General features: G+C 38.6%; 6 protein-coding genes across 7 annotated transcripts; all 6 read left to right on the top strand.

Moving 5' to 3' along the window:
- The first annotated feature begins 272 nt into the window (after nt 1–272).
- LOC131686209 (uncharacterized) lies at nt 273–43,659 on the top strand. Its single transcript, XM_058970452.1, has 3 exons — nt 273–904; nt 43,216–43,370; nt 43,428–43,659. Exons 1-3 carry the CDS (start codon nt 850–852, stop codon nt 43,548–43,550), a joined length of 333 nt encoding a protein of 110 aa, XP_058826435.1. The 5' UTR covers nt 273–849; the 3' UTR covers nt 43,551–43,659.
- An 896-nt stretch (nt 43,660–44,555) lies between these two features.
- On the top strand, nt 44,556–45,327 carry LOC131686208 (uncharacterized). Its single transcript, XM_058970451.1, has 3 exons — nt 44,556–44,738; nt 44,825–44,901; nt 44,966–45,327. Exons 1-3 carry the CDS (start codon nt 44,657–44,659, stop codon nt 45,146–45,148), a joined length of 342 nt encoding a protein of 113 aa, XP_058826434.1. The 5' UTR covers nt 44,556–44,656; the 3' UTR covers nt 45,149–45,327.
- Nucleotides 45,328–50,116: 4,789 nt separating this feature from the next.
- LOC131679500 (trypsin-1-like) lies at nt 50,117–76,093 on the top strand. The gene is made up of 5 exons (XM_058960236.1): nt 50,117–50,182; nt 67,582–67,729; nt 67,849–68,144; nt 68,245–68,394; nt 75,773–76,093. The coding sequence occupies exons 1-5, from the start codon at nt 50,117–50,119 to the stop codon at nt 76,061–76,063; spliced, it is 951 nt and encodes a 316-aa protein (XP_058816219.1). The 3' UTR covers nt 76,064–76,093.
- Nucleotides 76,094–76,257: 164 nt separating this feature from the next.
- LOC131686205 (trypsin-1-like) lies at nt 76,258–77,337 on the top strand. 2 transcript variants are annotated; one of them, XM_058970447.1, is made up of 3 exons: nt 76,258–76,416; nt 76,482–76,786; nt 76,846–77,337. In XM_058970447.1, exons 1-3 carry the CDS (start codon nt 76,359–76,361, stop codon nt 77,281–77,283), a joined length of 801 nt encoding a protein of 266 aa, XP_058826430.1. In that variant the 5' UTR covers nt 76,258–76,358; the 3' UTR covers nt 77,284–77,337. The 2 variants fall into 2 exon arrangements, with proteins under 2 accessions (XP_058826430.1, XP_058826429.1); XM_058970446.1 differs by having other exon boundaries at nt 76,266–76,416; nt 76,479–76,786.
- A 20,192-nt stretch (nt 77,338–97,529) lies between these two features.
- LOC131686204 (trypsin-1-like) lies at nt 97,530–99,058 on the top strand. Its single transcript, XM_058970445.1, has 2 exons — nt 97,530–97,623; nt 97,683–99,058. The coding sequence occupies exons 1-2, from the start codon at nt 97,569–97,571 to the stop codon at nt 98,447–98,449; spliced, it is 822 nt and encodes a 273-aa protein (XP_058826428.1). The 5' UTR covers nt 97,530–97,568; the 3' UTR covers nt 98,450–99,058.
- Nucleotides 99,059–113,981: 14,923 nt separating this feature from the next.
- Nucleotides 113,982–114,986, top strand: LOC131686201 (trypsin-1-like). The gene is made up of 2 exons (XM_058970443.1): nt 113,982–114,102; nt 114,162–114,986. The coding sequence occupies exons 1-2, from the start codon at nt 114,006–114,008 to the stop codon at nt 114,923–114,925; spliced, it is 861 nt and encodes a 286-aa protein (XP_058826426.1). The 5' UTR covers nt 113,982–114,005; the 3' UTR covers nt 114,926–114,986.
- The last annotated feature ends 6,910 nt before the right edge of the window (nt 114,987–121,896 follow it).

The following is a 121,896-nucleotide window of genomic DNA, read 5'->3' as shown; positions in this document are numbered from 1 at the left end:
AAAAAGTCTTAACAAGCCCAACAATACAATTATCAATCATTTAAATTTAATCAATTTGCAGATATCTACCACGCCGGTAGATGCGATGAAAAGCGAAACCTTCCAGACCAGCGCTCATTGCACCTCTCTCGCTCGCACGAGAGCCACCGGTACTTGAAATTATATCTAAAAGCTTCCCCATCTTCCGCCCGCCTCCCAAATTCACGTGCGTTTCTCATACCACTTCCATAAAACAACCGAGATCTGAGCAGAAATCCTCAGTGTATGATTGACCGATCCACAGTTCAGAACGTTTCCCTCCAAACAACCAACACGACGACATCGACGACGACCGATCACTCCAAGATTCGCAGCTTCCCTTCAGCTAAAGGCGGACCAGAAGAAAGAAGCAAACGAAAAAAAAAACGCCTCACTTCGGCGAAGTGATTCGTAAGTTCTGTTCCCTTCTGCGTCTCTCCCGTGCCTAATTTCGCAAACCTGAGCCAAACTAGCGGGCCCTGCGGGCACTACTTAAGTACACACAACCTCTGCTGCTGACCGGGACTGAGTCATTCGTATTCGCCTTCGCCACCTTGACGGGCTTGGCTGGGTAGCACAAGAGATCAACACAGACCTGTCTGTCCGAGCCACGAGAGATCATTTAAAGGCAGCTGCAATCAGTGCTCGATCAATCATTGAGCCGTGAACGTGACATTGGACGGATCGACCGATATCGCAGCGAGGTACCATCACGAGTAACCCTTCACTAGACCCTATAGAGATCGTGCCCGCCCAACAGGAAGCAGTTATTTCAAGCGATTTAAGAAATTCCAGAAAACAATAGTCGCCACTTCTAAAAAGCAAAGGAAAATGAAGTGCCTAATTCTCGCAGTTGTGATCATCGCCGTTATGGTCGAGAATAGCGGTAAGTGCGAATTATCTCCCAGTCAGCCCCGGGGGGCCGAATGTCCGCGGATTGATCATGCGAAAGTGAAGCGCGCAGCGATTGATGGGAGAGAGAGTTTGTTAGTTTGCCGAAAAAAGTGCTTGGCGAGAAGAGGTGTGCCGGTTACTGGCGAAAAACTCGCAAATAGTGTCATGCATTGATTGTGTCAATCCCGAGGCCGCGCAAATTAGTGGTTTTGAGCAGAGTGTTTTTATTAATTGACTGCCGCAACAGGGTAAAATGAGTATAAACATACCACTTATCCTACTTTTGTGCTCGAACGGTTTCCGCGAAGCTCGTTTCGTTTTCCCGGTACCATCTTTGGTATGTGTGTTGTGTTCGCGAGGCTGCTATTTTCACTCTCTTCCCGCACATCACCATCCGCGGCACACGTGTGCATTCACAACCGTGGCATCGGCCCTCCTGGCGAATGACAATTTCTGCGTCGATCTGTTTCATATCCGCCTGTACATATCACTTCTGTCCTACTATTTTCTTGCATGCGAAGATCTTCTGAACTAAATCATCATTCGACATGGTGTCTTAATTATAGTTTCAATATCTGATTGCTACATGGGTACAAGAGTGTCACTGTTGTTGTTGTTGATAAATTACAAATTTGTATAGTTTACTAACGATGAGTGTTACAAGTATGTTACTAAAGCATGTTATTACTTGGATGGGAGCATGATGTGAATTAAAAAAACAAGGGCTGTTTTGAAATTTTGGATATCGAAAATTTTCATCGAAATGCGTTTGTGTTCGAAAGTGTATTACTGATTGATGAGAAACATGTATGGTGAAACAGAATTATGGTCGATCGTTAGTGAATGTTTTAGTGGCTTAATTTTCGCTGACAATGAAACTGAATTTCCTAGAAAGCGACTAAACAGAATACACCGTTATTGAGGCTGCGTCAGGACCACCAATTGGAATAGTTTCGAAAGTGTCGTCTTTTGCTATATTTCTCCTCAGTGGAGAACATTTTTGGTAAAAACTAGCTTTTCTCCACTAAGGTGAAAATTGTTTAAATCACATTTGCGCGTGAAAAGCACAAAACCTATAACTAAATTAGTTATGGAGTTTGGGTTTTATCTTCGTCTCATCAGAATCTGGCGATAACTAAGTGACAGAACTAAGCTAGCACTGGATGGACGCTAACTCCAAAAACAAAATCATATTCGCGTTTCTCAGCAAACCGCTAGTCCTGCGTGATATTCTGCAACCAAAGAAGTTCTGATAAAGCTGATGAGAATTAATGAAATCGAAACTTGGTTGGTTTAGCAAGACAATGCAATATGCACTATGGTATATTTCTCTTTAGTGGAGACAATTTTTGGTAAAAATAATTTTTTCTCCACCACGGAGAAAATTATTGTCAACCATATTGGCTCGTTAAGGGCACATAACCAATAATTAAATTAGTCATGGAAATTGCTTACGAGCAATATGGCACAGTGCATCGATTTCATTAATTCTCATAAGCTTAATCAGAACTTTTTTACATTTCTTATAAAAGAAATGTATAGAATTCGCTCAAACTTTCAAGATTTTTTCCGAGGCCCGGAGGGCCGAGTCTTATATACCAATCGACTCAGCTCGACGATTTGGGACAATGTCTGTGTGTGTGTGTGTGTGTGTGTGTGTGTGTCTGTGTGTGTGTGTGTGTATGTAACGGACAAATTCTCATTCGTGTTTCTCAGCAATGGCTGAACCGATCTTATCCAAACCAATTTTAAATGAAAGAACTAAAAAACAGTATGAACGCTATTAATTTGTTTTTGATTCTGATGTTTAGTTTCCAAGATATGAATGTTTGAATGCGCAAAAATGGCGTTTTTTGCAGTTTTTTTAAATTATCTGCCGAAATTGACAATGTAGATTAACAATTTATATGTTTTTAGACAGCTTCAACGAATACCTTTCGAACAAGCTATAGATTGTTGAAATCGTACTATTATCAAAAGAGATATTTAACATTAAATGCGGACGAAAGATTTTTATCATTTCCCATAGCCAGAAATATGACTAAAAACATGTAATCTATTATTAACGCCAAAACGGCTTATTTTAGGTCAATAGTATCTTCGGAGAATTTAATGGAGGCAATATGCCCTTTCTTTTGGTATTGTGCTTTTGCTGATTAATCCCCCTACGAGTGAGATATTTTCACAAATTTTTTTGGAAGTGATTATATCGAAATGATGCCTTCAGCAAATTTGTAGCTCTTACTTTTGCGAATAACGTTACTGAAGACTTCAAATATCTATTTTGAATACTTTAAAAGTTATGGCTTGTTGTTTGTTGATTACTCTTTGTCGCTTATTTATTGTTCAATATAGTAATAATCCATTGAAATAAGCCAAACATTATTTCAATAAAACGAATTTTGTATTTCATTTTACTATCTACAACCGCTAGAAATAATCACCGAACACTTCCAAGCTATCTGGAAGGAACTTGATAACTTATCAGTACAAAAATGTTCATTTGTGCGAACTTTCTGACTGCAATTTTGCTAACTTATAACCATCGGATCGATCTGAAACATATCGGAAAATGAGAAGCGAAATAAATAACTCCAAGCAACGGCGTAGCCAAGAGAAGGTTTTGGGGTTTAACACCATACAACCCCCCCCCCCCCCCACAACACCCAAAAAAAATTGGATTGAAGTTGAAAATTTATTGATGCAGACTGATTTAATTCAATATTACAATAACAATTATCTGATCCGTAGATTGACAACCTGTTGTTGTAAACATCATGAGGACTTTTGATAAATTGTCGGAATGGGGTCCTGATATGTAACTGATCTCTTGGTCTTGATTTCACAGTTGTCTAATAGCATCAATATCAAATTCCTGTCTGAAAACATTCCAATAGAAAATTCCAGAGTTCTGTAATCAATCATAATCCTCAGATTTATTTTCAAATTGATCTCGTTTTTGTAGAGATGTACTGTAATAAGGGTCTTTATTTAATAGGAAGCGAAGTTAAAATTGATTTAATTCTATGAAACATAGAACTGCACAACAAAAAATGCATAAATTTCAACAATTGCTTAAAATGTTTTTGCCTTTCTCATTCACCGGAGGACCGAGTGTCATATGCTAATCGACTCAGTTCGTCGAGATCGGAAAATGTCTGTGTGTATGTATGTCTGTATGTATGTATGTGTATGTGTGTGTATGTGTGTATATGTGTGTATGTGGAAAAAATGTGACCTCTGTTAATCAGAGATGGCTGGATCGATTTGCACAAAGTTAGTCTCAAATGAAAGGTACAATCTTCCCATCGGCTGCTATTGAATTTTTTATTGATTGGACTTCCGGTTCCGGAGTTACGAGTTGAAGAGTGCAATCACACAACAAATTCCCATATAAACTGAAATGAAAAATTTTCAAAATCAAATTTGTATTTTTGATGCCAAATGACATTATAATGCATGAAACATTGAGATTTGATGTAAACTCGAAAAAATAACGTTTGACAAAAATTGATTTTTTTGGACTTTGGTACTTATTTGCTCTGTTACTATTTTCTGAAAAATTAATTCTGCATAATTTTAAAACTTCAAAAATTACGGTTTCGGAATTATGCCGTTTAGACATTAAGATCGATTTTCACCAAACCCCCACCAATTGTAAAATTGGTATTGTAAAAAACGTAAGGGCGATACTTCAATGCTGATAGGTGGGACCGAAAAAGTAAACAATCGCCAAAGGGACTATATACTATATATACAATCATTTTGTCAATTTCAATAGCAAACACAAATTTTAATTTAATAATTTCAAATACTTCATGAAGTTTTGGGTTTCGATCACTGAATCATGCAATCTAGGATGTAAAAAACACAATAGTTCTAAATTGGAAATAAAACCAAGTCTGGAAATATGCACTGTTGATTTTCTTTGAATGCACTATGAGTCACAAGGGCGATTTTTCGGTACAAAAATCAATAACTCCCAAACCGTTCATTTTAGAGAAATTATGCTGAGAGAATATTTTTGGGGATTAAATTCGCTTTCTTTTAAAGTAAAATGTAGCTAGGGTGGTCCTCTCAAACATTCTTTTCGAAAAATTATTTTTCGAACAAAATGGTATAGCAAGGTACTTACTTCAGCAAAGTTGTAGAAAAATGTTTTACATTTCTTATAAAAGAAATGTATAGAATTCGCTCAAACTTTCAAGATTTTTTCCGAGGCCCGGAGGGCCGAGTCTTATATACCAATCGACTCAGCTCGACGATTTGGGACAATGTCTGTGTGTGTGTGTGTCTGTGTGTGTGTGTGTGTGTATGTAACGGACAAATTCTCATTCGTGTTTCTCAGTAATGGCTGAACCGATCTTATCCAAACCAATTTTAAATGAAAGAACTAAAAAACAGTATGAACGCTATTAATTTGTTTTTGATTCTGATGTTTAGTTTTCAAGATATGAATATTTGAATGCGTAAAAATGGCGTTTTTTGCAGTTTTTTTAAATTATCTGCCGAAATTGACTGTACAGATTAGCAATTTATATGTTTTTAGACAGCTTTAACGAATACCTTTCGAACAAGCTATAGATTGTTGAAATCGGACTATTATCAAAAGAGATATTTAACATTAAATGCGGACGAAGGATTTTTATCATTTCCCATTGCCAGAAATATGACCAAAAACATGTAATCTATTATTAACGCCAAAACGGCTTATTTTAGGTCAATAGTATCTTCGGAGAATTTACTGGAGGTAATATGCCCTTTCTTTTGGTATTATGCTTTTGCTGATTAATCCCCCTATGAGTGAGATATTTTCACAAATTTTCTTGGAAGTGATTATATCGAAATGATGTCTTCAGCAAATTTGTAGCTCTTACTTGTGCGAATAACTTTACTGAAGACTTTAAATATCTGTTTTGAATACTTTAAAAGTTATGGCTTGTTGTTTGTTGATTACTCTTTGTCGCCCATTTATTGTTCAATATAGTAATAATCCATTGAAATAAGCTAAACATTATTTCGATAAAACGAATTTTGCATTTCATTTTACTATCTACAACCGCTAGAAATAATCACCGAACACTTCCAAGTTGTCTGGAAGGAACTTGATAACTTATCAGTACAAAAATGTTCATTTGTGCGAACCTTCTGACTGCAATTTTTCTAACTTATAACCATCGGATCGATCTAAAACATATAGGAAAATGAAAAGCGAAATAAATAACTCCAAGCAACGGCGTAGCCAAGAGAAGGTTTTGGGGTTTAACACCATACAACCCCTCCCCCCCCACCACACAAAAAAAAAAATTATTGGATTGAAGTTGAAAATTTATTGATGCAGACTGATTTAATTCAATACTACAATAACAACTATCTGATCCGTAGATTGATAACCTGTTGTTGTAAACGTCATGAGGACTTTTGATAAATTGTCGGAATGGGGTCATGAAATGTAACTGATCTATTGGTCGTGATTTCACAGTTGTCTAATAGCATCAATATCAAATTCCTGCCTGAAAACATTCCAATAGAAAATTCCAGAGTTCTGTAATCAATCATAATCCTCAGATTTATTTTCAAATTGAGCTCGTTTTTGTAGAAATGTACTGTAATAAGGGTCTTTATTTAATAGGAAGCGAAGTTAAAATTGATTTAATGTCTATGAAACATAGAACTGCTCACCAAAAAAATGCATAACTTTCAACATTTGCTAAAAATGTTTTTGCCTTCCTCATCCACTCTAAAATTCGTCAATCTAATCCTGACCCGGAGAGCCGAGTGTCATATGATCGACTGAGTTCGTCGAGATCGGGAAATATCTGTGTGTGTATGTATGTGTGTATGTGGACAAAAATGTGACCTCTGTTTCTCAGAGATAGCTAGACCGATTTGCACAAAGCTAGTCTCAAATGAAAGGTACAACCTTCCCATCGGCTGCTATTGAATTTTTTATTGATTGGACTTCCGGTTCCGGAGTTACGAGTTGAAGAGTGCAATCACACAGCAAATTCCCATATAAACTGAAATGAAAAATTTTCAAAATCAAATTTGTATTTTTGATGCCAAATGACTTTAAAATGCATGAAACATTAAGATGTTTGACAAAAATTGACTTCTTTGGACTTTGGTACATTTCTGCCTTTCTCATATAGAAAGGTTATGCAATCACTCTAAAAATCGACAATCATACCGGCCCGGAGGGAGTATGCAGTGAGGGGTTGCTACTTTAAAATTAAAACTAGTTTAAAATTTCTTAACAAGTTCAAAATTTTCGGCAGGACCTGGACCTCCCGGATCTTTTTCCATGATCCGCCGCTGGTTTCAAGTGATGTTTCAGTATCACATAGTATTTCAAGATCGTGGCTGTCGATCCATTGTATGTATGTGCAAATCGTACTGAACATGTAATATTCATTTCCACCATTGTATTGAACATTGAACGCATCATTTGATAAAATAATGTTGACGGTATATCGTCCAAGAAGTATTTATGGTGAATTTTCTCAGGTTAATATTCATGACTACAATAAAGTCTCAACAAATTCGCTAAAGACACGAACTCTGTTACTATTTTCTGAAAAAATAATTCTGCATAATTTTAAAACTTCAAAAATTACGATTTCGGAATTATGCCGTTTGGACAGTAAGATCGATTTTCACCAAACCCCCACCAAACCGAATTTCTGGCTACGCCGCTGATTTCAAGTAAGTAGAAACAAAGTCGTTCTACACTCGTTCACAAGAAACTTTTTCCAATGCTGAATATCTATTATAATACATTGAAACCCCGATTTTATCAGCCAAATATGAACATATGTTTGATGGGCAGACAAACAAGACTGAATTCGAGTAAATCCTTTCTTGTTTTCCTTATCATGAAGATGGAAATATGCAAATATAAAAAGTTCATCATAATCAGAAATAGTTATCAGACTACATCAAGGGACAGGAAGAATATTTTAACAGCTTCAGTTTATTAAAAAGAAAAAAAATTGCCCGATTTAGTCAATGTCCCCATTTTGTCAGCCTAAAATACGCCATGAGACTGATAAAATTGGGTCTTTATTGTATGTTATAATTCACTGTGTTTCACATTAATAGGTACATTTCATTTTTGGAGATTTTTTTATTGCATCGAACTACAACAATTTTTAGGTAGTTTTCAAGGGGTTATTTTATAGACTTCTTCCAAAATTTCTCGAACCTATTCCAATTAATTGGTATACTTAAGGGTTTATATGTTGCAGATAGAGAAAATACTGAAATTTTCAGCTTTTTCCTACACAATATTACGAAAGCTTATTAAACAATTTTTCCTAATAAGTTTGTGAAAATTATAAACTATTTGAATTTTTTTTAATAGTTTAATTTTTTATTTAACCGTGATTTTTTAATAAATAGTGACCATCGCTTCACAACGTAGTCTATTTTTCATGGCTTGCGGTGAGCACGATCTCTCGAATTGCTGAACTGAAAATTATGGAATAGAAATTAATTTTTAGTATTCTTTACAGATTTAACTCGCCGCGCAGATAGCTTTGAATTAGACCCGCTGGTGCCCTAAGACGATTTCGCTAGATTTTCAGAGCACTGTGCACCCAGTGCATTAACGCAAGTGACGGAAGGTTATCGAAAAGATTCGTGAAAATGAAAAATTCAGTAATGATTTTCCCAAACAATTCGTTTTCGAGAGGTTTTCATTTGTTCTTTGGCATTAGGATTAGCGATAATAATTCAAATCAAGGATACTATTGGGAAGTCACCTTTAGAAAAAGTCGATGTCGAAGTAAAATTTGGAACTATGCACGCATGCACTTCAGAGTTAGCGTGATATCAGGAGCTGCAATTTCATTTCAACGCTTTTATGTGAAAAGGGCGATACGTACAAATGTAAACATAAGGCTTTTTCATACATGCGAATGAGGGTTTTGAAACGCAACAAATTAACTTAAAAATTTGGATTCTACGATATTGCTTTCTTAAACTACAGCAAAAAATACAACGGGCGAAACTGTATTTTTGTTTGTTTATTTAAAGTTTTACCCTCCACGCTCCATGCAAACAAACAGGGCGAAACTGTTTTTTTTTCTTCGTATTGTTTTAGGATTATCAAGCTGATACCAGCTGTAAATAGTAACAATGATCGCTATTGAAAAAACCCGGACGAAATCGGTGGTGTAAGACGGTAGTTATTGTAAAAAACGTAAGGGCGATACTTCAATGTTGATAGGTGGGCCAAAGGGGCGATACTATCATTTTGTCGATTTATATAGCAAAAATAAATTTTAATTTAATAATTTCGAATACTTTATGAAGTTTTGGGTTTCGATCACTGAATCATGCAATCTAGGATGCAAAAAACACAATAGTTCTTAAATAGGAAATAAAACCAAGTCTGGAAATATTCACTGTTGATTTTCTTTGAATGGTATTACTGCTAGTATCGCCCTTTTCAAGAAAAAGCGTTGATTTCTTAGTTCTCAGTCGCGTTGGAAATTTGAATAATGTATAAGCTTCAAATCGATTCAAAAAAAATTTCGATTTTTTTGGCTCAGTACAATATATAACCCCTTTAGGAAAATTCAGTTTTCCCACCACAATTTAGATATTTTATTAACAGAGCAGTAACAATAATTCGTTTGTATGTCTATTTTATGGGTCATTTTTTCGCTTTCCCATTGATTTGGTTTGAGATTTCTAGCACTGATGTTGTCCTATGCTGATTTGAGCGATTCTCTGAGTCCTGCCACTATCCCATGTAGTATGTGTATTCAAAAACATCGCAAAGCATCAAGTTCTAAATGTTCTCAAACGATATAATATCCGAAGAGAGTGATGAAAGTTATAAGAAATGTTTCATCACACTGTTAGGTGGATTAAAAGCGTTTTTTCTTATGGTACTTCCCGCAGGACTAAGGGTTTGCACAAAAACACAAATCGTGTTTTCGTTTGTGGAGCTATCGTCAATCCGGCGCTAGTTCAGTCCTGTCTGATTCTGATGAAAGGAAGTCGAAACGCAAATTCCATAACTAATTTAACATCGCCTCACTCGATACATAAACTAACACATGGTCAGATTATTTATAACGGGCTTCGACGCGTCATTAGTGACGGTACATTCTGTTTAGGCCTTAAGGAAGTTACGCTTAAGGAGACCTTCTCCTAGATTCGGCGGAAAATCAAAGCAATATTTGAGATTTTTTGTGGAAAATCAAAAGACATACGAACTTCTGCTTTCTATCTTGTATTCGTCATTTATTGATAAGTAGAAAATGAGTTTTTTTTCCGAAAATTCTAAATGGCGGCTGCTGTTTTTCTCGAAACCATATTTTTTCTGCTAACATCAAGAGTAGATCTTGATCTATACATCTGATTTCCTTTATTCAAAAAATGTTTGGAAATATAATTTTCCCTAAGGAATATGGTGAAAAAATCACTTCGTGTATAAGAACACAAAACCTACTTTGCAATTGTTTTTTTGAAAATGTATACTTTTTTGTCTGACTTATACCTAACAATGCAATGGCAAGAATAATGAATTATTTATAATTTTTAAACGAACATTAAAAATCCGATTTAATCCACCTAGCAGTGTGATGAGACATTTCTTACACATATCATTGTTGGATCATTCATTAGTTTGCAGAACTCATGCGTAGCAGGCACCCAACTAGAGGTGGGATGAAAATAGATTCTAGTCCTGCACGAATTAAACCTCGAATAAACTGAATAAATTATAGAAAAACAAAACAGCGAACAAAGTAAAATAAAAAAATGCAAAAAAAGGTTTTCAAATTCAAAAAATTAGTAGAATGATTAATATAAATCAAATTAATAAAATACATAAATCAAATCAGATCAACTCAATAAATAAAAATAGGCAATATTTGAAAATAGTTATAAAATCATTAGAATAAATTTAATTGCCTCAAACTACCAAATTGAATGCAATAAATAAAAGGAATGACTGAACATGAAATGAATAAAATTAAAGAAATGAACAACAAAAAATCAATTGAATCAAATGAATCAAATGAATCAAATGAATCAAATGAATCAAATGAATCAAATGAATCAAATGAATCAAATGAATCAAATGAATCAAATGAATCAAATGAATCAAATGAATCAAATGAATCAAATGAATCAAATGAATCAAACGAATCCAATGAATCAAATGAATCAAATGAATCAAATGAATCAAATGAATCAAATGAATCAAATGAATCAAATGAATCAAATGAATCAAATTGATCAAATTAATACAGAAAATAAATTATTGTTGAATGAAAAAAGATTCTTAAGAGATGCTTAGGTACTATTCTATTTAGATGAATTCTCCATTTTTATGCAACTTTGTTGAAGATACTTAAGCACGAAAACATCAGTAAATACTTTTGACCTTCGTTTCTGGGTTTAGGACCACCGCACAGTTTACTGTTTATTTTGTCGAAACTGCTCTTACAATTTTTCGCTTAGTATTTTTTGTTCGCTGAGCTCGTTTTTGATATTAAATCAGAAAAAACTATTAGTACTCATCAGGGTGGCTCAAAAATAATTATTTTGTCGCAGGTTCAGATTTTTTTTATAGAAACGTTTATTCTCCGAATTCCATTTTCCCTATTTAAATATATTTAAAATTAAATTTATTGCTTATTAGGGTGGCTCACGGGTTAAAAAAAATTTCAATAATAATTGGAGTAAGCTGCAGTTATTGGTTTTAAGGGGGGATAAAGGTTTCATATTGAAAAAAACACTAATTTTTGCGATTTTTTTAGAATTTTGGGTGAAGCGAATTGATCAAAACTTTTATGCATTATAATGTACCATTTCAATAACATTCACAAGCGCCTCAAAGACGAAGCTTTTTGTAGAACGTCTCTAGTAAAACACGATTTGCGGCGTTAAAGGGGGGCGTCTGTTGTAAAGTACTCTGACCGAAGGTTTTTTTGGTTTACGATTTTGAAGGCATGGTAGCAATGGATCTTTGTCGTAATGTTAAGATTTATTTATACATTCATTGTGCACGAAAAAAAAAAATTTCGGTCACGCAGAACCACGCATAAGAGCGTTCGAAGCGTAGACGTCCAATCATTTCCACGTCGAGGAGCGCCGCGGCGAACACGATAACTCTTGATAAAATTGTGTGATACGGGAAATTCAACAAGTTTGGTAAAGCTTAAACTTGTAGTTAGTCGATGAACTACAAAAGATAGAAAAAAAGTTCGAGTTTCGGAAAATGGCTTCATGAGAACCGAAAATCTCATGTTTTACTGTAAAATTCGCTAACTTTTCTTCAAACTAATAGGGAGAAAAAAAAAGTTCTGTTTTCTGTGGTTCATCAACAGGCTACAAATATTGTGCATTCTCAAATAAAAAATCAAGTCGATTCGTTGATTAGTTTTTGAGTTATCGTGTTCGACGATTTGAAAAACGCGGTTTTGAGAAAATCGCTACAAAAGGGTGTCCCACATCAAATTGCATCACGGAAAAAATGCTGTAGAAAATGACTTATTGGGTAATACCTCTTGAAAATTTGGGTAGAAGTAGTTTAGAGTGTATTTTTACACTGTATTTTTATCGCCGCCAGTTTTTCGAAAATTGTTGCCGATAGATTGAAATCTATGAGTGTTATAGCAAATATGCGCGAGGAATGCATGGCAGTCTAAAACAAAATTTGGGTAGAAGTAGTTTAGAGTGTATTTTTACACTGTATTTTTAGCGCTGTTTTTCGAAAATTGTTGCGATAAATGGAAATCTGTGTGTGTTATTTCAAATTTTGCATGCACATTCTAAGTAAAAAACCTGTTTTAATCCACCTAACGGTGCAATTGTGCCTTTCTCATTTCTCTAAACTATGGCACGGAGGCTTTTTATGTTCAACATAATCGTGGAAATGTCCATTACATTCTTAGTACACTTTGCACTTATACACAATGGCATGCCAGCCACGAACTTGATGAGCTACGTGTCGACGGTGAAACACTTGAAACAAAAAAATATCATACTCCATTAGCCTAATCAGCATTAGATCAATGTTATCTGCTTGCTAACTCATTTTGTCATGCGGGGCTGGGTATGTGAAGAGGGCGAAAGTCCCATGAACGAACGACTCCCCAGCTTAAATTGGTATGCTTTGTGATATAGTGGTGGTTTAAAGATGATGGGGTTGAAAGGGAGGAGTATGAGGGCTGGATGGGGTGGTGGTCTGAGGGGTGATTTAAGGAGATTTTTAAAGGAGGGGCGCGAACAGTAGATGGGGGGTGTAACCCCTCTCCGAAAAACCATCAACTACGCCCCTGTTAAAATCCAGAAACCCTAAACGAGTCGAAAAAAAAATTTAGGCCGGGATTAGGTTGACGTTTTTCAGAGTGATTGCATAACCTTTCTATATGAGAAAGGCAAAAATGTGCCAAAATCCAAAAAAGTGAATCGTAGTCAAATTTTTTTTTCGAGTTTGCATCAAATCTCGACGTTTCGTGCACCTTGAACACATTTAGCATCAAAAATAAAAATTCTATTTTTAATTTTTCCTATAGTTTATATGAGAAATTTCTGTGTGACCGCACTCTGAAACCCGTAATTCCGGAACCAGAATTCCGATCGATCCAAAATTCAATAGCAGCCGATGGGAAGGTTGCACCTTTCATTTGAGACTAAGTTTGGGCAAATCGGTCCAGCCATCTCTGAGAAAAATGAGTGACATTATTTGACACATACGCACATACATACACACACACACACATACACACACACATACACACACACATACATACATACACACACATACAGACTTTTTCCGATCTCGACGAACTGAGTCGAATGGGATATGACACTCGGCCCTCCGGGCCGGGATTAGGTTGACGTTTTTCAGAGTGATTGCATAACCTTTCTATATGAGAAAGGCAAAAATAGCTAACTCCTACGTTGAGATTTCGAGATAACTTTTCAATTAAGGGTTTTTTTACTTAATTGAAATAAAAATTCCTTTTTTCAACAAAATATTTCTCCGTTTTATGAGTAAAATAACCCCTTAATTGAAAAATTATCTCGAAAACTCAACGTAGATGTTTGGTATTTTAAACATAGAATGTGTATATATTGTTTGAAATAAATCGATTAAGTAGTTTATGAATAACACCGCAAATAGTGTTTTTGTCCAGAGATATTCTACAAAAAGCTTTGTCGCCCAGTTACTTGTCGATATTTTTCCATGAAAAAATTACAGAATAGTATTGAAATGATACATTATAATGCACAAAAGTTTTGATCAGTTCACGTTACTCCAATTTCTAAAAAAAATTGACGAATTTGTGTTTTTTTCACGCTGAAACCCTGAACCCCCATAACGGGTCAAATAAATTGCGTTTGAATCATTTTGGAATGCTCAATCAATGTTTGGCTTATTTCATATGAAAAAAGTCACTAATTAATAAAGTGGTTCATGAATATTTTTGCCTTTCTCAATAGAAAGGTATTGCAATTGCTCTGAAAACCAACTCTTTAACGGAGGCCCGGAGGGCCGAGTGACATATTCCATTCGATTCAGTTTTTTCGTAATGGATTTACTCCTTGTGTGTTGTGTATTTTTATGTGATATGAGGCTGCTTATTTCATATTTTACTTGAAACATATTTTAATGGGCTTTTTTGTTGCACATGTGAATTATTCATAAATGGGTTATATCGCTTATCCTAAGGATGAACTAATACAATAGAAATTTTGATCAAACAGTGTTCCCAAATGACTAGAACGAAGTAAGCTTGAACTCAGCTGAGCTTTCGTTTTTATTTTGACAGTTACTAGCAATCTGAATACTTTCACCATCTAAGCAACCGCTCCTCCCACTTGACCCCGCTCTGTTATGTCCACTAGCGCAAGCCTCGCAGAAAATCCTACCTTTGTTATTTGAAAGCTCTCCAAGTATTTTCGTCACTATTAGGTTCTTTACAGACACAATTAACCTCACTTTTTTGACAGTTTGCTTGTACTGTTTACATGGACTTAGACAAATTTGTGGACGACGAAGCTAATCGTAAAGAATTTTTCTAAGTCCATGTAAACATTACAAGCGAAGTGTCAAAAATGAACACTCAGTTCATTTGTGACGTCACCGTAAAGTATTCAATTCCAGATACAACGTGAATATTTAATATCAGTTAACCATCCGTCTTTATTGGCTGTGTTTTTAAATTTTGACTGCCAAACGCAGGGTTCGCAATACTAGCTTAAATTCATTTTAAAAAGAAAATTGAAATGAATTATTTGAATATCGAGAATGCCTACAACGAAAATAACCGGATGAAGCTCCTGTGGTAAAATTATGCAAAAAGCAGTCGAGTTTTTGCACTTCAAAAAGCTGTCAAAAATGCATGTGCAAATAACCTAAAATATTGCGAAAATGCCACTAATAGCTCAGCTAATACGAGAAAGATACTAGCGAGAATATCGTGTAACCTTGTTATTTGGACTTAAGTACGGGTTCATCACACTGAGCACTGTGTTCTCTGGAGGTAAGAGCATCATTCCCTGCAACACTATTTACAGACAACATTATCTGCTCTTCTCCGCTAATTCAGCTGAATTTGTACGCTACCGAGAGACCATTTCGCGAGTTGCAACGTCCTATTCCTGAAACTACGTAATAATACTCAGCATAACCTACTTTGATTTGTTTGCTCGCGGTTAAATGAATATGCAGATTCCAACGTGTTTCGTCAACGGATAATTGGGTCATTAAGCCCTATGCTGTTTTGGATTTATTTTCCGATGCAGCTGACGTTAGAGATACGTAGTAGAACTTTTTTTTTCATTTTTTTGTACGCAAAATAACAAATAAAAATTATTTTATTGAATTGAATTATCACGACCACACCTTCCATTGAACTACCTTGATCCCTACCCTAATAAAAAAATATTATACGCGCACTTTAACCCATACGATGATGTTTATTAGGGTATGCTTTGCCGGGATAACTGTCAAAAATGCTAACCCACGTGGCTAAATTCACCGTCGAGGACGAACGATAGTGTCAAACGAGGACGTATTTACTTTTTTTAGAAAATGAGCTCCATCGGTTTATGTAATAAAAGACGAATTTTATTCTTCATTTAATGACCCAATCTACCTTTTTCGTGGTGTTCGCGATGATTAGTTTTTTTTAAAGAATTTATCCATAAAAATAATCTATGTCCACAAATAAACAAATCCGTACACCAACCACAGACGATTTCGCGCCACTCAAAGTGACTTCTGCGCGCGCCAAGTCCAAAATGAAGAGCTGTATAATTTTTTTGAACCTTGATTATAAATTTATTGTAAAATGAAAAATACGAGCGACATCATGTCATGTCATGTATACATCGTCACTGTTATGGTATTTTATGACACGTACCATTTAGCGCATTTCGAGAAAAGCGTTTTTAAAAGTTTGAGATTGAACATCTTGAAACAATTCAGAGAATACAATTAATGCTTCTATCTATTCTGTTAATCTCTCATATATTACGAAGATCGGTTTACTAAATTGAGAAGTTTTGCTAAAAATGTAAGCAAAAGTCGCACTCACATGTGTCTTAAGTGTGTATTATGTATTGCATCTATACAAATAAAGCATCAAATATTAACTTTTATTCATATCTTCGGCGTAATTTGGTATAGAAAAAATCGCTGAGATACATTTTGCAGGATATTTGTCAAGGAATCTAGCAAAGATAGTGATTTTTGGTGGTTTGTCTCGCAATGCATATATTTTTATTTTGAAAATTATCATGCCATTGTGTTCCTCAGACAGTTTTACACAAAAAATGTCTAAAACTTCAATATAATTTGAGTCAATCTCAGGCAAACAACTCACAATTTCTCATAACGTTTCTCGCTATATCTCAGTAACCAAGCAACACGTTATTTTGTAGAGATTTACCACAAAATGGAGTTTTTCATAAGATAACACAACAACGACAGGTCTTCAACATGCTTTTCTAAAACCAGTCGTTCTACAACTTCACTGAAAACTGTATGATAATAAGTTTTTTTGTCTTGGTAAATAAGAACCTATTAAAACAATCACAAAGACGTAACAAGATTAAGTTAGTTTTAGTAAAAAAGTTTAAATTCCAACTAGAATTGTATTCTGGACCATTGTGCAATGATAAGACAAGTTAATTCTCATTCACTAGAGTAAATATCGGAATAACAGAAAATCCTTTTGGTCAATAGAAGATGATCCACGTAATTCTTTATTTATAGAGCTAGCATGAGAATAACTTTACGTTCCAATATAACTGTTCGGAAAATTTGATAAAAAAAATTGTAGACATAAAATAGTTAACTAATGTAACGTGTAATTTGAACACCGGCAAGGTAACAAACAGAGAGGGAGCGATTAAATCATCTGCTCCTCATCCGCCCGTGTGAGATATGTTATGTTTTATTTATCAGACGAACTGATGTAAGGGATATTTTTTATTATTTTGTTAAGTTTATCCCAATCCTTTACTCATATGAGTAAACACTGTATTCCCTGTCTTTCAGCAAAACACGAGTAAACAGCAAGTTTCAATTACTCACTGTATTATTACTGCGTTCTGAATCGGAAAACCATAATTAGCATAACAAAACAACACTTATTTGGTTTGCACAATAATGAACACGAGAGGTGCAAATTATCCACTTCAACTCAACTTAATCGACTGGGCAGTGAGATAGCAACTTGGGATTAACCATTTCCGAAGTTGTTTTGATACAAATGGGTGTTGTATTTTATTTCCACCACATTCTTCAGTAACAATATGATTACCTCACTTAGAATTCTCAATGATGCTCGCTCATATTTTATACTTTGGAATTTTGTTTATTATTTAATAATATCATTTCAGTATTCGTAAATTTATAATATTCTTGCAGTACATTTACATCTATAGGACTATCGCTGAAACCAATATTAACAATACTGTGAGTCGTGATTCTTCTCAAACTCACGATCACGCGCTTGTCACACAATCACTGTCTCCATCCTACTATCGGTTGTTAACATATGTACGCACTCACTAAATGTTACGAGTCGTGAGTCGTACCAGCCAAATGGCAAAGATAATTGTGATTATTATTGTGAATAACGGTTTACCAAGTGGCAGCATAGATCGTGGCAAAAAAAATCAGCTTCCACTTGGCGATTCTCATCAAAACTGAGCAAAATTCAAGCGCCAATTCAAAAGGCACACAGGCATACATTAAATTTAACCAAATAACTGAAATCAGCGCTACTCGGGAAAAATCAAGCAAAGCACAAACGAAAGGTAGGCACGTTGTTGTATGAAATCGCGAAACTACACCGGGAACAGTTGTTTTCGCATCTCGCTGACCATCCCAAAAGACCGAAATGAGCAGCGTGATGATGAACCAGAAGCTCGAAACAACACGCTTGTTCTGTGTCTTGTTTTCTTTTGTTCAGCTGCTGTAGTCAGCATTGCAGGAATGTGGTAAAAGTTTTTCCTTGCTTTATACTGGCATTTCAGTTTCAGACTTTTTTAGTACCGTTTTCTTCCACTTCACTCAACAATTCTGAACGAGTGCAAATAAAAAGTTTTGCGCTACGCAAACATTCCTGTAAAAAGATTTCTATGCAGAACAGAAGTTAACTTACACATCGGGAAAGAGTTCTATACTAAAGACATATAAACATTATGAAGATTGCTTCAACCATGTTTTGTCAATCATCTACATGCCAATAAACCAATCAACATAATTATAAAGTCAACATTATCATCCTTCATTACAACATGTTCGTGCATCTACCTACATACATAAAACAACAGGCTAAAGGAAATGACAATCATATGTATGCCTGCAGCATATCTATATTTATGCTCTGGTAATAAAATTACGGTGTTATAGATAATGAAATGGAAACTCGTAATTAAAAGCACTTTGCATAAACGATTCTAACCTGGCAAATAGGCGTGATGGACGTACAGTAACACTGCATTTAATTATCCTCTGCGTCATGGGGAGATGTCATCGGACGTCTCGTTACATCATATCTACAGTTATTCGTTCAGGTTAAGCGCTACGGACATGTATGCAACTGTTACCTGAACGTGAAAGTTTAATTCTCTGTAGAAGTAAAGCCTCGTTCTTTTCACGATTTGTCATTTCAAATCCTGTACCTGAACATCTATTACCACTATCAGATGATATTTTGTCCGACTACCCGATCAGAAGATCATAACAAACAATTATCAAAATGAATACTATTCTGATATTATACTAGAAATATTTCAAATTTATTTTGCGCGAGTTAAAAATTCTACACATTCGGAGTGATCATAATGTAATTAAAAATCTAAAACTAATCTAAAACTAACATACTTTAAATAACAAGTTAAGCTATAATTATTATAGTATTATAGTAGATATAATAACAAAAATTTATAACTATTATCAATGGGAGTAATAGTGTTAAAAGTATTTGGTTATGATCTTCTTATCAGGCATGATCCTGACGAAAAATAATTGTATAATGAACTTAACAAACCTTAGGAGTTCTAACATTTTTTGATGTTTTCGCTACTAATAAAACCTGACTTATAGAACTAGGTTCCAGAATGTATCGGTTCGATTAGCGCGTTCACCATGTAATACGGAGATCTGTGCCTTGTCATATGATCTAATCATTTTCCTTATGGGAAGGGAAAGGGGGAGGGGGGAATAAAAAGGTAGGAAAATGCAAAATTACAACACAAAATATTTAACACCCTTAATTCTTTACTTTCGAAGAAATAATAAACCGTTTCTGATAAAACCTATCGCTCTCTACCAAACTGGCACAAATCCCCGACTACATACGGGGAACGTGCCATTTGAGCCAATGTATTCTGATACCTGATACCAAACTGGGCTAGAAACAATAACATACTTTGCCGGTTCGCTCCCTTCTCTTATATGTACTGGTCCCGGAAGTCGGATCAATTAGAAATTCAATAGCAGCCTTCTCGTCTATGTACCAAAAATTGGAATACGCCATAGCATTACTGCAGGGCAGTTACATACCAAATAATATGAAGTTCCGTTTTCGGATTCACATAGATTGTAGAAATAGCACTCAGCAAGCAGAATAGTAACCCTGTGATAATTGAATTAGCTATGCACTATGGTCCCAAAGCCGTAAAACTGTTTGCGCCTAAACCGTAAGTTTTGGATCTATGATGTCTTCGGCAATTTTTTTTAGCAGTTTTTAGTAGATTTTTTCATATTAGGTAAATTAGAGTGGTCCTTGTGGTTATAGGGTGTTCAAAGTATCAACTTTTTAGATATGTTAAATTTAGCTATAAAATGTTCTACAGTGTTATGAAATGATTAAATTGAAGCAACTTTGCTGCACAAACTATATAACTATCTCTATAAATATTGTTGCTGTTTTCACAGATACAAGCAATTTTCAAAACAAATAAAATTTCTTTAAAGCTATCTTCGAAGATTCGAAACAGATTTTCAATTAGTCGTTTGCCTTTGAAAGATCGAAAAGATCGATGTTATTTTTTTAGTAAAAAAGTTACGAGAGCGCTCTTTCCCGTAAAAAAATGTTTAATTTTTAAAAACGGTATATTTTTTTACAAAAATCGTTAATAACTTTTCAAATAGACGAGATATTAACTTTATTGCTTCAGCAAATATATGCGCCATATAAAGTTTCAAAAAGTACCGATTGGTTTGTAGGGGCCACGTTCTTAAGTTCTATCTCTTATGGTAAAATCAACTGAAAAATAGCCAATTTCTATGATAATGCTCACTGGCAATTGGGTTTGAGTCTAATGATTTTCTGAAGGCCCGTCTGAATTGACCGAAGGTCATGCAAGGTCTCTTGATATATTGAAATCGATGCTACCAGACCAATGGGACTTTGCCTCAAGAATTAACCGAACGTACTTAAGCTGATCTGCGACAATAATTTTAGAGTCAAAGAACTGCAACGGACAAAATCCGGTTGGAATTTCTCGTAGCGTGAAAATCACCATTATTAATTTATTTGGATTAAGGGACCATTCGTAAATTACGTCACATTTTTAAGGGGGAGGAGATACGACAAAATTCGACACATTTGGACATATGGAGCGTAACCTAGAACGTTAGGTAACATGCCTTAAGAATTTATTCGTACTATAGAAGGAGGGATAAAGAAATTTGTGATAATTTATAACATGGGAAGAGGGGAGTAAATTTTGGACAATACATCGTCAGGCATATAAATATTCAATATTGAGTTATTTGTCAACTGTCCTACTTATTCTAGGAATGTCATCGAATAAATCTGTCAAATGCATCAATGTGTCAAAACGATGATTTGCTTAACCCGACAGTTTCGATGATGGTATTTCACCGTTATTAAGGAGAAAAATTGGAACACATTATTAAAGCCTACAAGAATTATAACAACCACTTCCAATTGGCTTAGGAACTTGAAGTGGACAACACACCTGCTGCTCATTCGACAGTAAATACTGCAAATCAAAACAGAATAGTACATGAAACTCATCACAATTATTTTCGCCCACTACACTACAGGATGAATATGGCCATCGGGTGAAATACTTACAAAATGACGAAACAATCATCGTTATGGATAAACAACTTTGCCTCAATGATTATCAAAAAAATCTCCGACGAAGACTCATAAACAGAATGCACAAACGCAACATACCTACCGAGCAACGAACCAGGATTCCACTAGAAAGCGGTTGACCATAAAACATGATTAACGCCGATGCGAACGAGACTTTGCAGTTGCGTTCAATCGGCGTAGAAGTTCCCCCCCCCCCTTTTCTTTAAAAAATACCGTTCGATAACCGTATTTTGTACAGCAAAACTAACCTAGAATGAATTAAAGGAAATAGATATTCTGCACGAAAAAATATATACTGAAAAAAAAATTTTAACATTTTTCACAAACATGAATAATTATGTCAAAAAATTAAACTACGAAAGTTTTTTTTTGTTAACAAAAGCCTAAAGAGCAAGAAATATTTTAAATGTATATGCATCGTTGGGAAACTATCAGTAAAAAAGTTTTTCTAATGATAACGTTAACCATCTTTTTGGAATTTATATTATTTGACACACAAAACTGTAATTTTATTATACAATAAGATTCCAAATCTCAATTCAAAATGCATTAACCCAAAATCTTCCAAAATGTGACAGTTGCCAAGACATTTGAAATTTGTTTCAAACAAATAGGTACAATTTATTTGTGGGATTACGTTTCATTTACAAGTAATTCATATTCTTCCACCAAGATATTCTTTATTATAAACATGACATAGCTATTTGTTAGTTTGTTTTCGTCATGGAGAAGCTATTATGAAAAACGTTCTCCCAACAACAACTTTTAACATTTTCAAATAATTCAGTCAAAATTAAAATTTTCTTATAGAACATGGTTTTAAAGGCCATGCATTTTGGCAAATGTTTCTTAAGAGTATTTTGATTTAAAATGACCTTTAAAATCTATTCTGTAAAAAGATTGTTTTTTGGGCGGCATATAATATGATTTGAAAAACATGCTAAAATTTGTTGAGATACTTATTTATATCTTCTACATGATGCATATACACTATAGAAAATGTATATAACGATGATGAAGAAACGTGAATCATTTACAAAAATGGCCTAATTTCACGAATCAATCATTTTTATAGAGAGAAAACAAATATTTTGTAAACTAAACATTTTTGAAGATTTGAATAAAACCATCCTGCTTTGAAATGACATTTAGAATAATATTCATTTCTCTTTGTTGGCTAGAAATTAGTTTTTTTTTTTAATTTAATTTTTCAACACTGCTTTTGTTATTGCGAAAAAATTCACACCTTTTTTCAGTATATATTTTTTCAAAAGTATTAAATTCCTGTAACTCTTTCTCGGATAGTTTTGCTGTACAAAATACAGTAATCAAACTTTTTTTTTAAATACCGCATAAAAAAAACTTCTACGCCCGGTTAAAATTGACTGTGGAAAATGAGCCTTCTATACTGGAAGGTGTAGTTTCGTCTAAATCGAAGATGGTTACGATTGTAAACATTTTTAGACAAATCTTGAAAAAATTGCCTCGACGAAAATCTGCAAAATACATACTGCTCATTCGAATACGTTCCTGTCTTGCCTAACCAAGTCGACAAACATTTAAAAAATTACAAACACATGCAACTCGCATATGGCAACATACAAACAGTTCGAACATTTTACACAAACACTAAAGATCCTGTACCCGCTGATAACCACAGTAATGCAATTGACTGCATTCCATGCAAAAATGCCGAGCATGCTACATAGGAATGACGCCTAATAAGTTAAAAACAAGAATATGTGGACAGATGACGCAATATAACACATGAAACACAACAAGATTGATTAGATGGACCAGACACAACAGAACTGGTGAAACGTGTAAAGCTTCTGCTGGATCGAAGAGCGTCACAATTGTAAAGTTTTTTTTTGACGAATCACCTCGACAATCACCTGCATAATACTTACCAGTCATATGCAATCATTCCTGTCTAGTCGCACCCAATCGACAAACTACTAAAAAACGATTATAAACACATACAACTAGCACATGGTGTCATAAAACTAATAGTAAAATTTTACATAAAAATTGAAGACCCCGACAACCACAGTAATGTAATTGGCCGCATTCCATGCGAAACTTGCCAAGCGTGCTACATAGTAATGACGTCGAATAAACTAAATAAAACTAAACATTGGATACAATATAACACCTGAAACAGACTTCTAGATACAACATAACCACAAATCGCCAACCTCAACGAAAAAACGGCACAAAAAGAGCACAATATTATAGGCAAACACATAATCGACCTGGGAAACATAAGTACTGCATTAAGTTTACCACATAATTACACGCGAAAATTAACAACCGAACACCGAATGATTGGAATACTTTCTATGTATTAATCATACACCAGGTATAGAGAACCAAAATATACATAAAATGACACCTGAAATAGCATTTCAATAGTCAATGACTAATAAACCACACATTTACACTGTAACCAGATCAACAGGTTTGAAAAGAAGTAGACAGGTAGGAACGTCAGTTCCGAAGTTTTTCTATCTGAATCGATTTTTTTATGGAATTTGCGTCTCATCAGAATTCGACACTAACGTAGTACTTGGACTAATCTAGCACCGGTTTGACGCTGGCTCCAAAAATTGAAACACGATTTGTGTTTATGTGTAAATCGCTAATCAAACGCAAAAAAGGAATTTTGTATAAGCTAACGAGAACTAGTGAAATCGAAACTTGGTTCGACATAGCCAATGCTATATGCACCATGTTATATACCTGCTTACGGAGATATTGGATCAAATTGGATAAAACCACGTTTGCCTGTGAATAGCATAAAATCTATAACTAAATTAATTATAGAACTTGTTTATTTTTAGCACCAACCCGGTCCATCCTGGCACTATTTCAGTGTCGGATTCTGATGAGAGCAAGCCAAAACCCAAATTCCATAACTAAATTAGTTGTAGGTTTTGTGCCCTTCACGCGCAAAGTGATTCTACCCAATTTTCTCTTGTAAAAAATGGTTTTCATGACAATTTTTCTCCGTATACAGGAATATAGCATAGTGCTTGTTTATTTAGCTATGTCGAACCAAGTTTCGATTTCACTAGTTCTCGTCAGCTTAATCAGAACACCTTAGTGGAAGAAAATTAAATTTCTCTAAAAATTCTTCTTAGAGAGAAATATAGTAGGTACATGTGATCAATTTACCTTTGAAAGTTACCCTAGAAATTCTAGATCTGAAAGATATCTGGGCTATTTGGTGGATTATGCTGTATTTTTCTTCTACCATTCTTCGATATCACGGCTGAAATGACTAACTGACTAACTCGGAACAGAACTTCCCGATCTCAGTGTGATTGATGGATTTGTTATGTGTTTCTCATCGGGTTACCGACAACATAAATTCGAAACACAAAATCCAACTTTTGTCTATTTTGACGATCATTCCAAACTAATCGCTATTGTTGAAATATTTTCCCTGCTTTTTATATAAAATCTTTAAAGCTTTAAAACCTAATTGGCATATTTACTAGTTCAAACTGGCTCGCAAAGTTTCCTCACATTATATCAATGGTTTCAATTTCTCAAATATTCATTCGACCTTATTTTCTTTTTGGACAGAACTTTTTGAATCAAATGATCATTTTATTTCCTTCAAAACCTATATGTCTTACTTTATATCGAAATTCTGAGCTGCAATAAAATTTTCTCTACAGTCTCAGCAAATCATCCCGAACAATCGCTATCGAAAGATTCTAGTTTCAATTACGTAATCCTTTTCTAAATAGATTCGTTCTGATTAAATTATTATCCTACTGTACCGTTAGTACCAACCTACCTCGCAAACGTAACACTTTTCATCATCCAATGTCGGTCAAAATGTTAAACCTCCAAGCAAGCGGACCTCGCCAATCATATGCACAGTAGGTTCGAAAACGAAAACAAAAACAGCTGCTGACAGGAAGAAAATAAAGCTGAAAATGAAAAAAAAAATGAAAGACCTATTGCCCAACCGGGAGGGCAATGATGCTGGAACAGATCACCCATTAAACACGGAACGTTATCTGCATACATACAGAGATAGGGGCGCGGTTACAGTAGATGAGCTTTCTTTTTTCGATACTTTTTCCGCCGGATAAAAGGCGGGAAACGTGCATGGTTCACGCTATACGGTGGAAATAATCAAATTTTACGCGATTAAATGCTTAAATAATTATTCACGCATTTATGATGGCCAACGCTTGATTTTAAATATGAAATATTGCCTCCAGCCGACCCCATTCTTATATGTTTTTCTTTTCTAGTAGATGTGTCTGCAGGCGTATTTTAATACGGATCATTATTGTTCAACTTTTGGTCGAGCGTGAACTACTAATGTGTAGGTTCGAAATGGACCTAGTGACATACTTTGTTGTACGACATTTTAGAGTAATGTTTAGTATAATCTGTTTAACAAAGCCAAATATATCATATTTTGGGAAATTTGAAGATAAATAATTGACTACTCATACGTGAAGTAAGTCTCACAAATCTCGTGCACAGCACCGTGTAATCCGTCAAAAGAATTGGGAACAAAACTGTATAATAAGATTTTGATTCCAATAATCCAGTTATACATACTAAATCGCGCAATCATTTTCTAAAGGTTGGAGTTAAATGTCACTCGAACGGAAATGGAATTAGTTCCATATTCAAAAATAGAATCGTAAGGTTCCTAATAAAATACTAACAAAATAATTAACAAATATCTGACTGAAAATCACTACTAATTCCACAGCAATGATTACTTTTCTTTAATTCACTGAAAATGTGAAAATCGAAAATATTTTCGAGTGACGTGGATTTTGGTTGGAATCCCAATTTAATGCTAACGTCAATTATGTGTCTTTTGCCTTTTATTTTAAATATTCGTATAGAATAATATCGCACAAAAACTTGCTTTTACTACTCTATTCAACACAAACTCAATTGTTGAAATCAGTTGGATGCATATTAGTGCACCGAGTTCATTCGAATTAGTACATTTCATTGAGCTCGGTACAGTTGCCACCCAATAATAACTCAATTTGATTACATACAACTAGGGTATCACCTTGTAACAGATTTGCATTACTCAATGGCTTCAGGAAATTTCTGTTGTTTCCCAGACCCGTTTATCACAAACTTATTGTTCTACCGGTGCCTGTTCAGGACGGTAAACTCTACCAAAACCGGTTCTCCTCCGTTACGGTTAGAAGTTTGTATTCATGGCAATATTGTATCGAAGCGAAACGCGCAATTTCCTTCGAGAAGCAGCAATCAATTGGAGCACATGACTAAGCGCACGCGCTTACACCCATTTGCAATGGAATGGCGGAAACAATTAAGTTTATTCAAATTCTTTTCAAACACTGAATACCGAAACTATTGACTGGTCTTTAGACTTTATATCATATTCCAAGCATGGCCCGCAGTTTGATTGCGGAGTACGAATGTAAATCGTTGCAGTTGATTTGTGCTACGAACCAGAACCAGGTCCGGCAAGTGCTTGGTGTGTCATAGCTATGCACACATTGGGGCAATTATTCTTTAAAAACCGGTAAAATTTAATTTGCAATCAACCGGCATCATGATCCTGTTTCTACCTACATAATTGGAATTTATCTCCCTCAGGGTCAATATTGTCTCATTAGAATCTAGACTAGAGATAAACAGTCAATTTTCATATGTGATGATTTGAGTGAGCCAAAGTTCCAAATACTTGTTCGGGTTTTCAAAAAATTGTTAATAAAAACCTGAAATACATTGTAACAATATTTCGTAAATCTTTGATAATTTATGAAAAACTTAAACCAAAAACCGGTTGCCATATCAGAAAATTTTGTTGGAAAAAAACTGTGCACGTGGCAACCCTACTCAAGGTCGAACTACTTAACTATTACCACAGACAAACATATGCAACAGTACGAGAAAATTCCTCTAAAAATATCGATCCGCTCATATCCCCAAAACACTAGCTTCACCTTTTATACACGGCCTCAAACACTCATTTACTAGAGCGTCCCCTAAGGCTTGGAAACAATGTTTCACTTGTGGTCTAACCCCCGCATGCTTGTCCATATGTCAGTGGGGCCATCATCGCAAATACAGCCACAGTTCCAACTACAGTAAAGACCCGTTTTTATTAGCCCCTTGGCGAATTTTAAGCTGATTAAGCAGTGACATTGATTAAATCGGGAATTATATTTTTCTGTCTTTTTAATAAACCGAAGCTCTTAAAATACTCTTCTTTGTTCCTTAGATATAGCCTCGCAACCCTTTTTAATTATTTACTTTAAGTTCCTCTTAAGGGAGTCTGACAGAGCAAATATTTAAAAAAAATAATATTTTTATTTTTGAGGTTATGTTCAAACGACTGGGATGATGAGATTTTGAGTTATTTGCAAACGGCTGTCTCAGTCTTTTAGAGCAAAACGATGGTTGTTTACTGCCCGACGTTTCGGCCTTGTGGTGTCGGCCTTTTTCAAGGGAAATATAAGTCTATCGTTTTTTGTTTGAATGTCGCTGTCCGACGATACGGTGTCTGGGAACTATTGTTTTATGCATGAATTTATATTGTATGCAACATATAGGCTGAATTTGCATTGGATAAAGATGGATGTCACTACTGCACTACTATAACGATTGTTTGTATTTTTCGGATGTCTAAGATAAGAAATATATATCCAAGAAAGGATTTACTCGAATTCAACTTGGTTCGCCTGCTAGAGCCCATCAAACTATCAACTATCAATTTCCTTATAAAGCTGACAAACCGGGTCAAAAAGCTGATAAAATCGGGGGCAAATAAAATCGGGTCTCCACTGTACAAGTATACACTCAGGTTTCTTTTACGCGGTTTTTTGCGCGGTATTTTTACGCGGTTTTTGACGCGGATTTTGAAATTTACGCGGTTTTCATTTACGCGAATTTTAAAATTTACGCGGTTTTCATTTACGCGAAATTTGAAATTTACGCTGTTTTCATTTGCGCGGTTTTTTGAAATTTACGCGGTTTTTCTCTACGCGGATTTTTTTTATTTATGCGGTATCCATTAACGAGGTTCCCATTAACGCGTAAAAAACCTGAATGTATTTGAAATGGCTGTTATTTTCGAGTGTTATGTCTGTTAGTCTGTGCTATTACAATAGCCAGTTAGCTGAATTCACCTCCCTCTTCACATAACAAATTCCCTACCTATAATGATAAATTGCAGCGCAGTTGTCCGGAGTCGGAGAAGCTTCCCACTTGCAGAAGCGATCTGCGCATCCCGCTGACAGAAATGTTTTGATATTCACTCGGAAAACCCGTTCCGTGAGATCGCCGTTCTGTACGTTTACCTTACTTACTTGGGCGTGAAGCTGCCCAAGTCCCAGACCCCGTTCGTTCGTGATTGGATGACTTGCCAATGCGGTATTGGAAATATTCACCATGAAAAATGGTTCGCTCGCATCGAAAGAATGGGTGATTCAATTGGTGCGAAAGATGAGAGGTAATACAATTATACGGTCCGATGAGCACCTTTATTGTTATTTTTATCGCGTTCTGTTGATTTTTTGCGTATTTTTACGGTTACAGCTCAAATAGTTGGTATTAATTTAGTGAAAAGGCAACAAAAACTGAAATGTTTTCCATTTATCAAGCCGCTTTGTTTTGTACCCTTCAGAACGTGATTTGTGTCACAAAGTTAATAATCAGTTGTCCAATGATAAAATTTAAGCAGAAACACCATTATCGTTTGTGATTCAGCACTCCTTTAAAAAGTACCAAACAAATAAAAGTCACTTTGATTGAAATAACTATTGAAACACTATGACTGCACAATCCTATACTAAAACAACTTTCCCTATCTCGCTTCCCTCAGAAATTGTTTCATTAAATATTAAGCTCAGTACGTTCAAGTTCAAAATTGTTATTTCTCTCCACTTACCAGTACCGCACCGAGGCTTTACCGCTAACGATTACGACGGCAACAAACAGCCTATATTCCTTCGCACCCGAAACCTTTCCTTTGTTATTAGCAATTTTGCGTGCATACTCCCAAAGAACTTTCGCTTTCAATCGCATTTGCCTATCATTTCGTTTCAATTGTTCCAACTCTGCCACCACCGACCGGGTGGAACGGGCCGCAATGGCCGCAAACAGTTAATTTGATTACCCACAGCACAGCAGGCAATAAACTTTCCGGTTTTATATTTGATTTTAGCGAAAAATTGTGGATCGTAAATATTTGCACTGCTGCCGGTCGAACGGTTCCGTATTACCGTACAGAACACGTCCCACTCCAGGGATCGGGTTCTGTCCGTCTGTTTCCCCGTGTATGGGACTATATTGCGCGAGTTTGATTGGTCGATGTTCCAGTATGTAGGATATGATAATAAAATACGCTGATAAATTTTTGGAGTGAAATGTAAAATAACAAAATTAAAATCATTGCACTTTTACTCTTGCGGATATCACATGGCACAGTAGTCGTATGGATGTATTTATACTCTTTTTATTATTTTGTTCTAATTAGAATGTTTCAAGCCATTCTGGGTTATTAATTAATAGAATTTATTCAAAAGATAGGATGGGATTAATATAAACGAGAGGACTTCACAGATTTGATTGCAATTCTATGATTTGGAGATAGGGTTGTTTTTTTTCGCACACTGAGCACATACTGTGACCCATTTGCATATTCGTACACCTCTAATAATTATTTGCGCTATCGAATATCAGTGTTTTAAAAATCACTCCACGCTTCAGTCGAATGTGAATGCACGACTCTCAACAAAGCGCGAAAACCAGGAGCCAAAATATAGTAATACAAACCTAGGAGTCAAAACATGCTACGATGATATGGCGGAATCAAAAATTTGGTGGCTGCTACTACTCTTTGGAAACCAAGCTCCCAAGAGTGAAATGCGCAGATTATTTGGTATTGCTATTGATATGTCAATCTGATAGTAGAATTATCATTTGCCATTATCTCATCAATGAAGCCTGCAAGTATTTGTTCGTGACACGTTAAGGGATTATTTCTGGCGGTCAAAGGAACCGTTATTGTAATATCTTTGGAAAGTTAAAAATTTTGTGATTTATGAGCTGTTATTTCATAAAATTTCTAGTTTTTCGTAGGACAATAGATTATTACAGTTAAAGCTGTTCGCACACGGTGCGACAGGACACAAGCCACAAAAAAACATTCACAATGTATTTTGTTCTACCTATACCAACGCTATTGCTGTTGCCGCGATGAAATAGCAAGAACAAAATCATAAAGAATAATGTTGTGGTGTGTGCCCCGTCGATGCTTTATTGGCCCAAAACATACTTCAGGGTATTAAAAATGAGAAGACGTAAATTTACACGATTTGTTTGTGTATAGTTTACAAATTTTTGAGTAATGGCATTAAGCTAAGAAAAAAGATGTTTTCTAAATCGATCTAATATCTAAATTTTGAGAAGTTGAACATGAAAAAATGTCCATTGTCTCGAAATTCTTTTGAAAAACCTGTTTTGGATACTCTTTGTAGTTATTTGTAAATATTTCGTATGAACATCCAATCGACATAACAGCCTTACAGTTGGAAAGGTACTGATCTGTCCATTTTAAAAATATGCAATCTGTGCAGAGCGAAAATAAATTTATTAACGTTTCATGCGACTAAACTTTCACAAGTATAATATTCGTCAATTAAATTTCTTTTTTTATTTCGACTTGTATCCGCATGTACTCCTGAAAATATACGTGTGGATATTTTACTTTTGGAAAGGGCTTACCAATACATTTCGAACTAGTTATTCACGGTGTTCCTAAAACCGTTATTAACAAAAAATGACCATAAATTTGGCATACGGTATTCGAAAGATACAGTATTCAAGCATCTTCTCAGTGAATTTCAAAATGAACCATCGAGAGATTCCAGAGATATGGCGATTTGAAGTTTTATGATACGTTTTATAAAATATTTGCCTACTTATTTAGTACATGGCATTCGAAAGATATAGTAATCAACTCCTCTGCAAGTTTGAAAATATTTAATTGACGGAATCGAAAGTTATAACGGTTTGGATGTGATATGCGGTCATAGGTGGGTTTTTTACCAGACTTCATTGACTATTTAAATCGTTTATACGTGTCGCGGTTTTCAAAGGAAAACCTTACCATTTAATTACATAAATATAATGTACAAAAGGTGTTATTTATATGGTGCACTGAAAAATATGAAAATAGGGTTGTCTACCAAACGTTAAATATAATGTGTAAATTTAAAAAAAATGGATAAAAGTTAGAATGTTTACTTCAAAAGGCTATATCTCAATGGTTTGTTGACCGATTCTAGCAAGCAATCACAAAAACTTTGGTTTTTAGCTCTATGGCAAAAAATACGAGAGATGGATTTCTCGCCATAGCTTCATTAACTACTGAACTAATGAAGAAGCCCGCCCGGTGTCGGCTTTCGCAAGAGACATAGATACGGGCGTGATGGCGCTCATATCCATTGCTTCACTTTTCAAACCCTGCCTCCTAGTAGTGAGCCTTTATGCGTGTGCCATCACAGAGATTATCTGTCTTTTTGAATTCAAAACCTCTAGTTAAAAATTAGCACCTACATGACATTATCTAGGGTAATAAACTTTCTATCATCACCCTACTAACTTGAAGTAGTTGGTTAGAGCAGCATCTGCAATCTTAGTTTGATGCATTGACTCAAATTGTAATGCGATAATTGAGACATTCGATTCGAATTTTCGTTGCACTCAAAGAAAAGACCGTTTTACATTTCACACAAATTCGCACAAACTTTGAAAATTTTCTGCGACGATTTTTTTTCCTACAAAAAACATGTTGACCAAAAATTGAGTTTTGTGGTGCTCCAAATTTTAAACAAAAATGCATTGCAAAGGATCGAAGAATTTTTGATTAAAAAGAAACCGTTAAAATACACGAGAAGGTAAATACAAACAACTAAACAAATATGAAAATCGGATGAATAGTTTTTGAGATATTGTTTCTTTTTTTATTTCGACTAAGTCTCAATTTCTTGTTTACTTTTCAACGACATTCAATTAGCTAGGGATTACTGAGTATGGAAATTTAGAGCCATAGAACTCAAGTCGGTTCACACCGTAAAAAGGGACAAGTCTGCCTTTGCCGGGAAACATGTTGGTAGACGTGAACGATTCATAGTAATGCTGCCCATGCTCGACTCCTGCCAGCAAAACACAAAAGATTAGTCCCTAAGATTTTAAGCCTGTGTCCAATGACCCTATCACTTCGAGTTTTCCGATCTGTATATTTCACATGCTTGCTCTCACTTGAGTACTATGGTTCTAAATTTTCATAACTTTACCTACTCAGTACTCTCTAGCTAATCGATTGTTGTTGAAAAGTAAAACAATTTTTGAGATATCACATTCACCGCAACGATACTTTTCAAAACTCTTCCGAGATAATTGCGTATAAAGTCTTGTGTTAACTTCATTTGTGGAAGAACCAGCGCGTTGCAAACAGCTGTAATTTAAAATATAGTGCTTCGATCTGGATGAAATTTCACAAAGATGAGTTCAAAACTACGTAATTTCCGAATACTCAATAATTTTTCTTCGATTTCTTGAGTTCCAACTTTGTATATAACCCCTCCGACATTTGCTATTTAACTCCAAATAAAGATTTTTTCATAAATCTGTGACCAAAAAGACATATTTGAACTCCAAAAGAATGAAAACGTTCCAGTTTCCTGATAACGAATTAAACCTCATCCATTCAGTAGAAATACCAGATAATCTTGAACGACACCATCGAAAAAAAGAAAACGAAAACGAAAAGGTGAAAATTGAAAAGAATGGAAACATGTAGTGCATTGTCTACTAAGTAACCATTCTTCAAATATTGGAACTTTCACAAACGTTTCTGAATTTTAATGGTTCTCAAGTTCGTCCGATTCGTTCAATTCATTTGCTTTATTTAAATCATCATCTTTTTAATCATTTTTTCATTCAATATAAATTTATTGATTTGTTTATTTTATTCATTTCATCTATTTTATTCGATTCATTCTTTGGCTTAATTCTGATCAGTATTCATTTCATGCATTCTATTTATTTCATTCATTTAATTTCTTTTACTGTTTTCATTTTATGCAAAGCCGTGTGGTGTCCGGCGGGCTAAAATCTCTTTGCACTATTTCAGCCAAGAATAGAACCTCTGGGAACTGCTCCCATGTCGAAAGAGGCGACTAACAACATGCTAGGAGTTCCTAGGTCGAGATATTGCTCCGTACCGAAGACTTAACCTGGACGGACCTTAAGGTTTTCCATATTACCCTCTTTCCATTCTGTATTTAGTGAATCACTGACCTATACTCACTTTTTCTGATTCGCCATTCTCGATTGTGTACCAACGTTTTAAGTTTCTTCTGGCGGTTGTATATTAGCCGTAAAGGACGAAATCTAATTCTAGACTATGTAACAGAATATATTAATATACCGGCACTTCCACGCTAAGGTTTAACTTCCAAAGCTTTGGTTTAAAAACCGTTTTTAGAAAAAGGAAACTTTCATGTAGGAAATTTATTGAATTGGCCTAAGATGGAGCTGTCGAATTGCACAAAAAGTTTTTTATGTTGTAAGCGATCTGTAGATTTGTTAAATTAGGTGTTTTTTGATTAAATCTGGAACCGTCTACCGACAAATCTACATTTACGAATACCTCCAAAAGTGACTTCTTGAGGTCCCATGAAGACCATTATGATACTTTTGCTTTCCTAAACAGTGATAAAAATCTCAACATTACAGAATTTCACTTTGTCAGAAAATGTAGGGCCATTGGAAGCTAAAACTTCGTAAAATCGCACTCCTGGTCCTTTTTTCAAAATTATCCAGTGCAGTACTCTACGTCACTCGTTCGAATTTGCACCGCTCATATGGTAGTCGGTATTTGCTAGTATTGCTGTTCTCCTATCCATTCTTCTTCTGGATCACCGAGAGATCCCCTGTCGTAGTGTTTATTATATTTGTTACGCATAATAAACATGTCGTTGGCAATTGGTATTTAACCAAATTATGGGGACGTGTCTGATAGGGAGAGTGGAGATACCAACTTGTCATTAACATTTCGCAGTGAAGTCTTTCACATTAATTTGGGAAATCTTTTATACATTTGTACGCTTTCTTTGTACTGCAAACTTTGAAAATGATTATTGAAGTGTTAATAAGAAGCATTACTCCCGATGGCCGGCTGTTCGGAGTTCAAATTGTTCGTTTCGAATTCTCGGAAATTGATCGCGAGCGACTTCGTACATATTGCTAAGATCATATTGTCTATAGATGAATAGACCTCTATCATATTCCGCGCGGCTCTATCCTTTCATTACGCCCCACGGAAGAATAATTTTAAAAATGCCTATTTGAATAGATTCATATTTCTACTGGAGGTCAAACTTCTAAACCTTGATCTACAATAAAATACAATAAAAAGACAAGAACCTAGAACAGGTTCGACGGGCGTTTAAAGATACTGGACAATGGCGGCTTAAGATCGAGTAACCTTAAATTCAAAAAAACTTCCGGAATAATTCGGTAAACCCGGATGTGTCGGCCACGGTGACATGATGAGTTGCGTATCCCATTTATCAATTGACACAAAAACCAAAATGCCAAAAATGATCACAAAAATTATCATACATGACAATTGTAGGGTTTTTTGCGAAAATTCCACTCTAAGAAACCTGCTTGGTTAAGGTTTGAGCGTATTAATATTTAAGAAAAAAAGGGATAAAACGCGCCCCCTAAGGAAATATGAACATAACTTAGCTATAGAACATTAAATAGGAGAATTTAATTAATGATATATTTTAACCAACATTTTCCCTTGTAATCGCAATAAGGCTTTGCAAAATATTTCAAAACAAGAAAAATATGCAATATTTCAATTAATGATTACGCTTTGAAAAATGGGTACACCAAAATGCAAGTGTTACAAAATGAACCAAAATGAACAATTTACAAATTAAAGGTGTATTCTGAAATGCAAAACAATTCAGTTCAGTACAGTTCGAAAAATTTATAAAAAAAACTAATAGTTTCATTCATTCCAACACTTAAATCGTCCTTAAATATGTGAACATTTAGGTTTCTTTACTCAAGAGATTATTGAATTAATTAAGTTTAGTTATTATGAATTTTGAGCGGGGAGGTTGGGAGGTTCATCTTCTTCGGTTGTAGATCTTGCCCCTGAAAGTTTATGCCAGTTTCAATTCATCAATCAATCCGATCACAATACCAGTAATTTGATACTCCAATACATCTTATTACCAGAAGACTAAAACCTCTCGAAACTAACACTCGAACTACGCCAAGAGCAGCAATCAGCACCGTATCTGCCCAATCATGCCGGGGGTCCAGAATGACTACATGAAGCCATGGCATCATCGTAGGTCAAAGCCATTTGCGAAAATTAGCTATGGTCCAAGGTTGGAACGTGAATTCCTCCGTGCATATCTCTTCGCAATCATGCCAAACTAATTGCACGATACAACAGTGCAGGTCGGGCTGGTTCATCGAAAAGAAGCACCCTCTGATTCATTCAGGAAACATCAGTCAGTGTTGTGCCCGTCTGCCCCCAGCATAAGTCAACCGGTCAGCTTCATCATATTTGTAATTTAGGCGAAATAGTTGTGTGATTGACTGTTGCCTGAATAATCGTTGTTGTTGGCAATTAAGCCTGTCTGATTTCTCAGAATATTTGCTCGACTCCCAAAACGTTCGGCGGTTGCCTTGCTTGCTCATCGTGCCTGAGAATATGAAAGTAGCAAAGATTTGCCAACTCATCGAAAGGATTGCTACAAATCAATATATCTGTGGTTCGTTCTCAAGCTTTCAAATAGATAAATTCATACATTTTTGTAACCACACAGTAATAATGTATATTACCAATGCATATTCGTAGCAAGAAAATTTATACGACGGGAGCAACGGCAACGTGCCAAAAGAATTATCCTATTACCATTAGGCGAATTCCAATGAGCATACAAAACAATCTAACGTTCTGAGTATTATCCGCTATGAAGCGTCGCTCCCTTGAAACCGATCCGAACACTCATCATTTGGTGCCGGGGGTGTCGCTCCGCGGTGACACAACACTGCAGCCGGTAGGTACAACCATTTCATGCTAGACAGATGATGTCGACGGGACGAGGAAGTAATAAAATTAGATATAATCACATCTAAAATTCATGAAACTCATCAGGTGTACGTCATCATCAAAACCCAGTCTCAGTTTTTATACGTCTCGGCTGAATGTGAGTTCGCGCATATTCCTTTCCCAGAACTGTAGGTAGCGTGAAGCGCAGTCAAGCGAATCATACTGACATTGTTATTCACGAAGACATGTAGAAAGGGCCAGGGGATGGTTTCACACAGGCTTTATTTAGTGGTAAGATTGGACCACGTCAATAAGTTGTCCTGTTCTTCGTTTCCATCTGGGAATCGTACGCTCCCAACTGGAATACGACCTTCATCTCAACGTAATAGAGTTGAGGTGTATTTTCAAATTATCTTTGAAAATGTTTATTCATTCTCATTTGATTGCATGAGTCCCTTTACACAGAGGTCCCATCAACCTTTCAGTTCGGTTTCGTATACCATATAATAATCCCAAAAAGTGGAACTACTTGTCGTCCACTTTCCGCAAGACGTACGTCCACTCAAGATAGACAATCCTCTAGAGTACTAGCTGCACGGGTAATGAGATTTTCCGGTACTACCACAGGAATGTGTGCCATTCATCGGAGCGGAAGGGAGGCATCTTATAAACTCTTACGTGCGAACAGGAATGTTTTCCACCAAATAAACCTAAGAACTTCATCTTATCAATTTCTCTCAACCTAGATTCGCACTGGGTACATCATTTTAACTGATGCAAGATTGCAAAGGAACGAGAGTGTATTTTTGTTCGTACTTGCCGCTGGAAATCTTTCATGAAGAAAATTTGTTATTTCCTCCTTGAAAAATGGATTCGAAATCTGATGAAATTGGCTAAACCTACTAACAATTTATAACAGATGTAGGATAAAGGCACCATAATTCGTTATCACAAAAATTTAACAACTTTGTACATGAATGGATATTATTTAATGCTAATGCTTTAAGGAGATTTTCAGCCGGTGCTGGTTCATCTTCTAGCAAGTAATAAGAAAACACTAGTATCATGGAACCAAAGATTGCTTAAACAATTGTGTTTTACTTTTCGACGCAAAGGAAAATAGCACTAATTTAGAAACAAAAGTGGGTTAGAAAGAAACCCCGAGTGAAAATATACTTTGAAAATACATATGAAGTTTTTGAAAAAAACAGTCTATTTTCAACCATCAAAGAAGCGGTCACGATACTCAGTGCGCTCCTGCTTCTGTCCGAGCCAGTGAAAAGCGAACGAAAAAAACAGTTACTTGTGTGCATTGTTTGAAGAACAAAGGATACCGTTATTTGTATTCTTGTGTGATTTTTCAAGATGACTGAGTCTCATCAACAAAGCGTCATTATTCGGCCTAACACAGTGGCGATTGACTTCAGATCTTTTCGCGTAAGATCAAGTATTCGTGATGTGGAACATCTGCTGAAGGTGAAAATGCAGCTTCGGTTTTCGGAAGTCACCTCCATACAACTTGAACACGTCAGGCATGCGGTGCTGATAACCTTCAACAAATTCGCCCAGGCGAAAAGATTTATTTCGCAAAACAACTTGAAACACGTGCTTGTTTGTGTCAACGTTGAAATCAAGATCCCTATATACATGGATAATGGAAATATTGAAGTTAAATTACATGATTTATCTCCACTTACTTGCAAAGTGGCAATTAAAAAATTCATGTCGAATTTCGGAGCAGTGGAATTACGGAGGACACATGGAGAAACTACTTCCCAGGTATTTCAAATGGTGTCTTTGTGGTGAAAATGCGGGTAAACCAACGCATTCCCACCTACCTTACCCTGCAGTACAAAACAGAAGGGAATGATACCATTACACAGCGAACTCTTTGTTCATATCAAGGACAAACGAATACGTGCTAGTTCTGTGAACAAACGGCACACTACGGACAACCCTGCCCAGAAACCGCTGAGGAAAGCTCACCTGCAGAAAGAAATGCCAACACCCAGGCTCCAATATCTTCAACTGAACCGCAAACGGTTGCCAAATTTGAGGCTGCTGTTCAGGCAATAATGTCAACTGTAAAAGCTGCGTCAAGTACTTCAAACTTAACAACTAATACCACCAGTGAAAGAACTACCACCAAGGATGGTGTGTTCACATTCGTGACCCGCAAGGGTAAGAAGCCAGGAAGAACATCTGTTCGCGAGTATCAAGGCAGTAATCAGGATGCTGATACGGGCGTAAACGATAACGAAAGAGACAAGGATAACCCCGAAATTGGCGAGAGAAGGAACATCTTCCCGACGCGAAAAAAGATCTCCGCTCGCAATAGCAAGTTGCGCGCACGGGATCTTACAGGCTCAAAATAAAATGTATCGTAATTTTTATTTTTTACATATTGTAAATAAATAAAAGACCATGGCTCCTCTAAGCTAACGCATTGAGCCGTGTCAAATAAACGAACTAAAAAAAACTAATTCACTACCATGTTCAGGATACCCCAAAAAGTTATTACAACTAGCTTATAGCCAAAGTTTATTCTAAAATTCATCCATACAAATCTATATTCAATTAGCTTCTTGCACAGAGCCATAACGCATTTTAAAATTGTAATTTTTAAGGCAAAATTTAAATATTTTTCAATGTATCGATTACAAATCGAAAAGTTATACCTCCTACTTTCACCCCATTCAAAGCCCTTCAGAAAAACTAAACAGAATTATATTTCATTTAGTTGAATCAGAGTAAAAGATTTCAATGCCCGTTTTAACACACTGTCTGTCAAAGTAAGAATCTAATATTTGACCGAAGTCTATCCCACACAAACGCTGAAATTTTCATCAAAATCGGAGAACACCGACATACGCCCGCTATTCCCGCTTGGCATCTGCAACGCCACCTGAATATGACTGGCTGATTCAACGCTTTGGTTAATCGATGATTGAGGAGATATTCGCCGAATTATCAATAATTAATTGAGAAGGAGTTGGTGGGATCGTTTTATGTTTTTTCCGACGCGTACAAACAATTTATCACAATATTTTGCTTAAACTAAATGCATTGCAAATTCGAAAATGCAGTTTAATTCTTGAAATGTGAATATATTGCACGTATCCAAATGCTACGTTAATGTATTCGTGTGGGGCTTATTATTATACTTGAATGCAGTCTCAGAATGTACGTGTAAGATCAGGCATTCTTTAAAAGGGTTCGTTGGATGTACAATAGAGCTATCACCTTGCATCTCCAGGACTATGCTCGCTACTTTACATAAAAACAAATACGTATATTAAAAAATAGGGGCAGGCAAGTTTTTTTTTTCATAAAAGAAATTTACTTGAACCCTCGAAAACTAACATATGGAACAATAACATAGAGTAATTCATGTTGACAAAACCATGCTATGTCCGTCTCACCCCCAGTTCTCCTATATATCTTGATGTCTTTGGGGAAGTATATTAGATAGAATTGAGCCTCATTTTGACAACATCGTAGCAACTGATCTAGATTAGTTCTATTTTTCGACAGAGACGTTCTAGAAAAAAAACTTTCTTCTGCAAAGTTCTTTGTACTGACATATTACTTGAAAGTATGTTTTAAGCTGCTTTTATAGATGGTGCTATATTACATTTTCACGGAGTGATCCCAAAAATTAAATTTTACAATGTTTTCATGCAAATATTTTTGTTAAATAATATTTTATTGCAACAAATCTTCGAGAATAAACCGTAATAAAGCCACAAACAATAATTTATCCATATTATTACGATTTTTACGGTATATTTCATCAAAAACATCGAAAAAAGTATGTTTTGCAGAATTCGAATAACTGATAAAGTGCCTGCTAAAATTTTGATCGCGACTAGTCAAGATTGTAATATTAACTGTGAAGAGACAAAACTAGGGCTACTTGGGGCTTTTTTTCTTACAGACGTATAAAGAACATGAAAATTATAGTTTTTGGCGAGAAAGGTCTAGTTTTAAATACTCATAACTATTCAGTAATATGTGTTACTATTAGTTACAAATATTATTAGATGTTATGTAGTCGGAACATACTTTGCCAATATGAAAACAAACAACTTTCCAACCAAGTTCAAGTTATTCAAAATGTTACTAAATTCTACCCGAGACAATTTACCGAAGACTCTGAACCGACAAAATACACACCCAAAGCACTGGTGGTTCAGATAGCGCTCCACTGTGCTACAGTAGGCGAAGAAGCGAATATTTCTCCATCGCTTGAGGTCACCACACGCAATATCAAATTACGTGTACGCGATCCATAGGTTACCCGCTAATATTCGAATTTTTATACATATTTTTTTAATATATGTTGATAATAAATATATGAAAAATCTACGACTCCTAACTTAACACATCGAACCATGTCGAGTAAACAAATTAAACACAAAAAAGTATACGTGATTCTTTCGTTTTGGGAAAACTTTAAATAACATTCAAACGAGTATCACAAAACGAAAATGGAAGAGGAGAATTAATCTGTTAAATTTGGATAATGATTATCAGACTATTTATATATGTAGTTTTGCACATCAAAAGCGAAACATTGAGAACATAAAGAGCAAACACGAAATTATTGCGACACATTCAACAGGGCATAACTTTTTTACCATTGGGTAAAAATCAACCAAATTTTGCACACTTTCTCATTGATGTGTATTGTTTACATGCTGTCAAACTCGAAGTCGTGTTTTTCGATTCAACGAAAATGGAGGTGAACCAACGCGAGTCGAGAGAACAAATTCTTTCCAAACACCTGGAATTTCCTGACCTGTCGCACAGGCAGTTGGGAAAAATGTTGAACATTCACCATTCAACCGTCTCCAGAGTGTTGAAGCAGTTCCAGGAGCGGTTGACGTTGGACCACGGCAAAGGAGCTGGAAGAAAACCGGGACCGGAGAACAAAAAGACGGAGGGAAAGGTGAAGCGGATGATTAAAGCAAATCCCAACGTCTCAAGCCGTGATTTGGCTAAAAAGATCGGCATGTCGCAGAGCTACGTCCAGAATGCAAAGAAGAGAGCTGGACTGCATACATACAAAGTACAGAACTTCCCAAACCGCGATGAGCGGCAACAATCGACGGCTAAAATTCGGGCAAGGAAGCTCTACGAGAAGATGCTGACAAAATATGGCTGCTGTGTGATGGACGATGAAACGTATATAAAAGCCGATTTTAAGCAAATTCCGGGGTTGGAGTTTTTCACCGGCAAGAGCAAGTTCTATGTGGACGACAAATTTAAGAAGAAGAAAATGTCGAAGTTCGCCTCCAAATATCTCATTTGGCAGGCCATCTGCTCTTGCGGACTGAGGAGTGAGCCTTTCGTGACAAAGGGCACAGTAAATGGCGAGATCTACAAATTTGAGTGCCTCGAAAAGCGCCTTTTGCCGTTCTTGCAGCAGCACGACGAAGCTCCGCTATTTTGGCCAGATTTGGCATCATGCCACTATTCTAAAAGTGTCCTGGAGTGGTATGAGGCCAATTCTGTCCATTTTGTTCCAAAGGACATGAATCCGCCAAACTGTCCGGAGCTGCGCCCGGTGGAGCAGTACTGGGCAATGATGAAGCGGGAACTTCGGAAAAGCAAGAAGACAGTCAAAGACGAGAAGGACATAGAAAAAAAACTGAGAAACTGGTACCGGATGACACTGTAAAGACTTTGATGGAGGGCATTAAGCGAAAATGCGTTCAATTTTACACTCAAGGCTCCATCGATTAACTTTTCTTTTGATTTTTGAAGTAAATATATGTATAAAACTACTCTAAAATTTTGGTTCGATTTTAAACATTATAAGAAAATTGGCATGACATTTTCGGTGTCGCAAAAATTTCGTGTTCGCCCTTTACATCCATGTTCTAACAAATAAGTATAAAATACGTGTGTAATCATTTGAACGAATTCCTCTTAAAACCATATCAGTATATCCCAAATTAGAAGTATAATTATAGCAGCCATTTTGAAATATATGTGGAATTCGCTGTCACTCAGTAGGCGACAGTATTCCATTTACTTTTAAGGAAGACCGCAAAATCCTTATATAGGAAGGTCCTAACATGCGTCAAAACGAAAACTGCCTCTGCGCTCGTATGTGTGACAGTTTCTATGGGCGAATGGTAGCGTCTACGTCATCAATACCACGTTTTATAAGCTGTCTCTGTTCACTACCACTAACAGTTTTGACGCATGCTAGGACCTTGTTTAGAGAGACTTTGAGTAGACCGTTAATTTTTACATAATAATGTAAGACATCTGCATGAAATTCATTGTCAATTTTTCATAAACTCGCATTCGCACTATCTATAGCATGTTTCATTGTTTTATATGCACGATCACTCCTTCCACAACTTATCATATCATGTGTAGCACCGTGTGAAATCTCTTTCCCGAGCAAATCTGCATGCCAGCACCTGTACATAACTCTGCATGCCCGGAATTGAGCGTAATCACCAAACCAAGGGTACGGTCATATACAAAGCACAGAGTCGGAACGGAATGAACCGTAATTTCCTTCAAAACAATCCTATTTTACAGTCGCCGCCCCAAGGTACCAGGTCTTGGAGCACCGTGATGGCTACATTCCGGTATACATCCGGTATGGGGATGAACCACTGTCCGACATCAATCCTGCCCTAGCAGCTGCCTTCCACGAACCAATGAAACGCGTGAGCCGAGCCGAACTAGCACAGGTCGGAACTAATGAGCAATTGAATCGTTTGCATTAGATAATAATTTGTATTCCACAGAAACTGCAAGCGGATGAGTCTCCCGTGAATAATACCTCAAGCAATTCGACCTCCATATCGACGTCCATTTCGGCTTCCGATGAAATTCGCGCGGTGGCGAAACCGACTGCGGTTGCCAATTAACCGGTAACCGGAGCAGCCAGCGAAAAAGTTACCCGATACGATGTTACTAATATTACGTTACACAATTTTGTACTGAACAAAAGACTAATAAAGCCATACAAGAGCCGTACTTATATGCTCTATTTTTACTTGCATTTCAAATAAACGTGTATCTAGCATGTTATAGTTCTCGTTCTATGATTCCAGAGACCAAACCATTGAAATATCAGGACCTACCGAAAAAGGACGGCCATGTCCCCGTCTACATTCGCGTCGGTAATACCCCGTTGGAACAAATCAACCGTGACCTTGCAGCTGCCTTCCAGGAAAGCAATGCGCGTAGCATTCGAGGCACCGTGATTCAGGTATTTCGAAACCGATCACCGAAAGACATAATAATAATCAGCAATTTCAATTTCAGAAACTCAACCGAAAGGCTCGTTTCTCCTCCGAATCCAACAGTGCTTCCAGCGAAGAGACAACTAATGTGATTGTGAAGCAGCTTGATCCAAACTATAGGATTATCATCAACGATTCCAACTCAAGCTCGAACGAGTCCAACTCTTCCGAATTCTTTTTGCACAAAATACTGTCGGTAAAGCCAACCAAATCGACTGTAGAATCTAACAACGTAATTTAGAATACATGCTCGTCACACTCTGCCATTAAAGTGACTGAACAAATTTTATAATTATGCTGCCGACTGCGTACATGCAGAGCACCTCACATTCATCTTCAACTAGTAATATTTAATATTCATTATCAGTTCTTAGATTGCGTTGCATTTGCGAAGACGTAATATGCCACCCGATAAGAAAACCTAGCAGGACTATCTGAGTGAATAAAAAACAACAACGTGTAAGAAAAAATAGACTAATAATTCATTTCGCTTTGATGACCTATTTCCACGAGATGGTTGCATTTTGGCTTTAGTTCCAGGAAATTTACTCTTTCTTTCGTTATCTCGTTCGAGTTCATTGTTTTACAACAAAAAAATCCACCGGGCAAAATATTACTTGTTAATCTAAGATCATTAAAATTATTCGACTAACCCCAGAAGTTCATCAATACGGAATAGCATCAGCTCTGGAATAGTTGTTTGTCCGTCGTTCACTCGTTCAGTTAGAATGGAAATTTCTACAAGAGCCCTGCATTCAGTACTCCTAGTAGTAGCAACGTTGGTCCTTCTCATCCCACTCGTAACGGTTGGTAAGTTTCCAGAAGCAAACATAATACTCTATCTCTAGATGGGAAAATATTTCCTTCTTTTACTATTTTCCATCCCTCGCCCGAAGAATGTGTCCCACTCCGAGATGTTCGCGCCTTCGATGACGAGCTAGTCCAGCGCCACAACAAGGACGAGCTGATTCAAGTAGAAATTATGCAGCTTAAAAGATATTTCAACGGGATGACTAAATGAAAACTTTTCTCCGCAGCTCTTCCAGGAAGACGCCAAACTGTTTTCCTCCAGCTTCAGTAATGACATAAGCTCGGAGGAATTGACAAGAAATGTACTGCGCGAGTTGAACCCGAGCTCTACCATGAGTCCGGGCCAGATACAGCAAATTCGGGATATCGTTCGCAAGTACACTGCAATCAACAATTCACCGATGCTCTGAAAAGTTCAGCTGGAAGATCCAGAGTTCCACAGTTGGAAGCATGCTTTGGTATATAATTATTACTAATAAAGGTAATTATCGTAATGATAAAGTTGTGGAAATTATAAAACAGAACACAGCATTTGGTATAACACGCTGAATTGTGCTAAACCAATAAAGATTATATGAAGCGATTCAAATACTGTGTTTTAATCTGATCCAAAGCTCTTTAGTTATTAAAGTAGAAAAGAATTTCAAAGAGCGAATAGAAATGCCTACAATCAGGAACCAGTAGTCAGAATCGATTAGCTCAACCGAAACGTTCTTACGTTTCTCAGAGATTTCATGAGCGTTTTTTCAAAAAGACATATCTGCAATGAGTGACTCTCTTTGTTTACTTTCTCTTTCGATTTGTACGGCGTCACTATAGCATTTTTCACTTATTTTGCCGTACAGATCGAAAGACGGTGGTTTTGACTAGCATATTATGCAAAAAGTTGAAGGTTAAATGTTAAAGCGACCGAATTATTAACAGAAGAGAAAGTAAACAAAGAGAGTCACTCATTGTAGATATGACGTTTTGAATAAAAGGTCTAGATTTGTCTTTCCATGTCGTCTCATTATTTGGTTGATGAAAAGAAAAAGAGAAGTGAAAATTAATGGTAGGTAAATAGAACACACAGAAAAAAATCTGTTGATAAATTCATTAGTTCAAGTCACGATTTAGTGAACTGAACGAAGACAATATTCCTATATTTTTAAATTTACGTTTATAAAAAACCTGCTCATTCTTGATTTACCAAACTATCGTCGCATTGTTTATGTATATCTACATTTTTAATTTTACAGTTTTTATGCACAAACATAAGTTATACAATGAAACTATTTCACTTCACTGATAATATAAATTCGTAATAATAATGAAATCGATCATGCAATGCACGAATTTATTCGTCGTTTTCTGCAACGAAGTATTTTCGTACATTGTAAATAGTAGGTTTCGTTCATTTCATGATCAAGAATAGCCGCTAGGTGAACGAAAGATTTCGTAAATTTTACACATTTAATATACATTGGACGAATGATATCGTTGATAACGACATTATTTTTCGTGGATGAAACAAAATGTTTTGTTTATTTTAATAAACATTCGTGTATATTACGAACTATTTCGTTGGTCGCACGAATCCATTTCGTTTATCTTAGAAAAGTTTTCGTATTTATTAGCCTCTTATTGTTTTCAGTCGATCTTTTGGGATCGATGTTTGACAGCTCCGATTTTTTTTATTAAAAGAACAGATCTGGCAAAATCGATTTAATTGTGGTATGAAGAAATGACCGCTTGATGAACGAAAGTTTTCGTAAATTTTACTTATTTAGTGTACATTGCACGAATGTTTTCGATGAAAACGACATTATTTTTCGTGAATGAATATCGGTTATATTGGTTTCACGAAAATGGCTGGACCGATTTGATCAACTTAGTCTCAAATGAAAGGTGTTGCGTCCCCGGAAACTGATATTAAATTCCATCTCCATCCGACTTCCGGCTCCGGAGTTACGGGTTGTGGAGGGCGATCACATAGAAAACTCCGATTCAAACCGATACCGCGATGAATGCAAAAAGGTTCTCTTATATATACTTACCAAGTGTAATAAGAATGAAAGACATTTCCATAATGTTAAATTGTACGAACCAGCTATTAAATCATAGTTTGTAGAAATGAGAAAGGCACAATTGCACCTCTAAGTGGATTAAAACAGGTTTTTTATTGATTTAATCAGTTTGTCTGATTTGGTATTATGCATGCAACGTGTTTGATAAGGTTTCTTCGCAATGTTTTATCTACAAAGTCTTAAATAAATGGTGTCCACAATGTCTTAAAAAAATTATATCGATATATTTCGGGCACCCTAGGATTTTCTTTCCTGACAGCTATTTGGTTATTGAGTGAAAACATTCGTAACGGTAGGTCGACTGCTCTTTTTGGTCAAATTATTTAAATATGCTCAAACTAATGGATGTCGAAAATCAAACGATTGAGGAACATTTCATTGAAGACCAGAATATGACCAAAGAGGAGACTTAGGAAATACACGTTGAAGAACATTTGCAGTTCGAGTTTGTTGAATTCTACGAACTATATGTTGACAAATCTAAGCGGCACCTCACAGCTAAATAATGATAATAAGAGTGTGCTTACTGAATTCCTAGAATCACCTGAAACACTCGCACGAATAGGAACATTACGATTCAAGTGGCGTAGTCCTTTTAGACACATTTTTAGTGCATACGGATCACCGAAATCTGAAGCGTTTTTTCGTAAGAAACCGAGAGTCGCAAAGGCTTTGGCAGGTATGGTGAAAAAATGGTCGCTGAATTTTGGTTTGCAGCCAAATAAAACTCCCAGGTCTTTAATTGACAACACCCTTTCTAGGCTGCAGCTATCTACTTTATAGTCGGAACGAGAAATCAAGCGACGTCGACTAAAGCTAATCACTTTGCACTTATTTGTGTTCAAATCCATTTCGTTGAGTCTTAAACTAAGTCAATATCAGCTTGCAGAACTACGTAATCTAGAGGAGATTCTATTTTTCGGAAAATCTTCAGGTTATCGGCATATAACAGGTTTCCAGACTGAATTCGCTCGCGGAGATCGTTTATGAATAAGATGATTATAAGAGGCCCGAAATGGCTGCCTTGCTACATTGTCGACAACACTCCCGACAGCCGGCTGTTCGGAGTTCAAGTTGTTTTCGATGAAACAATTTCGATAGACGATTACCCAGAGTTTAAACGCCTAGAACATTTACGTATCCTTCAGTCAATAAACTATTCAAACATCTTATGCACGAAAGTATATTCTCAGTCGCATCGCTTGCTTGAAGCGAATCCTGACTAACAACCCACCCACTACCCAATCCGTGGTACTTATGGGAGTGTCACTGAGTCGGGGCCTTCCGTTAAGTAAGTACCACATCAACACTTCCTTTCTCATCCCAAGTTACGGTAAAGATGGTCGTGGCCCGCAATGGTGGCTCTCAGGCGAAATTCTCGCTTGGACTGGATCGATTGTTATTCCCAAACAATGCTCCTCAAGTAGTCTGGCTGGAAATGAGAGTCATCAGTCTGCAATCTACGAAGTATACCGTGCTTACTCAACGCAACGCAACGCAAAACGACATTATTTTTCGTGAATGAAACGAAATGTTTTGTTTATTTTAATAAACATTTGTGTATATTACGAACAATCTCGTTGGTCGCACGAATTCATTTCGTTCATCTAAGAGAAATTTTCGTATTTAATAGCATATTATTTTGACATTGCTCAGGCAGAGAAAAACTCAAACTTATTCATACAAACCCAACGAGCAGTTCGGCTCAACTGAATCCGTACTGCTCCAGATTCTGGAAGCGAAAGAGCTTCAGGAAATTTTCCTGAAACCGGCGGACACGGATACGGCTACTACATATTCAGACCAAGACCGCCGTGATGATCAACAATTAGCCGACGTATAGCAACAATGACTCCATATTCTACCTCTATTGAAGCTCTTTTGACGTTAATGGTTTGACGAATGGTGCTCGTAAATATTATAAAGATATTCGTATATAGCAGCGAACAGTTCGTTTGCCGAATGAAGCTGTTTCGTAATAAGCCAACGAAAGTCGTTTCGTGGTTTTCACGAAAAACTCGTAATGAAAAATAAGTGTTTCAATAGAACTACGAACGATTCATCATATGTACGAAAAATTCGTATATTTTATGAAAATTGTATGTGCGAAATTAATTCCTAGCGATTTACGGATATATTCTATCAGTGCCCTTTCTACTGCTACCGATCCCCTGAACGGGTTGGGCGGGGCATTAACTAACGCAGCAACATCGAAATCGAGTGTACCTAATTAGGTGTGATCAGGAGGGTGTCACTCTTGTCATCCGCTATGGAGACATACCGACTTTGACAGTAGTCAACATATGATGGGCCTAGCTGCATCTAGGCCCACGTCGCCCGTGCAATAGCATTGGGTTGTTTTGATTTTAACAAAGGCAGATCTTGGTTAGGACAAAATGGCTACCTAGCAGGGGGCTGGGTGTGATTGATGATGGGGCGAAGTAAACCCCCCTGCAGAATGCGCGATGGGTTAGCTGTCAGCGTATTGTCTACAGCGCATACATCGAACGCAGCTAAAGATACTGCAGGCCACTTGTTGATTCCACCGGTTGCTGTCTGTACACTGGCGCGCCGTGCACGTACGTTGGAAGCCTGTTGCGTTGTAATAACCCTTAGGCCAGCAATTTCGGTCAAACTTTGGGTCGACGATTACTACAATGTCGCCGACAGCAATAGGTTTTGCTGGAGTAAACCACTTGGTTCTGCGTGTGATCATGTCACGGATCCACTACTTCCAGAATAAGTTCCCCATGTTCTGTGATTGAGTTCGACAGTTCCTTCTATGTACCGGACTGTCATCGACGTGAACCCACGACTTCAGATTGTTTACTGTTCCTTACAGAAAAGGTTAGGTTTAACACAGGTGATTCATCGATATTCAGGGGAGTGTCGGTCAGTGGTCACGAGTTGACAATGTTTTCTACCTCGATCAACGCGTTTTAATGCACTTCGACGGTAGATAGTCTACCTGGTTATAGCTTGCTTAAATTCAGCTCATGCTGCGGATCACACGCTACTAATAAATGGATCGAGTACGACAAATAGAAGATCCACTACTCGGTGCGACAGCTTTCCGAAATCGAGCTGCTTGATCGTCTGACTGATCACCTTGTTTGCAGCTTGGATGCTAGTTCCGCGATCGCTATAGATGACTGTCAGTACTCCCCTCCTACTCATGATATTTAGGATTGCCATTACGCAAGAGTCGGTAATTACCTTTTCTCCGAGTGTCGTCCAAGCAAAACCAGAATCGGGCCGAAATAATTCGCTCCCATGTAGGTGAAACTATCAGCTGAAAGCGGCCAGATAAGAATGTGGAAGAGCAGCAGTCATTCCTCGATCGTTTTTGCACCACTGGCACTCTCTCCGGATCGCATGGTAGGTGGCTTTCAAACGAGGAATACGGTAGCGTTGTAGAATTTCGTTGATGATTGTGGAATGGTTTTGGTGGTTGAAACGTTCGTGAATGTCGGCACATGCTGTTCACCGAGCACTTGATGCGAATACTACGAGGGAGAATGACGGGTTCAACAAAATCGAGTTCGGTAAACAAAGGCTGTGTTCGACCACGGACATGAGCAACTCCATTCTCGTCTAGGAAGGCGCAATGGAACAGTGGATTTTCCTTAATCATCTACATCCACTCTCGCAGTGATTTGCGGTTAGTATGGTGATCTCATCGATATAGACTTCCGACTGCGTTAGACGGAACAGGTAGTCCTCCGCTTTAGCTAGCTCATGTTGCATCAGGAGTCCAAAGACACGATGTTCTTGTCTTGTAGAGTGGTGGATGTTGTCGACGTACCGGAAAACGAAAGCCATGCTGCTCAGAAGAGTAATCCATCTAGAGTATTCTTGCGGCCTTATAACAGGATCCATAATTATAAAATGAATAAGTAAATATGGACTTGCCGCTTCATTGTTTCTCGAAGCTAGGAATCGGAAGCCAGACGTGTTCGTTTGTCCAAGAACTTCTGGTTCCCAGAACCAGCGACTGTTTGGCAATGGATTGGAAACACGCGTTTACTGCATCCCTCTATCAGCAACGTACCGTTTCGTCGGAATTCAACGCCACTCGCCAGCTTTCGTCGACTCTAAAATTTCACTGACGAGAAACGAAACGAATGGGCTATATCGGTCAGATCTCAGCCGGCATAACACGTCCTTGGAATCTGTCCAGAAGTACCGCTTGCTAACCGCGATGAACAGTGATGCCATTATCGTATCCGTCAATCGGATACTGGGTAAAGCCGCTTACAGCCCGGACTTCGGGATGGACAGAAATTTCAATGGCGCTACTCTCGTTTTCGCTCCTACCAACTAGATCTCAATCGTGAGCCTCTCGCGAAATCCAAAATAGACGACCACCGCGATACCGTTCTTACTCGCATCCACAAATGTGTGCATTTCCACGTCCGCCTTAACGGTCGTTACACAGTTTCTACCTTCCGAAAAACGACCAGCCACGCCAACCCTTAATCGAACTGCGTGTCCTCTATAGGAGTATTCCAGCCCACTGATGTTCCCCACATTTCTTGCAGAAGAACCTTCAAAAAGATCAACAGGTGCTTTATCAAGCCCAATGGATCGTACACTATCATCAATGTGCGAAGAACTTCGCGTTTGGTCGGCCGCCGGAGAGCAGATTTTCATCGTAACGTTTCAAAAGTGAATTGTTCTGTCGTAGAATTCCAATCGGTGAACAGCATGTGCCGAAGCCGAAGGTCATCATCTGAACGACGTAAATACTGGGCTTCCCCTCGTTGGTTCCTTTTCAGAAGAAGCGCTGGCAATGTTGGTCTTCGTCTCTCATCCGCACTTGGTGACATATTTTCCTGAAGTACCTGGAGCATACTGCCACTCGGAACCCACGGAAACGGATCAGCGCCGACAAAGGCGATGTTAGCTGATCTGGACCTTTCAAAAGAGGACTGAGTTTAAAGAAATACCATAGACGGTGTGCGTCTTACAATAAGCGAAACTTGTCCGGCTTATTTGGGTTCACCCCAACGAATATAGGTACGTACCAAATACCCGCACGCTTTTCTTGAAGTTCTTCCGAAGTCAGTTTTCTCACGTAACCCCTCTTGACATATTCTTGGATGTTATGCTCAAGATCCTCGGCTAGTACTGGATCATTGGCCAAAAGGTTTTCGAGACATTTCCGTCGGTTGAAAGCCACCGCTTCACTGTCCGGAAATCGAAAGTAAACGTGTCTTCCCAGCAGACCGGAATCGAAGTGGTTAAGCAGTAGGTGAGTTAGGGATTCTAACACTAACTTAGCTCGTTGATCGTCCTGAGAGAGAAGCAACTTGTTTGGTTTGATGACTCCCATGTTGTCCAGCGTGAAGTAAGATTTCATCGCTTTGTGAAGATCATTATCACTATCCAGCCTACACTCACATCTTCCCATACCGTGAAAGTATACGTATTCACCAGTGTACAATTGTAGTAAATCGTCCACCCCAAGCCGGGTACAATTGCAGTAAATCATCCACCCCAAGCGGATATTGACGACGATCGGTTCGTTTCACCTACCTTCACGACTTTTGAATCCGTGCCCGAGATTGGCGTAATCCAGGCCAACTAGTCTTGGACTGATATCGCAGTAATCTTCGAGTGGTGGTCCAACTAGGTACGTATACTTCTCCTGCAAACTGGGAACCAGTAACATCTGTGGTCGTATCTACAACGAAGAGACAATACCTCTAAGGACTACTAGTATCCGTTTTATTCATCAATGGTATTGATCCAATAAGCTTAACACATTATAATGATGCATTTCTGCTAAATAACTTTCTGGTTAAATAGAGGGGGCACGTGCCTCCCCCTGGAGCCGCAAGTTCTAAATACCAATTTCCAACTTGGGGAAAAACAATGGAATTTCATGATACTCTGTCCGGCACATAACTGTTAACTTTTGGTACTCTAACCATTTTCGATCAGAGCTAGTTCCTATCACCAGCTTTAATTGCACAACAATTAGAGGATACCCAAAACGTCAGTTTATATTCGCCTACAGCAAACTCTACAAGGGGCATGACAACGATTTGCGAAAATAAGTAATCGTCCACTGAGTCAGAGGTTCGCTTGAAACAACAAAAGCAAGGCCCGTGATACTCCACTCCGGGCTGACATATTGCAATCCATACATCCATCGGCAAAGAGCTACATCTTAACTTAGGCACTCCTGTGTCTGTCACCTTCTATCATATAGGAGCAGGAATCCAATGGATCAATTTTTGGCTGATATATTTGAAAGTAAGTAGCATAGGCTCAATATTGGACCAAATCAAATCAATATCGAACCAGACAGTTCACACCAAGATAGGCTCGGCCTTAATTCAAATCCATCCCACATTGGCTGCCTGAAGGCTCTAAAGTCTAGTTCATTTAAAATCTGGAGACTTCATTTATTCTGTAGTAACAAATTTGCTGACAGCGACTGGTTTTGAAAGTAAACCAGTATCTGTAGTAGAAGTAGAAGGTTTGAATATTGTCGTTTATACTGTGATAGATGTTCTCTAGCGATTGCAAGACTGTCGTCCAAAAGGTTAAAATTATACTGTATCTTTGGATCGGCAGCTACTCTGGAAGGTGTTGAGGTCGATTAAAAGAAACCTCGGACTTTGGGATCAAGATGTCACCAAATATACGGGTACCCAGTGTTCCGAAATTTCAAAATCAGTTACCTATTTCTGCCTGTATTTACCGAAACCGACATTCAGATTCAACGCCTCCCTCATGCATTTACTTTCCCACTGACTGAAATTTCATGCAGAATCGAATGCTTGAGTGCAGAGGAAATATAAATTCATTCACCAACCAAAGCATTCATTTGTTATTATGTCGACAGTTTGAAGGCAGAATTTAGCATCTTCTACATTTTCGACCATAAGTGAACTGCGTACTTTATATCTGGTGCACCTTTGATCAATAATCCCTCTCAGAGCTAGCATAGAAATAAAATTCACTTTGCTTCTGAAACTGAACATGTCCGTACCTGAAAGCGCTGCGTCGGGAGAACGAATGACGATGGAAACGAATCAAAAATTTCATTCATCGCAGCGGGCGTGAATTGAATTTTGTTTTCTTTCAAGTTCATACAGCGATGTCAATTTTTTTTACACTCTGCGGGTACCATCCATAGTATCGTTAAGAAGATCCATCTACAAGCAGCTTACCGTTCATTTCAAGCCTCAAGGCAACCGAACAGGACAATGGAGCAGACTCTTATAGCCAAAACACGCTCCCGGAAGTTATACGACCAGGTTCTGATGAAGAACATAGAATGCTTTCTCAAGCCCGATGAAACCTATGTTAATATTGATTCCAAACAGATTAAAATAGTTTTTCTTTGAGCGTCTTGGTGGAATGCTGAAAAAATAAAAAAGAAGAGATACTTTTCCTTTTATTTCCACCAGGTAGGGTTACTGTGCCCTAATTCATCTTAGCACCTCTATTCATCCCACCCATTTGAACACATTAGTTAGAGCAGTGTCTGCTATCTCTATTCAACGCATTAGCTCAAATGGTAGGATGAAAAAAGGTGCGTTGTACTCGACTTTTCGCTTCGCTGTAACGCGAGTATTTTACATTTTCCAAGCCAGATTTTTTTACTGATCTGCTTCTTAAGAACGAAGCAAAGATGTTGATGCCTATTTAAGAGCAATCCAACCAATGAGGGCTGAGTTATCAGCGAAATAGTGTGACATCGTGACTAATGAGATGAATAAGGGCACGTCTACCCTATTTATTAAATTGAACTTATACGTATTTCGTCGACCTAGTTTTACTACCTATTCCATATAAAACTACTGTAACTGTAAGATTTTCTGTGCCGGGGCGAAATCGAATATCCAACGGTTTGAATATTCCACGCTCTCATTAGTACTGTTTCGGTTTCGCATACGTCGGGCCGTGCCCCAAAGAGTGCTCATCAATGTTTCTCTTGTTAACCCGTCGACAAACCGGCGCCAGTAACTGAGTTTCTTTCCGGTCAGAAAAAATGCGGACGAACATAGTCAGGCGATTTAAATAGTTTGACGTTTGATTCAACTCGCCTGTGCTAATTGCCCTTTAGGAACAAATGCAATTTGCGAATGCGATTTCAAGGCAATTTCAACACTTAGACAAATTTTCTGGCGGCTGAAATGGACTTGGTTGTTTTTTGCGTTTTTCAAACATGGCAGTTCATGTTTGGCTTAAGCTTAAAATTGTTTTTTAAACAATTGGCGTGTTCTCGCTTGTATTTTGTTTGTCTAGTGCACTTCATTTAGCCAACGAAATTGTGGAATCGTGTATAAGTATAGTGGAATCAGATCTCTGACCTAAAGTCTTAATGAAAGTCAGATTGTGGTAAGTTTTGGTGTGCAATACCAATTCAACCATCGATTCTTCCTATAGTTTGGTGGTGATTACCTAGTGTACTGATAAGTTTATGTGAGTAGATAATGAATACGAAAATAAGTATTATTTGTAATTTTCATATTAGGCAATGAAGGGCGATTAAATGACGCGTTGCCTGGGCGATTTAGGGGCGATTTAAAAGTGGGTAGAGCGGCAAAAAAATGACGGCGGCAAATCGCCCAAATGTTGCATTTGAAATAGCCCCCAAATTGCCAGCAATTTGCTAGCAAATTGTAGGGCAATTAGCGCATCCGAGTTGGCAAATAGCCCCCCGTTAGCCAGCAACTTGCCCTTTTTGACTGGGTTGGCTGTCATTAAATTTTTCATTCGCTTTTCTAATATCGCGTCGATAGCTAGCGACTAACCCGTCGTTCTGGGAGGCTTTATACGCGGCAGCTTTCTCCGCGTACACGTCTGAGCACTATTTGTCCCACCACGGGTTGGGACATCGTTTTTGGGTGTTCACGTCGGGTAGGGGAGAGAGGGTAACAATGAAACACATTTTTTCTACAATTTAATTTTGATGATAATACATGTTATTTGTGTAATCAAAAGTGATACATAGTGCCACTATGTTGTTAACTAATACATATATTTTTTCCAGCTAGTAAAATTCACGGGAAATAACATTTTTTGGATAATAAACAGTTGGTGGTAAAATGTATCAGTGTGCCCCATGGGTAGGAACTATGAAACACGATGTCGTCTATAGTGAAATATTCTACTTATAAATTTTATTCTTTTGTTTTGACGAAGAATGATCCTAACGCTTTGAATTAAAGTTATATTGAGGCGAAAATCGTTTGTTTACGAAAGAATCCACTATATCATCGCGTAACATCGAACCACCATATATGCATATTAGCTGCAATCCTGAAATAAGAGACAAGTTCTACAAACTTTGGCCAAATTTACTAATTTTGCACTATATGAGTAGTATTTACTGTGGAAAATTGGAACTTATTGACATTTTGAGACAGACCACAAAAACAAACAAAAATCACTGTTCCCCATACGCCATCGTTTCACAGTTACCCAATGGGTCTATTCATGAAAATTGTGAAATTACACAGAACCATGAGTAGCTACCAAAAAACTTTGTTCGCGGCAAATGTGGAGCATAAAATTTGCTATAAATAGCAATAGACTAAACATTTATTCAATGAATGGTAATTCATAAAGATGGAATAATGTTTATCATTGCAAATTTACTCTGGCTATCACAAAACAAACAAATATCCATTAAAAGAGATAGAGTTATCAGATCTCTTCCAAAATATAGCAACACGTGTAAAGAATTAGAAATTGTGAAATATGAGGGAATTAGACGATTCCGATCATGCATTGTGATTTTATTGCGAATGTTTCATAGTTCCTGCTGATCCACTGTTACCCTCTCTCCCCTACTCGTTTCGTCTGAGTTTCAATCGCGGTATCGAGAATCGAGTTAGACAAAAACTTACACTCTTCCTCCGGGGGAAGTACCTGTGCCGAATCGATTATTTTGGATATCTCATTAGCCAATCAATGTTTCGTGTGAGGTCATAGCGAACATTGATTGGTTCCGAAGATCTTGAACGAGTGGTGATTGCAACTACAATCAGCTGGTGGTCACTATCATGGCGATCAGATATTACCTTCCACTTGCAATCTAACCGTAGTGATGTCGAGCATAGAGATATGTCCAGTGCACTTGCTTGCGCTGGTGGTATATAAACCCGTGTCATTTCCCCTGTGTTCAGGATTGTCATATTGAAGTTGTCACAAAGGCCTTGAATTGTTGAAGATCGATTGTCGTCGTACAGACATCCGCACCCTGTACCGTGATAGTTAAAGTTTCCAAGAAGCAGGCGGGGCGAGGGAAGGTATTCAATCACGTTGGAGATTCTTTGATATCCCCTCATAACCCTAGAAAGAATGTAAATAAAAGCAATGCAAAGATCATGGCCTTTGATTGTTGTTTGACAAGCGACAACTTGAATGTCTGGTGTCGAAGGGAGATTGATACGATTGAAGGAGTAGCACTTTTTGATCCCTAAAAGTACCCCTCATATGAGTCTTCTCGATCCAAGCGGATAATGTTAAAATCGTGGAAATTGAGGTTTATACTAGAAGTAAGCCATTAGAGAAAAAACCATAACAACTATTGTAATCTAGCAAGTGTTTTAATTAATCAATTTTGGGGATAATACTTCTGCAGTTCCACTGTAAAACAGTGATCAGATCCGTGATTCCGTTTAATAAGTTAGCCATCGAAGGATACGATCGCTGCAAGGAGGGGCCATTGTTCAGTCAATTGTATTAAAAATGTTGTTACTGTTGGTAGAATAGCAACCAGCAAGCTTTTCAGAGGATCGGTAATGTTGAAAGCTGTGAATATCCAGTCCACAATGTCAGAAAATTTAAGGAATCCCATTTTAGGTCGAGTTTCTGACTGACTTGGGATTTTTGGTGCCCCGGGGAGTGCTGGAAACTCTTGGTTGCATCTCAATTTCCCAAAACCAGGAAGTATTATCTTCGGATTTGTAGCAGCACTTCCAGTTGATGGATTATTTTTATTTTATACCCTTGTTTGGGACAATCTAAGACCCTTACGTCAAAGTTCGGGTGAGTTTGGATTAGGTCTTTTCCTAGTGTTTTCAAGTTCAAGTCAAAGAATGTCCCTCGCAAGGGTCGTTGGAGGCGTTATCGTCAGTTGGCAAGAGAGCGTATGGGTTTTCGGTTTTTTTAAAGTGGAACAGCTCGTTGAAGCATTTCTGCGTAAGAGCGTCTGGAGCGATCTTTGGCGGATCCCTTCAGTTTATCCGCGTGAAGTTTGTACGTTGGGCATGTCAAAAGTGCATGCGGATTCTCCCCACAGCAAACACACTGCTCAGCGGGCCTGCTGCAAGAATCATCCGCAATGGCGTTCCCCACATTTTCCGCACCGTTGCTTGTTGCTACAGTAGGTGGCCGTATGACTTAGCTGCTTGCAATTGGAACAATTCATGACCCGCGGTACAAACAGACGCACAGGTAGACGAGCTCCTCCCATTTCAACGTAGCTCGAAAGTGCAGATCCGGCGAAGGTTACGCGAAACGGATCTGATGAATAGTAATTCCCATCTTCGATGGACTTTGAGTGCAATTGCTTGCACTCCAAAATCTTGAAGGTTATGGTCCTTAAAGCGGCGAACCCCATCATTCATCAGATCATCGATAGTTAGACCAGCATCACTTACCACACTGTCAATCTCCACATCACGAGCAGAAATTTAGACGCGATACTCCATCGTAAAGAGGCTATTACTAACGATATCATTGGTCTGTTTCAAGTCAGTAACGACTACGCGCAGTTTATCTGTTATGTTATGCTGTTTAACGGTTTATTTTTGGACCGAAAGTATACCACCCAAGGACCAGCGGATCCACCCTGGCAAACCTTGACTCGGGAGGGGGCGGCTGTGAGACATTGGGGGGAAGTGGGGAGGGTGGATCTTCTGTCTCCGAATCAAATATGCGTTTCTCTTCCCCAAAAGATTCATATTTGTAGGGAGATCCTTCTCCTCGATCCATTTTGTTGCGGGAGCAACACGCTCGACCGCACTATTTAACTTAAATCAAAAGAAAATAAAAAATTAAAAACAATAATAAAAAACCTGTTTTAATCCACCTAGCGGTGCAATTGTGCCTTTCTCAATCATGAACACGAGAAGTTTTGCGTTGTTTATATTCATTAAAAGCTTTCAAATACATATATTATATTTTATTATTATACATGACATGACAAATATACAAGAAAAGAAATCATTATTCGAGTTCTAAAATTTTGCAAAAGAAAAAACAGCCACAGTAATATTGAACTGAAAAACCTGTTTTAATCCACCTAGCGGTGCAATTGTGCCTTTCTCAATCATGAACACGTGAATGTTTGCGTTGTTTATATTCATTAAAAGCTTTTAAATGAATATATTACATTTTATTATTATACATGACATGACAAATATACAAGAAAAAAAATCACTCTTCGAGTTCTAAAATTTTGTAAAAGAAAAAACAGCTACATTAATATTAAATTAAAAAAAGGTGCGAAATCGGCAGTCCCAAAACGTCGATTTTCATAAAAAAAAAATTCGAGATGACATAAAATCTCGACGTTTCATGCATTTTAAAGATGTTTTGCATCAAAAACACGAATTCGATTTCTGAAATTTCATGGGGTCCCCCCTTTGAAAAAAAATTGAGTTCCGGCTTATATGGGAATTTCATATGTGAACGGACGGTTTAGTCCATATTTCCGGACGCATCCAAGCGATCCGTACGAAATTTTATGGACATCTGTGGGGATACTATAGCTATCATTTGGGACTAAGTTTGTGAAAATCAGCCCAACCATTTCCGGGAAACTGATGTGAGTACGTCAATTTTGAAAGATGGCAGCTTTTCCCGGGCACTTCCGGAACCGTCCATGGTGGTCAATGTAGTCAACGAAAGTTTGGTTGGCCGTCGGTGGCCTAGAACAGCAAATTTAAGTTGTTTGAGAGACATTTTAGCGAAATTTTTACCTTTTTTGCTTTCATCGGAGTATCGGTTTGAATCGCTATTTGCTATGTGATCGCACGCCACAACCTGTAACTCCGGAACCGGAAGTCGGATCGGGTTGAAATTAAATAGCCATTTACGGGGGCGCAACACCTTTCATTTGAGACTAAGTTTGGTTGAATCGGTCTAGCTATCTCCGAGAAACCGATGTGTCTGTTATTCTGAATTTGGATACTTCCGCCGGGGCTTCCAGAACCGATGATGGTGGCCAATGTGGCCAAAAAGGACTTGGAATGGATGTTAGTGACCTAATACTACAAATCGAAGCAGTTGTGGTCATATTTTGGAAAAAATTTCACCTTTATACATTCATTGAAGAATTTATTAAAATCGACATTTTCTGGGTGATCGTGCTCACCACCCTGTAATTCCGGAACCGGAAGTCGGATCCATCAGAAATTCAATAGGCCTATTGGAACGTTGTATCTTTCATTTGAGACTAAGTTTGTCAAAATCGGTTCAGCCATCTCTGAGTAAAATGAGTGACATTTTTGGTCACATACACACACAGACGCACATACACACATACATACATACACACAGACATGCACACGCTCAGACATTTGCCGAACTCGACGAACTGAATTGAATGGTATATGTCACTCGGCCCTCCGGGCCTCCGTTAAAAAGTCGGTTTTCAGAGCAATTGCAATACCTTTCTATTGAGAAAGGCATTTCACCTTTTTACATTCATCGCAGAATTCGTTAGAATCGGGATTTGCTGCGTGATCGTACGTATCACCTTGTAATTCAGGAACCAGAACTCGGATCCACACAAAATTCAACAGCAGCTGATGGACCTTCCATTTAAAATCAAGTTTGTCAAAATCGGTTCAGAAAATTCCGAGAAACCGATGTGGACAAATCAACAAATTTTGTTTTGTAACCATACTCTTCAACTCGTAATCCGGAACAAGATGTCGGTTGAAAATGAAATTCAATAGCAACCTATGAGAATAGTATACCTTTCATTTGAATCTTAGTTTGTAGAAATCGGTTCAGCCATCTCCGAGAAACCGATTTGTTAACAAATCCGCACATACATACATACATACATACATACATACACACATACACACATACATACACACAGATATTTTGCGATCTCGGCGAACTGAGTCGAATGTTATATGAGACTCGGCCCTCCGGGCCTCAGTTAGAAAGTCGGTTTTTGGAGCAATTGCGTAACCTTTCTATATGAGAAAGGCAAAAGAATAGTATTTAATTAGCTTAATCAGCATGAGTTCAATGTTATCTTCATGAAGCCGTGTGGTGTCCGGCGGGCTGAAATCTTTTTGCACTATTTCAACCAAGAATAGAACCTCTGGGAACTGCTCCCATGTCGTAAGAGGCGACTAACAACATGCTAGGAGTTCCTAGGCCGAGGTTTTGTTCCGTACCGAAGACTTAATCTGGGCGGACCTTAAGGTTTTCCATATTACCCTCTTTCCAGTCTGTATTTAGTGAATCACTGACATATACCTTTTCTGATTCGCCTTTCTTGATTGTGTACCAACGTTTTAAGTTTCTTCTGGCGGTTGTATATTAGCAGTAAAGGACGAAATCTAATTCTACACTAAGTAACAGAATATATTAATATACCGGCACTTCCACGCCAAGGTTTAACTTCCAAAGCTTTGGCTTAAAAACCGTTTTTAAAAAATGGAAACTTTCATGCAGGAAATTTATTGAATTGGCCTAAGATGGAGCTGTCGAATTTCACAAAAAGCTTTTTATGTTGCAAGTGATCTGTAGTTGTGTTAAATTAGGTATTTTTCTATTATATTTGGAACCGTCTACCGACAAATCTACATTTACGAATACCTCCAAAAGTGACTTCTTGAGGTCTCATGAAGGCCTGACACTAGCTTTATGATACTTTTGCTTTTCTAAACAGTAATAAAAATCTCAACATTCAAGAACTTCACTTTGTCAGAAAATGTAGGGCCATCGGAAGCTAAAACTTCGTAAAATCGCACTCCTGGTCCTTTTTTCAGTGCAGTACTCTACGTCACTCGTTCAAATTTGCACCGCTCTTATGGTAGTCGGTATTTGCTAGTATTACTGTTCTCCCATCCATTCTGGTAGTCAAACGGTGGGATAGCAAAATTCTTACAAGTTTCCTATCTCATGCCTCCACGCGATTCTAAGTCTATTGATGACATTTGGTCCTTAGACCGCAGAATGAGAGGGTGCGAACAGAATGAGAGGATGCGAACAGATCTAGTCGAGAAAACATTGCCGTAAAAATGAATAGTTGATCGGAAATTAGCCCCAATACGACTAATCTGACTAGTATCTATGAACACGGGTCAATACGTATTGAAAATTCGCCGCGTCTGTTTTTATGAACCTAATTTAAAGCTCCGTTATTGCTAACAAGCCCGTGCATCAGATTAACAATCCTTTATATTTCCCTTCAGTGTTCGGTATTATCGCTCGTATACTTGTATTCCACAAACAATCCGATATGGAAAATAAGAAATACTTTCCTTGATTTATAACATCTCGCGCTATTTTTGCCAGTATAATATGCTGTCACTTGGTAGTTTTCAAGCCAATAAATATATCGTAGAGAAGAAGTAGCGAGTTCTGTCCAAATACTGTTGCAATAAATAGTGATCCGGCCCATTACGCAGATAAGATTAGCTTTTCCAGGCAATACTCCCACGATCGGCTGTGTGGAGTTCAAATTGTTTTTGTTTAGGGAACATAGTATACTCTCGGTAGCCGGCTGCCCAGAGTTTAAAAATAACCAAAAACTAAACAAGATCATCTCTTTTTCGAGTGATCGTGCACTCGAAGACTAACTAAACAACTACCTAATAAAATATGCTTTACAGGTCGCATCGTTTGCTTGGAGCGAATCCTAGACCTGATACCCTTCCAAACCACCAACTCCGCGACACCTATGGAAGAGTCTGATGAATCGTCGTCCTTCCGTTAAGTAGGTGGAGCATCAACACTTCCTGTCTACCTTATCCTTTATCCTTCCCCGTGAACGATGGAGATGGGGGCGGCCGGCAATGATGGCTATCATGCTGTTGAGGTTTTAATATGGGTCGGATTGGTATGAATTCCTACTTACCACTTCCTAAGCAACTCTTATTAGATAATCAGCAGTCAAACATGATGAAGTCAGTGTGCAATCCGCCAAAATCATCGTCACAACGCAATGCAATGCAATGCAAAATGAGTTCAATGTTATCTTCATGTGATTATATTTTGAAATGTTGGTGGAATGGGTTTGAAAGTGGAGGGAATGGGGGGTTGGTAGAGTGGGAGTGGAGGATGCGTCAGAAATCCTTCATCTTATTTTGGTATACGGGGTGGATGAAGGAAATGCGGGCGTGAGGGTGGTCCAAGGGGACGGTAGTGATGAAGAAGGGAGATGTAAGGGCAAGGCGGGGGGGGGGGGGGGGGGCGGAGGGGCGGCGATGCAATACTCAGCTGCATATTTTGCCTTCCATTTGAGACTTGGTTTGAGAAAATCGGTTCAGTCATCACCGATGAACCGATGTGACTTTAATTGTGGAATATGCCCGGAATACCGGACTTCCGGAATCGTCGATAGTGGACAATACATTCAAAGAATGTTTGATTGGCAATCAGTGATCTAGATCTGCGATTAGAAGTAATTTGGTGATCATTTCAATAGTTTTTAGCCTCTGAGGTATTACGATTGTATCGATTTATATGGGAAATTCCAGTGTATCCTTACTAACACCCCTGTAACTCCGGAAGCAAGAGTCAGAACCGAATGAAATTCAGCAGCAGTCAATGGTATTACTGTATCTTTCATTTGAAATCAAGTTTGTAAAAATCGGTAGAGAATTCGTTGGGGAATGGGTGTGATATTAGCTTAGGAACTTGGCGGGATCCCCGGGGGCGTCATGAACTGTCATAGGTGGCCAATGTGGTCAAAGCTGCTTTGATTGATCATTAGTGATCCAGACCCGCAAACTAGAGTAATGTTACATCAATTTTAATATGTTTTACATCATTTGAACATCATGGTGGTACCAGTTTATTTGGGAATTTGCTGTGTGACCGCACTCTTCAACCCGTAACTCCGGAACCGGAAGTCGGATCAACTAAAAATTCAATAGCAGCTTATGGGAGCGTTATACCTTTCATATGAAACTAAGTTTACGAAAATCGGTTCAGCCATCTCTGAGAAAATTGTGTGAGTTTAAATGACACACACACACATACACACACACATACACACACATACACACACACATACATACACACACACAGACATTTGCCGATCTCGACGAACTGAATCGAATGGTGTATGACACTCGGCCCTCCGGGCCTCGGTTAAAAAGTCGATTTTTACAGTGATTGCATAGCCTTTCTTTATATGAGAAAGGCAAAAAGGTGCGAAATCGGCAAAGTCCCAAAAAGTCGATTTTTACAAAAAAAAAATTCGAGATAACATAAAATCTCGACGTTTCATGCATTTTAAAGATGTTTGGCATCAAAAATACGAAATTTCATGGGGTCCCCTTCTTGAAAAAAAAATTGAGTTCCGGCTTATATGGAAATTTCATATGTGACCGAACGGTTTAGTCTATATTTCCGGACCCATATAAGCGATCCGTACGAAATTTTATAGACATCTGTGGGGATATTATAGCTATCATTTGGGACTAAGTTTGTGAAAATCAGCCCAACCATTTCCGGGAAACTGACGTGAGTTCGTCAATTTTGAAAGATTGCCGCTTTTCCCGGGCACTTCCGGAACCGTCTATGGTGGTCAATGTAGTCAACGAAAGTTTGGTTGGCCGTCGGTGGCCTAGAACAGAAAATTCAAGTTGTTTGAGAGACATTTTAGCGAAATTTTTATCTTTTTTGCTTTCATCGGAGTATCGGTTTGAATCGCAATTTGCTATGTGATCGCATGCCACAACCTGTAACTCCGGAACCGGAAGTCGGATCGGGATAAAATTAGATAGCCATTTACGGGGGCAACACCTTTCATTTGAGACTAAGTTTGGATGAATCGGTTTAGCCATCTCCGAGAAACCGATGTGACTGTTATTCTGAATTTGGATACTTCCGACGGGGCGTCCAGAACCGATGATGGTGGCCAATGTGGCCAAAAAGACTTTGAATGGATGTTAGTGACCTAATACTACAAATCGAAGCAGTTGTGGTCATATTTTGGAAAAATTTTCACTTTTATACATTCATTGCAGAATTTATTAAAATCGACATTTTCTGTGTGATCGTGCTCACCACCCTGTAATTCCGGAACCGGAAGTCCGATCCATCAGAAATTCAATTGCAGCCTATGGGAACGTTGCTCCTTTCATTTGAGACCAAGTTTGTCAAAATCGGTTCAGCCATCTCTGAGAAAAATGAGTGACATTTTTGGTCACATACACACACAGACGCACATACACACATACATATACACGCACAGACATTTGCCGAACTCGACGAACTGAATCGAATGGTATATGTCACTCGACCCTCCGGGCCTCCGTTAAAAAGTCGGTTTTCAGAGCAATTGCAATACCTTTCTATTGAGAAAGGCAAAAATTGATAAGAAAAGTAAAAACGAAACACTTCACCAGTTGGTTCCTAACGAGCTGGTAGGTGAATTGATCCTTCGTTTGTTTTATTCGCCACCCGCGTTACCTTCACACAGTAGAGAGCTGGTATAGCTCGTCTAAACACTACACAGCGCTGCCTGACACAATTTATTGTTTATAATGTTTATACTCCAGCCCTTGCTGGGATAAACACCTTCACCGATATAGCCTAACTCAGGATAATGTTACACCAAAACACGCGCGTGTGTAACGAACGAGCGCTCGGTTACCAGTTGCAACGAATTTGTTACTGTGAACTCACAACCCAGCTTTTCATCACAAACAAACTTACCTGGAGAAATGCATACGGATTTTCAGAAAGGCCCATAAAGGATCAGCAAAGTTATTGTCAGAAGCTGCCACTATAGTCGGGGGTGGTACAGTTACCACGAAATTCGTCAACAGCAACATCAATCCATCAAACTATCCGTAATTTCATCTCATCGAAAATAATTGGACAATCACCAAACGAAATTTGAAGAAAACTGGATAGATGACTCGGGATCGGGACGCTGCCAACTGGAGTAGTTGGAAGTAACGAAAATAGGCCGAAAAATCCATAAAATTATTACTATTATTACATCATTATCATACATTTTTTACCCATTATTCAAAAATGGGTACCATTGAAATTATAATAAAATACTTTTGCTCATGGTCCAATATCATTAAAAACGAACACTCGTTGTGTTGTGGCGATATGAAACCGTTTCTACTAAATTAAACAATGCAATTTAAATATTATTTTATTAGAAGACTATTTCAACTACTCTAAGGTTAAAAATATTAAATATCATTATAAAAAAAATTGTTTAGAGTTCCGTTATGTTGGTATCGGCATAATTGAAAAAGTCAATGAAAAAAGTTCGATTAAAATAAATAATTAAAATCCTAAGAAAACATGGGCTAAAGGCTTCGTGTCTCTATTCAAATGTTGTCCTGAAGTGGTACGAAGCCAACGTGGTCACCTTCGTATCCAAGGACATGGATCCCCCCAACGCACCGGAACAAAGGCTCATCGGAAAATACTAGCAATTATAAAGCAGGCACTACGAAAGCATCCCAAGGTGGTCAAATCTGAAGATGATATGAAACAAAAGCGGGCTTACGTACAGAAGGAGCTGCAGCTAGACTTTGTACAGAACCTAATTAGTGGAGTTAAGCGTAAGGTGCTAGCGTAAGCGTTATGATATTGAAGTTTAATGAAATAAATATGCCGAAAGCTTACTAATGGGTTATATTTTATTGTCTGAAAGTTTGAAAAGGATCCACTAGGTAATTTTCTACAGCTTTTTTCCGTGATGCATTTTGATGTGGGACATCCTTTAGCGTCACAATTCAAAAAATTATTCATTCGATTCGGATTTAACGTTTCAGAAATCGGGGATATGTTTCCTATTGTTAATTAAACGGAAACCTTCCCCTGCAATACAGCAATTTTCATTAAGAAGACTACGAAAGAAAAGTTTTAAGCTCAAATATTGCATAAATAGGCAATTAACTCAATTTAACTCAAATTTTGCAAGTAATTTGTTCAGCTTTAATTTTTTCAGCACATTAATCATCAATATACACTTCAGTTGTATCAGTTATACATATTTTTTTAATCAACTAATGCAATAATCAACCACTGCGGTAATATAATTTAGTGGTTGTAGGCCTTTCCGAATATGCCAATCAATTATATGGCACGCAACCATGCGCTTCATCGCATCTTTTCCAACGTGTGCCCCGCAAATCGAAATTACGTCTTCACTAACTCGCCCCAATCTACTCTACCAATGAAGCCATAAGAAAACCAAAAATATGATAATTATGTTTCTAAAGTGGTTTCATACATCTAATCAAAAACGGGTCATTTCGACCCATAAACTATTCAAATAGAGAGATAGCCCTAATCGACAGCATGATCATAAAACGCGATGGCAGCAGATGCAATCAACCATCATCGGTCTTGCTCATATTGTTCTGAATGCACGACAGTTTGGAACTGTAATAAATCAGAGAATCGGCTATATTCAGTTCGCTGCATCAAATCAAATTGCTGCACTTCATCGCCATTTATTGCGATAGCTCAACGGTGGTCACGTGAAATATAGAACACAAGGCTGCACTCAGTTGCTTAGCGATCCGAGCCATATCAGTTTATCCGTATCTGTCTATAACTCATTCACTTCACAGACATTTCATCAACAGCATCACTCGTGGGTTATGTGTGGTCGCCTGATCAGTGCAGTGATGAACGGGACGAATCAATTATTGATTGTCTTCCAGTTGGTTCTTGTCATTCGCGCTAATCTAGCGAAAGTATTCGATATAACAGAATCAGGTACGTTAAATTATCGAAGTGATTTAGAAATATTTGAAATCCTTGTTACGCACGTGAAAAACTAAACCCAACGAACATTTAGGAAAGTCCCTAGTACCACATTCTTCTGTTATTTATAGAGGGAAACTCCAGCACACGCATCGTAGGTGGTACCGAAATCAACGTTGGCGCCATTCCGTTCATTTGCTCCGTTCGCCAACATGTGCTATCCGGGCGCTGGAGCTGGACACGTGTTCATCTCTGTGGCAGTACAATAGTTAACGAAAATTGGTTGCTTACATCAGCTCATTGCGTTTTTGACAAAGATATCACCAGTTTGCTGGTTGTTTGTGGCATTCGACAAGCCAAACCCGTTGAACGGATAGATTTCAAGCCGGATTACATCGACGGCGGGAAGGGGAACGATTTGGCACTGGTACTAGTTGAACCGGAAAACCCGGCGACATGTGTTTGGCTGTTGGACGAAACTGACTGATGGGTTCACATTTTCCCGTTCTTTTTTGTCTCTTTCAAAGATACTGCTGAAGAAGGCACTGACGTTCACTGCGAACGTGCAACCCATTCCGATATTTGATCAGCCCATTCTACCATACAGCATGGCGACGCTTGTCGGTTACGGTTTGTCGGCGTATGGCGATGAAGGCTGGCAGGCGAATGGATTGCAGGTATGACGGTATGAATAGATTAGACGCTTTCAGCCAATTGAACATCATCTGTGAGAATCTTTACTGTCACATAGCGCACAGTGACTTTTTCAATACACATCTGAAGATTTTTTTCGGGTTTTTGGGTACAGTTGAAATACTGTTGTGCACATAAATCTCATGACAAAATGCTATGCTCTAATCCACACTGAAAAACAGATTCGGATATTATTTATTTATTAATTTTTCAGCTGACCTACATGTTCTACGTGAAATATAGAATGAAGAATATCCAAATGCGCATAAAACCCTTAATTTTTCCCATATACACTAGACTGCCCTGATATAAAACGAATATTTGAAAACCCAATCGGCCCACCCCTGAGTCGATTCCTAGTCCCACCAGGAGCATCTGTTACAAATTTTAGCCAAATCAGACAAGTCTAGCTACCGGGTACTTGAAGTTCATATGGGATTTTTCTACAATGTACATGTAAAACCCTCTAGTTCTCATTTTTACCACTGGGTGGCACTGTATGCATCAGTTTATCACTAGAAGTGAAAAGAAGAAAGATAATTTTATTGACTACAATTCGCAGTCAAAGATTGTAATAAATCCAGTTTTAGTAGGAGAAGTTATTAAAATTTTAACGATGTGATGTCTGAGTCAGTTTTGCATGGGGCTAAACAGCTAATGCAGAATAGATAAAAACCCTAGATATATATTCAATCCTGTTAATCCAGATACTCGCGTACGGATACCAAATGATAGTTGAAGCACGTACCAAACGCAATCGAGTTTTATGAGTGGCTACAAAACCACCACAACATCTCAATAGTTGCTATGGAAATACAGTGCTCTCATCAGTAAACTCTTGCTATTCTAATGATGAAACAAATAGTGATAGTGAATAGTGATATCAAAACGTCAATTTAGAATCCAATTGTACACCAAGATCCCTGACAACTGACACTCTTTTAAGTAGTTTCCCTGAGACAGTATAACATCACAAAATTGGGTTTGCTCTTTTGTGTGAAAGAAATTACTTAGCACTGGTAGTCAACCGATTTCGAGTACAGATTTCATCTAGTTGTCGCTGTAGTTCAATGCAGTCCTATTTAGATCGCACAATGAGAAACAATTTAAGGTCATCTGCATAGGTATGTTCGCAACTTGGTGAAAAGACATTACAGACGTCATTGAAGAACAAGGAAAAGAGCAAGGGTTAAAGATTGCTACCCTGGGGCACCTGATGATGATGTTATGTGACTCGATATTTCCTAGTTTGACAGATAAGGTACGGCTAATAAAATACGATTTGAGCCACTCCTGAACTGTCTTAGATTTTTTTCAGTATTTTTTTATTTTTCTGTAGAGAGAGAAGTTTTGTTAGTTAGTTTGTACAAATTGTGGATTATAAGAACGGCAGAGCCTTTAAAACTTGGTAAATTTTTGGTATTTCTCATTAGTTTTTCTTCAAAACTGGGTATTCACAAAACTTTAAAAATATAGAAACAATAGTTGAGCCAAATATAGGGGCGTATTTTTGCTGAACAAAGTGTATAGCTACGGCTAATGGGGTATGAGTTATTTAAGTTTTTGCTAGATATCCGTTTGATATTTTATGCTATTCATAAAAAATAACGCTGTTCTACAAAATAAATCAATTACAGTGTGATTAGTCCGCATTTTGTTTTTCGCAAAATAGGAGGAAAATGATGAAAAATGACATTTTTTGCTTGTCTCTACTACATTAGAATCGGTTTTTATGAGCATTTGACGATTTTTTTTAGTATATTAATAACCACCTAGTGGGGTTGAAAATCAAGAAAATTAAACAAATATGTCGAGTTAGTGGCAAGTTATGGCGTATATTTGCATGCCGAATTGATTAACGTATTCAGATTTTGTATATAAGGTCTCATTTCCATGTTAGGTACCTTAGAGTGAAAAAAATGCAGAAGGGTGGGGCGAATGTTAAAAAACTGATCTTTACGTTTTAGATCACGCAATTCCAAAATAGTCAATTTTGAAGGCTTTGTATTTTCGAAAAAGTTTTACAACTGAATATAGCGCATCTTCTAGTACAATAATTTTGGTGAATAAGTCTCCAAGAAGTAATTATGGAGAATTACCTTTTCAGAAAATAATTAAAGATTTGGCATCATTAGTAAAGTTATAATTATTTTTATAATTGATGGTACAACAATTCATCAAATTCTCATTAAATCCGATCCTGACGCACTAAAGACAAACAGAAAACGCCGTTTTAAATCATTTTCCTTCTATTTTCCAAAAAACAATATGTTGTCTAAACATATTTGAATTGTTTTATTTTTTGGAACATTATTATTTTTGATGAATTGCTAAAAATGTCGAAGGTTATATAACAAAAACTTATATAACTCATACCCCATTAGCCGTAGCTGTACACTTTCTTCAGCAAAACTACGCCCCTATATTTGGCTCAACTATTTGAAGTGTTTCCTATACTTTCAAAATTTTGTGGATACCCAGTTTTGAAGAAAAACTAATGAAAAACAACAAAAATTAAACTTTTTAAAAAAATCTAAGACAGTTCATGAGCACTTCAACAAGGATGAATTTGAAATTTTACCCAAAATCGGCCCATTTTATAAAAAATCAAAATTCGCCAGTAGCGTTTTAACAAAATCACTCCGAAGAAGAAATTGGTCATGATACCCCAACCTTTCATTTAAGAAGTGAGCCCGATGACTTTTTTAACATGATGTCATTTTGGGACACCCTACTGTGGATCTACCTGGGAAGAACCCGTGTTGATCTGACGATATATATGTTTCGAACAGATTGGAACCTGCACAGAGAGAAGTCATGCCTCGATAATTTCCTATGTCCTTATCATATTTTTAAGGACTAAATACAAAACCGACTTTTTCCAACACAGAGGAAACGTCTCTTGCCACAACGATCGATTAGATCAGCTTTAGAAGATCAAAAAGGGCACTTCTGCATCTTTTAAGAATGATGGCAGAAATTCCAGCTATTGACGAACAATATCTTCTTCGGGTAAACACATGTTACCTATGTTCATCACGTCCTTGGGAACATCGCCTAGTCCGATTTCAACCTGTGCTGGAGTAGTCGTGACTGTTTCAAGTGCACTAGAAAAATGTTTTGCAAACAGCTTGCAAATGCCGCGGGTCGTATTAGAAGTAGAAGTCGTACTAGAAGGCAGTTCACTCTCCTTACGCTTCCCATTTACAGAAGACCAGAAACAATTGGGATTTCACTCAAGGTCAGATTCAAGGGGTGAGTCGCTTAGAACAATGTACCATACACACTGTATCACCTACGATAACACGATATAAGATTACGATTCACAGTAATGCACGCTCATTGCATTCGTTATCACAATGTGTGGCACAATGAGGCACACTTTTGACAACTCAAAAACTGTCAACAAAGTGTAGTGGAATAATCATAGCAACCATTGCTTTTGTTTTACTGAATGTCATGGCACATCGTGGCACATTGTGGCACATTGCGGCACAAGCTACCACGGTGAGCACAATTCGATTTGTGCTGAGCGACTCACCCCTTGGTCAGATTGCTTTTGTATCAAGCGCCGAGAGTAGAGGAAGCGGTTATAAGCCTTGGCAAAATCTGGACACTTAAAAACAAAAAGAACAAAACAAAAATGAAATATTCAACAGCAACAAAATTCTCACATAGGCGAACGTATGTCTGTTCTATCTAAAAATACATTATTCGTTAATATGTGAAAAGCGCTGTCAAAAACAGCGTCGAAATACTTGTTAGAAAAGTTATTTTGTGCAGTCCAAACGAAAATCAGGGATATCAAATTCAAGAATGACCAAATGGATCATAAAGGAATGAAGTCATTCAAGGTAATGACTCTTTTGTACCATAGTGATAGGCAGAATGGAGGGCTAAACACTTGTTCGAAAAAAATTTCGCGAATATTTCACCAATTTTTCCTTCGTGATAATGGATGGCAAACATTAGGGCGTAGAAGACTTTAAACAGCTTCATAGCATGTTTTTCTAAACTGCTATGCAATGCAATGAGGTAACAAAGTAATTCTGAACGATAGCGAAGTGTCAAAGTTTACCAATAAATATTTGGTTTGGCAGGCAGTCTGCAACAGTGAACGAACCAGTAAAACTTCGTACCAACAGGAAAGTATTTCAGAATATCTACCAAGAGGGTTGTTTTTACTGAAAATATAAATTGGCAAATATAATGAAATTGATCGTGAAATCCACTAGTTCGTTCGTCGTTTTCTGCAACGAAGTGTTTTCGTGTATTGTAAATAGTAAGGTTCATTCATTTCATGAACTGAAGAATGTCCGCTTGGTGAACGAAAGTTTTCGTAAATTTTACATATTTATCATTTATATATTTGTTGCATTTTATATATTTATTACATTTTCGATTTGGATTCCTTCACTGTGATCCTTAAAAGTGAGTGTTTATCGGAAATCAAACCCAAGTATTTAACTTGATCTGACCACGTTAAATTCAAACCATTAAATTTAATAATATGGTTATGATTTGGTTCAAGAGAAGAAGCTAGGCTTATGCGAAAATACAATCAATTGTGCTTTTGCCGCATAAGTGAAAATTTTCCATTTTTTGAGGTAATCATTGAAAATATTCAAGCATCATTGCAATCGACTGCAGATAATACGAAGACTCCTACCTGTGGCTGAAATGCTAGTACCATCACAGAAAACAGTATTTACAGTCTGCGGGTAAATTTTGAAAATCAGAGATAAAAATATTATATAGGATTAGTGCGACGCTTGACCCTTGAGGGACGCCTGCTTTACCGGGTAACTTATAAGATTTACAATTCTAATAAGACACCTGTAGGGTACAGTTGGTAAGATAATTTTTAATTATCTTCATTATGTAAAGTAGAAATAGAAAATTTTGGTAATTCATCCTTTGTGCCAAACACTGTCGAAAGTTTTTTCGATGTCTAGAAGAGTAACTCCAGTGGAATAACCTTCTGAGATATTTGCCTTTATCGTGTTAATTACTCTCACAAGTTGATGAGTAGTTCAATGTCCAATACGAACTCCAAACTGTTCGGGAAGAAAAATTGAATTCTTATTGATATGTGACATCATTCAAGTTAGGATGATTTTTTCAAATAATTTGTTAATAGAAGAGAGTAAACTAATTGATCGATAGCTAGATTTTTCTGCTGGATTTAACCTTGGCATTTTTCCATCTCTTAGGAAAGTATACTAATGCTTGCTAAATATTTGTTGAATATTTTGACCAAGTATCTCACGGTGATTTCGGGAAGGTTTTTAAGAAGATTGTTGAAAATTATAACCTGGAGCTTCAATATTTTTTTGTTTTTTTCATGATGGATTTGATCTCATCATAGTTTGTTTCAACAATCTCGTCTAGAGACAATACTTGATTTGAAACGTATTCATAATTTTGTAAGACTTCGTTTTCAATAGGACTCACAACGTTGAGATTAAAATTATGGACGCTCTCAAACTGCTGAGTAAGTTTTCAAGCGTTTTTCTCGTTTGTAAGAAGTATGTGGTCACTTTCCTTCAAAAACTGGAATTTGTTTTTGAGGTTTCTTAATAACCTTACAAAGTTTCCAGAAAAGTTAAGAATATGGCTTGATTTGTTCAACCTCTTTCGCAAAATTTTCATTTCTTAATAGTGTGAATCTATATTTAATTTCTTTTTGTAGATCCTGATAGATACATTTCATAGCAGGATCACGAGATTGTTGATATTGACGTCTTCGAACATTCTTCAAGCGAAAGTTGAAGATCGTCGTCAATAATAGGAGCATTAATTTTTTCTGCGTTGTTGGTACTGATGAATTTTTAGCATTAACTATAGAATCACTTAAATTTTGTAATGTCGTATCAATGTCAGCTTTCTTTCCCAATTCGCTTTGTGATAATTAAACTCTTTACTGTTGGTTCTCATGGTAAAGAGGGACAAGTCTGTCTTTGCCGTGAGACATGTTGGTAAAGTTGAAAAATTCGTAGTAACACTACCCAAACTCGACTCCTGCCAGCAGAAGACAAAAGATTAGTCCGTAGGATTTTCAGCCTGTTTTTAATGACCCTGCCACTTCTTGTTTTCCTATCTGTATGTTTCACATCCTTACTCTCACTTGAGTTCTATGGCTCTAAAGTTTTAATAATTTACCCTACTTAGTAATCTCTAACTACACTCAAAGTCTTCGTAAGTCGAAATGAAAAATGAAAACTCTCCGTATCGCTGAAAAATTACCTTAAAACCGCTTACAACGTTAATATTTACGTGAAATAATGTAGATTTCGAAACCGGTCAGATTTTGAGTCAACGTGCGGTACACAAAGGACGTTTGTCCGGTAAAATTAACCACAAAAAGTTTCAAATGCACTAGCTGTTGTGGGAGTCATAACCCCAACTTCTTGCAGTGTCTCCTCAAACAAAACATTATAAATGATCAACCCTAATCCTCATCAGACGACGACAATTGCAACAATAAAAAGTGTCGAAACAAGTGCAAAATACAGGTAAAACATGAACATGAGTCTAGGGTGGCAGTTATTTTTGTGATGTTGAAATTTTGTCCGCGTATTTTTTCAAACGTTTTATTTGCAAATTGATAATTAATTTTCATTGATCGAAAAATTTTGAAACAAGGTAGAGCTCAAGCAGGTAATGAAGGGTTTCAAACAGATGATTTTCGGATTCTTAAAAAAATTAAAAATATTGTTTTATAAAAATGCTCAGATTTCGGAATTCCTTCGAACAAAAAAAAAACTTTTTATTCTCTTTAATTCATATGATTTTTTTTAAACCTTTCACCTTTAATTTGCTCGAACTCTACGGAGTTTCCAAATTTCTCGATAACTTTGGAAAAAGTAATGAATTTTCATATAAAGCGTATGAAAAAGACATTAAATTTCCATATAAAATTTCAACTGCTTTGGGGCACGTTAATATGGTCAAATTTCACTCAAATTTTGCTCAATTTTTGGCACCTTGATTAATTTCTTGACCGGCGGTTGACAAAATTCAAACATCGCAAAAATAATTGTCACTCTAATGAGTAGTTATGATCAAATTTTTTGTCACGTCAACCTGGAATGGCAATATCCTATGTTCATTTATAGTATTGCAACATCACGCGTCTAGCTTCAACTTTATAAAAACTCAGACTAACGCATCCATCCCAGTCAAGAAAAAAACATATACACCGATATAGCCACATCAACCTATCAAAATGGTTTAAAAAAATTACAATATTTACTAGGTTTGCAGTATTATACGAGTTTTATTAGTAATTCGAAGAAATGCATGTGAATGTAATTATAAGTAACGCCAACAGTTCGATTGCTCTTTTCTTCCATTTCCAAGGCCGCCACCGTTCCGATTCTCACATTCGAAGCATGCAGTCAGCGGCTGGGAACCTTAGCAACGTATCTCACCAGCGACATCATCTGTACCGATAATGGCCTATCGGCAGCTGGAACTTGCCTTGGCGATTCAGGAGGTCCAGTAATTGTAGCCACCGAGCTACAGCCCTTCAATTTGCTCGCGATACCTACTTGGACTGTTACCCCGTGCGGAAGTGGACCTTCAATGCATACACTGATCTCGCCCCATATCGGGTGGATTTTGACCGTTATCACTCCGAATCTGATATAACACGGACATAATAAATGACGAATTCATTGAGCTTATCAATTTTTTTTTAAATTCGACAACCTAACACTTTGATAACAAAAATCACCTAAGAAGTGATTAGCTGTTAGCGCATAATGCAGTAGATATCGTTCAGTTTAAATGTACTAAATAGATTAGCTAGATCCTACAAAACCGTTTCACAATTCAAAATGATAAGATAAATCCGCAGCAGCGATTGATATTTCATCGTTGAAAGAAATTAGCGTTTAGTTCCAGTCACTACAGGAAACTCAACAGTCAGTACATCCTGTTAACAATGATCCGATTGGTAGTACTCGGTTTATGTTTAAGCGCCGTTTTCGCAGCGACCTTAGGTAATTATAAAAGTCCTTAAATCAATATCGTTCAACATTATACGAATAATATTTTGTTCAAGAAGATGGCAAGGAAACCCGGATCGTAGGTGGGGTTAACGCGTTGGCTGGCGAGTATCCGTACATCGTTTCAATTCAACGAAGTGTTCTGCTCAGATTCAACCACATATGTGGGGGTAGTATCCTGAACACTTTCCACGTACTGACGGCAGCACAATGTTTCTTCAGTAACCCCAACAGTCGATACCGCGTTCAAGCGGGCAAATTGTACTTAAATTCGGTTGAAATCACTGAACAAACCATCAACGTTCAACGAGTCACTTTGCATCCTGGTTTTAATGGAGGAGTCAGCCCATATGATATAGCTGTGGTAAAAAACGTGGAGCTAACTCTGATATGTTCAAAATTCAAGATATTTTTTTCTTGTAGGTACGTCTTGCATCACCTTTCGGTCTCACAAGTATGATCCAGCCGATTGTGCTACCGGTGATCGATTCCATCCCTAGCGGGGTTGTACGAATCGCTGGATGGGGATCAATCTCCATGGGCTGGCTGCCCAGTATGCCCAACCATCTGCAGCAGACGCGAGTCGCTATCTTTCCCAATTTGGAGTGTCAAATTATACAAGGTGGATCCGGTATTGGTCCAGTTACCGTTAACAACGTTTGCTTGGGACCCATCACAGGGGGAATTAGTGCATGCGATGGAGATACGGGCGGTCCAGTGGTCCAAGTGGATGGAGATCGAAATGTACTCGTTGGGATCATCTCATGGTATCCTAGCTCGTGTGGGCAGTCGGGAATACCTACTGTAAGCGTACGTGTTTCGGCTTTCATCGAATGGATTAACCTACACTCGGCGATATAATGGCATAACAATAATAACGAGCGAATAAAATTGAACGAGGGTGTGTAATATCAATCAGTAGATGCGAGTGTTAGACTGAAAATATCCTCGGTGTCATCCTCGACTATTCAGGATTTATTATCATGGATAAACCTTGGTTCCATCAATTCTCTGGCGGAATTTTCGCTTTTTATTTCAACATAATAAACAGTCCATTCTCAGCAAACAGGACAATTGTAGGACTGGTTTCACGATCTTGCCGACACTTAGAATCATTTCTATACAGGGGATCGAACATACGACGACTGGCTCAAGAGACCTGCGTCATACCCTCTGATTCGTCCAAGGATTAAATCCTACGTTGTGGTTGGGTGGTTTCTTTTATACCGTCACCGAAAATTCAAACTTAGGTTCGTGATTTCCGGTATATTCTGATTGCAAGTCATTCGTCGGATGGTATCTACGGTACCGGGTAGTCCATGGTACAGCAGGTAAGTAATATTTTTAGTTAACCTGTTTATAAAAACATATTACTAAGTACAGACCTAACCGCCGTCGGTGTTGTTCGGATATCGAATTAAAATTATTATTTTAAGTCCTTATATTTATCGATTCAATGACATCTTTTTGCTATCTGGCAACACGGCTAACACTCAATGAGATTGTGCAGCGCTACTACTGTACACAAAGTCGATGACACTACCTATCCATTTATATTTCGTCGCTGTTGTGCTATCTTATGACAAGCGCCATTTAGCACATTTCGAGAAAAACGATTTTTAAAGTTTGAGATTGAATATCTTGAAACTTATAAATGGTATAAATAATTCAAAGAATACAATTGATGCTTCTATCTATTCTGTATTAAACTCGCAAATATTACGAAGTTTGCTTGACCATGTTGCGAGTTTTCATTATAAATGTAAACAAAAGTCGCACTCACACGTGTCATAGGCGTGTATTGATGACAAAATTTGTATGGCGTGTCATAATTGTGCATGGAAAATTTTCCATAGAAAAAAAAGCATCAATTATTAACTTTTATTAATATCTTCGGCTTTATTCGGCCTAGAAACAATCGGTGAGATGCATTTTGAAGGAAATTGAGCAAGCAATCTAGAAAGAATAGTAATTTTTAATTACAGTGTTGTCAAACATGAAATATTGGTAATTTAAAAGTAAAACTGAATATTTCTCGCAATATATGGTTTTTTATTTTGAAAATTATTATGCCATTGTGTTACTCAGACATTTATACATATAAAAACATCTAAAACTTCTACATTACTTAAGCGAATCCCAAGATATAGTGATTTAAAGCAAAAAACTGACAATTTCTCATCACTTTTTTCGCTATATCTCAGTAACCAAGCAAAATTTCAAAATTCTGAAAACGCCATTTTGTAGAGAATTCTCAGATTAGTAATGTGACATATTCAACTCAATTTACCCCAAAATGGCGTTTGTCATAAGATAGCACAACAGCGACGATTTATGTTTATTACCTTCATCAACAGACCCCTCGCCCCAATGGTGATTACTTAGACTAATTACATATCAGAATAGACATTATTTTAGCTTTTATCGAATTCCTCGTCAGGTTGAAGTCAAAAGCCGTCGCCACACTGTTAAAAACACGCTGCAGTCCTGTAACGGCGCTCTGGCGCCCATAGTTGGTTTTGCTGAACGGTAATCGCAAAAGAGAGTTATTGCGTGGAGCTCGAAAGCGGGTTTGAAAATCCAGGCGTCTGAAGATTGTAGAGCAATCCACCCTAGCAGACTGTGAGTATGTGACGAACAGGACTCGAGAGCAGTACATCCGGATGCCTAGAGGGTCGAGTTGTATTAGCTGACAGCGATTTTCGTAGCTCGATAGCTGAAATGTTTTGCCAAGAAAGATGTCGGATTGCAAAGCGTATAAACCGACGTTGGACGGCCTCGATTCTGTCAAAGCCGTCCAACAGCAGAACAATATTCTAATGTTGAGCATGTGCAATAGAGTAATTTTAAACAGTATACGTCTCTAAAGTTTTTCGCTATTCGGAAGATGAACGTAAGCTGTCTTGATTTCTTATCCACGATGTCTGAAGTATGTGGTTTGAACGTTGATGCCGAATCCATGATGACTCCGAGATCCTTGACGTCAGAGTGGCTTGGAATGCTCGAGTCAAATAAATTAAATGGTAGTTGAACTGAATCAAATGGCGTTTCCGCGTGAACGTATTAGTTGAGCGTTTACTCGGTTTTTAAACCATTCTGTTTAGATCACACCACGTACTAAAGCCGTATCCCGTATTTGTCAAAAAAATAATGTCGTCGGCGAAAGAAAGGCGGGTCCTTGTAATATTGACGTCATCAAAGTAGAGGAGGAATATTACTGGACCGAGATGGCTTCTTAGTGTAATGCCCGATGTAGCGAAGAATGGTTCAGATAGATGCTGATTTGAAGTTGCCTACCATCGAGGTAGAAACTAAACCAGCGCAGAAGTTGACCACCTTCGCTATTGCGATATCATGGTTGATTTTGTCGAAGGCCGCAAGTAAATCCATATAAAGAGCATCGGTTTGCAATCCGTCAGCGAATCCATCAATGTTTGATTTGTTTCCTTTTTATGAACGGAAACATGTGCGTTGCTTTCCAGCAGGAAGGGATTGTTTCTAGTAGTGAGTGATAGCACGAAGACTCGCCGAAGTGGTTCAAGAAGCCTGCTGATACACTTTTTGACAAAAATCCAGAAAGCGTCATCTGGGCCTTTCAGCTTGGAATCTGCTGTATTAATGGCAGCATTATCGACACAAATATTCGGTTGATGGTTCGTCCTAGAGTAGGAGTTAAATTGGCGACGGTAGCGATTTGCTGTGGTAAAAAGCTCTCGCTGGAAAAAAAAAACCTGTTTTAATCCACCTAGCGGTGCAATTGTGCCTTTCTCATTTCTCTAAACTATGGCACGGAGGCTTTTTATGTTCAACATAATTGTGGAAATGTCCATTACATTCTTAGTACACTTTGCACTTATACACAATGGCATGCCAGCCACGAACTTGATGAGCTACGTGTCGACGGTGAAACACTTGAAACAAAAAATATCATACTCCATTAGCCTAATCAGCATTAGATCAATGTTATCTGCTTGCTAACTCATTTTGTCATGCGGGGCTGGGTATGTGAAGAGGGCGAAAGTCCCATGAACGAACGACTCCCCAGCTTAAATTGGTATGCTTTGTGATACAGTGGTGGTTTAAAGATGATGGGGTTGAAAGGGAGGGGTATGAGGGCTGGATGGGGTGGTGGTCTGAGGGGTGATTTAAGGAGATTTTTAAAGGAGGGGCGCGAACAGTAGAGGGGGGGGGGGTGTAACCCCTCTCCGTAAACCATCAACTACGCCCCTGTTAAAATCAAGAAACCCTAAACGAGTCGAAAAAAAAATTTGGCCGGGATTAGGTTGACGTTTTTCAGAGTGATTGCATAACCTTTCTATATGAGAAAGGCAAAAATGTGCCAAAATCCAAAAACGTGAATCGTAGTCAAATTTTTTTTTCGAGTTTGCATCAAATCTCGACGTTTCATGCACCTTGAACACATTTAGCATCAAAAATAAAAATTCTATTTTTAATTTTTCCTATAGTTTATATGAGAAATTTCTGTGTGGCCGCACTCTGAAACCCGTAATTCCGGAACCAGAATTCCGATCGATCCAAAATTCAATAGCAGCCGATGGGAAGGTTGCACCTTTCATTTGAGACTAAGTTTGGGCAAATCGGTCCAGCCATCTCTGAGAAAAATGAGTGACATTATTTGACACATACGCACATACATACACACACACACATACACACACACATACATACATATACACACACATACAGACTTTTTCCGATCTCGACGAACTGAGTCGAATGGGATATGACACTCGGCCCTCCGGGCCGGGATTAGGTTGACGTTTTTCAGAGTGATTGCATAACCTTTCTATATGAGAAAGGCAAAAATGTGCCAAAATCCAAAAAAGTGAATCGTAGTCAAATTTTTTTTTCGAGTTTGCATCAAATCTCGACGTTTCATGCACCTTGAACACATTTAGCATCAAAAATAAAAATTCTATTTTTAATTTTTCCTATAGTTTATATGAGAAATTTCTGTGTGGCCGCACTCTGAAACCCGTAATTCCGGAACCAGAATTCCGATCGATCCAAAATTCAATAGCAGCCGATGGGAAGGTTTCACCTTTCATTTGAGACTAAGTTTGGGCAAATCGGTCCAGCCATCTCTGAGAAAAATGAGTGACATTATTTGACACATACGCACATACATACACACACACACACATACACACACACATACACACACACATACACACACATACAGACTTTTTCCGATCTCGACGAACTGAGTCGAATGGGATATGACACTCGGCCCTCCGGGCCGGGATTAGGTTGACGTTTTTCAGAGTGATTGCATAACCTTTCTATATGAGAAAGGCAAAAATGTGCCAAAATCCAAAAAAGTGAATCGTAGTCAAATTTTTTTTTCGAGTTTGCATCAAATCTCGACGTTTCATGCACCTTGAACACATTTAGCATCAAAAATAAAAATTCTATTTTTAATTTTTCCTATAGTTTATATGAGAAATTTCTGTGTGGCCGCACTCTGAAACCCGTAATTCCGGAACCAGAATTCCGATCGATCCAAAATTCAATAGCAGCCGATGGGAAGGTTGCACCTTTCATTTGAGACTAAGTTTGGGCAAATCGGTCCAGCCATCTCTGAGAAAAATGAGTGACATTATTTGACACATACGCACATACATACACACACATACACACACATACACACACATACATACACACATACACACACACATACAGACTTTTTCCGATCTCGACGAACTGAGTCGAATGGGATATGACACTCGGCCCTCCGGGCCGGGATTAGGTTGACGTTTTTCAGAGTGATTGCATAACCTTTCTATATGAGAAAGGCAAAAATGTGCCAAAATCCAAAAAAGTGAATCGTAGTCAAATTTTTTTTTCGAGTTTGCATCAAATCTCGACGTTTCATGCACCTTGAACACATTTAGCATCAAAAATAAAAATTCTATTTTTAATTTTTCCTATAGTTTATATGAGAAATTTCTGTGTGGCCGCACTCTGAAACCCGTAATTCCGGAACCAGAATTCCGATCGATCCAAAATTCAATAGCAGCCGATGGGAAGGTTGCACCTTTCATTTGAGACTAAGTTTGGGCAAATCGGTCCAGCCATCTCTGAGAAAAATGAGTGACATTATTTGACACATACGCACATACATACACACACACACACATACACACACACATACACACACATACACACACACATACATACATACACACACACATACAGACTTTTTCCGATCTCGACGAACTGAGTCGAATGGGATATGACACTCGGCCCTCCGGGCCGGGATTAGGTTGACGTTTTTCAGAGTGATTGCATAACCTTTCTATATGAGAAAGGCAAAAATGTGCCAAAATCCAAAAAAGTGAATCGTAGTCAAATTTTTTTTTCGAGTTTGCATCAAATCTCGACGTTTCATGCACCTTGAACACATTTAGCATCAAAAATAAAAATTCTATTTTTAATTTTTCCTATAGTTTATATGAGAAATTTCTGTGTGGCCGCACTCTGAAACCCGTAATTCCGGAACCAGAATTCCGATCGATCCAAAATTCAATAGCAGCCGATGGGAAGGTTGCACCTTTCATTTGAGACTAAGTTTGGGCAAATCGGTCCAGCCATCTCTGAGAAAAATGAGTGACATTATTTGACACATACGCACATACATACACACACATACACACACATACACACACATACATACACACATACACACACACATACAGACTTTTTCCGATCTCGACGAACTGAGTCGAATGGGATATGACACTCGGCCCTCCGGGCCGGGATTAGGTTGACGTTTTTCAGAGTGATTGCATAACCTTTCTATATGAGAAAGGCAAAACGCTTGGAAATTTGTCGAAAAACAGTTGGCAAATTTCCTCAGTGTTGGTGCAACTCCATTTAGTGACATAGAAGATGGAAACTCAGATTCTTTTCGTTGCTCATTCACATAGGTACTTCCAGAACGACTTGGGCCTAAATTTCAGTTGACGCTCGACGTTTCGCTGGTGTCTAAAAAGGCGTGTCTACTTTGCTGTTTATATTCGTATTTTAGTTGAAAGTAGTGGATGCAAGTGTTTTATGTTTCCAAAATTCCATAGATTCGCCCTTGACAATGACGGAATTTTCAATTGCACTCCACCCATGCAATGATAATGCTCCGGATCCAGACAGAATAAAATTCAACTTGGTGAAGAATCTGTCTGTCCTCGCAAAAACACGTTTGTTGAATTTAGTTTCTTGAGCAGAAGATTGTCCCACGTTACTGGAGACAAGTGAGAGTTATTATCATTCCAAAACCGGGAGAACCATCCTCCGATCTTAACGCGTATCGACCGACTGAAATGCTATCCTGCATCAGGAAGTTGTTGGAGAAAATTACCCTTCGAGATACCCACATTGGTTTTCCGAGAGGAAAGGGAACGAATGATTGTCTGACGCTACTTTCGTTAGAAATCCAACAAATAAGGAACAATTGGCGTCTGTGTTTTTAGTTATAGAAGGAACATTTGATGTTCTTGGATATATTATTAAATTGGGCTTTGAAATTGGGCCTCAATTTCTCTACGGAGAAAAAAGATTTGATCGTTATATATTGGTATTTGCACTACTGTTGCATTGAAACTCCATTACAGCATTAACAATGCAATAAAGCTCTATATTGGCATCAATAATACATGAATGCACAGCCGAAATATAATTTGCGCATATAAAACTGATATAACGCGTACATGCTTCAAGGATCTTTAAAGCATGTAAGCTTTACATGTGTAATTAGTGCCATTATAGAGCAACTAGAAAGCCGATGTAATGCTATTGCAATGTTGTGGGTTTATTCGTTATGCAACTCTCCTTGAACATTATATTGGCACATTTCATTTCTATCGAACATATGCAATATAGTCCAGACAGCAAACACAGCGCACTTACCGTGAAGGACGAGGCAAGGTACCTCAGTTCGAGACTTAGAGTAAGGTAGGGTAAAAGTGCGCGTGGGGCAAAAGTGCGCATAGGACTTTTAGAAGCACACAAACGCTAGAACCCGGCAACTCTGTATGGATTTAGTATATCACTAAGTCAACTAATCGCACATATAAGCATGAAAGGTTTGAATATAGTGGCTTGAAATTAAGGGGGAAGGATCATTTTTCGCTGCTTTTATGTAATTTTTTGAATTTTGGGAATCATAAATTGGCTGTTTCAATAAATCAGGATCTATAAAACTACAGTACCCTAAAAATCTTCAACATATGCGTTGCGAGATATATTTGATTTGATGAAAAAATTCAGTAATTTTCGTAACAATTTAATAAGTTAAAAAACTGACAGTGGGGTAAAAGTGCGCATAGCATATCCGCCCAAATAAAAAGACGCGAATGAAGCTTTTTGTATAAAAATTGAACTAATTCTTCCATGATTTAAAGAAGGGACCAGCATCTTCAATAACTGCGAGCTCGCCGGTCAAATTACGACTAATATGAGCGGTTTAGGAACAAAAGCATCAGCAAAACTGGTTCCATGGGAAAATATAGAGTGCCGAAAGCTCAGAGTAATAAAAAAAGAAACAAAAAATTATGAATATGTAAATAAAGATGTATTTCCAATATAAATAGCATATTCGCAAGAATTCTTGTAGTGATCCACCCAACTATGACAAATAATGATGTTACAAGGGGTGACAGTTTGATCATTAACGACATTATCTAAAAAATGAAAAATCCAAGTTTTTCCAACATAATGGAAAACTGAACAACATCAATCGAGGCAGAGGGAGGAGTACTTTTAGTAATGAAGGAAGAGTAAGAGGGGATGGATATCCTAAAATTAATTAGTTTAATTTATGGGCGGTAATATATCGGCTATTTAATCAGTACGCACTTTTGCCCCGTTCTATGCGCACTCTTGCCCCGACCATGGGGCAAAAGTGCGCATTTAAGTATTCATAAGAAAATAATTATTTCTCGGATTACAAGCAAAACCAAAAGATATCAAATATTACGTTTTGAAGATGTGTGATGAGAGTATTAATTTGTAATCAAGCCGATTTTCTAGTGCTTTTCTATCAATAGTTATTTTACGAAAACTGTTAGGTGCGCACTTTTGCCCCACCTTACTCTACTAAAGGTAATTTTCGTAAAATAATAATATCATGTCACAACTAAAACCCATTAAGGATATTCATTACAATGCATTAGAAGAGAGTCAATTACGGTTTTAAACAGAACATTTTATTTTAAATTGTTTCCTTGTTGCTCATCATACCGAAAGGAAACATAAGAAATGGTTTTAAAACCATGGCGGACAATGACAGCCAACTGAAGCTTTCTAATAGCAATATTAGTGCCAATATTAGGCTTTCAAATTTGACATTTGCACGCTGGTGCTATATAACAAAATTATGCCGCAAAAACAAGTTGTCAATCTCTGCACAGTAATAGCACTATATTTCGCCTTTCCTGCATAATACCAGCATTATATCAGTATTTAGGGCTTCACGGCTCATTAAGACTGCTTTATATGTGGATTTACAGCAGATATTAAGCTACGTTACAATGCTTATTGGTTACTTGGGCAGCTCAGCCTCAGCTTCAGTTAGTTGGTAGAGCGATAGCCCAAGTCCGTATCGTTGTTTGCGAATCGCCCTAGGTTGCATGCAGTCGACACATACGATGAGTCTTGAAGTACTAACTAGGGAGTTCTTCCTTTAAAAGACCGATTCTAGGATCTTTCCTCTCGATGTGAGATTATAAATCTACCGGTAATTGAAAATGTTAATACTTGTCGAACTTCAATCTCAAACCAGTGTTCTTCAATCATATGTCACAAGAAATAACGCTTGATAGGGGGTGGGCGTAGCGAAGTTGATAAATCCTTGTACGCAGCGCGCCTGGGTTCGAATCCCGACCCCGCGCATAGAGTTAGAAATATTTCATAAGAAATTTTTCTAACCCGAAGAGGCGAATGATCTTAAGGTTAAAACCTCTAAAAAAAGGGCGCCTGATAGGTATGTTCCCGCATTCACCAATACACTAGATACTCCCGAATCCACTATTCTTCGACACGTCCATGGAAGAAGAGACTCGTGGAATCCCGGATCATCTACGCTCGCTGGAAATCCCTAAAATATTCACACGTAAATACCAACACACCGACTGTCATAAAATGTTTCATACTGATGGGTCACGAATCAGTGAGGCCACTGGTTTCGGTATTTTCAACAATAATTTTTCCATTTCTCTCAAACTTGCAGAACGCGCCTGTTTTTATAGCCGAACTAGCAGCAGATCACTAAATTTTGCAAATAATTAATACATTACCCTCGAGCCATTACTTCATCTTCACTGACAGTCTCAGTACAATTGAAGCACTACGCCAAATGAGGGTTAATTAGCACGATCCGTTCTTTTTGGGGAACTTTCGGGAACTTCTGAGTAACCGATGAAGAAGGATTTACAACAGCGACCCGTAACTAACAATAACATCCGACCGTGAGCATCATGAATGCAGTACCGATGACGACATAGACGTGAACGAAAATGCGAGGGAAGACGAACCGAATGACCCCCAAGGTGCGGCAGACAACGCACATAATGTTTCATCACCATGGAAGAGGATCTCAACACGCGGCAACAAGCTGCGTCAACAATTCCAATCAGGGCCGGCGGAAAGCGTGGGTAGTATGGGTAGTACTACCCACTCGAAAATAACCAAGTGGGTAATTACCCACTCGAAATTTTGAACCATTTCAAAAAATTTAGATGTGCAACGCACTACACACATTTGAAAACATCGATGTACCATGATTCCATTTGCATAAACGAACGTCATTTAGGGCCCTAATCTCACAGTCACGTCACCTAGTGACTAGAAGGAAATTTTGTTCTAGTCACTAGGTGACGTGACTGTGAGAATAGGGCCCTTAATGTGAATGTAATGTAAGCGTATGCATTGCGAAAAGGGAAAAAAATCCTTACTAATGGACCCCTCATCTTATGCTTTCTACCCACTCGGGCGTAAAGTGTTTCGCCGCCCCTGATTCCAATAGACAGGCATAGTGAAAATAACTTTGTCAAATAATCAAAAGAAAAAAGAAAATATTATCAATTTACCTTAAAGTGGGTCCCCGCCCATTGCTCTATTGCCGGCAATGAGAAAGCTGATAATTTAGCCAAGAATTGTGTACTAGATGGCGCTTTCAATAAATTTTATAGTGATTCTAGTCAAAGGTCGCTTGCTAGTTGACAAGCATTTTGGAACAATGGAGATCTGGGACGGTGGCTACACCCAATTATCCCTAAAGTGTGGTTGGCATGATTCAGAGGATTGGATGTAAGTGATGTCGTGTGATGTCTAGGCTCATGTTCAATCATTATACTTTAGATGCGCATCTCCACCGTATTGAGCTTGCATAGGGTAATCAATAAGCTTGCGGAAAGGGTTACCACAGCATTGAGCATGTTGTTTGGTCGTGCACTGAATATCGTGAAGACAGGTCCCAAACAGTAGATTCTTTAAAAGTCCGAGGATTGCCAATCCATGTTCCGGTTAGAGACATCCTGGTTTCTTGTATTTTTTAAAAACGGTGTCTGTTAAAATTTAAGATAAGATCATAATGAAATCAGTAAACATAAAAAAGATGATGATTAATGTAGTGTTAATTTTAGATATTATTATTATGATAACAGTTAAAATTAGTCTTAATAATTTTAGTAACATGTAAAAAATATTTTACATAAAAGCTATCGCAAATGTCGTGCCAAATAAACGTATTGGAACACTTTGAGTTTCTTAGAATACATATTTCTGTGTATGTGGAGATTCCACGTCAGATTCACAACACAACCATAAATTTCTTTGAAAATAAGTAAAAACAGTTTGTGTAATGTGACCTACGATTGCTTGATTGACTGAAACATAACGTAAAAGAATAAGAGTAAGAGGGGCGGGCATAGCGAGGTTGGTAAATCGATTGCCTTGTACGCAGCTCATCTGGGTTCGATTCCCAACCCCGCACATAGGGTAAGAAATTTTTCCAGATTTTTCTAACCTGAAAAAAGAGGCGAATAACCTTAAGGTTGAAACCTCTACAATCAAAATAAAAAAAGAGTAAGAAACCAAACCATTTTTTCAATTTCTTAGAATTTATTACACTTAGTAAGTTTTCATCGTATCTGAATGTAGCGATTAGAAAATCCAATTGCATATGCTTCCCAACTATTAAGAATAATCGGTGCAAGTCATAGCTCAACAAAAGCGAAGTGTGTTTTATTTATTTATTAACAGATTAAGGCCGAAGTGGCCTGTGCCGTTTACAAAAGATTCCTCCATTCCACTCGGTCCATGGCCACGCGTCGCCAGCCACGCAGTCTACGAAGGGTCCGCAAATCGTCTTCCACCTGGTCGATCCATCGTGCTCGCTGCGCGCCACGTCTTCTTGTACCGGTCGGATTGCAATTGAGAACCGTTTTCACCGGGCTATTGTCCGACATTCTGGCTACGTGCCCGGCCCACCGTAGTCGTCCGATTTTCGCGGTATGACAGATGGGCGGCTCCCCCAACAGCTGATGCAACTCATGGTTCATTCGCCGTCTCCATGTGCCGTCTTCCATCTGCACTCCACCGTAGATGGTACGCAGCACTTTCCGTTCGAAAACACCAAGTGCGCGTTGGTCCTCCACGAGCATGGTCCAGGTCTCGTGCCCGTAGAGAACTACCGGTCTAATCAGCGTCTTGTAGATGGTCAACTTCGTACGACGGCGAACTCTGTTCGACCGAAGTGTCTTGCGGAGGCCAAAATAAGCACGATTTCCTGCCACGATGCGTCTACGAATCTCTCTGCTGATATCATTGTCGGCGGTCACCAGTGAGCCCAAGTACACGAACTCTTCAACCACCTCGATTTCGTCGCCACCGATGCAAACTCGAAGCGGGCGGTTCTCATTCTCTTCTCGTGAACCTCTTCCTATCATGTACTTTGTCTTCGACGTGTTGATGGCAAGTCCGACGCGCTTGGCTTCTCTTTTCAGTCTGATGTAGGCTTCCTCCATATTCTGAAAGTTTCGTGCAATAATATCAACGTCATCGGCGAAGCCAAGTAGCTGAACGGACTTTGTGAAAATCGTACCACTCGTGTCGATCCCTGCTCTTCTTATTACACCTTCCAGCGCGATGTTGAATAACAGACACGAGAGACCATCACCTTGCCGTAACCCTCTGCGTGATTCGAAGGGACTCGAGAGCGTCCCTGAGACACGTACTACGCACATCACCCGATCCATCGTCGCCTTCACTAATCGCGTCAGTTTGTCCGGGAATACGGACTCGTGCATAATCTGCCATAGCTGATCTCGATCGATAGTGTCGTATGCGGCTTTGAAGTCGATGAACAAATGATGTGTGGGCACATTGTACTCGCGGCATTTCTGCAGTACTTGACGAAGAGCGAACACCTGGTCCGTGGTAGATCGTTCGCTCATGAAACCCGCCTGGTACTACCCCACGAACTCTCTTGCAATTGGTGATAGTCGACGGCATAGTATTTAGGAAAGTACCTTGTAGGCGGCGTTCAGCAGGGTGATTGCTCGGTAATTACAGCAATCCAGCTTGTCGCTCTTTTTGTAGATAGGACACACGAAACCTTCCATCCACTCCTCCGGTAAAATCTCCTCCCAAATCTTGGTAATCACCCAGTGCAGCGCTTTAGCCAGTGGCTCGCCACCGTGTTTTAGTAGCTCGCTTGGTATTTGGTCAACCCCAGCGGCTTTATTATTTTTGAGCCGGCTGATCTCCTCCTGGATTTCTTGGAGATCCGGAGCCGGTAGTGTAATGTCTTCCGCGCGTGCTCCCAGGTGCGTTACCGTGCCATCCTCGTCGTCTGCTGCATCGCCGTTCAGGTGTTCTTCGTAGTGCTGCCGCCACCTCTGGATCACCTCACACTGGTCCGTGAGAAGATTCCCGTTTTTATCTCTGCACATGTCGGCCTGTGGTACGTGGCCCCTGCGCGAGCGGTTCAACTTCTCGTAGAATTTCCGTGTGTCTTTAGCGCGGTACAGCTGCTCCATCGCTTCGCGATCTCGGTCTTCCTGCTGGCGCTTTTTGGTCCGGAAAACCGAGTTCTGCCTGTTCCGTGCCTGTTTATATCGCGCCTCGTTCGCCCTCGTGCGGTGTTGCAGCATTCTCGCCCATGCTGCATTCTTCTCTTCGACTAACTGCTCGCATTCGCCGTCGTACCAGTCGCTTCTTCGGTCCGGGCCCACCGTACCTAGTGCAGTTGCTGCGGTGCTACCTATGGCGGATCGGATATCTCTGCAGCCATCTTCAAGGGCAACTGCGCCTAGCTGCTCTTCCGTTGGTAGTGCCACTTCCAACTGCTGCGCGTATTCTTGAGCCACTCTGCCATCTTGTAGCCGCTCGATGTTTAGCCGCGGCGTTCGGCTTCGACGAGAGCTATGCACTGTCGAAAGTTTTGAGCGCAAGCATACTGCAACCAGGTGGTGGTCCGAATCTATATTCGCACTGCGATAAGTGCATTTGTGATGACCGAGAAGAATCTACCGTCAATTAGAACGTGGTCGATTTGATTTTTTGTTACTTGATCCGGTGATCTCCAGGTGACTTTGTGGATATCTTTGCGAGGGAAGAAGGTGCTTCGGATTACCATTCCACGGGAGGATGCGAAGTTCACACATCGTTGGCCGTTGTCATTTGATACGGAATGCAGGCTGTAAGGCCCGATCACCGGTCTGTACATTGCCTCCCTTCCTACCTGTGCGTTCATGTCGCCGATGACAATTTTCACGTCTCGCAGAGGGCAACCGTCGTATGTCTGCTCCAGCTGCATGTAGAACGCTTCTTTCTCGTCGTCGGGTCTCCCTTCGTGTGGGCGAGGTCGGTCGGCAATGACTGGGCAGTGCGTAAGCCTCTTGTACCTGAAGGCATAAAATAGACCCTTGCGGTCATTAGCTTCCTGCCCAGTAACTCCTAGCCCTGGCCTCCTCGTGGCGTCGACTGGGATACGAGTAACCTTAGTGAAGATCGGGTAACCAACCCCGGTGGGAACTTTGGTCGTATGCTGGCAGGGAAGGGGGAGTTACCCTTCTTCGGAAGGTGTAAACCTGTCCTGGTGTCCAGGTGGGACCTTAAGCAGTCCTGGCACGATGGCCCACCGGCGAGACAGGTGGTTGGCGTAGGCCCTATAAGCCGCCCCTTAAAAAACCCACATAACGAACAATACAGAAGAGAATACGACCCAGAACAATCGGTAACGACCCAGGCGACGAATGTAGGATCACGATTGGAAACTCGGAACATGGAACTGCAGATCGCTCGGCTTCGCAGGATGTGTGTAGTGTGTAGCCATGCTGAAATAAAGGTGTCTCAAGAGTAGACCCGAGTCGAAATTCCGGCAAATCTTGAAAATGGTCTTTGTACTTAACTGACTTCTAGAAAATATGAACAATCTAATCAGTATTAAGGAGCGAACTTCGAGTCAATATTTGCAACCAAATTCGCTTACTAATGGTACACAGACACGCCCCAATGTACAGTCCAGCTTATGATTTACTAGATTCGTAAAATTATCGCTCCTAAATATCGCTGCCGTATATATCATGCCTCTATTATCGGTAATAAAAATTAAAACACCTTACTTGACGTAAGCAAGGGAAGATTCAAAGTAATAACAGTGGTAGCTCACCTGACGCGATAACGATTATTGCCTACAGAATATTTGCTGTTTATGGTTATAATAGCTGAGAGATGCTTAGCGTTACGTACACTTACTAACAGCAGACCGTACTGCGAAATTAATTTTGGAACTCTACATTGATGGGATCTTGTAATCAATTTGCAAATATGGTATTAGATAGTAACGCAAATGAGGGGTGGCCCTCCTAGAATTGTTTGAGCCCTCATTAGTGTTTTGAAACATTATTAAGGAAGATCTATTCGAAGAGGTAAAATGTCAACTTAGGAACAATAATGAATAAAAATCATTACATATTTTGAATTATATTTGGAGTAACGCGTATTTATTTTTTATATAATCAAATTTTATCAAAGGAGAAATCACTCAAATCATTGACTGAAATTAATAGCCCCAGATATACTCCTACTTTCAAAATAAATGCAGTGAAATTAATTTATAAAGCCAATAAAAAGCCGATCATTTCAAAATAGTAGAACAAAACAATAACGTTTTCAACTTTAATTACTCAGAAATCAAAACCTCATTATTGCAATGATTTGGTAGATGTTATACCGTGCAGAGCCCATCCACCGATAGGCCTCCTTTTACCGATCAATTTGATGGCGAAATTGTTTTGACTGGAATATTGCACGGAATTTAGAAATTATAAATAAAGTGAAATATGGAAATAGTACGTAGAACATCAATATAATATACACTTTCATTATTCGTCTTTTCATATTTTTCCAAATAATTATATTTGAATGCTGTATTAAATCCGTTGCCATTTTACCGCTTTTTTTCTCTTAACTCAAAGCCAACTGTTAATAAAACTGTGTAAGGACAATATTTCTAAGTGAATTATACACAAACCGAATGAACAAAGTCTGCAACACATGTTTGGACCTAATTTGTCGGTAATAAAAAATTATAAACCTAGAATTTCCGGCAAATGGATATCTATTACTTGTAGTGATCGGTGAATGGTACTCTAGAATTGTTGGGCTTTTCGGCTTTTTTGCACTGTCTGCCAATTCATTTCCAAACTTGCGTATTTTTTCTTGATAGTTGATTAAATATTCTAGTTGAAAACGAAGATCGAATTGAAATGCCTTTTAACATTGTTTTATAAAGAGCGTTGGAAGTAGAAATCGCTGTTAATTGATCGGTAGATGGGTCTTGCACGGTATTTTGTAAATGAAATTTATTGAGTTTCGTTGCATTAACATTGCTTTTTTTGAAACCTTGATTTGCCCGTTCAAGAATTAGTATTGACATTAAAACATTATTGAAAAATCGATATGCATATATTTATTGAAAAGTTCCTAATAAATTCGAGTTTTATCTAATCCCTGTTAGTTTTTGTCTAGTCGCATCAATCTACCTCGCTATACTTCGATTATCCATTTTATTGCGAGGTTAAATTTTGAGAACTTTTTGTTTTTAAAATACAGTTCATCGAAAAACCAAATTTCTCGACCATTCATATAATTATGTACGGAAACACTCTTAATCGCATATCAAGTAAATCATTAGTTATTTGTCTGAGACCGCTCAGCCAATGTGATGCTGCTAAATGATTGTTAATTTTTAAAAACTGTCATTTTTATGACTGTTCCAACAAAACTTTGGCTTAAACAAGTTTTGACGGAAGTGCCAATACCTTATTTATACTTCAAACGAGGAAAACAGATCGAAATGGTAAGTTAAACGAATGCAAGTATGTGAAAAATATCGCTCCAGAGACAGGATTCGAACCTGCAACCCTTGGGACTCCGGCCAAATGCTATCCCTGGGCTATGATGACGTCCTAGGAAGAACACAGTGATCGGAGAACTGCCTTTAGCGGGGTTGGGAGCGGCGGTTGCTTGTGATCTCCCTTTAAAGGCAGTGGAACGATCGCTATCACCAATGTAATAATCATGTGTTTTTCCTGGGACGTCATCATAGCGCAGGAATGGCATATGGGTTTGTGCATTGGGCCGAAGTCCCAAAAGTGGCAGGTCCGAGTCCTGCCTTTGGGGTGATTTTTTCACATAATTGCCTTCGTTTAACTCAACATATCGATCTGTTTTCCAGTTGTATACCACAAGAAAGGGTTGTATACAGGACACGACCACGCTGATATTAAAAATGCAGCTTTTTTCAAAAGCGTGCAATACAAGTTGCAAATGAATCTTTATATATCAAAACTATCGACTTATCTATAGGACTGGAGACTAATCAGGAATCAGTAGCGTCTGGCTTAAATAGCATGTTGGTTAGATATTTGTGCCTTGCCTTTAATCGTACCTATAACCTGATGAGAAGGATTGGGAAAGTGGTAAGGAAAATAACAACAAAGAACAATTAAAACAGAGCATACTGCACCCCCGAAAGGATGCTGAACGATCTACAGGTGCTACAATAGCAGGAATAAAACTTCCAACTCCCGGAGAGATTGAGAATTGTTATTTAAACAGTGAACGGATATATCAAAACCTTCAAGGGGATATTGAGATAACAGAATGACAACACCCCCGAAGAGATATTGCCATTCAAATACGGCTTAAACTAAAGCTCTTTACCACTGCGGGTTAGAAACAATAGCATATCCTGGAGTTTTAGCTTACTGTACATAGGTTCGTCTATGTATGGCAGTTGCATATCAACTGATATGATGTTCCGTAATCGGATTCACAAAGATCACATGAATAATACTCAGCGCGCTGAATAGTAGATATTTTCAGACTCACATCCGGCAGAAAAGTCTTTGCGTGAACGCAAGTTTGCAAGCTACGCCGATGGATGGCATGTTCGGATGCAGCCCAAGAGCTAATTTTGTGCTTTATCCAACTCATTGACAGTGATAGAATCATGTCTTCGCATTATTCGATTACTGTTAGTAAGTATGTGAAAAATAATCTAATCGATCAATTGAAAAAAAATGCATTATATGGCTGATCCAGCTAGCAAAAATAGTCTCGCCTCGTGCTCGGTTAGAATGACACTGACGGATCAATAGTAAACAAACTATAGAGATGGCAAGTCTTAGTATCAGAGGGATACAGCGCCTTTAACCAAAATCTCCAACAAACACCTGCCTTTCAATAGGCGCAAATCCAGTTCAGTCCGCTCGTGCTTAAGAAATACCTACAGAAACATGTTGCCTAATACTTTAGTGATAAATAAACGCATCACGTATATACAAAATACTAAATGATTGTGCCAATAGAGTCATTACCAAACGTACCTACACCTACGCCGGAACCCACCCAATGCAGACACTAGCATAAAAGTAACCTGACGCAGGCTCCCAAGTAGCGCACATACGTTGCACCCTGCAGTGTTGAACTCAATCTGGACCCACTCTGTCCTCCCACATTGCACATCATGTGTACTTAACTCCAACCTGTCGCATTTCTATACTAATTTGTGTATGCAAGGCTTCATGTCGAACAGTGTAGTGGTACCTACTGGCACCCGAAGGTTCGTTCGGCTGTGTGCGGGTTAATCCCACCACTATCAAAGGTCCATAGCATCTTCCGCTTGTTGTACCGTCTGCACGTTATTGTCATGATGTTGTTCGTTTGACATGCGAGCAACAAATGATTCAGACACGCGGTACCTCTATATATAACCTCTCGTATTTGATTATGCCAGTTAGGTGCTTCCTATCGCCGTTCCACTGGCCTATAATCTGGTAGATATTCACGTTGGGTAAATTGCCAGATATCACCCACTGGCCGTAAAGTCGAAGAGATTGTATCAGGTTCCGAGAATTGTTCTTGTAGCGCTTTCGACGACTGGAGTCGTTCTAAATCAGCTGCCGGAGGCGCTGAAGGAGCAGAAGTTGGAGAAGGAGCTGGCTGCTATCCAGAAATCGATGATACGAGAGTTCCAGGGGCAGGACGATATGCCGGTTTCAGAGGATTAGCTGAGCAAACTTTTAACAAATTTTACACTCGCGAAGTGTTTACGGTAAAGTGAACGGCAACATATCGGTACACTTTCGAGTTGTTTCGCTACATATTTTAGTGCTAGCTTATGTTTATGATAAATAACATTGTTTTTCATCAAAAATACAGTGGACAGCTGAGCTTGAAACGCCAAATTTTCGTGCCAAATTGCGTGTTGATTGTACAACTTTATTTTGGCACTTAACTGCACATTTTTCTGTTTGTTTTGGTACTTAATTTTGGTGAAAAGAAGCGTCTAAACAGGCTGGCGACAGATTTACATAAATCTATCTTATACGACATTCAGTTTCTAAAAACCTGAACCTTAAATTAGGTTAACAATGCAATAAAAGTACAGTTAAGTGTGACAATTTTGTATTTATTTATGCAGTAGAATAAACGACTGAATTTAGTCTAAAAATTAATTAATTTAATTATTCTCTGTCCCATCTCAAAGGACCCAAGGAGTGGCATTAACCTTCTTAGCCAAGTCACTCCCAACGATTTATTATATCCCCTTTAAACTGAAACGGTCGGTACGGTTGTCCTCGTTTCTTCCTCTTTTAAGATTCAAAACAATACGTTAATTACATTATTCATTGAATGAATAATTTAATTGCCGTCTAATTTTGAAACATCTCCAAACCCAACTCTGCACAGTAGGCCTGGCCGTATTAATATTTGCGACATATGAAAATATGCTTCAAATATTAAGATTGACAAGAAAAACACTACAGAATAACTGCAGTGTTTTCCAGGATGCTTTTCAATACTGGCTGTGTAGGGGTTAGTATAGAATAGAATAAATAATTTAAGTATTTAGATATTAGGTCTAATAAAATTACAACAACGACAGGAAGGATCGCTGCAATTGTCCTGTCCTAATAAGGGGCTGCGAAGTCTATAGAAAAAGTTCCGCAGCGGGATGCTATGTTTTTACACATACTAAGATACCAGTTTTCCGATATCTTCATGTTTGTATATTCAATACAGCTCGCAATTGATGCGTTTGTAAATCACCATACAAGACATAGGAAGTACTCCACCTGCTCTGTTAACATACGACTAAAGATCGCACCGGAGATATTTACTCGATATTGATAAAGATTGCTCGAACATCACTCAGTATCGCGGAGTGGAAGAGATGGGAGTTTCTGTACCAGAAGTAAATAACCGCTTTGTTTGGCTTCTAGAACATTTAGTTTTTCGACCCCAAACTATTTTGGATGTTTTGAAACTCTTACAAAATAAACATGAACATATACTTGCTTGTTTCGAACCTTTCAAAAAACGTGTAGTTTCTTCGAATTGTAACTTCGAATTCACGTTAGCCCTATGGGACAATTCTGTATACAATCCCTGCACTCCTAAAATAGCACACGATTATAACAGCCATAATCTACAAAATTTCCCCACGATAATAAGACTGTAAAATATCAATATTCAATAGAACCACGATATTAGGAATAATCAGGTACGTATAAATGTCGACAAGATGTGATTCTCGTCACAGTAAATCTGCAGAAATGAAAGTGTTGGCACTAGTGGCGTGCTTGATAGCTGCGGCAGCGGCTGCTCCTGGTAGGAATTGTAAAGCTATTTCCATTAGGAAATCTTCTCATTCATCTCGTCCTATATAGGAAAGGATCACTACGAACTCGCTCGCGGAGGTCGTGTAGTTGGAGGTATAAACGCCCTACCTAACGAGTTCCCGTGCGTCGTGTCCTTCCAGCGGCTGATCCTGACGTTGTCGGCTCATATTTGCGGTGGAACCATCATCAATGCGCGCTGGGCCATGACCGCTGCTCACTGCATCACGGAATCACCCGCAGGAGCTCGTTTTGCTATTTGGGCGGGATCTCACGATATAACTATATCCGAAGCCAACAGGCAGGTGATCAACGTCGACGAGGCCATCACTCATCCGGATTATCAAGGCGGAGTCAACCCTTCAGATGTTGCTGTTCTTCGCTTAGTCAGTTATCTGAACTTTAATGCATTTGTACAGCCTGCTGTTCTACCAGCTCAGGGAGACCTTGCCATGCCCGGACCAGCAACTCTGGCTGGGTGGGGCAGCACTAGTGGCTCTGTTACTATCATGCCAGCTGTTCTGCAGAAGGTCCAGAAGCCAATCATCTCCTACGATGATTGTGTGGAGGCCAACGGAGGGCCCGGAAACTCACCACTTGGAGAGACGAATGTTTGCACAGGACCACTGACAGGAGGTATTTCAGCTTGCTCCGGCGACTCTGGCGGCCCGCTGTTGCTCATTGAGGGCGGAGTGCAGACTCAAGTCGGTATCGTATCTTGGGGATGGATCCCTTGTGGTTCCATCGGTCGCCCGTCTGTTTACGTTGGCGTCGCTAGCTACCGTGATTGGATTGACAAACAGATTTCCAATATTTAGATACTATTAGTTTGATTCGACAAAAATCGAAAGTGTTTCTTCTGAAGAAAATTAGTGATCATTCATGACACAAAAATTATTCATTTAGCCACGATGACCTGTATCACAAAATCCCGTGTCGTCGAGTGCCCATGGTTTCCACTACCGATCAGTTTTCCATTACCATTTTCTCTTGAGAGTGTAACGATATCTAAATATGTCAAAAAATATTTTAAACAATTAGGTAGACATGGCTTTAAAACTACTATCGCTATATTTTTGAGCGATTGAGTTGGCAAAGAATCAAAGTCTTCCAGATTTGTTGTTGAAAATGATCATGTTAGTGTTTCACACTGATCAAAACAGATTACGACAAGTTAACATTCTTACTTGATTCCGAATACTTACTCAATCCCAAAGGCCTTCAATACTTGTAATATTTTTATCAATTCTACATTGTCACAGTTGGGTATAAGCACAATATAATACAGGTCGGATTCGATTATCCGGGTGTTTCGAAAAAAAAACAAATTTCAACTAGAATTTCTGATTATAGTGCTAATTCGATCATTGCAGTCAATAAAACTTTTTTTCGGCAAATGGGGGGTTTAGGATTAACCCCCTCACAAATTTTTTTTTATCAAATTTTGCGTCAAACTGTCTGTTTTCCGTATGTATATAACCTCTAATATGAAAAAATATGAGTGGTGATCCCAGAAAATAATTTTATGTCTGTCATTTATGAAAGTTTGTTGATGCTACTTGCATGACCTGAAAGTGACTAAAAGACCGTAAGGAGATAAAAAGGTAAACAAAATCCATATTTTCAACTTTTTGCTTGCAACCACATTTTTCTATCGTAGTCTAATTTAAATTTGATGATATTGCTTGAAAATTTTTGATGAATATGGATTATTGCTTATTATCAGTTGGGAAGTAATGGAAACCAAATAACTTGTAACGTGACAGATCAAAACTTCAAAAAAGTTTTGTGGACCACACCAACAGCATGCATACAACGTCTAACCTGCATTTTTTCTTACTACTTTGAGTCTACTTTTTGAAACTGTATTGTAAAAACTTTAAAGTTTTATTAATTTTTAAGAAAACACAGTTTATCTTATGTAACGCGACAGATTTTTTCTGCTGTAAAGCAATTCTATCAAGTTTGATTCAATTGCGTCAATATTGGTGACAATCTTTGATTCTGATGAAACCTTTTACGTTTCATGTATATGTGAGACTAAGTATTTTTCAATATTAAACAAACAATTTTTATTCAGGAATAATATTTAAAAAGGGCGTATGAGAGTAATATTTAAAAAGGGCGTAGTATGCACTACATTCCATATATATTTTTCTAAAATCGTCATTTGTGTAGCAAAACTATATGATAGCGAGTTCTAGGGAATTAATTGTTCTGTGTGAATATTTTTTGGTGAAATTTTTCAAAAAAAAAATGCAAAAAATGTTAAAAATACAAATATATTGTTAACAAAACAAAAAAAATGAAAATACAATTACAGAAAAACAATGTTTTTTTTGTTAACGAAAGCCTGTAAACTGATGAAACTATAATAGCACTATTAGGAAGTTATTAGTAAGAAAACATTTTGACTTTAAGTATTCTTCTAAATTTCTTAGTATTTGCCAGTCATAAATATAATTTTTTTATAGAATATTAATACTAAATATAATTTGGAAGTAAAATGCTCTTAAGAAAATTTTTTCGAAACATTTTGATTTTTTTTCAACAAAAATATCTAGTAGTGAAAATATGCCCTTTTAATAAATTACTCACAAATACCAAACGAAAAAAACATAACACGTTTAAAATTTAATTACAAATAAAAAACTTTAAAATATAATTGCATCGAAGAGAAAATGACAATAAAAAGTTTTAACATATTTCAATAATTCTTTTAATTTTGAATTTTTATTATTTTTTTTTTCTTTAAAGAATTTAGTTATAGAATGTATTTCAAAATGGGTTTTCAATTCAAAATGCTCACGAAAAATTATCCTTCAAAATGCAGATGTTTTCAAGTTATTTTGGATTTTCTTTCGACATAATATGTTACTTCGTGAAATTACGACCTTTACAAAAGTTTTTCACGTTTGTTCATCAAAACCAATATGTTTTTAAAAAAAACATGAAATTTCCCGTTAATACTCAGTTCCTAGATTAAGGATGATTTGTGTACGATTGTCTTGATATCCTTGCTTCAATGAAAATGCAGAACTGTGACGTGACAGATTCTGGTTGTAACGTGACAGATCATTGAGAATACTCCATAAAATCGAAAACAAAGTTTTTCTTCAGGAAAACTATATTTCAAACTCTTCCTTGCTTTCTAAGCTTCAACTTAAAACTGTTTTCATGCAAATTTGGGGGCCAACGGAACAGACTTTTTCTATTCAGTCGGGCAACCTCCAAACTAACTGCGAAAATTGTGTAACGTGACAGACGTATCAAAATGACAATAAAGTGAAAACGGTTCATGATAGAAAAAACTTTCTGTAGAAAAAATAGGCGTTTTAGTGACCTTAATAATGTGCAGTTGTGATAGAATATGGTTTTATTGTTTTTGCTGACTTATCTTATGAAATATGCGTAAAAATGTAACGTGACAGACAGAAGCCTTGACCATATATGGGTTATTCTGCACAAAGTGAATTTGGAATCGACCTTCACTGATTGGAACCTGTTTTGAAGAAATTGTTCATCTAGAACCAATATATAACCTAAATTATTGTGTCGTTTGAAGCACCCCTCGGTCCATGGAAACACTCTCAGTTTTAACAAATCGTTTAAAAAATGTTTTCCTTCGGATTATATCTCTGGTACTGTTTGCAGTAGAATTAATCAGCGAGATGATTTTTGAAAGATTTGTTCAAGGAATTTAGAAAAAAAACACTAGTTTTTAAAGGCAGTGTTGTCCCAAGACGGATACAGGTGTTCACATTTTTTTCTGTGTGTGAGTGCGGTTGTCATTTTTCATTGATGAAGCCGAAAAAACAAGAGGATATGAAGAAGAAAAACACAAACAAGTGACGTAGTGGGCCTTTCTGTTGCCATAAGTTTTGTTTCGGTTCGGTCAACGTTAATTTTAACGGGTTTTTTCGAGGTTAAAGGTGTTCCTAAGTGTTCTAATCGGTAGATCCGAGGTGAAGCTCGGCCTTTTCTCACTTTTCTCACTTTTCATCGTGCGCCAAAGAATCAGGATGCTCGTTCGGATGTTTATGTTCACTTCAAGGGCCCCGGCCGCCATGCTTAATTTTGCAAGTATAGAACTAATACACTCAAAAGTGTCAAATGTTCCCACCTTTCTCTCATCTTGGTGTTGTCCAATATGCAACTTTTTAGTTTTAAACCAAAAGTACAATTTTGTCGTTATACATACACGGTTACTGTAGGCACACATAAAATGTCATTATACCTACCTTGCTCGGTCGGTTTCTGGCACTCTCTTGGGATAATAATGATATGCTTCTTAGGATTGTGTTTGGATACTTTCCAGGATTCTGATTCTGATCGAAGTTTTCTTATCATTCCAATGGAATCTATTCCAGAATTTCGATTGAATCCTTAACCATATTTCTGCGGTTTTTAATGCAGGATTCTAGAGAAAATCTTCTTAGATGTGTGATGGAATCATTCTCAAAATAGAAATCTGTGAAGATTATGATTTATTCAAGATGCTGATTGTATCATGTTCCTATTTTCGATGAATTCCGGTGTAAAGGTCTGTTGAATATCCTGCTCTGAGTTCCAGTGGACTTTGGCACAATATTGCTCTTCTCCCATTATCCTTTTGAATAATTGATTCCTGCTCAGAGTTTCATCTTTAACCACTTCATGCATATGTTGTTGATAACCACGTTTATAAACCACTATAACTTTTGGTTTAACATTTGTTTACAACTATAAGTAAGGCTAGTAACTGGGATTAATACCTTTCATTTGAACACTAACGCTTATTAAAATTATCATTAGAACAGAAGTTATTACGATTAATCTGATTGGGTTTCGCTGAAGCAGTGCTGCCAGAGATAGTTTCTGTTAATGGTGAAAATGGAATTTTGGAATATTTTCGTAGCCTGGCAGTATGATTGAAAACTGATTACACGTTCTGATTTAGACTACCTTCAACTACCTTTTTCATGCAATTGGACTAGATCGGAAGGTAAATATTGAGCAGCTTCTAATACAGCGAAAGAAGTACCTACCTTTGTTAAACCAGGTTTTTCGTGTTTCATGATGCCAACAAGGAAAAATAGTTTTGGAACCGGTAGCAAAAAAAAGGTGGTCGAGAAATGGTTCACAAGATTCTGTTAAAAGACCCGGCAGTCACTGGAGGCGATTTCAATTCTTGGGTAGCTCAAGCAAAAATGGATATTAGGCTATGTAAAGTGGGCGCCAGCAGTACTTCTAGCTGAGGCCGCCGGAAACCCATCATCTACGTAACCTTTGGTAGTTCTTCGCTGGTGACAAACATGAGTGAAAGAATTTGCGAATACTACATGCGTAGTGATCACCTGACAATCCGGTACGACGTTGGTCAACTGAATCATGCTACAAGGACAAAGACAAGGATATCTTTGTGGAGTCACAACGCGCACTCTTCTAACTAGAATGAGGGTCAAAAGAAACGTTAGCTGTGATATGTTACACCACCACGTAAATTAAAGCGGAGACACGAAGTAGGCGACTCCCAGCTTACCTATTTACTCTTTTATTATAGTAAACGAGTAATCGAATCATTTATCCCAGGAAATCGAAGCCTCGGGTAATCGAGTTTGACCTGCATTGGTGAAGAAACACCTTATTAAAAAGTTTGACTTAAAATTCTTGCATAAATAGCTATAAACATCTAATATATATCGTTAACTCGTTACCATTCAATGAAAACCAACTGAAAACACAAATGACACCTTCAAATTCTGAAAAATCGACTAGGGCCAAAATAGGTACATTTACATTAACAATAATAGGAACATTTTCCACTGATCATTTTATTTCCAATTTCTTCGCGAATGAAGCTTAAATTCATAAAATAACACACAAAAAAAGTTTGACTCGATTATCCGGGGTGAGATTCTCGCATACCAAACGAGCAACATCATGACGATAATGTCCGGATTCAGTGCAACACTGCAGGGTGTACCGTGTGGGCACTGCTTGTGAGCCTGCGTCGGATAATTTGTATGCTACTGTGTGCGTTGGGTTGGAATTCCAAGATGCCAAGATACTTTCGACAATGTGTAGGTACGGGTAATGAGCTTATTGGTACAAACGTGCCATATTTCGGATATACGTGGTGCGTTTTTTATCATCAAGATGTCTGACAACATGCTTCTGTAGATATTACTAAAGTACGCGCAGACTGAATTTGGTTTACGTCTACTGAAAGACGCGTGTTTTGGTTGAAGACGCTGAATCCCTCTGGTATAAGTGTGTCATTCCAATCGAAGTATTTGTCAGTGTCATTCCAATCGAGCACGAGACCTGTCAACGACCCTCGTTCGAGAAGTATTCAAAGAGATTTTCTTAGGATTGAGTGCTTTCGAGAGGTCTCGTGCTTGATTGGAATGATACTACTAGATAAATGGTAAACAAATGATAGAGATGGCAAGGCTTTATACCAGAGCAATTTAGCGCCTTAATTTTGGAGTGCAATTTCAGTTTCGAATCGGTTTTCAAAAAGTCTAAGCTAACTGTCGCCGAAGCCCCTCGGCATCAATCGCATCTCACTAACAGCTACACTCTGAGTCGATAAACCGGTCGATCGATATCGGACAGCGAACCATAGCAAAGCAACCAATACATTTATAAAACAATAGCGAGTCACAAGAAGGCTTCGATGATCATTAGGAAAACGTGCTTAGGTGAATAAGATTAATTTCTATATACTGATAACGGATTTTCTTACAATATTGGAAATTATATAAAATCTAAGGTAGTACGTATATAATATTAACTAGAATTATCTAAAACTAATCATGCATTCAGTTCAGATACTATTTCTACAAATTTAAACCTATTAGTACGGAAAGGGTGAAATTAACTAGTACGGTTGGATTACGTAAGGTGAGAAACTAATTCTACAGTCTTTCTTGTTACCGCGATACGCAAGTAACAAATCTTTAAATTCGTTTTACCGAGGAAGGATGTCAGATCCGGGCCCAGCTGTAGGCACCAATGCCGACAAAGGTAAGAGCTTAGCAAATAATTCAATCGCGCAAGAAGACCCCCCTCTGGACCACCACAAAGAGAAACCAAATAAAGAACTCCATCTCAAACCCAACGGTAATAAAAAGGTACCCTCCGTCAAAAGCAAAACGTCGCGAGCACGTGAACAAAACGTTCTAGGCTCCCGTGAAAAGGAACCAGAAACGGCGGGTCATAGTTGTAGAACGTGCAGATCGGCAGACAACAGCCGTATGGTACAGTGCGATGGCTGTGATGGATGGCACCATTATGAATGCGTCGATGTCGATGATCAGATAGAGAAGAAACCGTGGCGGTGCGTAATTTGTAAAAAGGTTCCGAAGAAACGGGTATCGAAGGTAAAAGTTTCGGAGAAGAAGAAATTTCCCAAGGTCCAATCAGTAAAATCGGCGACGTCAAGGAAATCTTCTAGGATTGAACTAGAATTGCAGTTACGCAAGCTGGAAGCAGAGCGGACGCTACTGGAAGACAAGAAGAAGTTGATCGACAGGCAGTATAGTGTACTTCAACAGCTCGCGGAAATTGAAGAGGGCGTGGATAACGATAGCGATTCCGTTGATGGTGACTCCAAGGTGAAGGATTGGCTGCGGGAACAACACGAAGAAGATGGTACGGACTCAAGCGATGAGTACCCCGGTACTGAAGATGCGGAAGAGAACATCTGTAGTTCGTCGGAGGAGGAAGCGGAGGATAATTCACGGGCCAACAGTCAGCACTTTAACCCAATACAACGTTCGACGCCCAAAATTGTCCCAAGGACCCGTCAGACGAAACATACGCACAGCAACCGGTTGAACTTTGGCCTGAACCGCAATCAGCTTGCGGCTCGCCAGGTAGTTGCAAGAGACCTGCCCATATTCACTGGGAATCCAGAAGAGTGGCCTATCTTTTTTTCCACTTTCGAGAGCACGACTCAAATGTGCGGATACACCAACGACGAGAACATGATTCGCCTGAGAAACTGTCTAAAAGGTGACGCATTCGCTACTGTAAAGAGTTTTCTACTTCATCCATCGACAGTAACTAGAGCAATGGATGCTCTCAAGCTGAGATTTGGACAGCCGCGGTTCGTTATTCAGTCACTGAGGGAGAAAATTCTCGCCATGCCGCCTGTAAAGCCCGACTCGATCAACAAAATGATTGATTTCGCACTAGTGGTGCAAAACCTTGAAGCAACCATCGATGTGTGCGGTCAGAAAGAACTTTTGCGAGATTCGTCCTTGCTGATTGACTTGGTTGGAAAACTTCCGGCCTCAATGAAGTTAGAATGGGCGAGATACACGCGATGCTTACGAAAGATCAGCTTAACCGGTTTCAGTAAATGGGTTTATGGCATGGCTGAGGATGCATGCTTGGTAGCTGAACCAGTCAAAAATCAGGATACGCAGCAATACCATGAGCTACGCAGAAAGTCAAAGGCTTTCCTGAACACTCACGCCGAACAACAGAGTTGGAGAAAAGAAGATACACTCGTGTCAGGCAGTAGCATACCGAAGATGACTGCTTTAAAGAAAAAAGCGTACACTCATCAGTGTATAGTATGCAAAGGAACTTGCGCTTCCTTTGCAAAGTGCAAGCGGTTCCTGGATCTATCCTACGATGGAAGGTGGGCAACAATCCGCGAAGCAAGAATTTGTCGGAAATGTTTGAAGCAGCACAAAGGGGGATGTGAATCAAAGGATTGCGGAGTGAACGGTTGCACCTACAAACATCACCCCCTGCTGCATAAGGAGCTGAATGCAGAGACGTCACCGATTGGGAGGCCACAGCGTGAAGAACAGTCGTGTAACACTCATCAATCTGGTTCAAGTTCTGTTTTGTTCCGGTATGTTCCGGTCGTAGTTTACGGCAGTGGGATCGTGATTCACTGCTACGCCTTTCTGGATGATGGATCCTCGAAGACGTTTATGGACGAGGAACTGGCTAAGGAGCTAAATCTCTCTGGCGAACGCCACCCACTCTGTCTCAAATGGACTGGGGCCTACATCGTTCTGAAGACGATTCGCGCAGCGTTCAATTCGATATTTCCGGATTAAAAGGGAAACGGTTCCATTTCGACGACGTTCGGACGGTGAAGGAACTGCAACTACCCTGTCAAACGCTTGACGTTAAACAACTGCAGGCTGAATACAACTACTTGCGAGGCGTTCCTGTGCAGTCTTACCGGGATGTTCGGCCACGGCTTCTGATAGGTGTTCAACACGCAAATGCCACGCTTGTAAGAAAGAGCCGCGAAGGCAAGGTTGGTGATCCAATTGCTATTAAAACTAATCTTGGCTGGACGATCTATGGGGGTGCTCCAGTTAATCAACCTATGAGTTTGGTGCACTATACGTATCATGTTTCATGCTGTGATCATGAAACTGAAAACAATTCAGACACACATTTGAACCGTGCGATGAAAGAGTATTTCTCTTTGGAAAGCTTTGGCATCATGTCACCGGTCAAACAGGTCCGTTCTCTTGAAGATGAGCGTGCTATGAGCCTTCTGTGTGAGCGTACCCACTTTGACGGCATCAGATATACACCGGGATTGCTATGGAGACACGAAAATGTGCAACTACCTGACAACAAAACGATGGCGCTTAAACGCTTCAACCTCCTTGAACGTCGTATGGAAAAAAAATCCCGATCTAGCACGGATGATGAAGGAGAAGCTGACCGTTTATCTGGCGAAGGGCTACGTACGTAAGCTGACTACCCAAGAATTGACAGAAAGTCACGAGCGTGTCTGGTATTTGCCTGTCTTCCCTGTAACTAATTCAAACAAACCAGCGAAGGTCAGACTAGTTTGGGATGCAGCTGCTACGACATGTGGAATATCACTGAACTCTGCATTGCTCGCTGGACCAGATTTGATGGAACCGCTGATACACGTCTTATACAGATTTCGCGAGAGCCGTTTTGCGATATGTGGTGACATACGCGAAATGTTTCACCAGGTTGCTATTCGCAATGAAGACCAACACTGTCAGCGCTTCTTTATGAGAGACGAGGCGGACCGTAACGAACCCAGCACCTACGTTATGCAGGTGATGACATTTGGTGCATCCTGCTCACCAACAACCGCGCAGTTTGTCAAAAATAGAAATGCAGAACGCTTTAGTAAACAGTATCCAGCTGCCACAAGAGCAATTATACGGTGCACATACGTCGATGACATGTTGAGCAGCACAGAAACGGAGCAGGAAGCTATCGATTTGGCGAAATCTGTCTGGTTCATTCACAATCAGGGCGGATTTGAAATCCGAAATTGGATGTCCAATTCGCCAGCAGTCCTGAAAGCGCTTTGCGGTGATCAAAGTACTGAGAAGAGTCTTGACCTAACGTCAACCCTCGCTACCGAGAAGGTCCTTGGTATGTGGTGGTGCACAAAGACTGATTGCTTCACCTACAAGTTAAATAGGGCGAGGCTAAGAGAAGACCTACTAGGAGGCAAGTGTTTTCCCACAAAACGCGAAGTGCTCCGGACCATGATGACCATCTACGATCCGTTGGGTTTAATTGCACATTATCTCATGTACCTAAAGGTCTTACTGCAGGAGATTTGGCGGACGGGTGTGAACTGGGATGAGAAGGTGAATCAAACGAGTTTAGACAAATGGCAGACATGGCTGAAACTCCTCCCAGAGATCGAAAATCTGCAAATACCAAGGTGTTATCGACTTCGAATGTCAATCGGAGGACTTACAAGTGTTCAACTACACACCTTCGTTGATGCCAGCGAAAACGGCATGGCAGCTGTAGCATATCTCCGATTTGAAGCAAAGGGTACAGTAGAATGCTCGTTAGTTGCCGCAAAAACCCGTGTTGCTCCACTCAAGTACCTTACAATCCCTAGACTGGAGCTTCAAGCGACACTTATGGGTGCCAGGTTAGCGCATTCTATCATCCAAGGACTCGATATCGATGTTTCTCAGAGTGTTTTTTGGACAGATTCAAGGAACGCTTTCTCGTGGATATGTGCAGATCACCGTAGGTATAGTCAGTTTGTGGCTGCTCGGGTCAGTGAGATTTTAGACCTGACAAACGCTTCTGACTGGAGATGGGTTCCCACTAAATCGAACGTGGCCGACGAAGGAACTAAATGGCAGCGACGCCCTTCGTTCACTAGTGAGAGTAGGTGGTTCCACGGACCTGAATTTCTTTGGAAGCAAGCAGAAGAGTGGCCAATTACGCCCGTTAGAACGGAGGAGACTGCTGAGGAATTGCGTACCACTGTTCACATTCATCACACAGCAGCAAAAGTGGAGTTTCCAGTGAATAAGTTTCGTGATTGGAAAAGGTTAATCCGAACTACAGCGTATGTTTTCCGATTTCTTAATAATGTTCGACCGACGAAATTTTCTAGAATCTGTGACGGTTTGACTAGCGAGGAAATTCACGAAGCCGAAAACTTTCATATTCGTATTGCACAGCAAACCAAATTTCACGAAGAGTTATCGATTCTTCGTCGCAAAGGCGATAACGCAACGCTCCCTAAACGAAGCTCTCTGTTTAAATTGGTCCCATTCATCGATGAGCAAGGATTACTACGCATGAAAGGCAGAACGGGGGCATGCGAATACATCTCGCCAGATACCATCAATCCCATCATTCTTCCGCGCGACTACACGATAACATACTTAATTGTACGAAGCTACCACGACAAGTTTCACCATCACAATCATGAATCGGTCATCAACGAAGTTCGTCAGAGATTCTGCATCAGTCGACTGCGCCGAGTGTATGCCAAAGTAAGATCCGATTGCCAGCGTTATAAGTTGAGAGATACACGTCCGCGCGCTCCAGCAATGGCTGATCTTCCCCCGTGTAGGCTGGCCGCCTTCGTCCGTCCGTTTACTCATACAGGAATAGACTATTTCGGTCCGATGGAGGTGTCTATTGGGAGAAGGGTTGAGAAAAGGTGGGGGGTCCTTCTAACATGTCTCACAATACGCGCAGTTCACATTGAATTAGCTAGCTCATTAACCACTAACTCGTGCATAATGGCCATTCGAAATTTCATAGCCCGTCGTGGAACTCCAGCTGTATTTTACAGCGACAGAGGCACCAACTTTATTGGCTCTGATCGTGAACTTAAGCAGTCGCTGAAGGCTATTGACCAAAACAAAATAGCTCAAGAGTTTGTTAGTTCCAGCACCGTATGGCGTTTCAACCCTCCGGCAACCCCCCATATGGGGGGAAGTTGGGAAAGGCTCGTCCAGTCAGTAAAACGAACCTTATCGGAAATAAAACCATCTCCAAGACCAACCGACGAGGAACTTAAGAACGCGTTAATGGAAGTCGAAGCTATTATTAACGCACGTCCGCTTACACACGTAGCAGTCGAAGATGAAGCAGCTCCTGCACTTACTCCAAATCATTGGCTGTTGGGAACATCCGATGGGTCGAAACCGTGGTCTCCATTGGATAGAAGCTCTATCGCTCTAAGACGAGGCTGGCATCAATCACAAGCATTCGCGAACCATTTCTGGAAAAGGTGGCTTCGAGAGTACCTGCAGAAGATAACGAGACGTAGCAAGTGGCACCAGATGATTCCGCCAATCAAGGAGGGGGACATAGTATTGATCGTTGATCCGGGGAGTCCGAGAAATTGTTGGCCAAAGGGGCGCGTTATTGGCACAGTTAACCGATATGGTCAGGTACGTAGGGTAACGATTCGAACAGCGAATGGTGTTTACGAGAGGGCAGCTGTAAATGTCGCCGTACTTGGTGAATAAGATTAATTTCTATATACTGATAACGGATTTTCTTACAATATTAGAAATTATATAAAATCTAAGGTAGTACGTATATAATATTAACTAGAATTGTCTAAAACTAATCATGCATTCAGTTCAGATACTATTTCTACAAATTTAAACCTATTAGTACGGAAAGGGTGAAATTAACTAGTACGGTTGGATTACGTAAGGTGAGAAACTATTCTACCCATTAAAAAAAAACGTAATATTCATGCAAATTATAATATGACTAGGATTTGGTGAGCAGAGTACAGCAAATAGTGCCGGAGTGAACGAAGGACACGTGTATGCACTAAAACGTAAGATTCTTAATTTGTATAAACATAACCTAAACATGCTATACACTTAAATTTATATGCACATGCAGGAATTTAAAGCGACAAAACTTCGCACGAATAAAGGTCGCTACGGATTCGGAAACTAATTCTACAGTCTTTCTTGTTACCGCGATACGCAAGTAACACTAACCTATTGCGATTCTTGCTAGTCAACCGAACAGCAATGACACCTGACCAAGACAAGCGTTGCAAGCGTTAGTATTTTGTATCATTAAAATCCGTTAGGATATATTCGGCAGCGTAGGATTTTAAATGGGAGTTTCAAAGTTGAACTGCAACGGAATTAATCACATACCCAGTAGATCAAACTGTTTTGCTACAAGCTTTAAAACTAGTATACACTGAAGTTTCCTCATCTGAAGCACGTTAAGAACTGTGTTTCCAATATACATCAAGTATTTTGCAGATACACTCAAGTTCGATAGATTGGTGAAAACAACTTCGAGTCAAGTAACGACCTAAGGACAAGTTTGGGATTGGTTCAATTCTAGATTCACAATTGTAGAACTCACTATACCCAGTAGTAGTTTAAGCGAGTGTTCTTTTTAGATTAAAAACGTCCTATCTTAAGCGCTACTGGACTCAAACCGTCATCGGGGGTAACCTTACACCAAAAATAGAACGTTTTGTACATTACACTCAATAACTACGATCACGCAATTTAAAATTTGAAACCATATGAAATTTGTTTGATGTTTTTCATATGGCAGAAGTACCCACAAAATCAGTGAAAAGAACATTTGGAAAATCAAGGATTGAACATGAAATATAAAAAACTAAAAATTATATTGGCTTCTTGATTTATTGTTATGGATTATGCTTGGTATTTATGTGTGAATGCAAATGAATGTCGTGATCGTAAAAATAAAAGAGCATGTACAAAAACTGCGTACCACGCATTCAATGACCTTGTTTTGGAGAGTCAATAAATCCTACAATGAAAAACAGCATGCATAATTTGAAATGAAATGGAAATGAATTAGACAACCTTGCTTTAGTATTTTTCTAAAAGTAGTTTTAAATGTGTTCCGGAGTGCAGACTTTTCCAACAGAAACGCGTTATATTTAATGGTCAGGTCAGTTCATCCATCTTTTATGAGATATCCATTTCCAATTGACTGGGAACTTTTTTATTTAGTAATGTTTTAACCAATGGAAAGCAGCGCACATGTTTCCAGTTCATAAAAAAGGAAACAAATCGAACATTGACAATTATCGGGGAATCTCGTGTTTTTTAAGTGCCGTATCAAAACTGTTCGAGGTGGTAGTGTTAGATCCTATTTTCTCTCACTGCAATCACTACATTGCAGATGACCAACACGGTTTCATGCCTAAACGATCGACAACGACAAACCTGCTCTCGTTCACAACATATGTAATGGATGGATTCGCCGACGGATTGCAAACCGATGCTATTTACATGGATCTATTAGCGGCCTTCGACAAAATCAACCATGATATCGCAATAGCGAAGTTGGACAAACTCGGCATTCATGGACAACTTCTGCACTGGTTTGTTCCTACCTCGATGGAAGCCAACTTCAAATCAGCATTAAGGACTGTCTATCTGCACCATTCTTCGCTACATCCGGCATACCACAAGGAAGCCATCTCGGTCCAGTAATATTCCTCCTCTACTTTAATGACGTCAATATCACATTACAAGGACCCCGCCTTTCTTTCGCCGATGACATGAAAAATTTTCAACAATTACAGGATAAAACCGATACCGAGCTTCTTCAGAGGGAACTGAACAGCTTTAGTACGTGGTGTGATCTAAACAGAATGGTTTTAAACCCGAGAGAATTCTCAATCGTTACGTTCACGCGGAAACGCCAACCGACTAAGTTCAACTACCATTTCTTCGGCTCGAGTATTCTGAGACACTCTCACATCAAAGATCTCGGAGTCATCATGGATTCGGCACTAACATTCAAACCACATACTTCATACATCGTGGATAAGGCATCACGACAGCTTGGGTTCATCTTCCGAATAGCGAAAAACTTCAGGGACGTATATTGTCTTAAATCGCTTTACTGTGCGTTGGTCCGCTCAGCATTAGAATATTGTTCGGCTGTTTGGAATCCGTGCTACCAGAACGGGATTGACAGAATCGAGGTTGTTCAACGCAGGTTCATACGCTTCGCCCTTCGGCATCTCCCATGATGAAACAGATTTCAGCTGCCGAACTATGAAAACCGTTGCCAGCTATTACACCTCGATACACTCAGAATTCGGAGGGACTGCTCTCGAGCTTTGTTCGTCTCGGACTTACTCTGCCAGAGTGGATTGCTCTACAATCCTCGGACGTCTGGATCTTCAAGACCGCGTTCGAGCTCTACGTAATAACTCCCTTCTGCGAGTTCCGTTCAGGAGAACCAACTATGGTTGCCAGAGCGTTGTTACCGGACTTCAGCGAATTTTTAACAGTGTGGCGACGGCCTTTGACTTCAGTCGGACGCGGAATGCGATAAAAGCGAAAATGTTGGCAATTTTAAAATGTAATTAGTTTAAGAAACCACCATTGGGGCCAAGGGGCTTGTTGGTGAAGGTAATAAACATAAAACATAAACCATAAGGTTATTCGCCTACACTGCAGAGCTATACCCTTTCTGTCATTCCACAACAAATTGTTTCAATACACCTAGTTTAAATACTTTGATAACGTTTTTATATGTTTGCTTCATTGCAACTTCACTACTCAACTTGCAAATTATCGATTACTGTTTTTTTCAAAACAGTCAAACTAGTACGAATAAAAATCTGCTTTGAATTAGAATCAAATCCCGACAAAAGAGTATATTTTAGATCAAATATACAAATTGTGTAATGTAGACTTAGGTAAAGCTTGGCGTAAAGTAGCCCCAAATTTAAATAAAATGGACACCAATTACCAAACAATCAAAAAACGGACAAAAATAATTACATTACATTGTTAGAAGAAAATCGTCACTAGAGAAATAAAGATACTGATTCCGAAGCGCTCTATTTCTTTGAGCTTCCAAAGATCCTCTGCAGGAGTATATAAGTGTACTGACCTCCTCATGGGGTTTACCCTCTTTCTCATTCCTATCACTCACAAACCCCATTAGCCATAGCAAAGATACTAGTGCAGATTATTGAGGAAATGGCTGCTATCGCCAAATAACTAGAGATTAAACAAGACTAATCTTAAAACTTTCCCCACGATAACAGGACTGTGAAATACCCCAAAATCAATCACACGATGACATTCGAAACATCCAGACGCGTATAAAATGTCGGCAAATCCTGACTCCCATTACAGTAAATCTGCGAACATGAAACTGTTATTACTTGTGGTTTGCTTGATAGCTGCCGTGACGGCTGCTCCCGGTATGTAGTGTATAACAACCTGCATCTCCAAATACATTCTTACATATCGTCACACACAGGAAAGGATCACTACGAACTAGCTCGCGGAGGTCGTGTTGTTGGAGGTGACAATGCCGTGCCTAATGAGTTTCCCAGCATGGCGTCAATGCAGCGGATGATTCTAACGACGTCTGTGCACATTTGTGGCGGTTCCATCATCAATGCACGCTGGGTATTGACTGCTGCTCACTGCATCACGGAATCACCCGACGGAGCTCGTTTTGCTATCTGGGCTGGAGCTCACGACATAACTTTGGCCGAACCAAACAGACAGGTCATCAACGTCGATCAGGCCTTTGTTCATCCCGACTATCTAGGCGGAGTCAACCCCTCAGATGTTGCTGTTCTTCGATTAGTTAGTGAACTAACCTTCAATCAATACGTACAGCCTGGTGTTCTTCCAGCTCAGGGAGACCTTGCCAAGCCCGGACCAGCAACTCTCGCTGGATGGGGTAGTACTTCTACCGGCATTCTTCCTAGCATGCCTGCTATTCTGCAGAAGGTCGATAAACCAATCATCGACTTCGAGACCTGCGAACAGGCCAACGGAGGACCAGGAAATACACCACTTGGACCGACAAATGTTTGCACAGGACCGTTGACTGGAGGAGTATCAGCTTGTTCTGGAGACTCTGGCGGTCCGCTGTTCGTCATTGAGGGTGGAGTGCAGACCCAAGTTGGTATCGTATCCTGGGGATGGATGCCATGTGGTTCTGTCGGTCGCCCATCTGTATACGTTGGCGTCGCTAGCTACCGCAGTTGGATTGATTCTCAAATCGACTAGGAAAATTTACGCTATTTAAGAAATAAATGCAAGGTATGGTGTAAAAAATGACAATGTTCTGCAGACAAATGGTGATGGCAAGATGTGGTTTAAGAAGATTGTAGAATTCCCAAGATATCCTTAGCTGCTTCTTCTCATCTTACATTGTATACACTCGGATGGGACAAAAAATAGATTCCTGAAACTGATAACTGATAACTTGATAAAACATTCATTATTTCGTACCACTGCTGTAGGTTGTCCAATTATATGAAATTTTGTTTCGATCTTCTCTTAATGTGTCTAAATCAATGATCTGAACTGTTTGGTCACTTTACAAGTGTTTTGAGGGATAAATTGAAGCTTCTTTGGTACATAATGAGAAATATTTTCCATTATTCCTGTAAAAATGCAAAATATGGGTTAGCCCCTTTTGGACGTCAGCCATTCAGTTCTTTCTTATTTTAATACCCAAATTTTCAACGAAAGGGTTTGCAAACACAGATTAATTATGGACATGATGTTGATTTCTTTAAAAAGCAATTACTTTTTGTTCCAAAATTGGGATGGTTTTTACTATTCTATTCTATTCTATTCTAAACTTTACACAACCAGTATTGAAAAGCATCCTGGAAAACACTACAGTTATCCCGAGCAAATACTCATGGGTTCAAACATCACATAGCCCCTTGAAAAGACCTTAAACATGGTCCGTGCCAAAATTCACAACAATCAAGACACCATAAAATGGTCCAAATAACTCATAAATACACTAACATATGGTATTTTATATGGGATCTACCGGACCATGGGGATGGTGTTTTCATGGGTTGAAACCATTTCAAACACCCATGTAAAAAACCCCTTGATCATGGGGGTATTATGGACTTTTCGTTTGCTCGGGATTCTATTGTGTTTTTCTTGTCAATATTAATACTTGAAACATATTTTCATATGTCGCAAATATTAAAACGGCCAGGCCTACTGTGCCGAGTTGCATTTGGGACGATTCAAAATTATATGGTAATTAAATTATTCATTTAATGAATAATTTAATTAAAAAATCTTTTTGAATCTTATTAGAGGAGGAAACGAAGACAACCGTACCGACCGTTTCATCAAGGGGTATACAATAAATCGTTGAGTGACTTGGCTAAGGTTAATGTCACTCCTTTGGACCCTTGCGATGGAACAGAGGTAGTTACACTTTGCCCTGGCTAATAAGTCTAGGTTAAAGCGCCTTTACTCGCTCTTACAAAAATTGGGATGGTTTTTACACCCAAGATGGTTAATACTAAAACAGTCCCAACAAGAAAATCCCCAAATGGGCATTCAAATCCTCCCTGTGCCACACTCATGTTTCATCAATACTCGCACAATAAATATTAACGGGTCGGATTGTCTAGAAGAGTGTAGCATTTCGCTTGCTATTGTATTGCGCACCAAACAAAGTGAACACAATGTGGATAAAGACAGGCTTCGATTTTCTCTACACGACACATTTCGTATTTGACGATCGGGTCACACGCGGCCATCTTCAACGGACAGTTACAAAAACCGACTCGGAATAGTAGTCGGTGTCCGTGGTCTGTCCCGGACTCGGGGTCTGGGTCTAGATCAGAGCCGGTGCAAAGCACCGTATCGATTTTAAAAATTTTATTTCATTATCCAACCTACCCAGTACAAAGCTCCGTAATTCCGGATCGGTTTTCCCAATATTGGAGAAGATTTCAGCCTAAATTCCGGCAGAAATCCGCCAGATTTCCGGTTGATTTAACTCGCTACTAATCCAATCATAGAAATCGACCGAATTATCCTACATACGAACAGAGCCAAGATTGACACATACTAAAAAAATGATCGGTTGGATGATGCGCATACAAGTACAGCTATTTAAATTTTTCATCCCACCGTTTATTACCGTTGTGGTTATATGGGTTGAACATTCTAGAACGTCAGCAGAAATATTTGGTTGGTTCATCGAATGCCTATTTCATCCAATATGTTATACTGGAACTGTAACATCAATTTTATTATGAACTAGCTAATACCCATCGCGCGTTGCTGCGACTTTTAACGAAATAGGGGGAAAACACAATTTGTCCCGAAGCGCCTTCTGGTGGGGGGCAAACAGTGATAATAAATATCTCAAGCCTTGAGCGCAGTCCACTGGACCTAAAAATAGATAACGAGAGAGATTTGGCCCGATCGATGAGAGGGAGAGGTGACCATCTGCTTATAGGAGACATTGGGGGTCGATGGGTCAATTAGGATGTATTGGAGGCTGCGGCGGTGATCACGAAACGGTTGGGAACATGTGATGGCATCATCACAGTTCCTCGATGGCGGAGTGGTTAACGCACCCAACTAGAGACTGGAAGATCGCAGGTTCGATTCCTCCTTGAGGACATATCTTGTCTCAATGTTTCCAATAAAAAGGTGAATTTTCACCGTTTCTTCATTCTCACCGTTCCGGTCATTCTTTTCTCTGTCTGTTTTTCAGTGGACACATTCATAAAAATATGTCTTGGTTAGTTGCAAACAAAAATTGAGCGGAATGGACGAATTCATGATATAGGACACCATTGATGTCTTTCGGGATGAGGAGAGGATAGCTAATGTAACTATTCTTGAATGAATCTCCTACTTTAGCTTCTTCGTATAAAATTCACTTGTCGTGAACTTCAACCTCTCTATTTGAACAAACTTGATGAAACTTTTAACGCCATTGCAATATTTGACAGATTTCATTGCAATGCTTGGATAAGAGCCCTGATTATCCTTTTCAAAATAAACGCAATATGAGTGGCAGAGAACAAATTTTTTTGAATTTCATATATTATTATATTCAAAGACTTTTATGTATGGTATAGCTGCAAGGTTTTTCGTTTTTTTCGAGAGTTGTCCTACTGGAGCTGTAGAGCTCCCCGTCAGAATCACATACTATAATTTGCAGACGAGACAGGCAATGGCGCCCACTAAAGCACTGCTTTAGGCCAATTGTAGCGGGCCGTGATTCTGAATGTGATATTCATTGTACGGTTCGGGTATGTGCGGGCGTAGGGACTCGCGATCGCGTGTATCATCGCGAAGGACTCGAACATTTGTACGTTAACGTATTTGATCGCGTGTGCGTTTGAACGTCGCGTGTGTTAACGTGTATGTAACTTCGCGTGTATAAATCCTATTTTATAACCGTGTGCCTTTCGCATATTCGCGTGTGTTCTAGGATAATCGCGCGCGGACCGTGAATCTAATACTTTATTTTTGGTGTACGGCTCAGATGCTAAAAGAAATTGAGATCTTCCCTATCACTGGAGTTCCCGGTGTCGCCATGAAACGTGTTGTCTAGTGGATAGGAGCTTTTTATGATTGGTCCTACTGAATGTATGGGTCTATGTTATCAGGACAGAGAATAATGGTTTCCGGACGTGACCGATTCATGAGCGCGCGAAAACTTAGGTTTGTAGGTTCGCGTTTGAGATAGCGTTTGAAACTTCGTAAGTGCTAAAACGTTCTCCTTATTACCGGGGTGTTATTAAGTTTACGTGATCGCGAACGTAGATGTGCGTTGTTAATCGCGAAGGGCTTAAGCGTTCGTATGTTAACGTATTTGTCACGTGTGCTCGCGTTCAGGTGACTTCGCGTGAACAAAACTGGATTTTCTGTATCGATTTTGTTGGCTATTTTTGTAACCGTAATTTTTGTATTTTGTTACCGTGTGTCAATTCCTATATACGCGTGCGTTCTTGGATGGTCACGCAGACCTTCATTCTGATGGTTTTCGGTGTACAATTCACATTCTGACAGGGAGTAAGTTACCCCAAATCACTAGCGTCCTCGGTCATGTCACATCGCTACATCGTGGTGTCCAGCGGATATGAGAGCTTTCTTTTTTTAATCGGTCCAATTGAAGGCATGGACTTAGTCTGCTGATATCAAGGATAGAAACATCCGGATATTCTTGTTTGATCGCGCGCGAACCGTGAATCTGATGCTTAATTTTTAGTATATGGTACAGATGGTAGAAGAGAGTCCGTTTTCCACATCACTAGAGTTCCAGGTCATGTCACCATGGAACGTGTTGTTTAGTGAATATGAGCGTCACTTTTTTGATTGGTTCAACTGAAGACATTAGTCCAGACTGCTAAGACCGAGGTAAGACTTCCGGACGTGACCGTTTCATGACCGAGTGGTGGGTTAATGCTGGAGACCGCGTTTGGAAGTTTAAAGATGCTACGTTTACTTAACTACCGAGGTTTTTTCATGTAGGCGAAATCGTGGGCGTAAGTATGTGTGGATTATTGCAATTGCATGGTCGCGTTGGTGTCCAGGTTTGTTTTATCGCGAAGCACACGAGCGTTTGTACCTATATGAGTATAGATAGCGTATAGTAGAGATATACCAATAAAAGGAATCAAAACATGCCGAATAAAGAAAAAAATGCAAAGAGCTTGATTAGAAGTGTATAAATTGACCGATACTATTTTGGTATACATCAGTAATGGAAAAGCAAACTAATAGATGTGCAAAAGTACAGACTAATTAAGTAGAATAGAAAAACACATGTAACATGCAATCAAACTCGTCTAAATGCAGCAAATGCTGTATATTTACCATTAACGTCAATTGCATGCTGTTAGACTTTCATCATGCTGGCTGGGAATGGATGACTCACGTTTGTCGGTAAATTCATTATACCCTAATTTATCCAATCCGACCTTCCCGAATGAATAGAACCAAATGCATAAATTGAACACCAGAAGTATTAGCCACTATTCTATCATATACGCCAGTTCTGCATCCTGACCGAACTGTCACAAATACTCAGACGAACACATACGTAGATAGACATACGACTAGCACATAACAATTGTACACTAGTACGAAAAACTACGATTATTACAAAGCGACAACTAATAGGATTCTACTTATGTATTTATTAAATTAATTTAATTAGTATATGCAGAATGACGAATTCGACCAATAAATGGACACACAATGACTCCTACTGTGAGCCCCGTCCACGAATACCGCCATAAAATTGTGGGACAATATTTGCAAACACGGCACACAGCAAAAGTCAATGCACGACGACCCGCCAGTTGGCCACATCACCGCGCACAGACCAGTGGTTGAGCGTTTGTATGCGCAGATGCAGAATATGGAGAAACATAGAACATAAAAAAGGCGCATAAGCCCTCTCGGTCTCCTCGATGCACCACTCGAGGCGTAATGCAATAACCATCTTAAAGCAGTTGTTCTTTAGCGCTGATGCACGCAATATACCTGATGATGTTTGCAATACCGTCAAACCCCTCAACCTTGGGGAGGGTATTATATTCAAAGACCTTTATGTATGGTATAGCTGCAAGGTTTTTCTTGTACTCAAATCACATTTTGTCCTTAAAAGGAATATATTTCGCATAATCTAGGATCTATTTAGTGATGATTTCTATATTGAGGGGAAATTTTGAATTACTCGTTAGCCACTAATCACATATTTGGACAGTTACTGTTGTTTGCATTCGATTAGAAACGGTTTGTCCCAACATTTCTGCTTGAAGGAAATAATGGTTGGCTTAAACGACTATAACCCAAATTATGCGACATATGTACCTTTCAAAAACTGAAGGTAAGTAAACCCTTACAGCTAAAGAATACCCTCCGATGAATGAAAGTTTCCTCGAATATTATTCCTGCAGAAGACAAACCAGCAAAACGACAAGCAACAAAAAAACTCGTATAGCAAAAAAACAAGAGTGGAAACTAGAGATGGTTAGTTTTTCACTTTTTCGAACCCGAACCCGAAAGCTTGAAAATTGAAAAACCCTAACCCGACCCGAGCCCGAAATATTAAAATTTGAAGAACCCGACCCGAGCACGAACATTTTAAAATTGTAAAACCCGAACCAGACCCGAACCCGAAAATAAAAATATTGTAAAGCCCGAGCCCGATCCGAACCCGATTTTTTTAAATTTAAAAACCCGACCCGAACCCGAAAATTTATAACTCGAAAAACCCGTTTTGGACAGGATTTGTTAATACAGAAAATCAACCAAAGATTTTTAAATTTAGACATGCGAGCTAGATCTAAGGATCATCCAAAAGTATCATTCAAAGCTCATCCAAAATAGTTATAGAATCACTCCAACCTGAAGTAGCACAATACGCGTCCAGTTATATCTACCTGTAGCAAAACGAATTACTGGCGAGAAAATTTGGCATTTATATTTAGTATTATTAAACGTCGCATTTGTAATGTTCTGCGAAAACTTATAAATCGTCGATATCTTAATCAGAAAGTAGGATAAATCGGCTAACGGCTAACGCATGGGGAAACAAGAGGCATAATGATGACAGATCCAAACAACCTTGCCCGTCGTACTTAACCAAAATTTCTAGTTTTTTATCGAATCATACGAACCATTACTGCAAAAGTAGTTTTGTATAATTTATTACATGTATTAAATTAAGCACTGTTAATTGGCAAGTCGTATTCGACAGTTTACACGACGTCACCCGCGTTACTGGTTGGTACGGTCAAACTTTAACTTGTGTCGAAGGGTGTCAATCAAGATTCTCTGTCGCGTTCTTGATGTCACATCATTAGCTAGTACAGTATGCGCACCAGTAGAGATCTCCAATGAAGTTCTCGGAACGACTCCAAAATTCTACAAATCCGCTCATGGCTTGAACAGAGCACACAATATTTTTAATATTAATTCCTTGAAATGTATTTTCATGAAGGAATCCGAATCATGCAACGGCCTAGTCCAAGGACAATCTGACAGAAAAGGCTTGTTTCATATATGTACCACTGATATGATAATGGCGCCATATGAGTGCCATCGTTGATAGATTGTCTCTACTTCCCGTAGATTCTTCTTACTTGAACTAATGTATTTTCCGAAATATTCACTTGGTTTATTGATGAATATCATGAAAAATAAATCGCATAGAGATTTTAGACGCGAAACACATATTGTTA

Source organism: Topomyia yanbarensis, chromosome 2 (assembly GCF_030247195.1).
Source record: "Topomyia yanbarensis strain Yona2022 chromosome 2, ASM3024719v1, whole genome shotgun sequence".
Taxonomy (NCBI): Eukaryota; Metazoa; Arthropoda; class Insecta; order Diptera; family Culicidae; genus Topomyia; species Topomyia yanbarensis.
This window is presented reverse-complemented; position numbering and strand designations above follow the sequence as displayed.

Excerpts from the sequence above, each read along its gene's own strand:
- LOC131686205 (XM_058970446.1), top strand. The coding sequence starts at position 76,359 with ATGATCCGATTGGTAGTACTCGGTTTATGTTTAAGCGCCGTTTTCGCA. Across the intron at positions 76,417-76,478 it reads CGTTTTCGCAGCGACCTTAG|AAGATGGCAAGGAAACCCGG; the intron begins GTAATTATAAAA and ends ATTTTGTTCAAG. Across the intron at positions 76,787-76,845 it reads GCCCATATGATATAGCTGTG|GTACGTCTTGCATCACCTTT; the intron begins GTAAAAAACGTG and ends TTTTTCTTGTAG.
- LOC131686204 (XM_058970445.1), top strand. The coding sequence starts at position 97,569 with ATGAAAGTGTTGGCACTAGTGGCGTGCTTGATAGCTGCGGCAGCGGCT. Across the intron at positions 97,624-97,682 it reads TGCGGCAGCGGCTGCTCCTG|GAAAGGATCACTACGAACTC; the intron begins GTAGGAATTGTA and ends CGTCCTATATAG.
- LOC131686201 (XM_058970443.1), top strand. The coding sequence starts at position 114,006 with ATGTCGGCAAATCCTGACTCCCATTACAGTAAATCTGCGAACATGAAA. Across the intron at positions 114,103-114,161 it reads TGCCGTGACGGCTGCTCCCG|GAAAGGATCACTACGAACTA; the intron begins GTATGTAGTGTA and ends CGTCACACACAG.
- LOC131686208 (XM_058970451.1), top strand. The coding sequence starts at position 44,657 with ATGGAAATTTCTACAAGAGCCCTGCATTCAGTACTCCTAGTAGTAGCA. Across the intron at positions 44,739-44,824 it reads CATCCCACTCGTAACGGTTG|AATGTGTCCCACTCCGAGAT; the intron begins GTAAGTTTCCAG and ends CCTCGCCCGAAG. Across the intron at positions 44,902-44,965 it reads ACAAGGACGAGCTGATTCAA|CTCTTCCAGGAAGACGCCAA; the intron begins GTAGAAATTATG and ends TTTTCTCCGCAG.
- LOC131679500 (XM_058960236.1), top strand. The coding sequence starts at position 50,117 with ATGTGGAAGAGCAGCAGTCATTCCTCGATCGTTTTTGCACCACTGGCA. Across the intron at positions 50,183-67,581 it reads CACTCTCTCCGGATCGCATG|ACATTTCATCAACAGCATCA; the intron begins GTAGGTGGCTTT and ends TTCACTTCACAG. Across the intron at positions 68,395-75,772 it reads GGCAGGCGAATGGATTGCAG|GCCGCCACCGTTCCGATTCT; the intron begins GTATGACGGTAT and ends TCCATTTCCAAG.
- LOC131686209 (XM_058970452.1), top strand. The coding sequence starts at position 850 with ATGAAGTGCCTAATTCTCGCAGTTGTGATCATCGCCGTTATGGTCGAG. Across the intron at positions 905-43,215 it reads CGTTATGGTCGAGAATAGCG|TCGCCGCCCCAAGGTACCAG; the intron begins GTAAGTGCGAAT and ends CCTATTTTACAG. Across the intron at positions 43,371-43,427 it reads GCCGAGCCGAACTAGCACAG|AAACTGCAAGCGGATGAGTC; the intron begins GTCGGAACTAAT and ends TGTATTCCACAG.